General features: G+C 48.5%; 1 protein-coding gene across 19 annotated transcripts; it reads right to left on the minus strand.

The window, feature by feature from the left end:
* Positions 1-26,528: 26,528 nt before the first annotated feature.
* NF2 (NF2, moesin-ezrin-radixin like (MERLIN) tumor suppressor) lies at positions 26,529-118,279 on the minus strand. Of its 19 annotated transcripts, none has more exons than XR_002889541.3 (18): positions 117,658-118,234; positions 94,122-94,247; positions 92,732-92,854; positions 88,769-88,852; positions 84,101-84,169; positions 82,759-82,841; positions 78,103-78,178; positions 77,555-77,689; positions 69,795-69,869; positions 68,071-68,184; positions 64,620-64,742; positions 63,991-64,208; positions 61,435-61,540; positions 49,380-49,510; positions 47,005-47,164; positions 44,518-44,562; positions 33,982-34,192; positions 26,529-31,248 (listed from the first exon to the last, which is right to left on the minus strand). XR_002889541.3 is itself a non-coding variant. In XM_005278826.5 (17 exons), exons 1-16 carry the CDS (start codon positions 117,769-117,771, stop codon positions 44,527-44,529), a joined length of 1,773 nt encoding a protein of 590 aa, XP_005278883.1. In that variant the 5' UTR covers positions 117,772-118,234; the 3' UTR covers positions 26,529-31,248; positions 44,503-44,526. The 19 variants fall into 19 exon arrangements, 14 of the variants coding, with proteins under 14 accessions (XP_005278883.1, XP_005278882.1, XP_023965319.1 ...); XR_010592822.1 differs by having other exon boundaries at positions 44,503-44,562; XR_010592821.1 differs by lacking the exon at positions 26,529-31,248 and adding an exon at positions 31,508-33,065.
* Positions 118,280-144,179: the final 25,900 nt, after the last annotated feature.

Genomic DNA, 144,179 nt, shown 5'->3' on the forward strand with positions numbered 1-144,179 from the left:
AACAAGCCCTATCCCCTTACCAGGGTTTAGGCCACCTGCCGGTAGGAGAACACAGGCCTGCCCACTACTCAAGGTTCCAACCCAGAGACCCTACAAACAGCAGCCATGTGCTGCTTCCTGCTGCTATTCCCTGGGCCACTTCCCACGTAGCTCCTTCCTCTTCTTGGGTCTCTGTCTGTTCCCTGTTTGAGCAGGGTCTCTCCCAGGCCTCCTTGCCTGGAGAGCTTCTCAGGCTATTGCTACACTACAGAACTTACCCCAATGCTAGTGCAGCTGCTCAAAGCCAACGGGAGAGAGCTCTCCCATCAGCTTAATTACTCCAGGCTCTGCGAGCTGCGGCAGCTATGTCGTCGGAAAAAGCGCTCTCACTGACATAGTGCTGCCTACACCGGCACTTAGGTTGGTGCAATTTACATCACTCCGGGGGGTGACTTATTCACACCCCTGAGCAAAATAATTTATACCGACCTAAGCTGTGGTATAGCCGTAGCCTCAGTCTCTGTTCTGATCTCTCAGGCCTCTTTGCCTGGAGAGCTTGTCACTCCTGTCCCTGCTTGAGCACAATTTGCCCCAGTCTCTTTACCCACAGAGTTCACAGCAACTAGCACTTCTTCACTCTCCTGGTCCCAGCTTGCAACTGAGTAACTCAGGCCCTGCTGCTCCTTTTAACTGAACCTGCTGAGCTCTGATTGGCTGCTTCCCTGCAGCCTTTCTAGGGAGGCCTGGAGGACCCACATTTACTGCTCCTTTCCTGGGGTGGGTTGTAGTAGGACGGCAAGACCTCCAGCAGGGGGCCTCAAAGGACTCAGTACACTCTGAGCTATCCCTCCCCCTCCCCTATTATGAACTTGTGACCACAGAAAAAACTAATCACCTGCCAGAGCCCCCAGTGGAGTTGGAGGTGATCTCTAGTAAGCTTATGAGCATGAGAGTAAGTTCTTTTATCGTCTTTAACATGTTTACGCTGTAATGCTTTTACTCTACGAATAAATATGCTTGCCTAGAAAGTTCTGTGCTAGCTTAATTGTGGGCAATTATGCTCTTATTAATCTTTGAAGAGAAAGCAAGCAGGCCTGCTTAGACCGTCTGACTTTGCTGGTGAATTCACATCAATATCCAGGAGTTGTGCAGCCTGGAAATATACCGCTCGAAAGGGAGAGAGATGCTTGTCTCCACCCAAGAGAGGCAGTGACTGGGGTGTGCCCTTGATGGACCATGGAGGGGCAATACAGGTGCAGATGCCGTCAGCTGTGACAGTCACCACTGCCCTCTACTGAATAGAATCAGACCTGTTCACCTCTGTGATGGATGCCCATACTACTAACAGCCAATGAAGACGGTCCATTAGTTTAGGTGGCAGGAAGGTTTGAGTTCTATCCCCACTGAATCTGTATGCAGCTCAGAGACAGGAGTGAGTTCTCTAGGTGGCCCTAGATTTATATGTAGACACATACTTGCATGATGTCTGATCTCTGCTGTTACACTAAGCCCTAAATGAGAAGAGAGAGACCTCATGAATGGAGTAGCCAGGGAAGAGGAGATATTCCATCTCCCAGCAGCAGTGAAGATAAATGTCCTAACACAGATCTGACATCCTGCATTGTACCGATGCACACACTCTGTGTGTGTGTGTGTGTGTGTATATATATATATATATATATACACACACACACACACACACACACACACACACACACACACACACACACACACATCTTCTTGTTTTTTCTGGCCTGGAATTATAGCCAGTGGCAACTGGGGAGAATGAGAAATGCTGGGATGTGAGAGGAATACCTACAGGTAAACCGTGGCAATCCTATGAGCCACTTCGTGAAATATACCAGGAGGTGTGTGCTATGCTAGTGCATTCTGCACCTAGGCGTGTCTATACACTGTGAACATGGAAAGATGTAAATAAAACCACGGGGGGTGGGGGGGTAGGCAATCTAGCCTTACAAGTAACTTGATTAGAGTCTTCCATGTAACAGTTTAATATCCAAAAAAGGAATGATCGAAACATGCCAGCACAAAAGACATTGAGCTTTCAAGAACCTCTCTAAAGGACAGGGACTTCTCTTCATGCTGCCTTGTAATGCAAGAACAAGGGAACATTTGATCAAATGGAAAGGGACAAATTTGAAACTGATCAAAGGAAACATCATCAGCCTGTGAGACTCCTGGCCACATGATATAATTGAAGCCAAGAAGTTAGCAAGATTCAAACAGGGATTGGATGTGTATATGGATAATGAGATTATCCAGAGATATAATTGTTAATGCTAAAGTAACTTAGAATTCTGGAAGGAATCTTACACTTCCGGTTTCAGGGTTTAAGTTGATCACTAGCTAGCGAGGGTCAGAAGGAGACTTCCCTAGGGACAGATTATCCCAGAATGTCTATGGGGTTCTTACACCTTTGTTGGAAGCACCTGGTGCTGGCCAGTGTTTGGAGGCAGGATACTGGACTATATGGGCCTGGGGTCTGGCTGATCCAGTCTGGCAATTCTTATATTGCTGCGACATTGATTATTTCCAGCAGAACAAAATGTCTCTGTATGCTGTGTCTCCACAATGCTCTTTGTCCTATAATTCTTCGCTGTCACAGCTCCACCACTGGAAAACAGTGAGAGCCATGGCACAGCCCAGCCCATTTCCCATCCAGTGCACAGTTAGCTTGTGGAACTCATTGCCACAAGTTACTGCTGAGGCCCAGGACTTAGTAGGAATCAAAGAGAGGCCTGAGCATTTCTGTGGAGAACACAAATACCCAGAGTTACAATAGCAAAGGTTTCTTAAAAATTAAAAAGGTGGAAGGGATATAAATCCCCATGCTTCAGGGCATAATCTGAGCTCTAAATGATAGATGACAGAAAGAAACTTCCCATGGGAGCAGGTTATCCCTTCACTGCTTTGCACAGGGTTCTTTGCACTCTACTCAGAAGCAGCTGGTGCTGGCCCCATCAGAGACAGGATACTGGATTAGCTAGTCTAATCCTGTCTGGCAAGTCTTATGCTCCTACCTTTAACCCTTGGGCTGGCTGAGCCTGGTAAGACCAGGGCTAGATGAGGCAATGCTTAAAGCACCAGTAGTTCCCCGTGCCTTGTCTGTATTAGGGGGCACACTGTTCCAAGCAGCAATCTGGGGGAATGACAACTAGCACAGACAAGGCCTAAGAGAGATAAATTCATGGCGGGTCACAGGGACATTGGGGAGGGCAGTAAGTGGTGGGAAAACATAATGCTTTACAGACTCCCCAACAAAATCATAAACGACACTTGAACCGGTGAAGCACAACACATCCATTAGTCAGCACGTTAGAGCTGGAGATGGATTAGAGCCCAGGATGTATATTTCATAGTGCTTGAAATTAATGATAAGGGAGGAAGTATGGCAGGGTGCAGGTGGTTGGCAGAATGAGCCCTGGCTCTGTTAAGGCAGGAAAAATGGATTCGTGCCTCTTCTTTCTGATACAGAAAAGCCTGGAAGAGTTTTTATTTTAAATAAAATAAATAAAAGAATTTTCTGCTTGTGTTTTTAGGTTATTGGTTCAGGTCTCATCTCCCTCGTCCTTTCCTGGAAGGCTCTGTGGACAACTGCACACTTAGTAGGATGACGAACTCAGAGATGCTACAGAAGTGAACCCTCGTGAATTAAAGAAACAAAGTGATTTCTATTGAGAATGTTTAAAACTCGGGGCCAGAGTCTCTTCAGATGTAAATTGAATGTAGCGACACTGCTCCAATAGAGCAACGCTTGGACACTGCTCCAATGGAGCGACACTGGTTGGGGCAGGACCACTGGTTGGTGTCATTGGTGCCAGTGGAGCTGTACTGATTGACACCAGTGCAGGATTTGGCCCTCTTTGGTTCGTGTATGGGCTTGCAGTCAAGACACTGGAGTGAGACGCCAGCAGCCGGGTTCAATTCCTTGCTCTACTACAGAATTTGTGTGTGGCCTTGGGCCAGTCTCTTAGGGCCAGCTGAGGACACTCCCTAACTCACACTGAGCCGAATCTTACTGCACAAGAGGAATTCACTGATGCTGCTTCTAGCATAGCTACCACTCAGGGGGAGTAAAGGTAACTTAGTCCAGCCCATAACCCTCTCTCTGAAATGGGGGGGGTCTCCTTCCTTTGTCTCCCTGGCTAGGCAGGGCCCATCTCTCACTCTGCATGCGCAGCCCCCCACACATGGCCCTGATTTCCATTATGACCTCTAGCTGTGACCACAAAACAAATAACAATGATCCTTGTTGAGTTCTTTTCCCTCCATCTTCACACTCTTGGGGCCTCTCCAACAGAAGGGAGTGAATCCTAGGGCATGTCTACACTACAGCCTACGTCGAGCTATGTAAGGTTGACTTACAGCCACAGCAATAATTACTACCCTCCTTCTGTCGATGGCGGCATCCTCACCAGCAGCGCTTCCACCCACTGAAGAGGGGCAGTGTGGGGGGCTGAGAGCCAAGGCTCTCATAGAATCATAGAATATCAGGGTTGGAAGAGACCTCAGGAGGTCATCTAGTCCAACCCCCTGCTCAAAGCAGGACCAACCCCAACTAAATTATCCCAGCCAGGGCTTTGTCAAGCCTGACCTTAAAAACCTCTAAGGAAGGAGATTCCACCACCTCCCTAGGTAACCCATTCCAGTGCTTCACCACCCTCCTAGTGAAATAGTGTTTCCTAATATCTAACCTAGACCTCCCCCACTGCAACTTGAGACCATTGCTCCTTGTTCTGTCATCTGCCACCACTGAGAACAGCTGAGCTCCATCCTCTTTGGAACCCCGCTTCAGGTAGTTGAAAGCTGCTATCAAATCCCCCCTCACTCTTCTCTTCTACAAACTAAATAAGCTGCCCAGTTCCCTCAGCCTCTCCTCATAAGTCATGTGCCCCAGCCCCTAATCATTTTCGTTGCCCTCCGCTGGACTCTCCAATTTGTCCACATCCCTTCTGTAGTGGGGGGCCCAAAACTGGACTCAATACTCCAGATGTGGCCTCACCAGTGCCGAATAGAGGAGAATAATCACTTCCCTCAATCTGCTGGCAATACTCCTACTAATACAGCCCAATATGCCATTAGCCTTCTTGGCAACAAGGGCACACTGCTGACTCATATCCAGCTTCTTGTCCACTGTAATCCCTAGGTCCTTTTCTGCAGAACTGCTGCTTAGCCAGTTGGTCCCCAACCTGTAGCGGTGCATGGGATTCTTCCGTCCTACGTGCAGGACTCTGCACTTGTCCTTGTTGAACCTCATCAGATTTCTTTTGGCCCAATCCTCCAATTTGTCTAGGTCACTCAGGATCCTATCCCTACCCTCCAGCGTATTTACCTCTCCCCCAGCTTAGTGTCAGCCACGAACTTGCTGAGGGTGCAGTTCATCCCATCATCCAGATCATTAATGAAGATGTTGAACAAAACCAGCCCCAGGACCAACACCTGGGGCACTCCGCTTGATACCAGCTGCCAACAAGACATGAAGCTGTTGATCACTACCTGTTGAGCCCAACGATCTAACCAGCTTTCTATCCACCTTATAGTCCATTCACCCAATCCATACATTTTTAACTTGCTGGCAAGAATACTGTGGGAGACCGTATCAAAAGTTTTGCTAAAGTCAAGATTATCACACCCACCGCTTTCCCCATATCCACAGAGCCACTTATCTCATCAGAGAAGGCAATCAGGTTGGTCAGGCATTACTTACCCTTGGTGAATCCATGTTGACTGTTCCTGATCACCTTCCTCTCCTCCAAGTGCTTCAATATGGATTCCTTGAGGATCTGCTCCATGATTTTTCCAGGGACTGAGGTGAAGCTGACCCGTCTGTAGTTTCCCAGCTTCTCCTTCTTCCCTTTTTTAAAGATGAGCACCATATTTGCCTTTTTTCCAGTCGTCCGGGACCTCCCCCAATCGCCACGGGTTTTCAAAGATAATGGCCAATGGCTCTGCAATCACATCAGCCAATTCCCTCAGCACCCTCGGATGCAGTGCATCCGGCCCCATGGACTTGTGCACATCCAGCTTTTCTAAATAGTCCTTAACCTGTTCTTTCACCACTGAGGGCTGCTCTACTCCTCCCCATACTGTGCTGCCCAGTGCAGCAGTCTGTGAGCTTACCTTGTCTGTGAAGACTGAGGCAAAAAAAGCATTGAGTACTTCAGCTTTTTCCACGTCATCTGTCACTAGGTTGCCTCCCCCATTCAGTAAGGGTCCCACACTTTCCCTGACCACCTTCTTGTTGCTAACATACCTGTAGAAACCCTTCTTGTTACCCTTCATAGAATCTCAGAATATCAGGGTTGGAAGAGACCTCAGGTGGTCATCTAGTCCAAACCCCTGCTCAAAGCAGGACCAACCCCAACTAAATCATCCCAGCCAGGGCTTTGTCAAGCCGGGCCTTAAAAACCTCTAAGGATGGAGATTCCACCACCTCCCTAGATAACCCATTCCAGTGTTTCACCATCCTCCTAGTGAAATAGCATTTCCTAATATCCAAGTTAGACCTCCCACACTGCAACTTGAGACCATTGCTCCTTGTTCTGTCATCTGCCATCTTCACGTCCCTTGCTAGCTGCAATTCCAATTGTGCTTCCTGATTACACCCCTGCATGCCCCAGCAATATTTTTATACTCCTCCCTAGTCATCTGTCCAAATTTCCACTTCTTGTGAGCTTCCTTTTTGAGTTTAAGCTCACCGAAGATTTCATTGTTAAGCCAAGCTGGTCGCCTGCCATATTTGCTATTCTTTCTGCACTTTGGGATGGCTTGTTCCTGCATCCTCAGTCAGGCTTCTTTAAAATACAGCCAGCTCTCCTGGACTCCTTTCCCCTTCATATTAGCCTCCCAGGGGAGCCTGCCCATCAGTTCCCTGAGGGAATCAAAGTCTGCTTTTCTGAAGTCCAGGGTCCATATTCTGTTGCTCTCCTTTCCTCCTTGTGTCAGGATCCTGAACTCGACCATCTCATGGTCACTGCCTCCCAGGTTCCCATCTAGCTGCCCCACTCTCTGGTCAATTTCATGGCACCAGCATGGAGCCTGGAATTGACAAGAAGTTTAGCCAACGCTGGAGTAAGTAACAGTGTCTACACAGACACTGCATCACCCTAACTACACCAACATAGCCCTGCGCCTCTCATGGAGATGGAGTTATTATGTCAGTGCAGTAGGGCACTTACACCGGTGGGACAAGGCTGTAGTATGTACACGGACATCATTACGCATGACGTAAGCTGCCTTATGCGATCTAACTGTGTAGTGTAGACCGGGCCTTAGGCCCAGGAACTTCTGTCCAATGCCTTTCGGTTTAGTAGGAACTTCTCTTCTCCTTCCTAGTAAGTATTGTTTAATCTGATCCATGTGGCTTTAGCCTGGTGCTTGAGCACGTTACAAGACAGGTTCAACTCTCAGCCCCTACGAAGGGCTAGCAAAAGGTGGGTGTCTTAGCTAGGGAGGCTCCAGAGGTCCCATACCAGCAGATGTGTGGTTGCCAGGGATACGGTTGGCACAGAACTGTAGGGCTGGAAGGGCCCTTAAGAAGTCATCTAGTCCAGCCCCCTGCGCTGAGCCAGAATCAAGTAAACCTAGATCATCCCCAACTGGTGTTTGTCCAGTCTGTTCTTAAACTTCCAGTGTCGGGGCCTCCACAGTCTCCCTTGGAATCCTGTTCCAGTGTTTAACTGCCCTTAGAGTTAGAAAGTGTTTCCTAATATCTCACCTATCTCTTCCTCACTGCAGATCTAGCTCGTTTCATGCCCTCCTGCCCGTGGACATGTTACAAAACAGACTGTGCTGTGACACCAGTGCAGCGCCACTGATCAAGGGCCAACTGGCTAGGCAGGCACTGGCATAGCTGAGAGCAGAGGGGGACCTTGTTGGCTTGACCTATGCTAGGGACATCACCTGAAATTCCCTGCTATTGTTAATGCCAGACTCAGCCCCTTCAAGGTGAGTGGCGCTGGGAGCCCCCGTGCAGTCTGGATTGAAGAGGCTAGGCCTGTGTGTGTGGGTGGGTGTGCCCCTGCACGCTTTGCCTCCCCAGGCTCTTGCACTGTATCTTACCCGGTGCGGACTTGTTTGTGTCTAACCGAGAAGCTCTCTGGGGAAGAGATTCCACTTCAATTGCCATGTGCGAATTGCTGGTAAAACAGGGGTCAAGGAACCTGGAGTAGTAGGCAGGGGAGGGGAGCTGCAGGTCGGGTTGAGGTAGAGCTGTTGGGACCCGGGGCCCAGGGCTGGGATAGCTGGGGTGCACGTGGAGGGATTGAGGGGAAAGGGCACATCTGGGGTTACACCTGGTGCCCAGGGCTGGGATAGCCGGGGTGCGATGGGGTGTGTGTGGCGGGATGGAGGGACACCGCCCAGGGATGGACTAGCAGTGTGGGGAAGGCAGGGTACAGAGAGAAGGCTTCGGGTAAGGGTTTACATGGCTCAGTAGCATCCCCTACTGGCCAACCTAATGAGTGGTATTAACAGGCCCCAAAGGGGTACCCTGGCCAGGCCTGCTAGAGACAGCAGGAAGGTGCCAGGCCAGGGGTGGGCAAACATTTTGGCCTGAGGGCTGCATCAGGTTTCAGAAATTGTATGGAGAGCCGGTTAGGGGAGGCAGTGCCTTCCCAAACAGGCAGGCGTGGCTCGGCCCCTGCCCCCATCCGACCCCCCCTGCTTCTCGCCCCGATGGCCCCCCGGGACTCCTGCCCGATCCAGTCCCCCCGTTCCCTGATGGCCCCCCTGGACTCCTGCCCCATCCAACCACCCCTTCTCCCTGTCCCCTGACTGCCCCCGGAATTCCCACCCTGACTTCCCCCAGCTGCCCCATCCAATCTCTCCTCTCATTCCTGACTGCCCCCTGGGACCCCTGCCCCATCCAACCAACCACCCCTTCTCCTGACTGCCCCCAGAATCCCCACCCCTGACTGTCCTCAGCCGCCCCATCCAACCATCCCTTCTCCCTGACCATCCCCAGAACCCCTGCCCCCATTCAATCCCCCTGTTCCCCGCTGTCTGACCGCCCTGACCCCTATCCACACCCCCAGCCCCTGACCACCCCCCAACTCCCTTGCCCTCTATCCAACCCCCAACCCCTGCTCCCTGCTCCCTTGCCGCGCTGCCTGGAGCACCGGTGGCTAGTGGCGCTACAACCGCACCACCCAGAGCCCCAGGACAGGCAGCCACGCCGCCCGGCAGGAGCCAGCCACACCACGGCGCAGCACAGAGCATGGGCCAGGCCGCGGCTCTGCAGCTGTGCGAGCTTGCAGCCCCGTGGCCCAGAGCATTGCGCCCGCGGCGCAGTGAGCTGAGGCTGTGGGGGAGCGGGAACAGCAGGGGAGGAGCCGGGGGCGAGCCTCCCGGGCCAGGAGCTCAGGGGACAGGGAGAACGGTCCCGCGGGCCAGATGTGGCCCGCGGACCGTAGTTTGCCCATCTCTGTGCTAGGCGGTCAGCCATGCTGCATGCGGAGTGCTTTCTGCCACCTTCCCCTTTGAGCAAATAGGAAACCTCTCGCTCAGTCCCATGGTGCTGTAATGTCCGAGCCTGCCTGGAGGCCACGGCGTTTCCAGCAGGAGCTGGGTGTCTCTCGGGCACCAATCCACCAGCCTCAAGGCACCTGACTTTTTTACAATTATTCCAGACCCCAGCGGTATGCCTCAATCTGGACCTGCAGCTCCCCATTCAGCCTACCTGTCCTGGCCATCAGCAGGGGCATCCTCCACCAGCCCGGCACCCCTCTCAGCTGCAGTGTTTACATGTCTCTCCACCAGGTGCAGAGATGCCAGAAGCCTTAATGAGGTGACGCCCAGCAGGGGAAGGAGAACGAGATTCCAGACTGTTTAATTAGCCTGGGTGAAGTGGGTTTAATTGTTCCTTGCTGCTCCACAGCACTAGCCCTGTTAATGCCTTTGCAATGGGGACAACAAGGAGTCTGGTGGCACCTTAAAGACTAACAGATTTATTTGGGCATAAGCTTTCGTGGGTAAAAACCTCACTTCTTCGGATGCATAGAGTGAAAGTTCCAGATGCAGGCATTATATACTGACACATGGAGAGCAGGGAGTTACTTCACAAGTGGAGAACCAGTGTTGACAGGGCCAATTCAATCAGGGTGGATGTGGTCCTCTCCCAATAATAGATGAGGAGGTGTCAATTCCAGGAGAGGAAAAGCTGCTTCTGTAATGAGCCAGCCACTCCCAGTCCCTATTCAAGCCCAGATTAATGGTGTTAAATTTGCAAATGAATTTTAGTTCTGCTGTTTCTCTTTGAAGTCTGTTTCTGAAGTTTTTTTGTTCAATGATAGTGACTTTTAAATGTGATAGAATGACCAGGGAGATTGAAGTGTTCACTTACTGGCTTATGTATGTTACTGGTGAGTATTTGCTTCAGGTTGGGGGGTTGTCTGTAAGCGAGGACTGGCCTGGATTCAACTGAATTTGCTCCAACCCCTCAGACAGAGACGAACACCTACAAGATCTTTATCAAGCATTCGTAAAACTACAATACCCACCTGGGGAAGTGAGGAAACAGATTGACAGAGCAAGACGGGTACCTAGAAATCACCTACTACAGGACAGGCCCAACAAGGACAATAACAGAACACCACTGGCCATCACATACACCCCCCAGCTAAAACCTCTCCAGCGCATTATCCACGATCTACAACCTATCCTGGAAAATGATCCTTCACTCTCACAGAACTTGGAAGGCAGGCCAGTCCTCGCTTACAGACCTGTGACAACCATCCTTCAGCCCTCCCCCACTGAAATCTCCATCCCAGACTTCTCTGCCTCTCACCCTGATCCCTGCAGCTCTGCTGACTCCAGCCTGTGCCGGAGCAACTGCCACCTTCTCACACAGACCAGAAAGCCTGGCCAAGGACCCTCCCTGCTCTTTCTGGCTCTCACATCAGCACTAGTAACAAGGGGTCTGCAGGGGAGATTCTGCCCCCTCCCCCAGCACCTCTGCTAGGGTTGCCAACTTTTTAATAGCACAAAACTGAACACCCTTACCCCCACCCCCTGCCCCACCTCTTCCCCGAGGCCCAACTCACTCCAGCCCCCTCCCTCCATCGCTCAATTTCCCCCATCCTCACTCATTTTCACTGGGCTGGGGCAGGGCTTGGAGTGTGGGAGGGGATGAGAGCTCCAGGGTGGGGCCATAAATGAGGGGTTATGGGTGCAGGAGGGGGCTCTGGCCTGGGGCAGGGGGTTGGGGTGTGGGAGGGCGTGAGGGCTCTGGCTGGGGTTGCAGGCTCTGGAGTGGGGCTGGGGATGAGGGGTTTGGAATACAGGAGTGGGCTTAGGGCTGGGGCAGGGGGTTGGGGTGTGGGAGGGGGCTCAGGGCTGGGGAAGGGGTGCGGGAAGAGGTGTGGGGTGTGAGAGGTGGTTCCGACCTGGGGCAAGAGGCTGGGGTGCGGGTGGGGGCGCGGGGTCTGGGAGGAAGTTAAGGTGCAGCAGGGGGTTTCAACCCGAGGCGGGGGTTAGGGTGCAGGAGGCGGTTTGGGGTGTGGGCTCCAGCAGGGCGGAGCTTACCTCAGGCAGCTCCCAGTCAGTGGTGCAGTGGGGCTAAGGCAGGCTCCCTGCCTGCCCTGGCTCTGCGCTGCTCCCAGAAGCGTCCGGCATGTCCCTGCAGCCCCTAGGCAGAGGTGCAACCAGGCGGCTCTGCATGGTGCGCACTGCCCGGCCCACAGGCACCACCTCCACAGTTCCCACTGGCTGTGGTCCCCAGCCAATCGGAGCCAATGGGGACCGCGCTGGAGGTGGGGGCAGCGTCCCTGCGCCTAGGGGCCAGACATGCCGGCCGCTTCTCGGGAGTTTCGCAGAGCCAGGGCAGGCAGGGAGCCTGCCATAGCCCCACTGCGCCACTGACCGGACTTTTAACCGTCCCATCAGCGGTGCTGACCAGAGCTACCAGGGTCCCTTTTCGACTGGGTGTTCGGGTCGAAAACCAGACACCTGGCAACCCTACCCCCGCCCCTCCACTATCCTGAGTGCAGTCGCACCGGTCAGCTGAACTGAACCCTTCAGTTGGCACTGAATTAGCGTAGCTGTGCTGGCGATGCACACGTCAGAATGAAATTCACCCCCCTCCCCCGTCGCTGGGACGGCCCTGCAGGGCTAGTTGTTAACACGGAGTAAAACCTTCCTTTTGTCCCTCAAGTCCTGGCTGTGACCAATGCTCCCAGGCGCCAGGTCAGCAGAGGGAGACGGGGCTGTTTTCAGTCCCTTTAACGCTGACTGTCTCCTCCATCCTGTCCTACGAAGGAGTTTCCCCTGCCCCTTTCCCTAGCCCCAAAGGAACATGTGTTCCACACCTGGCGAGGCCTGTCTTCAAGCCCCTAACCCACTCAGGGCTGAGGGTCTCTGTCTCCCTGGCCCCCGGAGCCCCTTGCTCGCTGCATCATGGCGATCCTGTACTGACTAGGCGGCGCCCTGATGGCATTGCTACAACAGTTGTGCCACTGCTGTGCTGTGCCCTCTGCGGCCCCGTATTGTCTCATTGCTAAGTTCCCTCTAAGCTGCACGGCCACGCAGCAGCCTATTAGGCACCGTGCAGGCACTCAGGGCTGTGTTAGGGAAAGATTCCTCTCCCCCAACCCTGGACCCAACCCAGCCTGGCCACAGACCTGCCGCAGCCAGGGGAGACGCGCCTGTCCATGGCTCCAGCCCTGGAGCTGCCGTGGCGGGGGGAGGCACCCCTCCTCCCCAGCCCAAGTGCTGCTGCGGGGAGAGAGAGCTGGGGGGAGTACTCTCTCCCCACCATAGCCCCAGGGCAGCCTGCATCCCAAACCCCTCATCCCTGGCACCCCCCAGAGCCTGCACCCTCCACCGGAGCCCTCACCCCCCACACCCTGAATCCTCTGCCCAGCCCTGAGCCCCTTCCCATGCCCTGAAACCCTCATCCCCGGTCCCACCCCAGAGCCTGCACCCCCAGCTGGAGCCCTGATCCCCCCACACTCCAACCCTCTGCCCCAGCCCTGATCCCCCCACACACACTCCAAACCCCTCAGCCCCACTCCCACCACATGAATTTTGTTATGTGCACCAATATGGAGGTGCGGTATCACATCACTTCCATAATGGTGCACCTGTTATCTCATCTTAGCCCTGGCCTACACTACGAGTTTAGGTCGACTTTAGCAGGGTTAAATCGAATTAAGCCTGGACACGTCCACACGACGAAGCCCTTTCTTTCAACTTAAAGGGCCCTTTAAACTGGTTTCTTTACTCCACCTCCAACGAGAAGATTAGCGCTAAAATTGGCCTTTGTGGGTCAGATTTGGGGTAGTGTGGACGGAATTTGACATTATTGGCCTCCGGGAGCTATCCCACAGTGCTTCATTGTGACCGCTCTGGACAGCACTCTCAACTCAGATGCACTGACCAGGTAGACAGGAAAAGCCCCGCGAACTTTTGAATTTCATTTCCTGTTTGCCCAGCGTGGAGAGCACAGGTGACCATGCAGAGCTCATCAGCACAGGTAACCGTGATGGAGTCCCAGGATCGCAAAAGAGCTCCAGCATGGACCGAACGGGAGGTATGGGATCTGCTCGCCATATGGGGAGACGAATCAGTGCTAGCTGAACTCCGTTGCAGTAAACGAAATGGCAAAATATTAGAAAAGGTCTCAAAGACCATGAAGGACAGAGGCCATAACAGGGACGCACAGCAGTGCCGCGTGAAAATTAAGGAGCTAAGGCAAGCCTACCACAAAGCCAGAGAGGCAAACGGAAGGGCTGGGGCAGAGCCGCAAACATGCCGCTTCTACGCGGAGCTGCATGCCATGCTAGGGGGTGCAGCCACCACTACCCCAACCATGTGCTTTGACTCCGTCAATGGAGAAACACGCAACAGGGAAGCAGGTTCGGGGTACATGGAAGATGATGATGATGATGAAGACAATGAAGATAGCTCACAGCAAGGAAGGGGAGAAACCGGTTTCCCCAACAGCCAGGATATGTTTATCACCCTGGACCTGGAACCAGTAACCCCCGAACTCACCCAAGGCGTGCTCCCAGACCCTGAGGGCACACAAGGGACCTCTGGTGAGTGTACCTTTGTAAATATTACACATGGTTTAAAAGCAAGCATGTTTAATGATTAATGATTAATTTGCCCTGGCAATCGCGGCCAGTACAGCTACTGGAAAAGTCTGTTAACGTGTATGGGGATGGAGCGGAAATCCTCCAGGGATATCTCCAGAAAGCTCTCCTTCATGTACTCCCAAAGCCTTTGCAAAAGGTTTCTAGGGAGGGCTGCCTTATCCCGTCCGCCATGGTAGGATACTTTACCACGCCAGGCCAGTAGCACGTAGTCTGGAATCATTGCATAACAAAGCATGGCAGCGTATGGTCCCAGTGTTTGCTGGCATACAGACAACATCCATTCCTTATCTCTCTTTGTTATCCTCAGGAGAGTGATATAATTCACGGTCACCTGGTTGAAATGGGGTGATTTTATTAAGGGGGGCATTCAGAGGTGCCCGTTCCTGCTTGGCTGAACAGTAATGTTCCCCGCTGATAGCCACGAGGTGGGCGGGGGAGGGGTGAAGGGATCATCCCAGAGAATTGGAGAATTGGGTGTGTGTGTGTTGGGGGAGGGGGGCGTAGTTGGGTTTGTGCTGCATGTTAACCCGGAAACCCCAGCCCCTCCTTTTACATTGCAAACCCATTTTAAATGGCCAACCCAACGGGTTCTTGGTATGGGAAATGAGGGCGCTACTGTTTGAAACCATTCCCACATGTTATGAAGGTTAAAAAAGCCAAAAGACTGTGGCTTACCATGGCTGCCTGCAAGCCGAATTCTGTTGCCTGGCACCACGTGAGTGATCTCTCACACCAAACCGGCAGGCCCTCAATATAAGAGGAAAAATGCGACCTTGTAACGAAAGCACATGTGCTGTGTAATGTGAACAGCAAAATTTAACGTGAAAGAGTGTACCCATTGTTCTCTAAAATGTGTCTTTTTTAACCACCTCTCCCTTGTCCTCCACCAGCTGCAAATGTTTCTCCTTCGCAGAGGCTAGTGAAGATTAGAAGGAGAAAACGGCGGACTCGAGATGATATGTTCACGGAGCTCCAGATGTCCTCCCACACTGAAAGAGCACAGCAGAATGCGTGGAGGCAGTCAATGTCAGACTACAGAAAAGCACAGTATGAACGAGAGGGGAGGTGGCGGGCTGAATCACGGGATGAACAGAGCAAGTGGCGGGCTGAAGATGATAGGTGGCGTCAGCTTGCAGACAGAAGGCAAGAGTCGATGCTCCGGCTGCTGGAGCATCAAACTGATATGCTCCAGTGTATGGTTGAGCTGCAGGAAAGGCAGCAGGAGCAGAGACGGCCGCTACAGCCCCTGTGTAACCAACAGCCCTCCTCCCCAAGTCCCATTGCCTCCTCACCCAGACGCCCAAGAACACGGTGGGGGGGGCTCCGGCCACCCAGTCACTCCACCCTAGATGATTGCCTGAGCATCGGAAGGCTGGCCTTCAATAAGTGTTAAAGTTTTAAACTGCAGTGTGTCCTTTTCCTTCCCTCCTCCCCCACCCCTCTCGAGCTACCTTGGCAATTATCCCCCTAGTTGTGTGATGAATTAATAAAGAATGCATGAATGTGAAGTAACAATGTCTTTATTGCCTCTGCAAGCGGTGCTCGAAGGGGGGAGGGGAGAGTGGGTGATTGGTTTACAGGGAAGTAGAGTGAACCGGGTGGGGGGGGCGGAGGGTTCATCAAGGAGAAACAATCAGATGTTTCACACCGTAGCCTGGCCAGTCACAAAACTCGTTTTCAAAGCTTCTCTGATGCGCACCGCGCCCTGCTGTGCTCTTCTAACCGCCCTGGTGTCTGGCTGCGCGTAATCAGCGACCAGACGATTTGCCTCAACCTCCCACCCCGCCATAAATGTCTCCCCCTTACTCTCACAGATATTGTGGAGCGCACAGCAAGCAGCAATAACAATGGGGATATTCTTTTCACTGAGGTCTGAGCGAGTCAGTAAGCTGCGCCAGCGCGCTTTTAAACATCCAAATGCATATTCCACCACCATTCGGCACTTGCTCAGCCTGTAGTTGAACAGGTCCTGACTACTGTCCAGGCTGCCTGTGTACGGCTTCATGAGCCATGGCATTAAGGGGTAGGCTGGGTCCCCAAGGATCACGATAGGCATTTCAACATCCCCAACGGTTATTTTCTGGTCCGGGAAGAAAGTCCCTTCCTCCAGCTTTCGAAACAGACAAGAGTGCCTGAAGACGCGAGCATCATGTACCTTTCCTGGCCATCCCACATTGATGTTGGTGAAACGTCCCTTGTGATCCACCAGGGCTTGCAGCAGCATTGAAAAGTACCCCTTGCGGTTTATGTACTCGGTGGCTTGGTGCTCCGGTGACAAGATAGGGATATGGGTTCCGTCTATGGCCCCACCACAGTTTGGGAATCCCATTGTAGCAATGCCATCCACTATGGCCTGCACGTTTCCCAGAGTCACTACCCTTGATATCAGCAGGTCTTTGATTGCTTTGGCTACTTGGATCACAGCAGCCCCCACAGTAGATTTGCCCACTCCAAATTGATTCCCGACTGACCGGTAGCTGTCTGGCGTTGCAAGCTTCCACAGGGCTATCGCCACTCACTTCTCAACTGTGAGGGCTGCTCTCATCCTGGTATTCTGGTGCTTCAGGGCAGGGGAAAACAAGTCACAAAGTTCCATGAAAGTGCCCTTACACATGCGAAAGTTTCGCAGCCACTGGGAATCGTCCCACACCTGCAACACTATGCGGTCCCTCCAGTCTGTGCTTGTTTCCTGGGCCCAGAATCGGTGTTCCACGGCATGAACCTGCCCCAGTAACACCATGATTTGCACATTGCTGGGGCCCGTACCTTGTGTGAGGTCTATGTCCATGTCAATTTCCTCATCTCTCTTGTCGCCGCGCTGCAATCGCCTCATCGGCTGGTCCTGGTTTTGCTTTGGCATGTCCTGGCTCTGCATATACTCCAGGACAATGCGCGTGGTGTTCATAGTGCTCATAATTGCCACGGTAATCTGAGTGGGCTCCATGATCCCAGTGCTATGGTGTCTGGGCTGAAAAAAGGCGCGAAACTGACGGAGGGAGGGAGGGGCGACTGACAACATGGCGTACAGGTACAAGGAATTAAAATCAACAAAGGTGGCTGTGCATCAGGGAGAAACACAAACAACTGTCACACAGAATGGCCCCCCAAAGATTGAACTCAAAACCCTGGGTTTAGCAGGCCGTTGATTTCTCGGAGGGAGGGGGAAGCAAATGAATACAGAATAAATCTGGTCCATCTATTTTTTACATTTTAAGCTGGCAGCAGACAGTGCAGCATGACTGAGAGCCATCGGCATCTTCTGGGTGCTTGGCAGAAGATACTGTACTATGACTGCTAGCCATCATCGTCAAGATGGTTCAATCGGACTGCCGGCAGGACTGAGTCTCCAGGAGACAAAGCATATCTGTCCAGGTGCCTATGATTGAACTGGAGTACGACAACGACGGATACCAGCCGTAATACACCATCTACTGCCAAAAGGCAAGGGGCTGCTGCTGTGTAGCAATGCAGCCCCACGTCTGCTAGCACCAGATCGCCGATGAAGGCTACCAGTCATACTGCACTGTCTACTGCCAAAAGGCAATTAACTGCTGCTGTGTAGCAATGCAGTATCACGTCTGCCGGCACCCAGAGGACATATGGTGACGGTGACGCTGAGCTGAGCTGAGCGGGCTCCATGCTTGCTGTGATACGTCGTCTGCACAGGTAACCCAGGTAAAAAGGCGCGAATCGATTGTCTGCCGTTGCTCTGATGGAGGGGGAGGGGCCTGACGACATGTGCCCAACCCCCCTGCGACACTGTTTTTGCATCATCAGGCATTGGGATCTCAACCCAGAATTCCAATGGGCGGCGGAGACTGCGGGAATTGTGGGATAGCTACCTACAGTGCAACGCTCCGGAAGTCGACGCTAGCCTCGGTACTGTGGACGCGGTCCGCCGGCTTCATGCACTTAAAGCATTTTATGTGGGGACACACACAATCGACTGTATAAAACCGATATCTATAAAACCGGCTTCTATAAATTCGACCTAATATCGTAGTGTAGACACACCCTTAGATTACAAGATCTTTGTTTTGTGTCTGTCCAGCACCTAGCACACCATGACCCAGGCGCACAGCTGGGACAGCTCAGCTCTGCGGGAATACACCTCAATAACAGTAGCTTCTCTCTGTCCCTCATCAGGGCAGAGCTAAGGCCTGTGGAAGCCACGCTGTTTCTGAACGCTCCCAGCCCATGGGCACAGCCAGGCCTCCTGGGGGAGAGGCTGCGCTGAGAAGTTACATTAGACCTGCAGCAACTCGACCGTAGGTGGCCAGCTGGCAGGTGCTGGCCTTGGGACCACAGCCGGCTAGTCTCTCACTCCCTGGAGCCAAACTACTGTTAGCAGTGGGGGGCAGATTTCAGGGAGGAGGAGCTTAGTGTAGACAAGAGCACTGAGCTCTGGCTCTGGTCCTTCTGCATCGGGGAGGAATGAGCGCGCCCCCTGCCCTCCCAGCACTGGGGGTGTTTGGATATCACTGGAGAGGTAGCCATGGAAGGATGCGCAGCACTTATTAACATGTAAATGCAGCCTCCTGGAGAGCCCCTTGTAAGGAGCTGACTAGTGAGTGTATGAGCCTTGCTGCCCTCTATTGGCTGGAATCAGAACTGCTCAGCTGTGTGTCAGACTCCCTATACTGCTGGAAGCTAACAGAGATTTTCCTTTAACTCAAGGGGTAGAGGTCTGTGCTTCTGCAGCAGAAGTATTCCCCACCCCCCTCACAATCACTGTGAAGTCCTAGCTAACCACAGCTTTGTTAGTGAATGGCGCTGATCCCTGGATGGAGCATCTCAGGGTTGGAAAGACATGGGGTACGTGCAATGTAGGGGTGGGGAGTCAGGACTCCTGGTCTCTGCTCCCAGCTCTGCCGCAGACTCACTGTATGACCTTGGGCAAGTCACTTCACCTCACTTCACCACTGTGTGCCTCAGTTTCTTCATCTGTAAACTGGGGCTAATGATACATTCCTCCTGGGGGCAGCTGTGACATTGAATTCATTAACGCTGGGAAAGCGCGTTGTGATGGGACGCTAAATGTGTCTAGGTGCTTCCATGGCCCTCTTCCTCACTGCACCTGAGCACCTCCCAGCCAGTAAATGCACACAGCCTGGGCAGGAGGGGAGGAGCAGCCCCACAGTACAGATGGGAAAACTGGGGCACAGGGGGTAGATTAGGTGACTTGGACAAGGTCACACATGGATTCTGCGGCTGAGTCGGGAACTGAACACAGGTCTGTGGGATCCCAAGCCAATGCCTCACCCCCACGCTTGCCCTTCCACCCACATTCTGAGAAGGGGCATTGTCATGGCACCAGTACCCTGGCTTTCCATCCAAAAACGCTGGAAGCTGAGTATCTAAAGGGTTAAAACAATCCGGTTGCGGGGAGGATCACCTGCTGCAGAAAGCAGCTGCCTGTACTGAATTGCTGGGAAAGAAGGATCAGACACATCCAGTCTTGCTTTTAATGCGGCCATGGCTAAAAGGGGCAAATGTGCTGCTCTGAGCACCTCCCACTGTTCACTAAAGCTCCTGCCCGGGATACGAGCTGAGCACTAACTAGTGCTCGTGGGGTGAAACCTGCTTGAAAAGCTGGGTGGAATTGCTATTTGCTCGATGGTTAAAGTGGAAATCAATCCAGAAAGGCCAGAGGACGGGGGCAATGGGGAAGGGGGGAGGAAACAGTGTTTCACTCCCTCAGCCAGGGCCAGTACAACCCAGTAGGCGACCTAGGCGGTCACCTAAGGCGCTAGCATTTGGGGGGCGGCATTTTGGGTCCTTCAGTGGCGGCTGGATCTTCGGCCGCCCCGATCATCGTCATCATTTAGGCGAAGGGAGCTGGGTCAGGGGGGCGCGGGGAGGGCAGCCTGCAGCAAGTAAGGGGGGGGGACGGCACGCAGGGGAACCGCTCCCCACCCCAGCTCACCTCTGCTCCGCCTCCTCTCCTGAGCACGCCGCCCCGCTCTGCTTCTCTCCCTCCCAGGCTTGCGGCGCCAAACAGCTGATCGGCGCCGCAAGCTTGGGAGGTGGGAGAAGTGGAGCAGGACGGCTGCTCGGGGAGGAGGCGGAGCAGAGGTGAGCTGGGGTGGGGAGCTGCCACACGGCTCCCTGGGCCGGGGGGAGCTGCCACGGGGGGGCGCCTCAGGGCGGAGGGGGGGAGCTGCCGCAGGGGGTGTGTGTGTGCCTTAGGGCGGAGAGCTGCCGCAGGGCTCGGGGAGGAGGGGGACACAAGGTGGAAGTTTCACCTAGGGTGCGAAACATCCTTGCACTCTCCCTGTCCTCAGCCCTGCTGGAAATGCAGCTAACCCTAAAGAGAGGGATCGGAGAAGGAATTCCTCTGCCTTGGGGAGGGCCTGAAACAGCTGGCACAGAAATAGAGCTCCCCTTTCCCTCCCTGCTCCCACTTAATGCCCGCTGTGTGAACGTAAGGTGATGCCTGACCGAGCACAAAGCACCAGGCAAGAGAGCTGCGCTGCTAGGGGTCTTTGTCACCACAAATCACAACAAGGTGACAAAGCACAATAAGTAGCAAACCGGGCCTTCCCCAGGCTGAGAGTGTGCCGGCCCAGAGCCCCACCCTGCTGGGTGGTAGGCCCCCGGCATTGGGCTGTGTACCCCAGGTGCGTGCACTACCCGGTGCACACGAGCACACCCATGCTAGAGTACACCCCCCACCCACACGTGACATGCCCCTATGCAAGGGTAGGTGCATTCATGCACACCAGCCTTCACATCCACATGCCCAGACATGGCCACACCCTGAGCAGCCACATCCCCATGCACCGGCATCCATACCCATACCAGTGCAATTTGCCCCAGGCCCCAGGCCCCGCAGGGCGTCTTTGGGAAGGAATGGAGGATAGTTTAAAAGAGCAAATTCACTCCCAGCCTCTGAAAAGCCGACACAGCCCTTAGCTGGTAGGACAGAGCCCTGATAACAGCCCTGCAGCACAGCTGCAGTGGCCTTGGGCAGCCCCCTTTACGTTGCAGGGTAGCCCTTTGGGCTCAGAGACCCTCCCCCCAAGGCTCGCGGGGTCTTCAGCCTGAGCGTGAACATCTACACTGCAATTGAGAGCCCACAGCCCGAGCCCTGCAAGGCTGAGCCAGCTGGCCCAGGCCAGCCGTGAGTCTTGTTGCAATGTAGACGTGACCCCAGAGGCTCCAACCAAGCTTGGGGACCCGTCACACTAGGTGCTGTGCAGACACATGGCAAGAGAGAGTCACTCCCCTCAAAGCGTTTATAGCCTAAATGAACAAGACAAACAAGGTGGGAGAAAGGGAGTATTTTTACTCCTCTGTTATGGCGGGAACTGAGGCACAGAGCAATTAAGGGATGTGCCCAAGGTCATATAGGAATTATGTGGCACAGCCAAGGTTTGAATCCAGGGTCCTTCAATCCCAGGGTAGTGCTTTATCCAAGTGTCTGCTCCCTGTTCTTCTAATTCCATCACAAACCTGCCAACTCCACTACGCTTTTCTAGCTCTCTTTTCCATAGAGATCTTTCAATCCCATCCTCTCTCTGGAGCCTGCCTCTTTCTGCCTAGATCTTCCATTCACCCCACTTCCAGGCCTTCTCCCCTCACCTAGGGAGTCCTTCCATCTTAGGCATGTTTGTTAAGTGCTTTGAGGTCCTGATATGGAAAGCAGTAGGGAAGCACAAACCAGCTCAATCATCATTAGGGTTCAGAGTAAACACCCAACTAAGATGAATGGAGCAGTTCAAACCTTTCTCTAAGCTCCTGATCCATGACTGTCTTCAAGGGACGACAGCATGATATCACCTCACATCCTTAAAGTTTCTTTCATAACAAGAAAGGCAAGAATCTTTTTTTTAAAGCTTATATTCAGCAGAGAAGATCAAAAATACCAAAATCCTGTGGAGAGGCCCCAAACCTGGGCTGTAGCAAAGAATTTCAGCCACATGGGTTTCCAGGGCATGTATTAGTTATTCTCTCACACACACTTTACTTCATTCTAGTCACATTCCTCAGCAATTCCCCAGACCGTCAGCCTTCCCCAGCAACCAGCCAGATGTTAAAAGGAATAATAATAACTCTTCACTTCCCTGGTGCTGCTGAGCTGAGGATCTCAAAACTTGTTACGTCTATGAGTGAATTCAATCTGGCACCACCAGCAGAAGGGGTATCACAGCTGGGGAGAGGGAGGCACGGAGAGACTATAGCTGACCTGCAGTCGGGAGACGCAACTTGTTTCTACCCTTCCCCCCCGCAAGAGTGTATGCTGATTGCAGAACCAGTCAGCTCATGATGTCAGAGACACCAAGGAAGGGAAAAGTGGGCTATTGAGAGAGGATAGGGTTGTATTTCCACTCTCTGGTTTCATTGACACCTATTTAGCTCCAACACAATAAACCGCTGGAATAAAGATCTGTTGCTCGAAGATTCAACATCTACCCCCAGCCCTGTCAATTAAGGGCTTCTCTAACTTCATCAGTTTTAATGAGAGCTGGATTGAGCCCATAATGACAGAGAAAGCTCCCATTTCAGGTCTTTAGTCCATCGAAAACAGGTAACATTTTGCTGATGTTCCTAAAGGGCATAAAGCTGTTTTCCCCTCTTGCAGGTCACGGTAAAGTTCCTTGTCCAAGAACGTAAGAACGGCCATAGTGGGTCAGACCAATGGTCCATCCAGCCCAATGTCCTGTCTTCTGACAGTGACCAGTGCCAGAAGCTTCAGAGGGAATGAACAGAACAGGTCATCATTGACTGATCCATCCCCTGTCATCTAGTCCCAGATTTGGCAGTTGGAGGTTTAGGGACACCCAGAGCTTGGGGTTTCATTCCTGCCCATCCTGGCTAATAGCCACTGATGGACTTATCCTCCATGAACTTATAACATTCTTTTTTGAACTCTTTTATAGTTTTGGCCTTCACAACATCTCCTGGCAATGAGTGCCACAGGTTGACTGTGCATCACACAATGAGTCAGTGGTGGGGCTGGGAAGAGAACCCACATCTTACAGTGATAGACACGGGTGCAGTCTAGTTAGCATACCAAGGAGAAGACAAAGGGGTGACTTGATCCCGGTCTATAAGTACCTGCATGGGGAACAACTATTCAATACTTTGCTCTTCGACCTAGCAGACAAATGCATAACGAAATCCAATGGCTGGAAGTTGAAGCTAGACAAATTCAGACTGAAAATATGGTGTCAATTGTAACAGCGAGGGTAATTAACCACTGAAATAATTTACTGAGGGCCGTGGTGGATTCAGCACTGTACCACCAGCACACAGGCTTGGACTGGGCCCTGGGAACAGCAGGGGCTGGCTGAGCAGTCCTGGCCCAGGCTAATCTGTTTAGCATGCAGGTGCAGTCAGCAGTGAGGAACACGGGCCATCCTAATCATTAGTACTGCCATTAATCACTCTGCTGTTCCAAGAGAGGGGTGGGGCAAGGCTGGGGCTCGCTCAGAATATTTATTAGCCAAGGCAGAGCTTGTCTCTGGAAAATACAAGGCACCGTTTTACCTAGGTGCCAAACGGGAAACTCAGCTTGCTCCTGGGAAGATCAAGAACAGACTCAAATAGGGAGGGGGATGAGAAATGCCGGCTGCATTGGAATGACAAACCAAGCCATGTCTCTATCAGGTTTCCTACTGTGGCACGTTGATACAGGCCATGCCAGGGTCCTTTCCCTAGTCGCTGCATGTTCAGCTGGGGATTTGCTTTCCAGGACCTATGTCTCTGTTGCTGGGTACAGAATGGGGCTTCTGGCTGCAAGGTTAAGTGGGATATTGAGCTTGGAGCTTGACACCTCCACACAACTTCATCTTGCTGAAACTAGGGGAGACTTGGAGCCTCTGTCCTTTCTCCCCCACTGCTCTCCCCACACGCCCACCCAGCTGGTTTCTGAGGGAAATGAGGCCTCTAAAGACACCAAATGAGATCCCACACTGAAGAAAGGGAGGGACGGAGGAGGAATGGGGGAAAACTGATTTAAATAAAACAATGAGAAGCAGATGGAATGACCCCAGCTCTGCCAAGTAATGGAAAAGGAGTTGGGGGGGGGGGGGACGGTGAGGCAGGAATCCCAAGGCATTGATGCAAACATGTTGCAACGAAGGCTAAAGTGAGGGCTTCTTTCTGGTGGCTGTTAACAGCTGAGAATCCAAGAGAGATGCTGAAGTGATATACAAGCTGGGAAGGGAACACAGTGCAGGGATGGGATGTGGGTGATGGGAGGAGGACTGAAGGCTTTGAGACGGGAAACACCACATTGCAATACTTTTGCACAGCCAGAAATTCCTTCCTGACTCTTGTGATCATCTTGTGCCCTGAATCTTGAGTATTGACAGCTCCTTATAACATGAGACGAGGAAGGACTAAGAAGCCATGGTTGGATTCCACTCCTCTGCTCCGCTGCTCTCTGTGGTGCTGATGTTTCACAAATGATCAAGGTGGCTCTTGACTCAGGTGTGTGCTCACCCAGGTAACCACCACCTGTCATGTTGATCTTCTAGAGATGGATTGTTTTCCAATGTTTTAAAAATAACACTGTTTGCTCAGGAGCTGTCAGAACATTTTTCAGAGGCCTGAGATAGATCAATCCTTTCAGCATATTTTCTTTTGCATGTACTTTATTTTCCTTGGGCTGCTGGACATGCTTCATGTGTAGGAATGGCTGTTTTGATGGGATGCAAAACTTTATTGGGGTTCAATCAGGCTACTCCTGCAAGCCCATCTCCTCACCTCTACCCCACAGGAGGCCTTGGGGCAGCTGAGAAGAAACAAGCCTTGATGTCAGAGACAGGCTATTTCTACCTCCCCATCACTTTCAGGGCTGCCCTCCCCCATCTCTTTCCCCTTTAGTTTCATGTAGTTAATGCCTGCATCCATTACAGAATATGCCACTCATCAGCTGAAAATCCTAACCTGGGACTTGCAGGGAGCATTTATAAAAACCTTTTAGTCTGTGTACCAGCTAAATTCCTTGAGATATGAGGTTTTTGCCTGCCACACACATTCACTCCCATGCATGAGCTATATTATATATGTATATAAATATTCTGTGTTTGATACCAGTGAAATCAGGTCAGCGTCTCTTTATTTTCCCTTTGTTTTGCAGCCTGGGCCTTATGGAGCAGTGCAGGCAGACCCCACTTTTCCTTTCAGTATCTCTTAAAAAAATAAAGCCAACTCCTCTCCTAGGGGCAGGCCCAAAATTGACACAAACCAACGAAAGAAGAGTCACATCAGCCTACTCACTTCTGCTGAGTCAATTATTGACTGAAAAAGGTGTACATAAATGTGACAAACAGAACCATCATTCTAGGACAAGCCCTTGTCAAGAGCTAAATTTCATCTCCAGGGGTTTTGCTGCCGGGGCTGTGCAAACACAGAGCAGATAAACAACTCTGCTGCTGAATTCATTAAATGAGATATGCAAACACCCCGCTGCAAACCTGTCTGTGGCTCAGATGGCGGAGAAAGGGGACAGTCAGAGAGAGCAGCCTCCTTGCTTTTTGTGTGCATGTCCTCATGCCCTCTGTAAAGGCCTGAATGATGGATAATGAAAATTAAACATTTCGTGCTCCCAGCCCAACTCAGAGGCACCTGGGTCAAATATCTATTAACCCAGCTCTGCAGCAGCTCCCTGCACCCCAAACCCATGCGTTCAAGGAGAGCACAAGTGGCTAAGAAATGACAGCTGATTGAAAGGGCACATGACACAGAGCTGGTATTATTTATGTGCCACCAGTGTGCTTGGCGCTACTCAAAAACTCAGGGAGAGGCTGCCAGGCCAGTACGAACACAACTTCTGGGGACGTGTCAGGGAACAGGACAGCTGTGAGCAAAGCAGAGGAAGACTTGAGCTTTCCCAAGTCAAGTCAGATCAAGATCCACAGCTGCCAAGAACTTCCCTGACATTTAATGACCAGCGTCCGCCTCATCCAGCCACTGCATTCATGAGCCAGAACGAGCCAATTTATTAAGCAAGTAGCATGTCCACAGTCATGCCTCCTGTATGGGGCAAAGGGGATAGTGGCGCTGCAATGCTTCCTGCCCCTCCTGCACTGCAATTGCCCACTAGTAGAATGGCCCATGCAAGAGAGGCAGAGGCTGCCTTGTGGCCCCTTTACTCTATTGAGCAGACACGGTGGACCAGGGAGGATATGGCCCATAGTGTTTAGATAGTTGTGTCTCAGTGCTGGGGATTCCCGGGACCTGTGATCTAGCAGCGGGGCTGCAGGTATCTCAATGCTCAGGGTTCCTGTGTGCTGTGATCTAGCAGAGGGGAGGCAGCCGTGTCTCAGTTTTGGAAGTTCCTTTATGGTGCATTTAATATTCTGGAGATGATGCAATCATGTCTCTCGTTAAACCTGCTTTAGGAATCACTGTAATATTACAATAACAAAGTGCTCTTTATTCTTTTTAACCCACTCCCAAAAAAACCAACTGCACCTCCAACTGCTTTCAATTTTTATTAAAACAAATGAGAAAACGATGGTATCTTTAGAATATAACAATCCACGGGAATAGAAAAAAAAGGCCTTTCTGTCCCGGATCCCATCCCAAGGAAAAGACTGCTTCATCCATCTGAATTTCAGACACATACACTTCCAAATGGGAGGCAATTCAATGCATATCAGGGACCTTTTAAATAAAAGGGTTCAAGGGTGTGATCTGCTAAAAGCCACAATAGACTATGCTGAGCCATGGGCTGACTCTGGGCCAAATCCACCCTGTCCATAACTCAGCTGAAGTCACCACAGGACTAGATTCAGCCCTCTGTGATTAAACCAGGCTGCTGAAAAAAGTAAAATAAAGGCAAGTGAATTGGGTGGGTTAAAGACAGACCATTAGTGTTTGCTCAGAATTGCTAAGAGTGGGCAGCAAGGACGCGATTGCTAGTATTGTTTAAATATGAACGGCCATACTGGATCAGATCAATGGTCCATCTAGCCTAGCGTCCTGTCTCTGACAGTGACCTGTACCAGAGGCAATGAATGGTACAGGGCAGTTACTGCGTGATCCATCTCATTGGCCAGTCCCAGCATCTGGCAGTCAGAGGCTTACAGACACCGGCAGCATGGGGTTTAATCCCTAACCATCTTGACTAATGGCCATTGATGGACCAATCCTCCATGAATTTACCAAATTCTTTATTGAACCCAGGTCTAGTTTTGGCCATCACATTTTCTGATGAGTTCCATGGGCTGACTGTGCGCTATGTGAAGAAGTTCTTCCTTGGGTTTGTTTTAAACCTGCTGCCTGTTAATTTCAGTGGGAGACCCCTGGCTCTTGTGTTATGACAGTGCTGGATTAAGAAGGGGAGAGGAGTGGGGAAGTAACTCCTCTTTGGCCTTGGTTCCAGTCAGAATTTGCCCCAATTCCAGAAATTTATAACCCGCCAGCCATGTAGCTGCTCCATTGTAAACCTCAAGCATAGATAAGGTAAACTGCAATTTGGAGCCAGCTTAAAATCAGGCTTGATTTCACTGGAATTAGTCATGAGCTCAAAGTTGACCACATGTATATGTAGCTGCAGGATCATGGTCTAAGGCCCGGATCCTCAAAGGTATTTAGGCTCCTAACTTAGGAACTGAAATACCTTTGAAGATCTGGACCTAAGTGTATACATAAAATGCTGGCATGAAATGTGCATTTCTAACTAGCACCAATGAAATGGTTGCAAACTCTGGGTGCAATCCTGGCTCCCCTGAATTCCCATTGACTCACTGGGGCCAGGATTCACTATTTCAAGCTGAAATGGCTGTTGGTTCTGTGTAGCCCTTAGATCACCCCAAGGGCCCTAGCCCAACCTTTCCGAGGGGCAGTAAACATAACTAACACTGAGTCACTAGGGAGAGACAAGCAGGGAGAGAGGCTGATCGATGGAAAAACATCTTTTAATAAGAGATTTTGTTCCCCCGCTTCCCTTTTGTTCCTTTACTGTCTCGTCTCATCTCACAATGCCCCCTCTAGAGCGGAGAACCAGCTAGGGCTCCCTCAGAGCCAGGCAAGAGCTCTTCTTGAATTGGCCAGAGAGATGTGCTACAGCTCAATGCAATACATGCCTGCACTTCCTGCAAAGGCTGTATGGTGCCCCCACAGCCAAGCCTGGAAATCAACCCCTCACATCAGGTCACTTTTCTGCTCTTATAACTTGAAAATGGCTTAACAGTTTTTCCTTTTTAAATTTAGCATCTTTCTGCTCCTAAGCCAAGCCCGGATCTACTGAGGTTATAGCCCTGAAGGAGTGCTAAGAGCTGATCTATAAACCCCTAAAAAGCAGGATTTAGGATGGAGACTCTGAGCGGGACTTAATCCCAGTCACCTGAACTGAGCCAGCTCAAGAGAAAAGCTAATCCATAGCCCAATGTTATTGCAACTTTGCAGCCTGCTCCAATCTGTGGGATACCCCATTGCTACCTGCAAGGCTTCCTGCTGGGACCTTTGGGTGTTCTTTCTGCTCCCTAGGGTGGCAAAGAACATTGATACAAAAGATATACAAACATTTAGCATCGTGGCCTTAACCCTTTATGGTGGTATATGTGTGAGAAGCTCCCACTCTAGAGTTCAGGCTGTATGGTTAGGTGGGATTAAAGACCAGCCATTGGCATGACACTGAAGCGGTCGACGAGCATCGACGAGAGGACATGGGGAGTCAATGCTGTTTGCCCTGGGAGGAATCATGCTTCCCTACACCCCAAGTGGCCCCAAGTCACAGAAAAGATCCTGACACTGTGCATTCCAGGAGAGCACCTGGATTAACCCTTTAGAAGATGCACTGTTCAAACTGGCTGGCAGTCTGGGAAGCAGCAGCAGTGCTTAAGGGTTGAATAGTGTATTTCTGTATATGTAATGAATATAACCGCCAGGGCACGAAAGCTTTATGCTGGTGCAGAACAAAACATAGAACAGCAAAGGGGTGAGCTTATGCGATAATAGCTGCCTGTAAGTAGGTTGTGTGTGTGTGTAGGAGTAGACCAGAGGCCATTACACAAAGGCAGGGCCCAATAGTTCATAAGTGCATTAGGATCATAGAAGCTCAGGCTTGGAAGGGACCTCAGGAGGTCATCTAGTCCAACTCCCTGCTCAAAGCAGGACCAATCCCCAGCCAGATTTTTACCCCAGTTCCCTAAATGGCCCCCTCAAGGATTGAACTCACAACCCTGGGTTTAGCAGGCCAATGCTCAAACCACTGAGCTATCCATTCCTTCCTTCCTCCCTCCCTCCCATGAGGGGCTGCCAACAGTGGTGCTGGAACAATTTGTATGGTGGGGGGGTGCTGGGAGCCACTGAACCAAACTGTAAACCCTCGATATAGTGAAAACTACTTCAAGCCAGCGGGTGCGGCAGCCCCCCTCCTTCCAGCACCTGGGAGATAAATTGAAAGTGATTTCTAGCACCTCTCCCCACTCACCCCCCAAAACAGAGAATACAAAGCAGGGCGGGATGGGTGCTAGCACTGGCCAAGGAGACAGGATGATGACAAAGCATATGCCAGGAGTTACTCCTCTCCTCCCAAGGCAGCAGCCCTATGCCCTTTCAAGAGCTGAGGATGCCACTGACTTCTTCGACATAGCTGCCAAGAGTCCCTGGCTAGGAGAGAGCTACTTCATTTAGCAGCCAACCTCACCTTGATTGCTTAGAAACTCAACCCTGTTGCTTGGCTCTCTCACGGCAGGCACGGGTGCATGAGTGTTCACAACATGCTCCTTCAGGGACTGGAAACCAGAGGCTCTGCCACCACCAGAGCAAGGCTGCTCCTGCCACTCTCACTCAACAGGACTCAGCAGTAAAGAGACGCTGGGACTACTCTCAGTAGAGTCCCAGCTCGTGGGGAGCTGGTTACCACTCTACCAGGGGAGTTAAAATGGAGCAAGGGAGGTGATGTGCAGAGAGGCTGAGCACATGCAGCTCCCCTGAACAGGAACTGACAGAGTGGATCAGACCCATGGTCCTTCTAGCCCATCTCCACCAGTGGCCAGTGCCAGATGCTTCAGAGGAAAGTGAAAAGAAGGCTGCAATAGGTAGCTATGGGATGACCAGGGCACAGAGGAAATTCCCTCCTGATCTACAAGGTTCATATCTCTTCCAGAACCCCTTCACTTTGTAAATGTCCACTGCTAGATTTCTGGCTATTTTTGTATACAGACAAAGATCTAATCCTACAAAATTCTTGGTGTCAGTGGAATCTTGTAGCAAGGAGTTCCAGAGGCTCATTGCACACTGTGTGGGAAAGCATTTCCTTTGATCAGTGCTGGATATGCCACTTTTCCGTTTCCTTGACTATGCCCTTGCTCTTGCGTCATACCATTCATCAGTTTGCACACCTTTGTAGTGTCCCCGCTATGCGGCAGCTCTCTAAGGTAAACAGCTAGAGTCTTTTCAATCTCTCCTTATACAGAAGTCGTTCCAAACCTATTTCCACGGCTTATCTCTGAACCCCTTCTAGGTCTATTAGATTCTCTGACAGGCAGGAAGACCAGACCTAATCACGCCCTTGTAGGGGAGGTTGTAACACTGATTAAAGCATCCATTATATCACTGAGTGTGTCACCAATGGGGGCTACCAGTACTCAGCCCCTCCAAAAGTCAGGCAGAAGTACTGGGGGTATGGAGAGGGTAGCGCACATCTCGCCGCCTGGCTCCCGAACTGCTGAAGGCGCCATATCTCCACCTGCAGAAGTGCACATTATTTGTGGTATTCCCTAAAGCAGGGCCGGAAGGGAAAGGCGTCCCTTCCAAGGCACACGCGCCTGCTCACCCTCTCCCAAGAGGTCACATGATAGTCACGGCCAAATACAAATACTGCTTAAAAAGACTGCAAGGGATACACAGCTCTGCATTATAAAGGGCAGAAGAGGGTAGCTAGTTAAAAACCCACAAGGGGGATTAGGATACTCTAAACTAGAGATCATCACACTGAAATCCACGGACAGCTGACGGACCAAGTCCAGTGCACAGGAGCAGCATCATGTCCCAGAATGCACTCAGCCAGCATGTAGAGAGGCTGTGTTCCTGGCTCCCCAGCCAGTGGGATGTGCCTATATGGCCTTGCTGAAGGAGGTTCTGGCTGGCAAGTGGCTGGCTCGCTGGAAGCAGCAGTGCAGGATGGTTGGATCACCTCCTAGAGCTCCTCGAAGAAGGCCACACGGGACTTGGTGCTCTGCAAGGTGAGCTGCAAGAGAGTTGAGAGAGAGACTGAAGAAAGAGCTTGACCTGCTTTCCCATCAGCCCTGCACAATGCTATCCCAATACATTCTGGGGGACTGCAACATACCACATGAGTTTAGGTTCAGAGGCCTGATACACAGAAGTGCTCAGAAACCTGCATGTACCGGTGAGGTCCGTTGGTACTGCTGGTGTTCAGAAAGGCTGCCCCAGATTACAAACACTGATCAAACATTTACGGCCTTCCCCTTTTCCGCATCGGAGAACAGTCTTACAGCATGAGAGCACTGGCAGTCTGATCAAAGAAAACACACCTCAAGGGTCCTGAAACATTCTGGCCAGCTGTTGACACATGAGCATCTCCTAAAGAAGAGGCTTCTGAGTAACACACCTTCTAATGCACCTTTGTATGAGGCATATTCATTGAGATGGGGGGGATGTTTTCAGTCAGCACTGTAGTTCAGAATTACTTAGAGTAGCTGTTTATCAAGTCTGTTCCTCTAAGTCGGGTGATGGAAATGGATTCCCCTGGAAGCTGGTTGGTGAGACTTGGCCACTATCAGTTGTGGAACTACAATGAGACACCTGCTGTAGCAGCCAGGGGAAGGAGACGGGCAGGAATTCTCCATCACTCAGCCCAGAGAGTATCCTGGAGCCAAGATTCCATCTAGCCAAGATAGCAGGAGGGAGGAGGTACAGGAAGAGCATTTAAATGAAGTGCCATTGGAGGAACATCTCAGAAGATGAGTCCATCAATGAGACCTACTCTCTCCTACCTAGACAACTGATGAAATCTCCCGGCTTGGGCCTTCTTCACCTCACCAACTACAAGGGCCCAAGATCTCTCCAGGCCACCCCACTTTGTGAGTGGCAGAGAAAGAATCCCTCAGACCAAAGCTACCACGTTGAGACCATAAGTCTGCATAGCCCTTCCCTCTCCCACATCAGCACATGACTGCCCCACACACTGCTATGCAACCCCAGGCAGGGATCCCAGGCACTCTAGGATTCCCAAGCTAAGCTACTGGCTGTGGACTTTGGTATTTTAGCAAGTTCTTAAGTATTCAGCAGACTTCTCCACTGTGCTGGAACCACAGGAGTCCACCATGGTCTATGCCTTGCAGCACCTCTCTGGCTGGGGATATTAACTGCATGATCAGCCTCAGTTTCCACTGTGCTGTGCAGAAAGAGGAAAGATTTTTTTGTCCCCATTTCTTCGGCCACTGGCCTGCTGGCTGGGGAACTGCAGCCCACCCCAGCCATTGCTAGACATCCCTGCAAGAGGTGGGGGGGGGGGCGTGTCCCTGCACTGTTCCTGGGAGCCTGGCAGTGGAAATGGCTGGGGTTCAGGGGGAGGAGCTCTTTGGGGAGCCAGTAAAGATGCCTGCTCAGGTCTCGCAGTCACAGAGCAGGAGGAAACAGAGCTGGAGTCAGGTCAGGAGTGGCCAGCGTTGCTGGGAATGGGGCGGTGCCAAGCTGCTATTTACAAACAGCCTTTCAGAACAGCTGCATGGATTTTAGACCCGCTCCCTTGGCCTACCCTGCTTGATACTACTGAGGCCCCAGTTAGAGACACCCTCCCACTTTGGTGTAAAAGGGAAGCCAGCCTCAATGGCTCCTCTCTCCAATTCCTTAAGTGCCCATTGCCATCCCAGCCTGACTCAGCCCCCCTCCTTTCCCAAGGGGGGTCTCCCGCAGCGATACCTGGGCAGGGGATACAGGAGGGGAGCAGCAGGCTAAGACGTGCAGCAGGCTTTAGCAGACTTAGTAGATACCAATAGTTGCACTCTGTTTTTTGACAACTCGCATCTGAAGAGAAGGGTGCTGCATGGCAACAGAATAAATTTACGTAATTAATTCATGTAATTAACATTGCTGCAGCATCTAGGTTTGTTATATCGTGGAGAAAATGGGGCCCTGCGATGGGTCAGATCCTGCTTCTAATGAAGTCACTAGGAGTTTTGCATTGAGTGAACAGGAGCAGGACCGGCTCCCTGTATGCTCACTAGGCTGCAGATAGTTTACAAGCCTGGATCACCGAGTGCTGAAAGCCCTGTCCAAGGAGCTGCCTCGCTGCAAGCTATGGCACGTTAGGGTGGGGATGAACAATTAAAATTCACCACAGTTTGAACCATTTTCCTCCCCCTCCTGTTTACAGGGGAACTTGGAGGCTCTCTGCTGAAAGTCTGGTGGGAACACTCCACATTCACTAAAACATGAGAGGCAGGAACAGCAGGCAGTCAGCTGAATGCGTGACCGGTTGGAGGTCTACAGGGAGTTCAGAAGGCAGCAGGCCAGGCGAACTGACTCATGGGGCCAGTGTTTGATCCTGCTGCCACCCATACTGGGGTTCTTTGCGTTGTTTGGGGATAGTTTAGTGCATTCTCCTCTTGATAACGGTGCTCCCAAAGCCAAGGTCCAACTAGCTATGCTGAGAAGAGTCAAATACTATGTATTATTTGCTGATCCCAAGTAAGAAGTTTAGTGCAGTTCAGTCCTGCTACCCCAAAACTAGGGGAATGGGTGTTCAGGTGGAGACGGTCAAGTACTCCCTCTCCACCACCTCTGCAATGCACAGATCCACAGCCTCTTCTATCTCCTACTGAAGCTTCAGGTCTCAAGCCCCTCTGAAAGTCAGCCCACTTGTCACTGCTTACTACAGCTGCGAGCCACATCTGCCTCAGCTGGCAGGCCCCTTCTTCAAACCCATGCTCACCTTCCTCCTCAACAAATCCCTCACCTGAGAGCTGCCTGCTCTTATTTAGGGCCAGATCCTGCAAAGAGCTGAGCATCTTTGACTTGCACTGAAGGCAGGAGGAGCGGAGGACACGCAGCACCTCTGAGAGCACTTTCTCCATTGTAGGGCAGGGAATGCGTCTCATCTTTGCCTGGGAAGCAGAATCCAGTGCTCAATGGAGGTGGTTTAGACTCAGATGGATTTACTGATGTGCCTGTAGGTGAGGGATGGGCATTTTGCTGAGACAGGAATCTTAGGTCCAGATCACCATACAATACAGTTTAAACGCCACCCCCTTGTCCCTTACTCAATATTCCCGACGGCTCCAATTTCATTCAAAAAACCTGTATTGCAAGGAAAATGACTGCAGGGGCTTAACGTCCTCTACTGGAACGTTTCCAATCATACCCAGGGCCAGAGTGTACTCAAACAGCCAACTCCTCATCTTCCAAGCATCAGTCAATTCCTTGGTTAAGAATTGCCTCCTGCTTATCCCAGGGACCAGCTGGTCCCATCCACACACTAGGGAGAAGAAAGACTCATTTTACTGGCAAGCCACTTCCCTTGCAAAGCCCTGGCCCTCCTCAAGACACTTGCAGGATTAAATGTTGCAATTAATTTGCATGAGGCAGGAAGAGGAAAAGGCACGCAGCTCTACAGGAGAAACATTCTCACTGAGATCCAGCAAGAACTAAACCTGGGCTCTTGCGATCACGTAGTGCCATTAGCCAATCATTACAATAAAAGAGGGTTAAGGGTAATGCTGGGCACTGGGAGAAGCAGGAGGGCAGCAGAATACCTGCTCTAGGCCAATCTCAGTCCTGGACTTCCCATGAAGAAATGCTGTTTACAGCAGTGGACAACCTTCACAGATGTATGCTCATTTATGGCTAGACACTGCAATATGCCAACAAGTGGGATCAGCTTGCAAAAGCAAATATAATCCCCCTAATGCCAGTTTAGTTCACTGGGTTCTTCCTTCCCTTGGAGCAAAGCCTCTGCTGCCATAATACTCCCTCTGAATCATTCTAGTCCAAATTCTACTGGCAGTGAGCAGGGGTGAAGAAGAGAGGGGTCAGCTGAGCAGTAAGAAAAAGCAGGGAAATTATTTCAGGAAAACACTCTCCACTAGAGAGTTGCAGAAGGGTTAGTCAAAACTAGATGTCTTGTGCATCTGCAGAGTCCATCTGATGTATTTATTTTTGCAGAAGTAGCTCCCCGCTCCAAAGACAGGAGCCTCTCTCTCCTCCTACCATGCCCTGATCAGACAATCATTCACTAGGGTTTGCTGGTTTTTCCCCCTCAGCTGAGCATGAGCAAGAGAAGACACGCCACCGCCTCTGAGCATCTTGGTCTAGCAAAGGGTTAACTCAGCTTGAAACAATTCATCATCCCTTCCCATTAGGCTCATGGCTGGGAGAACAGGAATGGCCTGGGGGTAAAGGTTCCCATGAGCTTCCAATCCCACAGTCACATGCAAATCCTTTGGTTGGTGCTGCCATCAAGGTACTGCTCACTTAAAGAAGAAATATTGGAAGCCCTTAATTGGATCAAGACACACACAGAAACCCTGGCCTATAGGAAGATGACTGTGACTGAAAAGTGCTACTCAGAAAGACCACCACGAACTTAGTGCTCAGATACTTCAGTGAAAAGGGCCAGTTAAGAACATTGATTTAAGGTGAAGGGAAATATATAATGTTTCCCTCAGGTTTAAGAGGGAGATTCTGACCTATTCTGATTCAACTCTCCACTGTTGTTGATACCTTCTGATGTATGTGGGCTTTTCCATCAGTTCCCTTCCCACTCTGTGTTTCTAGTAACACCTTAAACTAACACAATCCCTCTTTTTTGCAGCAGCCTCAGAGCTGAAGGGAGCACAAGTCTGGGTAAATGCTGCTGCAAATCTGGACAGGGCATAGGAAAGCACAGCAATGAGCGGGTCCTACATAGATGCAAGGAGAAAAAAGAAATCTAGCTCTGTTCTATCCTTCTAGGCATTAACACCACTCAGTGCTTGATTAATGCTTTTGATCTGTAAATCTCACATCACTTTTCCTGAGCAGACCTACATTGCTCTCCCCATTTAATATATAAGGAAACTGAGGCACAGAGCAATGAGGTGACTTGCTCAAGGTCACAAAGTAAGCCAATGGGAGACCTGGAAACAGAATGCAGGTGTCCTGTAACCTCCTGGGCTGGGTCAGCTACTGCAGGTTCTAGCATAATGGACACAATGGCCAGGAGACACAGGCCATACATCAAAGTACAGCACTGAGCAATGAGGGCCAAGTTTTGCCCGGTTACATTCGATTTCTGTGGAACTTGCACCAGTAAAACAGAGTCGAATTTGGCCAGAGATCCCATATATACATTGAATTGGCTGTACTAGAACAGACCAACTGGGGCACTGTTTGGGTCAATGGTTAATGCTGGGTGTTCTGAGAAAGCCATAAACCTGCTCATAATTCCATGGAGAAAAATTCTTTCCTGACTTCATCTTATGCCCACATGCAGGAGTTGGGAAGCCTCACACTTATCCTCCTAGCTGGTGTAACCTAGAGGGCCCATACTAATGGTAGGTGGGTTATTCCAGGCAGTGAGCGTTCACCATCCTGTTAGCCTGCTGAAGGCCCCGGCTGCAATTCCACTCCAGGAATCCAGACAGCAGTGCGAGGTTGCTCCACCCCTATTACTCTAGGTGTGGGGACAACTCTTGACAGCCATCAGCAGGCTCTCACAAATTGGGAGTAGCTTCCACCAGACCCTGGGGCTAACCCATATCTCTCATCCAGCTGCCCTCTCACATCTGATTAAAATCTGTCCTGTGAATAACACAGAAGGAATTTAAGTTTGCTCTTGACTGAGCAGACTGTTACTTTCTGTCAGTGATGACATCCTGCTCCGGGACAGAAAACTTTTTAAAGAGCTTGTAAATATATTTGTTACTGTTCTCCCGCTGTGGAGAAATTCCAGAAGGGCTGCGTTTGGTTGGCTCCCCTCCCCCACCTCTGGCATCAATAAGAAATGCTCAGGTGAATAAGCTCAGGGAAGCTCTGATCCCAGGCAGTGTTTCGCCAATCAGCCTGCCTACTGCTTTTGACAGCCACCGTGCTGCACGCTGCCCAGAGAGCTGCACACTCACTCTGGAGTCGCACGTAGCAATTGCATCCAGACTGCAAGTGGCATGACAAAGCCTGACACATCCACTCAAGTAAAAAGAAGGTCAGAGCCAATGAAGGCTCTGTCCCCAGCTTCTGCAGAGAGGAAACAAGCCTGACTCATCATACTGAGCACAGCTGCGTGGCCATGTAAGTGGGAGGTGCAGTGGGATTCCTTGAACCAAGCTTGTTTTCATTTTATTTCTGCTGCAAAAGAGACAGGCACCAGGTATCTAGGAAATCCCACTCCCTATTCTGGGAACCACCAGTTTCACTCTTACCTGCCCTGCATCATGGTTATATAAAAGTAGGAGACTGCAGTACTCCATATGGCCAGTATTCCTACACTGCTGCCCATAGCCAGAGGCTGGGACAGGAACAGCTGAAAGCTGCCGCTGTTTTTACACCATTCCCTATAGCACCCCTAAGTCCAGCAACTAAAACGGAGAGGCGCCCCATCACTTCCCCCTATTGCCTCTTGTCTGGTACTAGTTTAGCTGTTAGCAACAACTCCAGCACTTCCTGTCTGGAAAGCCTGGCCCTGGATCAGCTGCAAGCTCTCTCTGCCGCCCTCCTAAAGCATTCCATACACCGATTCCATTTCCCCACGGTGATGCAAGAATAAATAAATATCTATGTGTAACATAAGATTGTGCAGCCAAAGCCGAGTGATTAAGAGCAAATTACATTTTCGTCAGTGCAGAGAGAAAATTGATTTACAAGGCAGTATTATGATAATCTCCTTCTTGCAGGAAGGGGAGGGGGGGGATGGACTCCACAACGTACTACTAGAGCCATCAAAGAAAATGTAGAGGGAGAGAGGAAGGGCAATTAGGCAGCTAGAGCTAAAATGCATCAAGAGAAGGAAAAGAGAACATGGACATTGATTCCCTGACTCTCTTTGCTGGGGCTTTGCAGAGCGTCTGCCTTTATCCAGGGGTTCCAGATTTTTTATTTGATTTTAAAGCAAACAATAAGTCCCCCACATCCAAACCCATTTTACAGCAGCTAACCCAATAACTCCATGTGCAGAACTTCTGCTGGCACAGCAAAATCATGTGGCACTGAAATGAGACCACCAAATCCATTTACACACCCTCCCCAATGTACTGGAGATTAAGGGTTGGAAGGAGAAGGGGAGGAGGTACTGGGAATAAAATGCTAATCTTTTAGGGCAGGAGCTTGAGCCTCCAGGCATGGAGTCTGTTTACAGCACAAGGATGCTGCAAACCCACCAAGAAGCTCAGGGGAAAAAATAAAAGCCTGGACACACGTGATAAACATACCCTTTTTGCTCAGGGGTACAAAAGAGGGGACAGAGGAGGCTTCTGCTTTATGGGATGCTCATATTAACAGCCCAGTTTTAAACAGCAATTTCCTTACCTGTGCTACAAGCACCACCTCAATGACTGCAACAGAGAATTCTCATTTCATGGTTTATGCTGCATCCCTGCCAGCCTCAAGTGGCGAGTGACCTATAACCCCCATCCGAAGAAGTGGGCTGTAGTCCACGAAAGTTTATGCTCTAATAAATGTGTTAGTTTCTAAGGTGCCACAAGTACTCCTGTTCTTTTTGCCTATACCCCCCAAGAGAGGCAGGTCTTACCCCCAGCACTCCATTCGAAGCGTGGCATGGCACATCTTCAGATTGTTGGTAGAGCTACATTCTCTATTAAATCATAAATTCAAAACACTGTACACAGCAAGCACTCTCTCTCTTCCCCTTGCTTCCCATTCCGTTCCCACATCTGCCCTCCTTACTCTCCACTTCTAGCTGGATGCTTTAACTTTCCCTCTCTATTTTAAAGACTCCCATCGTTTTTCCTCTCCCCCACCCCCATTTTCTACTCCCCTTGGTGATCTCTCTATTTCTATTGCTCCCACACCACCTTTACTCCTCTCAGGACGGGGGCCAGAGCACAGGTCTTCCATGTGCTCCCAACTCGGGTGAGGAATGTGTTGAATGGGAGCAGATGAATGTCAATTTCCAGGTGATGCCTTCCAAACACTGGCAAGATGACAGCCCTGATTTTACTTGTTACATTTCATTCAGTGTGAACAAGAAAAAAATGCTAGTCAGTTTCCTTTATGTTTTTAGTCCAGGGGCGGGCAAACTTTTTGGCTCAAGGGCCACATCGGGTTTCGGAAACTGTATGGAGGGCCGGTTAAGGGAGGGGGTCATGCCCCCCTCTCACCCCAGGACTCCTGCCCCATCTAACCCCCCGTTCCCTGACGCCCCCGAGACCGCTGGTTCCATCCATACCCCCCCACTCTCTGTCCCGACTGTCCCTGGATCCCTGACGCCCCATCCAACCCCATCTCTTTTTCCTGACGGCCCCCCCGGGACCTCTGCCCCATCCAACCACCCCTTATCCCTGTCACGACTGCCCCCGGAATCCCTGCCCCTGACTGCCCCCTGCCACCCCATCCAACCTCCCCTCCTTCCTGACTGCCCCCCAGGACCCGTGCCCCAACCCCTATCCACACCCCTGTCCCCTGACCACCACCCCGAACTCCCCTGTTCTCTATCCAACCCCCCCGCTCTATGCCTCTGTGCCCGCTGCCTGGAGCGCCAGTGGCTGGTGGCACTACAGCCGTGCTGACTGGCTGCAGCCGGGCCACACCGCCGCCACTACCAGCACGCAGCACAGAGCACCGGGTCAGTCCAGGCTCTGCAGCTGCGCTGCCCCAGGAGCTCACAGCCCTGCCGCCCAGAGCATTGCGCTGGCGGCGAAATGAGCGAGCTGAGACTGCAGGGGAGGAGGAACAGCAGGGAAGGGGCCGGGGGCGAGCTTCCCGGGCCAGGAGCTCAGGGACCGGGCAGGACGGTCCCGTGGGCCAGATGTGGCCCGCGGGCCGTAGTTTGCCCACCTCTGTTCTAGTCAGTTTCACTCTCTGGCTCAGAGGAGGTCTAGGGCACATGGCTGTTAATGCTGGTGCCTTGTCTACACAAATACTCACACCAATGAAGCTGCATAAGGTAGCCATGATGGGAAATAAAAGGTTAGTGCGGATATGGCTTTATGGGACCCCTAGATATGCTCCACAGGCCCGATTTTCAGCTGTACTCCTTTGACTTGCCCGGCTTGCACCTTACCTGCTGTTTTAGTCCTCAGGAAGATAGTAGTGTGAAGCAGGGATTGCTCTTACAGGGATGTTACCCTGCAGTCACACATTCCTCTTTTTGCTGCCAGAAGGTGTGTTTGCAGGTGCCATGGGGGAGGGATAGCTCAGTGGTTTGAGCATTGGCCTGCTAAACCCAGGGTTGAGAGTTCAATCCTTGAGGGGGCCATTTAGGGAACTGGGGTAAAAATCTGTCTGGGGATTGGTCCTGCTTTGAGCAGGGGGTTGGACTAGATGACCTCCTGAGGTCTCTTCCAACCCTGAGATTCTATGTTTCTATGACTGCATTGTTAACATGCACATTACCAGTGTCAACGTGAGGGCTCTGAAAGGGGAATGTCAAGAGGAATACACAAAAGTAAGTTCATCTATAAGTTTGACTCCTGACTCTGAACCCGACTTGCCCCTTCCATTCCTCGATATCCAGTCAGCTTCCAGATATCCAAACTAGCAGAACGTGTTATACTTGGAGCTATGCAGCAGGGCTACCATCCCCGACACAAAGTAACCAAGGCCAGTCTACTGATGGTAAATAATTGATGATTGAAGTAAGCTACCAAAACTCCAGTTGACAACACAGAGAGGGCTCTTCACAAATAGAAGACAAATTTTATGTATTTACTTCCACTTTCAGAGCTCTAGAAAGGAATGAATCAACTGTTGACTGGGCTGGTACAAAACAACCATTACACAGTCAGCAATAGCTTACACACAGCCATGGACATCAGGATCAGCTTTTACTGAGCAAAGGAATGTCAACCTGGCCGAAAGGAATTACATCACTTCCCCTCAGAGTGCCATGGGATCTCCAAGCTCCACCTGAGGATCCCATCGGAGAATGAAGCAAGGTGTAAGTCAAGGTGCAATCACTGAATTGGAAACCCTGGGCACTGGAAGACATGGCAGCTGCATGAAAAGAGATTCTGACACTAAGAGACTAATCCCATTTGCAGAACTACCAAATCACTGACTAAAAACAAGACTACTGCTCTAGGAACAGACAATGCCTAGCTCCCAGACTGGGTACTTCACAGGGGGTCATTGTGATAGGTGGAGAAATCCAGGCAAGAGAAAAGCAAGTGGGGGAAAAAACCAACACCTCAACAAATTCTGTTAAATCATGTTGACATTAAGCAGAGCTTTGTTACCTGTCCTGAGAGGGGCCCCTTAAGTCAAAGAGTGTGGAGAAGAGAAAATGCCTTGAGTTTTTTATTCCGCAGAAGTCTAAGAAGCAAACCCTCCTGAAGCTGAGCCAGCTGGAGTTAGTAGAGCCAATGGGCATCAGAGAGAACAAGCTACATGAGAAGGAAATCAGTTTCCAGATGAGGTGCCTGTGCTGTGCCCACAGAGCTCATAAAAAGGGATTAGCATGTTAACCACATAATTAAACATGAAAAATTTAGCCGGCATCTTCAAAGGCAGGCAACAAAACCCAGAGGTCACAAAAACAACATTTGCTGTGAATCAGGTTTAATTACAGGAGAGGCTCCTTCCAGACCCAGAATTTCTTACAGTTGATGGATTATTTCTTTCAAGAGCTATCAGTGCTTCATTTTATCCCAGTGTTGTGCCCACAACTGGATTAAAAGATGATACTAGGTTTCTTAAAAATAACTTAAATGTTCATCCAGCCCCACCTGAACACTTGACCCAAACCTTTCAGAGGGGTGACAAAAGCTGAATGAAGTCATTCAATGCCACTCTACACACTTTCATTTCATTTTTTTTGGCCTCTTTGGTCCTGAGGGCAGGAAATGCCAAAATACAATGACAATTGGCTTTTCTTGGAGCACCTGCAGTTCAGCCAGGAGCAGCAAGGAGCGGATTGCTTACACAAAAACTTGACTGAACGATTCACAGATGCAAGAGGTCTGGACAGCTCAAATAAGCATCCAGACCACTCCATTAACAATGCAGATCCAGGAGTGAACAGTCTATGGCTAACACTTTAACCTGTATCACGTCATCCCTATGGTGAGCTCTAACTGAAAAGAATGCTCTCCACACAGTTAGCCTATAGATGCCACTCACACACCTAAGACTGGAGTTGCAGATTATTTAATAAAAGAAGCACTAATATTTTTGTCTACACTGACTGCTGCTACTTTTCACACAGAGCAAACATCTTTGATTCAGAAATACATCCTGCAACAACACGGATCAATTTGAAAAATAAAATACGGCAAACTGAACATCCAGAAAGGTGAAATTCTGGGCATCTTTCTTTTCCCCCAGTTTTAGTAATAGTGTATCATTAAATAGGAAACGAACTAAAATACAATGATAAAATCAAATTCCAAATAATACTTAGCTCCTACACATCCATACAACTCTAAGCACTCTGAAAAGAACCATTATCCCCATTTTACAGATGGGGAAACTGAGGCACGGAGCAGTGGAGTCACTTGCCTAAGGTCAGCAGCAGAGCCAAAAAAAGCCAGGTCTCCTGATTCCAAGCCCAGTGCTCTATCCACAGGCAGCACTGCCTCCCAAGACTGAAGCTTCTCTTCCTGGTTTTGAATCAGGGGCCTTTCATGTGTTAGGCCAACCTGATCCCCTCTACACTACAGAACACTGCATTTCAAAAGGAGTTTGCCAAGAAGCTTTCTGCTTGCATTTGAGAGGGGCTGCTAGTGTGGAAGGCAGTCTCAGAGTTTCTTCTTTCAATGCTACGATCAGGGCCTACTGCAGCCCTCCGGTGTCTGAAGATCAGGACACATCTGCTTTCTCTTTGGCTACGGTAGAGAGATACCACCTTTGAAGCTGTTTGAGGTATTAAAAGGGTCTTCATAAAGGCACACAAGTCAGTAAACTGCACACATGCCGCCACAGACTGAGGCTTCTCCAAGAGGCTAAGTCTTTAGAGAAAAGCACATATTGTAGACAACAGACATGGTGTTAACTGAGCAGGAGGCATTAGTACACTCGGAGAGAGGGAGTAGGGCAAGAGCATTGCAGCAGAAGGATGAAAGATGAGAAAGACAAAATTGGAGAGATGGTAGCATTAGTTTATGCTGCAATGGTCACATTCTGCTCCCACTGACTTCAGTGGAGTTGTGCACCTGTTACAGAGCAGAATTTGGCCCCTAAAGATTAGGGCAATAAAGAAAGATTAATTGGTGCCCTGTCCAGAGTCCTAGTCTGGCCATGCTACCCCCCATGGTACTAACACTGTGAAACGTAGGCATCGCTATGAAAGAGATTGAGGCAGTATTGCTGCTCAGCTAACATTCCATCAATAAAACAGTTTCCCAGAGGAAGCGGTGGAAGCACCATTACCAGAGTCATTTAAAAATGGACTGGATAGTGCCCTGGAGAACGGATTATAGGGGACAACTGTGCTCCCAAGGGGCTGGGCAAGATAGGACTTAAAAGGTCTTTTCCATTTCCAGGATTCTACAGGACTGCAGACAAGGAGCGAGAACGCGGTCCTTAAAACTGAGAATACCAGTCTCTGCGTACCAATTGTGGCGAACAATTCTAACTGTGTTAGTCTCATAGGACTAGCTTTAGCTGCACGCCTGCCTGGTTGATGCTTCCAGATACTGGCTGGCTTCAGTTGTTTCCCTTGACATTTCCCTTGAATAAGCAGCTCTCAGCCGAGAGATGCTGACTCTACATTCACCGGCTGCTCTGCTCTGAGACAGCGCCATGGCTTCCGTAGGGCAGTTTTGAAGCACAAGTGGCAGCATCAAGAGTGAATTTAAGTTGAGGGTTTTTTTTTTTTGTTGTTTTTTTTAAACTCATGAATTTTCATCTGCAGCAAATGGAAGAGGAAGCATCTTCCACTTTACTTTGCAACACCCTGCAGAGTCTGCAAAGGACATCCATTTCTCTGGTAGATTTCCACCCACATGCAGTGAAGTGGGATCAGGCATGTGAGGCATTCCACATTTAGTCCACTCCCCACTTACTGTCCCAGTTCAGCTTTCATCAAGGAGGACACCACCGAGACAGAGGACTTTGGACAGAAGTGAATAGACAAAAGCTGTGACCCCACAGACAAGATGAGACAGAACAATCCTGCTGTCTATTACATGCTCTTCTGATCCATGTATGGGTGGGGTGGGACACGGCACCGGATCTCACACTTGCAAAGCACACTGCTGGGGTGGCTCAGGCTCATGGTGCACTTTGGGGGCTGCAGCACTGACAGTTGTCTATAGCAGCATATTTCACAGGCAAGCTCATGCACAGGTTAGTATTACAGACGGCGATCCCATCACCACACACAAAGTACCTTGGAATAACCTACTTTGAAGTCTCAAATGCAGATAGGTCTTCTGCCCTGGGCTTGAGGCTAAACCAGCAAAGTAAAATGAACAAAAACAAAAAACAAAACAAATTCCTCTGTGATTTGAGCAGCGCCAAGTCATTTGTGCAATCTGTACAGTTTGCCCGTCGGGCTAGAGTGTTTAGCAGTGTCCAGGAGAGGTGAGGGGGTTATTAGTTAAGTAGGGAAAAACTATTGATATAATTTTCTATTTCAGGTGTCTCAAATCTCCCCTTCCACCATAGTGGTAAAGATTAAAGCCCTCCTCATACCCGGATGGCACGAAACAAGTTGTCTGAGTTTTTACTTTAACTCCTCCTGCTAACAGACACAATTTTTAAAAATCTTTGCTCCACTGGCTGAGATAATAAATAACAATAATCCCTAGCTCTTAGATAGTGCTGTTCATTGGTAGATCTCAAAAGCTCTTTATAAAGCGGATCAGCAGCATTAGCTCCATTTTACAGATGGGGAAACTGAGCACAGGTGAAGTGACTTGTCCAAGAGCAACAGGCAGTGGCTGCCCTGGGAACAGAACCCGTTTTCTGAGGCCTAGTCCAGTGTGCTATCCACTAGGCAACATAGCCTAGTAGTGCCAGAGCTTCTCTGTTGCTGCCTCCTTAGAAAATACTTCAGAAGGTAAGTGGAGAGGACAAGCTTCAAGCTTCAGCTAGTGAACAGAGACTGAGTAGACAGTCCTGATTGCAATGACGATTCACCCACAATTCACGAATGCCTAGCCACCTTCCTGAATGAGACAAATGGGACTCTCTCTCCTCTCTGCCAACAGCTTTTGAGATTTGTGTAGAGGTCAAATGTAGCATTTTCAGCTTAAAAGGGGACTCTCCAGCATGTAAACTGAGAGCTTTATCAAAGCCTAATATGAACAAAGAGGCTTCCAGACTCTAAAAACACTTAAATGCTCACAGACCTTGTATCAGTATCTCTCTTGCTCTCTCAACTGGGAATCCAGGCAGCATAGGGCTAGAACAGGAGAACTAGGAAGTGAAACTGACTAGATTATTTTACTCTTTGTTCCAAGTTCAGTGGGGACAGTAAAATCAAACTCTCCATGGTGAAAGGCAGAGCAAATCAGAACTTTGAAATGCTTTGTTTTAACAGGTTTCAGAGTAGCAGCCGTGTTAGTCTGTATCCGCAAAAAGAACAGGAGTACTTGTGGTACCTTAGAGACTAACAAATTTGCATCCGAAGAAGTGGGCTGTAGCCCACGAAAGCTTATGCTCTAATAAATCTGTTAGTCTCTAAGGTGCCACAAGTACTCCTGTTCTTTTTGTTTTAACACTCTCAGATGGGATTAGTAACACAGGGAAGATCTAATTTTTAAAGTGTGACTTTTACCATTGGCATTGTCCCCTTTAAACTGTAGCCCCTGGCACATATCTTAGGAGTTCTAAACCTTTCAAAAGAAAGGAAACTGTAAGAAAGCCTGGCTGAAAGCCACTCCTTATGCTTGGATTTTCCATTATAATAATAAAAAGTCAGCCCCTTGTTAAAATTTCCCCGATTGAAACTGGATCAGTTTTTAAAAAAAGGAAAAGTTCTGTTGGGACCTTTTCATTTGCTTAGTGCTGATGCCAGTAAAAGGCACAGTCATTTTAAATCCTTTGGCCAAGTACAGGTAGCTCCCGGATCCAGACAGTGACTTGAAACAAGGGGTAATGAACAATTCCCTCATGCAATAGGTGCAATTCAAGAATCTTATTATCAGTATTTAAATCTTTACAAGATTTAGGACCAGTCAACCGGACGCACTCACCTGTCCCCTTTTCTCTTTCTATGGTAAATGAGATGGGAGGGGGTTGAGACTGCTGGCTGCCTAGATCCAGGCTAGAAGGGTCCTTCTCCACCTAGGACCCATAACTTAGGAATGTATAGTGCAATGTCTGTCACATCATGGAATAGACAGGAGTCGGCTGTGATGGACAAAGAGAGACCCTTATGGTTTTTCCTGACTCTCTAGTTCCCAAACTAAGGGCTGGTCTTCACTAAGGGAAGATCCACGCTGCTGCAATCAATACAGCAGGGATTGATTTAGCTGATCTAATGAAGACCTGCTAAATCGAAGGCAGAGCACTCTCCAGTTTACCCCGGTACTACTGCTCTCTGTGAAGAGTAAGGTAAGTTAACCGGAGAGCATCTCCCATCAATGCAGCGCAGTGAAGACATTGGGGTAAGTCGACCTAAGCTATGTCGACTCACTGGAGTAGCATAACTTAGGTTGATTGACCCCCATAGTGAAGACAAGCCCTAACTACACACACACACACACACACACACACACACACACACACACACACCTGAGCTACCTAGAGTTATTGCACAGAATCTCCGTAAATCTTGGTCTGGATTAAGCATTCATGGACAAGCACCTAAATCAAAATATTATGACTCCTTGAGCAGAGTCTAAGCCCTGTTTTTCCATCAGGAGCAAGGTAGGAACCTGGTTACCTTTTTAATGGTGTTGTGCTTGCTGTTGCCTCGGTCGGCATTCTCGTTGTGCAGTATATCCAGCGCTGTCTCCCTCTCCTTCAGTTTCAGCGCCTCAATCTCAGTCTTCAACTCATTCAGTTGCTCCTGCAGGTGCTTGCTCTTCTCCATGTACTCCACTCTGGCACACACAATACACAGCCTTGTGGTTACGCGGTTCCATGACAACTGATAGGGGCTTTTAATTTCATCATGCCCAGAGCATGAAATTGATTACACTAGTTTATGCTGTACAGTGAATTACACTGAGCAGTTTGTTCATTATTAAAAATAGATGATGCCAGATAGCCAATTCAAGAGCAAAACGATGTCATGTAGGTATGAAAAAATAGCCAGTCTAGCATGCCCAGATGATGTTTATACGCCTCCCTATCTCTGCTAGCAACTGCAGAATGATCATAGAATCATAGAATATCAGGGTTGGAAGGGACCTCAGGTCATCTAGTCCAACCCCCTGCTCAAAGCAGGACCAATTCCCAACTAAATCATCCCAGCCAGGGCTTTGTCAAGACTAACCTTAAAAACCTCTACGGAAGGAGATTCCACCACCTCCCTAGGTAACCCATTCCAGTGCTTCACCACCCTCCTAGTGAAAAAAGTTTTTCCTAATATCCAACCTAAACCTCCCCCACTGCAACTTGAGACCATTACTCCTTGTTCTGTCATCAGGTACCACTGAGAACAGTCTAGATCCATCCTCCTTGGAAAACCCTTTCAGATCGTTGAAAGCAGCTATCAAATCCCCCCTCATTCTTCTCTTCTGCAGACTAAACAATCCTAGTCCCCTCAGCCTCTCCTCATAAGTCATGTGCTTCAGCCCCCTAATCATTTTTGTTGCCCTCCACTGGACTCTTTCCAATTTTTCCACATCCTTCTTATAGTGTGGGGCCCAAAACTAGACACAGTACTCCAGATGAGGCCTCACCAATGTCGAATAGAGGGGAATGATCACGTCCCTCGATCTGCTGGCTGATTAGTTCTCTGCAATTCCAATGAGAGCTACTGGTTTTAACAATGTTGTTCTACTCCACAGTGTATTTATAAACCCAGTCTACCAAAATGCATGAAATTCTCAATTCATCTAGGCCAGATTTCCCAAGAGTGACTAGTGATTCTGGGTGCCTCAAGATGTCTTAAAGGGTCCTGATTTTTAGAGAGTGGGGGCTCAACACTGTCTCAAAAATAGGTCTCTTTAAGGTGTCAAGTACTGATGCACCTAAAATGGTTAGTCACTCTTGGCCTTAATTGTCTCCCATTATACATTGCCTAGCACACTATAGGCAGCCAAGACTGTGACTCAATACCGAGACCAAAGCAATAACACATGGCAAAGCATGCAGAGGTTGCAAAATATCAGCACATCCCAGGTTGCCTTGCTAAGTGTGAGGCCCTGTTACGAACTGCACTTGAAGAGTACAGACATTCCTGCAGTGGATCAACACAGATAGAATATTTTTGTTCTTATCATTTGAGCTGTGTGGTTAGAGAGGGATGATATGATCTAGTGATTTAAGCACTGGACTGGGAATTGGAAACTCCTGAGATCTTATCCCAGCTCTAATCCTCTTCTTTGTGGCCTTGGGCAAGTCATTTAACCTCTCTGCATCTCAGTTTCTCACATATGGTAAAAACATAGGAACTGCCATATTGTATCAGAGTGTGGTCCATTTAGTTGAATCTCTCACCCCAACAGTGGTCAACACCAGATGATTGAGAAGAAGGTGCAAAAAACCCCAGAATGGATAGTTACGGACTAACTGGACTATAGGGGAAGTTTCAGAGTAGCAGCCGTGTTAGTCTGTATCCGCAAAAAGAAGAACAGGAGTACTTGTGGCACCTTAGAGACTAACAAATTTATTAGAGCATAAGCTTTCGTGGACTACAGCCCACTTCTTCGGACGCATAGGGGAAGTTTAATTCAAATCCCAAAAAGTTAGTGGCTAGCTCATGTCCACAGCAGATGAGTGTATATCCCATCTGTTTTTTAACATGGTAACTAAACAGGTCTCATTGTTCAAACCTGTTTTGAATCCTGCTAAGCTCTTGGTCTCAATGAGATCAGGATTCCACCAGGGCAACAGAGAACCCATCCGGGGGGACAGAAGCCTAAGTTTCTTAACAACTACACCACACGCCTGGCAGGGACTCTGTTGGTCTGCTCCAGCAGATTGAAATGTAGAGGCCTTCCCATTTTGCCTCACACTGCCACCAATCTGAGATCTACCATTTCAGAACAACTGGCCAAATTCACCAGGAATAACTCCATTCATTGCAGTTGTGCTACACAAGGAACTAATCTGACTTGTGCACACAGACTTTGGAAGCAAGCTACATACTTCTCTTTCTCTATTTCCATGGAAAGTCTCTTCATGTCTGTATCCTTGAAGTCAAAGGAGAGGCTCTCACTGATGAGGTTGAAGCTTGGCAGGTCGGCAGGCAGCGCTGTCATACCTGAGTTCATGGGCTGCTAAAGAGAGAGCACAGATTAATCATCTTTGGACACACAGCCACTGCTATCTGTAAGCGTTCTGTAGCAGGAAGCTAAGGAGATACGGCAACGGCTGACCCCTGTAATGCAAGAAGCTACTTAGTGGTGCTTTAGTGAAGAGCTGGCTTGCTGACTGCATGGACAATGCGGGCTATGTGCTAATTCACTGCATCCCTTCTGAAGGATGTTTTGCTGCCTCCAATGACATTGATCAAGAAAGTATCTCATTTACTGTGTACAGGAGTCGGAGAGTATTGCTGGGACAATGTGACTCATACCTTCATATCAAAACCATCTGAAGAACCTAGCATATGCCACAGTGGAAATAAAAGATAACTACTTACATTAAACATAGTGCCTTTCATGCTGAAGGATTTCTAACACTTTAAGCACTTTAGGAGAGGCAGTATGGCCCAGTGCATAGAGAACTGAGCTGGGACTCAAAAAACCTGTGTTCTATTCCCAGCGCTGCCATTGGCCTGCTGAGTGACCCTGGGCAAGTCACTTTGCCTCTGTGCCTCAGTTTCTCCATCTGTAAAATGGGGATAATACGACTGTCCTTAGTGCTCTTCTTCAATAGATCTCAATTTAAAAGCTAGGTATTATTTTTATTTAATATATATACACAAGGATCACTAAAGACACTGCTGGAATGCAGCTGCCTCTGGGATGAAACTCTGCAGCTATTTAACAGTAAAACTGCATACCAGTTAAGGACAGGAAGTGAAGGGTGTTAGTACAAAACCCTCTATGATAGAAGAATCCTATATTCAATTGGAAGAGCAGAGAAAAGGGTGGCAGAATGGAATTACCCAAACTCAAACTGGTCAGGACCTCAGACTCTGACCAACACATCCTGACCCTTGCAAAGTTCCATGGTATATTCAATTGTCACGATTGGTCAGAACATCCATTTTAAGCTTCGTCTGAAAGATGGCACCTTATCTCACACAGTGCCCTCTAGTATTATGCTGAGGAACCGGCTCATTATTGACTCAAAGGAAAGAGCGCCATGTACTAAAATCACCAACACTAATTCCTGCACACACTATTCCTTTAAGGTGTTCTAGACAAAGGCTGACCTGCCCCAACTTTGTTTGGCTTGGGGGATCATAGCAAAAGGTGTTATAAAGGACTACAGGCTGGTGGGAGGTTTGACAATAACTGTCAAGAATAAGGCCATGCTTTGTGCGTATTGACTCTGGGACCGAGGGCAGGAACTATCTGCGGATTTCACCGACTAGAATGCTGTGCTTGGTCTCCCTCCCTTGCTCCCTAGATTAAGATAATCCAAGGACCGTTGTAGCTAGTCCAAGGTTGGCAGCAGTAGCTCTGATTGGGATAGCAATGGATTTACTCTGAACAATAAGCCTCCCTCTCTTGCCATAGGCATAAACTTCACAGGCAGTAGGGGCTTGTCCCTTGCTTGCAATGAACAAATCCTGCAGGACATCATTTCATTTGTCCTGCAGAACTGAAGCTAAAATGGGAACATTTTGAACAAGCAAAAGCAGTGAGAACAAGGCAGTTGAAGCTAGATGCTTGACCTGGTGCAAGGGTTACGTTAATTTACCCACTTTGTGCATATAACGTAAATACCATTTCCTACTCCTGTTTCTTTTCCAACACACAGCTTATCCTGCTGCTGTGTGTGTGCAATGCAGCCAAGTTAATATTGCTGTGAGACTCTTCAAAGGGATACCTGTGACTCTAAATTCCAGAATCTCAGAGAGAGGAAAACAGACAAAAGTGCCTAGGTGACTGAAGAGCCTAAGAGTATGTCTGCATTGCAATCAAAGGTGTGACTGCAGCATGCATAGACATACCCGAGCTAACTGAGATCTAGCTAGCTGAACAATAGCAGTGAAGCCATGGCAGCGTAGACTAGCTGCTCGGGTACATACCCAGTGTCCTGGGCAGCGTTGTTCAGCCCATGCTGCCGCAGCTTCAGTGCTATTGTTATTCCAGCTAACTAGATCAAAGCTAGCTTGGGTATGTCTACACTTGCTGCGGTCACACCTCCTGACTGCAGTGTAGACAGACCCTGAATCTCATGGACTTTCAGGGGGACTTTGGACAGCTTTACCTGTATGAAGTTTTCTGGCCTATGCAGGAAGTCAGACTAGATGATCATAATGGTTCCTTTTCTGCCCTTTAAATAATTTGTTAAAAAATTACTAGATTTCAAGTTTTACAGATTTTAACAGTAGTTTCAGATATTACATCTGCTGAGTTCCCATGCCAACTTTCTGTGGTTATACAACTACATTCCTCCCTCTCTTCACTGTTGCTGTATGGAAGAGCCACTTAAGCAGGTGAAGAACTGATCATATGCATCGGAGAGCGCAAAGAGAGCAAAGAACAGTGAAACCAATTATACACAAAGTGCTATCAGGTACATCAACTTCAAATCTGGGGGAAATATTTTCCCATCTCATTTCTCTCATTTTCAGTAATCCTAGGCTACACTTGTAACAAGAGAAGGTGAGAAATTCCCAGGGCAAATTGTGATTACTAAACTGAGGTGGCTTAAGAGAAGGTTACTCACCTTGTGTGGTAACTGAGGTTCTTCAAGATGTGTATCCCTGTGGGTGCTCCACTTCAGGTGTCGGTGCACCCCGGTGCTGTCAATCGGAGATTTTTGGTAGCAGTGTCCATCAGGGACACATGTGCACAGTAGTCATCTTGCAGCGCTGTTGGTGCCTTGACTAGTGCGCGTACAACCAGACCCCCTCAAGCCCTTCTCTACTGTAGAGTCCTTACTGTGAACTCCGAAGTAGAGGGGAGGAGGGTGGGTAGTGGAGTACCCACAGGGGGACACATCTTGAAGAACCTCAGTTACTCCACAAGGTGAGTAACCTTCTCTTCTTCTTCGAGTGCTGTCCGTGTGGGTGCTCCACTTCAGGTGATTGTAGAGCTATGACAGAGGGTGGAGGGGGGACTTTGGAGTTGTGTGCATAGTGGAGGAAAACACAGTTAGGCCTAGTATAGAGTCTGATCATGAGTATTGGGTAATTGCATAGGGGTTAATGAACATATGCTCAGAGGCCCAAGTAGCAGCTCTGTAGATGTCTGGGATTGGTACATTGTTCAGGAAAGCTACTGATACTGGGTAGAGTGAGATCTGAGCCCTCTTGGCAATTCTGTTTTATTCATTTGATAACAGAGTTGGATGCACCTGGAGATCCATTTAGAGTGACTCTGTGTAGATATAACGGAGTCCTTGGATCACTCCGTTGTGGAGATTTAAGCCTTAAGGATTTTCAGAAAGACTTTGTTCTGTCCAGGTAAAACCTATTATACGTCTAATGTCTAGAGAGTGCAAAATAGTCCCTTGTGTGCTCGCACGCAGTTTGGGATAAAATGTGGGAAGGTGAATAGGTTGGTTTAGATGGAAGGATGATATTTTAGGGGGAAATTTTGGATGAGGTCTCAATGTAACCTTGTCCTTAAAAAAAATACAGTGCATCAGGGATTGGCCATTAGTGCTCCTATCTCATTTACTCGTCTGGCGGAGCTGATTGCAACCAATAATGCCACCTTCATTGATAGATGGAGCAAGCAGCAAATAGCCAGAGGTTCGAATGGGGGTCTGGTGAGGCGTTTGAGAACCAGGTTTAGGTCCCATGCAGGTTGGCGCACTTCCAGATAGAGATTCTGTATGCCAGTGAGGAAATGTTTGGTGATTATGGGGGACAGATAGCTCAGTGGTTTGAGCATTGGCCTGCTAAACCCAGGGTTGTGAGTTGAATCCTTGAGGGGGCCACTTAGGGATCTGGGGCAAAATCAGTACTTGGTCCTGCTAGTGAAGGCAGGGGGCTGGACTCGATGACCTTTCAAGGTCCCTTCCAGTTCTAGGCGATGGGATATCTCCATTTATTTATTTATTTATTTATTAGGTGCACAAATATCGATATTCTGTTGATCTTATGATGGAAAACTGTAATCACCATGGGATGTACTTTAATGGAACTTATGGACAGGCCCAAATTCTTTAATTCTAGTAGGTAGTCAAACACTAGCAGAAGTGGTGTAGTGCTTGTAGTGAACGGTTTGTTCTGGCACCATATGGAGAATCTTTTCTGTTTTTTAAGGTAAGCATTACGTGTGGTTGATCTCCTGCTGTTCAATATCACGTGTTTAACCTGTTCCAAACAGACTAGTTTGTGGTGATGGAACCATGAAGGAGCCACGCTTTCAGGTGAAGTTTCTCCAGGTTCGGGTGGAGAACCTGACAGTTGTCCTGAGAAAGAAGGTTCATGCTTGACGGGAAAGTTCGTGGGATATATACTGCCATGTGCATCAGGTCAGGATACCAGGTCTGTCTAGGACAGATTGGGGCTATCAGCATGTCCTTGGCCTTGTTGGCACATATCTTGTGTATCACCCTCGAAAGCAGTGGAATCAGTGGAACTGCATATAGAAGTGATGCATCTCATGTGATGAGGAAGGCATCCCCTAATGACTAATGTCCCAATCCTGCTCTCAAGCAGAAGAGTGGACACTTGTGGTGTAGTGACGTTGCAAATAAATCGATGGGAGGGAAGGCTCATTGTTGCAATATGGATTATAGGACTGTGTGGTTCATTTCCCATTCGTGGTCCTGAGAGAACTGTCTGCGTAGAGTGTCCACTGTCATGTTCTGACATCCGGGGAGGTAGGAGGTCAAGATGTTTATGTGGCGGTGGATGCACTAGTTCCATAATTTCAAGGCCTTATTGCATAGTGAGTGGGAACTTGCCCCTCCTTGTCGATTGCTATAAAACATGCATGCAATGTTGTTGGTCATCACTGGTACTGTTCCGTTCTTTATGAGTGGTAGGCTGTAGAGACAGGCATTGTGTACTGCTTGCAGTTCCAGTAGGTTGATATGGAGTTGGGTCTCCACATGTGACCATCTGCCTTAAATTGTATGGTGGTACAGGATGGTGCTCAAGCCTAACAGATGAGGCATCTGTTGTGATTATTATCTATGGCAGATCCTGATGAAAGGGGATCCCTGTGCACACATTCTCTGGTCTTGTCCACCACTGTAGGGATTCCAGTATCTTTGGTGGTGGTGTTAGGTTTATGTTTAGGCTGTGTTTGTTGGGTGTGTACACCAAACTCAGCCACCCTTGAAGGCAGTGCATGTGTAGTCTTGTGTGGCTTACTATGAAGGTTGTAACTGCCAAATGACCTAACGATTGCAGGCAGGTTCCGTGCCATGATTTGTGGACTGGTGTTGACTACCAAGATGAGGTTGATCATTGTTATGGATCTGTTCATCGGTAGTGCCGCTCTGGTCTGTATGGAATCAAGGTGCACCCCGATGCTGCACGGACACAAGGGTTGACTTTTGTATGTTTATTTATAGTCTTAGGTTCTGGAAGAGTGTGAGGACTCTCTGGGTGATCTCTGTCACTACCATCTGAGTAGGGCCTTTCAGAAGGCAATTGTCTAGGTACAGGAAAATCATTGTTCCTTGTTTGTGAAGGTGTGCTGCGACTACCCTAAGAGTTTTGGAGAAGACTTTTGGTGCAGTGGACAGACCGAAGAGTAGAACACTGTATTGGTAGTAGTTGCTTTCTACTGTGAATTGCAGGAATCGTCTATGAGCTGGGTGTATGGTAATGTGGAAATATGCGTCTTGTAGGGTGAGGGCTGAAAACCAGTGCCCACATTCTAGCGCAGGTATTATCATAACCTAATGTGACCATCTTGAATGTCTGGGATTGGACGAACTTGTTGAGCTTCCTGAGATCTCTCCATCCCCAGTTTTAATTCTGGGTTAAGAAGTAGTGGGAGTAGAAACCTTTCCCCCTGTATTGCAGGGGTACTAGTTCCACAGCACCAAGTTGTAGAAGATGGTTTACTTCCTGTTACAGCAGGTGCTCGTGAGAAGGGTATCTGAAGAGGGATGGGGACGGGGGTAAGGTGGGTGGGCAAGAGATAAAGGGGATAGCATAGCCAATCTTATGACCTCTAAGACCCAACAGTCCGTGGTGATTGTTGCCCATGAATGGTCACAGTCGATGGCCAAATAAGCGAGATGTATTTGTCAGTGGTGCTGTCTGGTGGGGGAGGTCATTCAGACCCTGGACCAATCTTTCAAAACTGTTTGTTCGCCGTCTGCTGTGATGAGATGGTTGGTGTTGAGATGGTCTCCATCTTTGTCTTTGCGTCTCATAGGGTCTCTGGAACGATGTGTCTCTATGTCGTGGGTATGGTTGGTAGCGTTTCCGTTTGGTGAGAAGTGTATAAGTACCCAGTGTGCGGAGAGTCGCTAAAGACCTCATTGGTTTTGGTGGAAAACAGTTTTTCCCCTATCGAAAGGGAGTTCTTCAACTTTCACTTGCAACTCTTTCGGAATTCCTGAAGATTGTAGCCATGACACCCTACACATGACAATCACTGTAGCTGTCGCTTGTGCCACTGTGTCAGCGACGTCCAGGGATGCTTGCAAGACCGTTCTGGTTACCAGCTGTCCTTCCATCAATATGGCCCCACTTCTCTTCCAGCAGATTGTTGGTAAATTCATATAATTTGCTATAATTATTGTGGTTGTACTTTGTAGGAGAGCACTGTAATTGGCTACTCTGAACTGCAAAGTTGCTGAGGAATAGACTTTCCTCCTGAAGAGGTCAAGCCTAATGAGGTCCTTGTCCTGCGGAGTGGACCTGTAATGTGGATGCTTGCCACATTAGTTAGCTGTCTCAACTACTAGAGAGTTGGGTGGTGGGTGGGTGGGTGGAAGGAAAAGGAAATCCATTCCTTTGGTGGGCACATAATATTTCCTGTCTGCCCTCTTGCATGTTGGTGGGATGGTAGCTGGTGTTTGCCATACCTTCTCTGCTGGTTCCAGGCTGGCGTCATTTATGGCCAAGGCTATCTTAGAGGTGGACGAGGTTTGTAAAATCTGTAAAAGTTTGTATTGTGTGTCCTGGACCTCCTCCAGGGGGCTGTCCTGGCTCAACGCAATTCTTTTGAACAGTTCTTGAAACTGTTTGAAATCATATGCTATGGTAGTAGGTGGTGGCATAATGGCTTCCATCTGGTGATGAAGAGGAATTGTGAGCTGGTGATGTGGGCTCTTATTCAGTGTCCTCCTCCCCCCTCCTCTCCTGTATCCTCCTGGGCTACTGAGGTTTGTGGACTGGGGGATGGTGGAGGTGATCTGAGTTCGCCTCTAGGTGGAGATAAGGGTCTGATATAATGAGCCCCGTATGCCGCCTATGGGGCCCAGGGTGGCCACTGCATGGGGACTGGCATGGGGGACACATCCAGGGTTGTCCATACCATGGATGGACTGCCTGCCTACGCTGGGTTTTAGACTGTAAAGGGTCCCCCTGGTAGTCTGCATTCTGTAAGGGAGGAATGCTGCGATTAAAAGGCATCCTCCTCCTCTTCATCATTCTCTTCATCGCTAAGCATTGATGGTGCAATAAGGGATGTAGGCTGGTCTGTGTCAATGCATTCTGGAGAGCCATCAGTACCAAAGAGACTGAAATGTCTGTTTGAGAAATTGTTGTGGTGCCATTGCTTGCAGTACTGGTGGTACTGATGATGTAGTCTTAGATGGAGCCGTACAGTGAGCCAGTATCTTGCGGCTTGATTTAGCCGATGCGGACGGCAGCATCTTGACTCTGTCCATCAGTGCTGACAAAGTAGACGGTGCCAGTGGTGGCCGCATGACCGTCAGTGAGGGTCTCCGCGCAGTTTCTTGCACCATTGTGGTCGGTGCTGTGGAGGAGGCATGTCTATGTTTATGCCTTGATTCCGTGTCTCTCGCTTTAGGCTCAGCAGAGGTCTCGGTACAGACGGTGCTGGAGGTGCCCTGTGCCTCAAAGGTGCTCACCCGTGTGGTGGTCAGCACCAAGGACAGCGACCTGGCAGGAGACAGTCTCTCTTTTTGTGGTTCTCTCTGTGGAGAGGTCGATACTCTTCTTTGAAACTCTCGAGGATTGAGCCTTGTCTTTAGTCTATTCCAAAGAGGACGGGGAGGTCTGTTGTCCCAGTTCGGTTGGAGCGATTTCTCCTTAAGAAGCAGTTTGAGGTTGAAATCATGTTCACGCCTGGTTCTCGCTTTCAGACTACTACAGTGAGCGAACTTTTGAGGGCTGTGCCACTCACCGAGACATCGGAAACACAAGGAGTGTCCATTGGAGACCGGCATCGCTTTGCGGCAGGGGCCACATCATCTCTTAAAGCCTGAGGAACCAGGCATCGTTGAGGCAGTTGAGTGTTCCCAGGGGAACAACAATGAAGTAAGAAAAAAAAATTTTTTTTAAACTAACCAACCTCTTATGAAGTATTCAACTAAACTATTTCTTGTAGAAGATGACATTGGAGCACTTCCCCAGAGTTCTGTCTCAGGCTGAGAACGGTTAAGAAGGAACTGAGGGAGTCAGGTCGTACACTAGTCAAGGTGCCAACAGCACCACGAAATGACTACTACGCACGCATGGCCCTGAAAGACACTGCTGCCGAAAATCTCCGATTGACGGTGCTGGGCCTCACTGACACCTGAAGTGGAGCACCCATAGGGAAATCAAGGGAGGAAATGCAAATGTTCTTCGAGTGAAGTGATTTTAAACAGCACAACCTTAATGCTGCACTATCAGTCTCTTGCACTCAATAAATATAGGCTGAGGCTACATCTACACTACGGGGGGGGGGGGGGGGTCGATTTAAGATACGCAAATTCACGTAGCTGAATTTGACTTATCGCAGCCGACTTACCCCGCTGTAGGGACGGCGGCAAAATCGACCTCTGCGGCTTCCCGTCGACAGCGCTTACTCCCACCTCCGCTGGTGGAGTAAGAGCGTCGATTCGGGGATCGATTGTCGCGTCATAAATCGATCCCCGAGAGGTCGATTTCTACCTGCCGATTCAGGCGAGTAGTGTAGACCCAGCCTAACAGTCTGCTTGTAGCGGCCGTCACCAAGAGGTAAGGTTTAAGTGCCTGAAGGCATGGAAGACACTGATTGGCAGAAGGAATGAAAACAAAGCCATGTCATAGTCATGGCCTGTAAGTTGCCATCTTCTTTTGTCCTTGCCAGCTGGAAAATTTGGGACAAGCAGAGGAGAACTGGTTATGCTAAAAGGATCAAAGAAAGGCAGACAATATTTAGAACTGCCTGGAGTGTTCAGTATCTAAGCGCAGTGAAATAGGCTGAGGGCACACTGAAATAATGAGATACAAGAGGTACCATGAATGGAAAAAAACAAAGGGCTGGGATAGATCATTACGCAAGGAGAGGGAGTGGAGGTAGCTGCTGAGAGCCAAGATCAAGAGTCGCATCTGAAAAGTGTGATGTCATTGATTGTAAAGGCTCCATAATGCTCTTCTCAGAGCCTCAAGGGTGTTCCCCCCCCTCACCTACGTAAAGACCTTCTCTCCTTCCCACCGATGGGAACCTGATAACACTCCCTTTGGAGCCAATCAGCCCAAACTGAGTCACTGAAGAGTGGTGCAAAGATGCCTCCTACCCCTGCTGATCTGAGACTCAATTTCACACACTGGTCCTAAATAAGCCTAATTCTCCCTGCTTGGTAACATAAAAAACCCTCAAAGGCAGGCTGGCGATGGGCTTCAAGAGCTCTGAGAACAACTTAGCAACTTTTATAAAGCATATCTGCTACCAGTTTGTTTGGTGGAAGATTAAGTTACAAAAATAGTAAGTCTCCTCCTGTCCTTTCTGTAGCTTAGCCACCTCCTACTCTCATCCTCCTCTCCTTCCTTAGGCAGCACAGAGGGATCAGATCCTGCCGGCTCTGGAGTTGAAGGACTGTGTAACTGAAGTACAGGAATGAGACAAGAAAGAATACGTTCAGTGGGACAGACTGATTAACAGAGGGAGGAAGTCTGGGTACTGTACTATGTATTAGACAGCTGCCTTCACCTGAGGGACACGTCTCCTGCTCCCCCTTAAGCCACTATGTTCTTATTCTCTTTCTTTGATGGCTCTTGCCCAGCTGGGTCCCTCTGCGTGATAGCAGGGAAGGAGGACTTATCAGAAGCCAGCTCTTTGAAGCAATGTGCAAGAACAGGATTTCAGTACATTTCACTTGACTGCCCTGGAACACACATGCAGCAGAGCAGAGCAGCAAGAGAGAGAACGCATGGGAAAAGCGAAACAGACAGGCATGGCAATGGAAGGACAGGAGAGAACGCTTTAAAAATATGTACATAGCAAAGTATTACTGTACTTATGAAAGTACAATAGCCATACTCGCATACTGCTGACATTTGACACCCTGGAAAATAGCAACCTTTGAACTGGTGTGATGTCTTGGTACCTGCAGAGTTAACCCAAAGGGCAGAAGCAGGAGCACCAGCAAATCCACAGGGGATGAGAGAGAGGCATTCCATTTCTTTCTCCATACTGGGAGCTCTGGTGGGAGAAGGTCCCCTGCTTCTAAGGAAAGGGGATGTGGGAGGAAGGCAACATAATATACAGCAGGAAAAACAATTCTCTATTCTATGCCTCTAGAACAGATGCAGCTGGACGGGTGGAGTCAAGCTTGATTCTGTCCAACAATCTTCCCCTTAATTATACTTTCATTCCATAGGCGAAATAGATCTACACTGGCTGCTGATTAGCACAGAATGAGTCAGAGGGGTGTGTGCAGGAGAGGAGAGAACTCACTAGTCTCTGCTTTGTGGGTTTAACAAAGGACAGACCCACCAGCCTGAGGGAGCTTGGAGCTGCAAGCTCCTCACAGCTGTTGGTACTTGGCTGATATGATCATTCGGCTTCCAAACCACAATCCTCCACCATCTGGGTACGACAAAGTCATCATTAGAATTATTGGACCCCAGCAGCCTGTTGGTCCATAGGGTAGTAAAGCTAGGTGTGTTCAAAGAGTAGGTTTGTGAAGCACAGAAGCGGCTAGCACTCAGTGGAGGGGCCCGAAGTCTGGAAGTCTTGGATATTTAATCACTGCAATCTCTTAAAAGTTTCTGATCATTTGCAGATATCTTTGGAGAATGTGGACGAGAAGTCATTTACTTCTAACCACCTTCATGCGGCTTGTTTAAACACTTACTTGAGGTGATGGCATTTCAAAGAAAAATTGAAATGGCGAAAGATTTGGTAATTGCTCCAGATGGGATGTATCTGTGGAAATTATTCACACTCCTTCACGCCACAGTCTCCCACCTCTTGGGACTAACAAACAACAGGATGGATAGCAAGGCCAACAGGTGTATGCTGCAGGGTGGAGACCACTTGATGGCATTCACAGGTCCCAATAAAATTCACAGCAAAAGAAGCCAGGAGGAAAGGAATTGCCAGACTGGATCAGAACAACTGTCATTTAGCCCAGTATTTGGTTTTCAATGGCAACCAGTACCAGATCCGTCAAAGGAAGGTGTGCAATCCTCTTACTAGCAGTTACAGAGTAATCTCTCACGGGGGACGTTTCTTCCTGAACACAGGAAGGGAGGTTGGGTTAATGCGTTTATAGGTTCTGATCAATTTTTATCTGATCTAAGGAAACAGAGGATGCCCTTATTCACACAAGTGTTTAATCCTATTTTGAATGCTACTAAGCCCTTGGCCTCAATACTTTATATTTGTCTCCACAGGTTAACAAAACACAATTTTTATCCGGTTTAAATCTGTTGTCTTTTCAATTTCATTTGTACCTCATTGTTCTTGTATTAGGCAAAAGGATAGATGGGAGACAGAGTGAAGCAGTCTGTTCTCTGCTAAACTGCAGACCACCAGATCTGGACTTGGCTGAGGAGCACAGGAAATCGTTTGCAATTCCCCTGAGTTCCATAACAAAGTAGTTTCATAACCCCCCCGATTAGGAGGTGGCACTATGGAAAACAGCCCAACTTCTTTCAAAGCCCTCAAGTGGATGCTGCCCTCTTCCTGGGAAAAAATGGAGCTGTAATACAAAACACTCTTACCGTGTAGGACGACTTGCTGGTGATCTCCAAGAGCTTCTGCTTTGCTCTCCGCTCAGACTCTCGAGCCTCTTGAAGGTCCTGCTTTAGCTGATCAGCTTCCTTTGCCCTATGTACAGTAACAAACATTAGATCAGAGATGGACAGGGAAGGAATGGAGTGGGATGAAAGTCAGAGAAGGAGAAATGGAGCAGCACCAAAGTGTGGGTGTAGGGGGGTTGGGATTTATCAGGCAATGAGATCTATTAAGCTGCAGAATAATTTCCAAAAGGGAAATGATGGAAATCCAATCACTTGAGACCTTCCAACTAGACTAGACAAATACTGAAGAAAACAAACCTGCACTGACTGCCAAGGATGGAGAAGACCGGCTAGATCAGTGGTTCTCAAACTATGCCGCTTCTTTGTTTGGGTTCTCCACTGCCCCGCAGGCCTGAGACCTGATCAGCCCCTCTCCCATCCCATATTAAACCAGCCTTGGGTGAAACTCAATGTTCACCACTAAAATGGGGGGGGGGGAACCCCTTAAATTTAGAGTGCCCTAAATTGAGTGGGTAACAGCCCCACATGCAGTATCAGATCCTATCTAGAAGGAGACGACCTGGTAGGTCATCTAGCCCAGTGGTTCTCAAACTAGGGCCGCCGCTTGTTCAGGGAAAGCCCCTGGTGGGCCGGGCCACTTTGTTTACCTTCCGTGTCCGCAGGTTTGCCCGATCGCAGCTCCCACTGGCTGCAGTTCGCCGCTCCAAGCCAATGGGAGCTGCAGGAAGCGGCGCGGGCCAAGGGAAGTACTGGCCGCTGCTTCCCACTGCCCCCATTGGCCTGGAGTGGTGAACCGCTGCCACCGGGAGCAGCGATCGGCCAAACCTGCAGATGCGGCAGGTAAACAAACCAGCCCGGCCCGCCAGGGTGCTTACCCTGAACAAGCAATGGCCCTAGTTTGAGAACCACTGGGCTAGATGACCTACCAGGTCGTCTCCTTCTAGATAGGATCTGATACTGCACGTGGGGCTGTTACCCACTCAATTTAGGGCACTCTAAATTTAAGGGGTTCCCCCCCCCATTTTAGTGGTGAACATTGAGTTTCACCCAAGGCTGGTTTAATATGGGATGGGAGAGGGGCTGATCAGGTCTCAGGCCTGCGGGGCAGTGGAGAACCCAAACAAAGAAGCGGCAGGAAATCCAAGTCACAAAAGGGCGTGCTCTAAAATAAGGATGTTGTGTTAGCATTTGCAAAAAGACTGACACCTGGAGAATCAGGTCACGCTGCTAGAGTGAGGACGACAACTTGGGAACACATTGAGTGATCAAAATCAGAGCAGAGGTAGGAAACTTTGGCTTGGGGAGTAGAAGCTTTGGTCTTCTGAATATTAATCATCTACAGAGGGTTGTTTGTCTAAAAGGAACATAAGAAAATGCCCAACAAGTCCTATATGGACTTTAACATGCCAATCTCAGGGCCCAAGGGTTCTAATACACTTCTACCCCGATATAATGCGGTCCTCGGGAGCAAAAAATCCCTACCGCGTTATAGGTGAAACCTGTTACATCGGGGTAGTGACGGCAGGGCTCCAGCAGTGATTTATAGGGCCCAGAGCTCCCTGCAGCAGCCGGAGCCCTGGCCCTTTAAAGCACCACCCAAGCACTGCTGCCGGAGCCCCGGGGTTACCGCGCTATATGCGTATTATATCGGGTCGCGTTATATCGGGGTAGAGGTGTACTACCATTTATCCCTGATGTATGGCAGCTCCTGAGGACACACCCTGGGTAGAAAGCAAAAGGAGAGATGAGGAGAGAGAGAGAGAGAGAGAGAGAGAGAAGCCTTTTTTGCTGAATCAGAATTTACAGGAGCTCAAGATAGAGAAGGGATGACTGGGGATAAAGTTATTGAACAAGCGAGAGGGCTGAAGCCCAATGCACTCATAATTGATAACAGGGAGGAAGTTAGTGTTATTTTTAATTCACCAACTAATTAATGCAAGATGTGACAAGAGCCGGAGCAAGGGGGAGAATGATGAATTGAGTTTAATATCTAGAAGCAAAACTCAAGTGTTATTAATTAATGGAGCCAAATACTTTAGAGAATACGGCAGGTATTTCTGTGGCTGATCCTACAGCTCCTAGTTAGTGCTCCAAGATGAGCAAGGGAAGAAGAGTCCTATGGACAGTTTGAAAGGAAGAATATATTCCAGCCACCCACCAAAGCCAGTAGCTGAAATTCCCTCTCCTGGTCACTCTCTCCTCATTGTATCTCTCCTATAAGAATTCTTCAGCATCAGGCTTAAATACATGAAAATTAGGGAGGCCCGATATGTTTATTAGCATCAGTTTACCATTCAGCGGCAGCCTAATTCTGACAAACAGAGCTGCCTAAAGAAAGAAACCAGCTGGGTTTTGTGGCCAACTAGCCCTCACACGTGTCTGGAATACCAAGGGCTCACTGCACACAGTTTGGAAGCCCTGTATAAAGGTGTGACCCCAGGATACGGTCTCAGCTAAACTCAGTGGCAGATCTGGAAAGTAGAGCATGGAAGCAGGTGTAGGGTTCCTCCCTCTGACCTTCTCTCCGATTCTTCTGCCATCTTCAATGCCAACATCTCTGCCTCCAGGACCTTTTGTTCCATCAACCGTTTCTCCTCCTCTGTCCGGATTGCCGTGGCTTTGATCCGCTGCATCTCCTGCTCGGCCTCAGCTGCTTTCTGAGCCAGCAGCTTGGCTTCCTCTTCTGTGATCTGCGCTTTTTCAGCCAGCAAGTCTGCGGTCTCTTCAGATCTCATCTGGGAGCCAACACATACAGCAGTGTCAGCATGCACAAGGGCCCCACCCTGACATGTCCAAGATCCCTATGGTAGGGACCCTAAGTTCCCTGCCCCACCTTTATATTATGACCCACGTGCTCAAATTCCCCATTTCCACAATCCTTGCAGTGCCTTGGCCACTGCAATAAGCTCCCAACCAAGACTCAGATACTCTCAGGCTCTCTGCCTCCAGTTAATCATCCACTGAGACTGTGCCGTAGCAGGGCCCTTGCACCACACCATTCAACTGACCCATCTGTCTTTTTAATCAGTGTTCACAAACCGGGGCTTACGAACAGTCCCAGAATGCACATTGTATGTCTGCTGACTTCAGCAAAGGAAGTCACGAATGTCTGCAGTGACTGGAGAACAACCATCACAAAAACATACCAGAGCCTCATTGGCCATTGTCGCCTCCTCCTTTAACTGCAACAACCTCCTCTCCAACTCATCCCTTGTTCTCTCTGCCTCTTCCCTCATCTGCTTCTCTCGAGCCAGCCGCTGTCGTTCCATCTAGGGAGATGAGGGGAGAGAAAGGAAAGGAAATAACAAATATTAGAATAACCAACGTTCAGTGTATTCCTGCGACGGAGCACACTCGCCCCACACTGGACAGGGACGGGTTAACACACATTGTGTTAACCAAGCCCTCTCAACTCTACTGGGCATGCTCCAAATGCACTAGTATAAAAGGGAGAAGCTCGGGTCACTTGCTGCTGACCGCCAGGGAGGAAGGATGCCATCGGCTCCAGCCAAGGATCAGACGAAGCCTGAGGCCGTGGGAGCCGGAGATGCCAGAACCCAGGCAGACGCCAAGCTACCCACGGAGGCTCTGCAGAGTCTGGAGTCGCCGGGGACAGTGCAGACCAGGGAACCCGGAGACAGCTGAGATACCCAGATTGCAGCAGCGGGAACTATAGTAGGAAGCAGCCCAGGGCAACTAGATAGTGGCCCAGTTATTGAACCCGAATTTTGAGTCAGCGTGTTTCAGTCAGAACCGTCCCACTGACTCAGTGGCACACGTTCCGGGCACTCCCAGGACCCTGGACTGGGGTCCAGTGGAGAGGGAGGGCCCAGACCCCTTTTTGTGTGTGGCAGCCCCCTTCCTGACAGATCGCTGGGCCTCACTACCCTGCTACCAGGGATGAATTTACTGACTTTGGCCATTAGACCTTACTGCCCTGCTAAGAGGGGTGAACCTATGGACTTTAGCCACTAGGCCTTACTGCCCCTCTGACTGAGGCAAATTATTGACACTGGCCATTGGGCCGCACTGCCCAGCTATTAGAGGCAAGTACATTGACTTTTGCCTTTAGGCCTCATTGCCCTGCTAAGAAGGGCAAGTATATTGACTCAGGCTAAGGAGGCATAGACATAGGTTACGTACGTCCCACCCCTACACCCTAAGAGACACAGGACGCACTCGCCTCGCACTGGTTGGGGTCTCCCCCAACCCTGTTACAATTCCCTAGGTATGGTGCATTTCATGGACAGGATTGGAATGTTGTCTGGTGGTTGGAGAGCACTCAGATAAGTAAAATCTCCTCCTTCTGCTTCAATTTACCCATTTGTCAACTAGGGATATTTCACTATCAAAAGGGGACAGGCCTATTAATGTGTGTGAAGCACTTTGTGATCTCAGGATGACAAGTACTGTAAACCACAAGTTCAAACAACACGGACCTTTGTTATTTTCCATCAGATACAACAGCAAATTAAGCCTAATGCACTGGAAATTCTTCCCCATTCCATTCATTTAATGGATAGGCCAGAAAGCGTAAGATTACCAACAATAAGATTCCTATACAAGTCAAGCTGCCTCCTCTCACAGTGTGCAAGAAGGACTTCTCCATGTGAGAAACAGCCAGTCAGGCCCCCCCGATACAACCTAATCTAGCGGAATCCCTTCCACCAGCTCCCAGAGGAACGTGCAGCACATATACTGCCTCTGAAAGCACCCCACATTCAGTATTTTAGACAGCAGCTGCACACTGTACAACTTGTGACCTTTGCTAACCAAGCGATGGAAGGGAACTGCAAAACCAGTTAATTCACCACCTCTCAGCACCCAGATCTCACAGTGATGGGCCCATTATAATTACCAAGGCTACATGTATAGATCACTGCATTACTTAGGCCATGCTGAGTTTAATGAGCCGAACAAGGAGGCAAGCCATCCCCCTGTGATCCTCAGGCACTGGCTATGTTCTGAAAGCAGGACACCCATTGCTTTAACGATGGTGCTTCTCTCTACTAAAGGTACCCTTCATCAATCACCACTTGTTATCCCATTCAGGTCTCGTGATGTGAGAAGGCTGCTCAGAGCCAGTTCACACAGTAACCCTAGAGTGTAGGCAGCAAGATACAATAAGGGGGTTAATCCCACGGAGAGCGGCACAATCTCCACATTTCTTATACAGCCTAGTGGCAAGGGCACTGGACTGTGCCTGAGGTGACCTGGGTTTAAGTAACAGCTTTGCCACTGGCCTGCTCGGTGGCCTTGGGCAAGTCACTTTCCCTCTGTAAATCAAGATCATGAGCCTGACCTCCTCTGCAAAGCACTTTGAGATCTTGGGATTAAAAGCACTAGATATGAACCAGGTATTATTCCTCCTCCTCTGGGCCCACTTGCAAAAGCTCTAACCATTTCATCTCAAATTCAGTGATAAATGTGTACCCACCCCCCACCTCCAGAGCCAGGTGGTCACTTCCCTGGTAACTCTTCCCAAGCCCCTGGACTCCTACCAGGCAGTCACCCAGGCTTTTCAGTTCTTCCTGGCTTCATTCAGACAGGTCCTCCATATCCCTCAAAGAGCCCATCAAATTCCAAACACCGCCCTCTTCCCCGCTAACTCCTGAAGATTCCAGGTCACTCATCATCCTCAACCTCCAGGAGGATTGCCTGGGGCTCCTTTTAGTCTGCCAACACCATTCCTACACTGGCCAGAGGCACCGAGGTTAGATGCAAGCATTCTCTCCTCCCAACCAAAGACAAGGGTGCTGCCCTTGCCATGCTCTGAGCCTCTCTGAACATAGGAAGCTGAAGAAAGGAGAACTGGACACAGGTCTCCTGCATGGCACTCCAGAGCATAGCAGGAGGTTGGGCAAGGTACTCAGTTCTAACCCCCGAGCCTGGGCAATAAATCCCAGTAGACATGTCCAAATCCAAGAGCAGTACATCTGCATTTAAAGTCTCTTGGTACAGCTGGCTGATACTGCTGCTATCTAGTGGCTTATCCAGAAACGAACGTTTATATTCTAAGCAGCAGCGCTCAGATTAGCTGTGTGGGTTTCAGTGAGTAGAAAAGGTCCATGAACAGAAAACAATGATTCATACAATCCAATTTGCTGATATATGCTCATTGGCTACAAGCTGCTGCCTGTGATGTGTCTGTCGTTCCTGCCGCCTGACCTGTGGCGGATAGAGGCCAGGACCAAATCAGCATGCAGGCTGCATCACCATCTAATTAGGAAATGAGAGCACAGAGCAATGGCAAAGCACAACTCCTGCCTTAATTACAATCAACTTCCTCAAGACAGTACAACTTTCCTGCAACAGGACTAGGTAGGGATGGATGCAAACATATGTACCGTGCGCACAGGTTATCCTTTTCCCCACCCACTTATACCTCCGAGCCTGTAGTCAGCCATTCTGCCATCAGCCCACATACTGAAGCGTAAGAACTACAGGTAACAACAGGGCAGGCTACTAGAGGAACAGTTCAGCAGGTCCTGCCTTGCACACCTAGTGCTGGTGGTTTGTGCTATTCTGTTCCCTCCTGGTATATTTATATTTCTGATTTTGGCTCACAGCTGGGTTGTATTACAAGGGGTCTCTCACCTGCTTTCTGGCCTTCTCCTCCCTGGCCTGTGCTTTCATCTGCTGGACCTCCAAAGAGTCTGCCTTTCTCCTCCTCATGAATAGATCGTGGTTTCCAATACACAGCTGAAGAATCTGTCCCAACCAAAGATAAGGGGGAAGAAAGGAAAGAAATGAACACATACATACTTGGATGACATGATCTGTACTGCCACCACATAGACCAGAGTTATTAATACTTAGTGCTCATATAGCACCTTCATTCATAGATCTGAAAGCACTTTACAAAGTATCATTATCCCCATTTTACAGATGGGGAAACCAAGGCACAGAAAGGTGGAGTGAGTTACCCTCAGGTATGAAACCCGGGTCTTCTACATCCCAATGCATTTTCTTATGCGCTGGATCACAACGCCCCTCCAGGTTTCAAGGAGCACTATGGGATGAGGTTTACAGTGCCATAAGAAATGTATCTTCAGTCTCTGGAAGGAGCAGGGGGGAATGAAAAGAGAGAAAGGCTACCCGATGCACAGCATTCAACCCACTTACACCAACCAGCCTGGAGCAGGATCACAGCCTTGCTGGAGCCCTTCAGCCATGCCTGCTGCACAGCTTGTGGAGCAATGCAGTTGATTCTAGCCCTTAGGGGCAGAGGAGGAGGATGATCTGAAACTGACAGTGGTGGGAAGAATGGTGGGAAAAAGCTAAGGGATAGGTGAAAACTCTATAACCTCCCTCAGACGCATCTCTAAGGGCCTCAGTACAGTGAAGTCAATGGAGCTATACCACTGTGAGACTGAGGAGAGTACAATAAGTATAAGGCCCAAGGATTAGGCCCTGCCTTGGTAAGGTAACAGTACCTTTCCTGAGACTAGGTGAAGGGCAGACTATGTTGGCAGAGTCAGGACAGAAATCCCTCTGCCTACCCCCAAAAGAACCCAAAATAGACTCCTCTAGAGAGAGCAGCTGAGTAATGGGGATTACAGATTTTCAAGAGCCAGCAGCTCTTAGTGCTCTCTTGATCCCGCATGCTGTTGAAAGTCTGGTTACTAGTCTGGATGCCTCAACAAGCACTGTTGGCTACCGACCAATTTTGAGAATCTGGCTCTAGATTTATGATGTGATTTTCTGGCTGTAAACTTTAGAGTCAAATCAGACACGAATGTCTACAGTGAGTGACTTTTTTTTCCCACGTTGCATAAATGGCCATAAGTAACATGAATGCAATGGATCCGAGTTAGTCTCTCCTCTTCAGACAACCACTTGTCATGACTCAAGGGATGTGTCCCGATAGAGGCACAGTACTGAGTGAGCACAGACCAGTTAGTGTTTTCTATTAGACACTGTGATCATCCTGAAATACATCAGCAGAGCAGCAAGGGGAAGCCCAGGAGAAGCAAAAGGACATTCAGGGAATGAAGGAGATGAGAATAATGTTTTATTTACAGTGCAGGGCAGATGTAACCAAAAGGCTCAAAAAAAGGGGATCAATGGAAGAGATGGGGAGGAATTCCACGAAGGAGCTTGACTCTTCCCCCACCCTCTCTCAGAGGCTATAAATTCTTGATTGGATCCGAAACATTAGATCAGACCTGCAGTCCCTCAAGTCAAGTGTGTTACCTCTGACAGTAGCCAAGATGTGTAAATAAGGAAAACCCTGAAAGAACATTGCCTCACATTGCCTATAGAGACTTCCTCAAGAGCCACTGTTGCAGACAATAAAATCACTGTGCCTGTGAACTTACCAGCTTATTCACACGCAGCTTTGATGAATTGAATTTAAAGACATCGATCTTTTTGTCCAGTGGCTTAATTGTAAACTGAAAAGAGAGAAAAAGAAAAAAAAAGTTATCAAACTTAGAGCCTAGAACAAAACAGGGTAGCAGAAAGAATTTCACAGCATGCTGGCTAAGAGCAAGTCAATGGAGTGCTGGATAAACAAGCCTGAGAGCAGTCCTCATGGCTTCCTGCCAAGCAGGCTAGCTAGGATCAAAAGCAATCAAGAACTGCTGTTCCCCATCAGGAAAGCTCAAGTGCCTCCAGAAGCAATGTCCTTAAGCTGCAAGAGGAGAGAGTGATTCCTGTCTGCTCAGCAAGTGCTCTCTGACGATCAGCTCACAGGTCTTGGATGGGGTTGTTTACCCACCCTTCCAACCAAAGGCGAGGTGCTTCTGTCCAGCAGGATATGCGGAACTAGGAACAGGGAGGATTAAAAACAATTGTGGCCCATCAGAGTAGATTGGGGTGGGCAAACTACAACCCGTGGGCCGGATCTGGCCCCTCAGGGTTTTGGATCCGGCCTGCTGGATTGCCCCCTGTGGCCCCGTGGACCCCACACCGCTCTCAGAAACGGCTGGCACCACTTTCCTGCGGTCCCTGGGCAGGGGAGCAGAGGGCTCTGTGAGTTGCCCTTGCCTCCGGGCACCGCCCCCCACGGCTCCCATTGGCTGGGAACGGGGAACTGTAGCTAATGGGAGCTTCGGGGGAGGTACCTGGAGGGGCTGCAAGGGCACATGCGGAGCCCTCCGTCCCCTCCTCCCACAGGGGCCACAGCGCTTCCTGGAGCGTCACAGTATGGGGCCAGGGCAGGCATGCAGGGAGCCTGCCCTGGCCCCGGTGCGTGCCACTGCCACCCCGGAGCCACTTTAGGTAAACAGAGCCAGGCCGGAGCCCAAACCCCGCCTGCACCCCACCCCACCCCCCAACTCCCTGCCCTGAGCCCCCTTGTACGCCCCGCACCCCTCTTGCACCCCAACTCCCTGCCCTGAGCCCCCTGAACCCCTCCTGCACCCCAACCCCCTTCCCTGAGCCCCCTCATGCACCCCACACCGCTCCTCTGTCCCAATCTCTTACCCTGAGACCCTTCCTGCACACCGTACCCCCTCCCACACCCTGCACTCCCTCCTACACCCCAACCTCCAATTTCCCAACCCAGATGTGGCCCTTGGCCCAAAAAATTTGCCCACCACTGGAGTAGAGGAACTAGCTTGAACTGCCCAGTGGGTTGGTGCTTAATTAAAGAAAGCAGTTAATTAAACAAACAGTTCTATTTAGGCTTAGCAGAACTGGATTTTTATTTTTTTATCATTTTGATGGATAATATTGATGTTTATTTTTAAGCATTTTTCAACATTTATCAGTTTAAATTTTCACAGTTGCAGGAAACCGGGAGGTTCAGACAACAGGGGGGAGAAGGGGTGTCAGACAATAATTTAATCTCAGTAGATGTTGAGATTTATAAATCTTTAGCTTCTTGATCGTTAAAACACAAAGTGTCAACAGTACATGGCAAAATATACAAAACAAATATGCTTAAATCAAACTCTAAGAAGTTCTCAAGCAGCATTTTTCTTACTTTGCCTATCTGTAAATTTTGATCATCATCGACGGAAATAGTTTCTCGTTGGTTTGTGTGTATACTGTGAAACTGACATTTATCGATAAAAATCTAATCCTACCAAGCCCAGTTATATTCCACCCATGCTTCTAGTCTATCTCCCCCAACCCTGAGGGCCAGTATGTGATTGCTCCATACAGTCTATTCTCCAAGACTTTGGCCAACTTAACCTTATGTTACAGGCCTTATGGTCCCACTTCCCTGGAAAGACTATTCTGCGGTCTAAAATTTTATCCTGTTACTCCTAAGTGTATTTACACAATCTTGTGCCACCCTAAACAATTTCATCCCCTCCTTGGCGCTTACTGCATTCAAAGTACTTCCCAACTACAATCAGCTCTCTCCAGCCTCAGGTGATACAGTACTAGTTGTACTGCCAGGGATGGGGGTTCAAGCATCATGGTGCTGGGGGCCATATAATGAACTGAATGGATGGGGACTCTCAGTTAACAAAAGGATACTTCACAAGGTCACTGCAGTTTTAGAGGGCCTCCCCACCCCACCCCCCAAAAAAGCTGGCTGAACAGACAACCCTTCTGCATAAAGGCAGTACGATACATTGTACTGCCTGAGGAGTTCAGCACAACTGACCTCAGCAAACCGTGCCTGATCTTTAAGTCTTCCACATAGGCTGATGTGCATGAATTTCTTTGGATTTTAACTCCAACAGAGTCCATGTTTTTTTATTTATAGATATATTAATGATAAAGTTCCTCCTCTACCTTGGGGGGGTCCTGCGCTTATTGGTGGATTTTGCTTGCCTCAGAGATTCACAGTAGCCCTCAGTTTGGCCACTTTCATGGCTCAAATCTGCTGTTCACTCAGATAACCTCATCACTGGCCAGTATGGGGAAAAAAAACAGTAAGAACAATCCCCGCAGTTTCTGCTGATCCACCATGTGGGTCGGGGAACAGCCCAGAGAACTTCCCCTCTGGTGGAACCTCCTGTGTTGGATCAAGAGTTGGGAGGTTTGAGGGGAACCCGGGCTCGCCCTCTACCCCAGGTTCCAGAGTAATACCAGTGCCACATACACAGTTGATCATTGTTAAAATAGATTAAACACCTTCACTGTGTCAATATAGCTGTCATTCACTGCTATTAAGCCTGCTTACTATCATGTCAGGTCAATTTGTGGTCATTTTATTACAAGGATTATTGACATGATAGAAGATGACAGTGTCTTCCCCCAGGAGAAAGATCTATTACAGTCTATTATGTCAAGGCCTACTTGCAGCTGCTTCAGCCTCAGAGTCCTAGAGTAACGCATGATCAGGGAGCTTTCACTGCACTGACCTGGATATGGGCAGAAAAGAGTCTTAGGAGAAGAAAAACTGTTGTGCTTGGGCTGTTGCTCTACATTATGGAGAGCTTTAGTTTTAATTCTTAAAAAAAAAAAAAAAAGATTAAATTAGGCGCTTATCACTTAAGAAAAACATGAATGAACTCAACTGAAGTGAGAAATCTTTAGCTTTTTGCCCTCATCAAATATCTTTAAATTAAAAATAAAACAGAAATTAAACAGCTAATTTGTTTACTTGTCATGAAGGTAGCTAGTTTCCTTTGTGCAATTCCCTCAGACTGGGCAGGGAATTGGTCATTTTCACTGTCTATAGTCAATTTTACCTCCTTAGGGCATGGCTACACTTGCAGATGTAGAGTGCTGTGAGTTAAACCCACCTTCGGAGAGCGCAGTAGGGAAAGCGCTGCAATGTGACCACATTTGCGGCACTTGCAGCAGTATTGGGAGCGGTGCATTATGGGCAGCTATCCCACAGAGCACCTATTCCCATTCTGGCGCTTTGGCTTGTGGGAAGGGGGTGGGGCATTCTGGGTCCTGTCCCAACGCCCCATGATGCATCGGTTCGCATCCCAGCATTCCCTGTGCTTCCGTCCACATTTGGCGCCATCTTTCAACGTTTTTTTGTACTGCGCACTCCATCTTCCCTTTCGGTCTGCGGGAATGCAGCCTAAACTGCTGAGAAGTATGCTGTCGAGTCTCGCCAGCACGTCACATTTGGCAGTCGAGTTATTCCTTAGAATCCAAAGGGACAGTGAGGGCTCAGACGACGATTGCGACTCGAGTAACGCATACGACACGAGTTTGCTTGTGGCATTCACGGACATGCTCAGCACCGTGCAACGCCGCTTTTGGGCCTGGGAAACAAGCACTGAGTGGTGGGATCACATTGTCATGCAAGTCTGGGATGACGAGCAGTGGCTGCAGAACTTTTGATGAGAAAAGCCACTTTCATGGGACAATGTGAGGAATTCGCCCCCACCCTGTGGCGCAAGGACATGAGATTGAGAGCTGCCCTGATGGTGGAGAAGCGGGTAGCTATTGCAATCTGGAAGCTGGCAACTCCAGACAGCTACCGATCAGTCGCTAACCAGTTTGGAGTGGGAAAGTCAACGGTTGGAATCATGTTGATGCAAGTTTGCAGGGCCATTAATCGTATCCTGCTCAGAAGAACTGTGACTCTGGGTAACGTGCAGGACATTGTGGATGGCTTTGCACAAATGGTTTTCCCTAACTGCGGAGAGGCGATAGATGGCACGGATATTCCAATTCTGGCACCAGCCCACCTAGCCTCCGAGTACGTTAATCGGAAGGGGTATTTCTCGATGGTTCTCCAAGCGCTTGTGGATCACCGCAGGCATTTCATTAACATTAACGCAAGCTGCCCTGGAACGGTGCATGACGCACACATCTTTTGGAACACAGGCCTGTTCAGGAAGCTGCAAGCTGGGACTTTTTCCCCCAGACCAGAAGATCACCGTAGGGGAAGTCGAAATGCCCATTGTGATCCTTGGAGACCTGCCTACCCCTTAATGCCGTGGCTCATGAAACCCCACACAGGGAGCCTTGACAGCAGCAAGGAGCAGTTCAACAACAGGCTGAGCCGGTGCAGAATGACTTTGGAGTGTGCTTCTATCCATTTAAAGGGTCACTGGTGCTCTCTGTATGGGAAGCTGGACCTGGCCGATGACAGCATCCCCACGGTTATATCCACGTGCTGTACCCTCCATAACATTTGTGAAGGGAAGGGTGAATGATTCACTCAGGCATGGAACTCGGAGGTTGAACACCTGGAGGCTGAATCTGAACAGCCAGAGAGCAGGGCTATTAGAGGGGCCCAGCTCTGCAAGGCTGCAAGGATTAGAGATGCCTTGAGGGAGCAATTTGAGGCTGAAAGCCACCAGTAATGTCTGGTGCCCTTCACGGGAGTGAAGTGCAGTGGTTCCAATGTTAGTAGAATCTGTGTTTGCTATACTGACTTGCAGTGCCTGTTTCCTTCCTGGGCTAAAGTATCTTTTACTTTATGCAATAATGGATTTTTTGGCTTTGAAAACATTTATTGAAAAGAAACACAACTGCTTGGGAAACAGAAAGGGCAAGGGGGTGGGGTGGGGAATGGTACGATCACAGATTTGTGTATGTCCTGTCTGGAGTGCTGTGCAATCAGTGCTGCACTTCAGGATGGCTATACTGCATGGTGATGGGGGTTGAGTGCAGTGGGTAAGGGTCGTGGTTTTCAGGGCTGGGTGGTGAAGCTACAGGTGTTGGAGGCAGCTGGTAGCGGTAAGAACCCGGATGTTGGGGAAAGTGGGTTGGAGGCGAAATGGGGGCACAAGGGAAAGTTTTGGGACAAGGGCTGCAGGGGGGCGTGGGCGCGGTAATGCTCCTCCTGCATGGCTACGAGCGCCTGGATAGAGTCTGCTTGGTGCTCCATTATGCTTATCAGCCGATCCATGCTTTGCTGCCGGAGCACCACGCTTTTATGCCAGCACTCCTCGTTCTGCTGGCGGAGCCTCCTTTTACTCTCCTGCCACTCCTGCACTTTTTGATTTTCATTACTTGAATGCTGCATTATTTCATGCAACATGTCTTCCTTGCTTCTACGTGGCCTCTTTCTGATTCTTTGGAGTCTTTCAGCCGGTGATAACATGGACGGCTGAGATCTCAAGGTTGCATCTGTAAAGGCAAAATGCAACACTTAACAGAGGCAGCCCTGTTCACACCAGACAAAGCAATGATTCCTCTGTACTTAAAGGCAAGCACAGTCTATACAACAGCATAATTTGCCTGTCCCAAAGCAAGTGCACATAAACCCGTGGGAGCCCCAAAATGGTGAGAAAGCACAGGGTCAAGCGTGACTGATTGTTTCACGGCTGTACTGTCCTCTGGGTTTCTGTGCCATGGGGAGAGCCAACAGCGGCAGGGAGCCCCTATACTGAACATTGTCCTCACATTTTCCACAGGAGTTCGTCCTGGAAGATATCTCGCTGCTGAGGGTGGCCTGGGAAGCAAGGGAGGGTCTTCTACTGCAATGCGGCTTCTGCCCTGGCCCATATGCAGCTTGCCTGTGTGCAGCAATGGTCTCCCCGCCCCTCGCGGCACAGTGGCACGGACAAGTTAGCCTTACTGGGACAAGGACCACAGTGGCTCTCCCGAGAAACCTGTGCAACCACATTGCCCAAGTTCTGGATGAGACCTTTGAAGAGATCACTGAGGCCGATTACCACAATGTGAGAGCACATCAACGCCCTATCTAGGCATGCATGCAGCCGTAATCCTCCTTGCCCCGAGAGCCCCCACCGAATAACTTCCTTCCCAAAATAAAAGCCGCTTACCGGGAACCTCCTCTGGTGTTTGTCCTTCCCCAAGCACTGGCTGCCGTGACTGGCTACCTTCCTCCTGGCTTGAGAACAGCTCCTGGCTGCATGCATCTAGGGGTTCTGGGGTGCCTTCCTCCGCCTCAGCACACTCGCTCCCGCTTTGCTCCTCCTCCTGCCTTGTTGAACTGGGCTCTGAAGTGTCCACGGTGGTCCTCGGAGTGGAGGTGGGGTCACCCCCAAGTATCACATCCAGCTCTTTGTAGAAATGGCAGGTTGTGGGGGCAGCACTGGAGCAGTTATTTGCCTCACGGGCTTTGCGGTAGGCATTCCGCAATTCCTTTACTTTAACCCTGCACTGCAGAGCGTCCTGGTCATGGCCCCTTTCCATCATGTCCCTTGATATCTGCCCAAAGGTATCGTAATTCCTACGGCTGTATCGCAGCTGGGACTGGACAGCTTCCTCCCCCCAAACACTGATGAGGTCCAGCACCTCGCCATTGCTCCATACTGGGGATCGCCTGGTGCGTGGAGGCGTGGTCACCTGGAAAGATTCGCTGAGGACACTCCACGCCTAGCTGAGCAAACAGGAAGGGGATTTTCAAAATTCCCAGAGAATTTAAAGGGCGGGTCTGATGGTTGATCACCTGAGGGCAGGGCAGTAGAGTTCAAAGTGATGACCAGAGTGGCTAGAACAGGCATTGTGGGACACTTCTGGAGGCCGATCAGAGCGCATTAACAGGACAGGTCGTCCACACTGGCGCCACGGTGCTCCAGGGAGGACGCAGCAAACGTTATTCCATTCGCCAAGGTGAAGAACCAGCAGCGCTGTAGCCACATTCCCCAGTGTGAACGGGGAATGAGCTAGGGAGCCCGTGGCTCCTTTATTGCGCTGTAACTTGCAAGTGTAGCCAAGCCCTTATTCTAGTCTTAGTGGTGTTGGTGTTTGGATTACAACTATTCAGGAAGCCATTCCTATTCACATCAACAGTTTAATCAAAATCGACCATAGGTGTTGGGCCTACACTACTTGACACCTAAGAAAAGATTCAATCTGTTGCATTGAGCCTGGCAGTCTGAAAGTTTGGAAGCTCAGAGTACTATAATGAAGCAGTGAGCCAAAAGCTCTTCTTACCAGGAACGCATTTAATTATACTTCACGATGCCAGGGCATATTCATAGTAAGACAAGATTCTCATCTTCTGAACTTTCAGCTGGCTGGGCTGTGCATACTAGGGATAATTTTCTTTTTAAAATGGTTAAACAGAGGGCTCTAAAAATAATAAATAAATAAAAATAGCTCCTGGGCTGAGCTCTTGAACACCTGCTTTCAAAAAAACATACAAAAGCCTGGGAATTAAGGGTTCTACTGGAAAGACTGAGACAGCTTTGGCTGTGACTGAGAGAGCAAGTGAAACAGGAGATAAGAGAAGTCCCTCTGATTTGTTATTGCATTCCTATTGGTATTTGTACATAGGCTAAAGATGCCCTACCTCCTTATCACTGTAAGAGATATTCCGGATCTCATTCCATGGAAAAGAGATTTTGGGGGTCAGCCTGTTTTCTGGGTCGTAGATGTGAAGCCCCAGTGCATCAACCCCAAGCAACAGCTCGGTGCCCTTCTTATTCTACAGGAGGGAAGAACAGAGCAGAACACATCATTTCCATTTGAAGCAGGAAGATTTAAGGAGGATCTGACACAAACAGTTACATCCAACTAGTTTCATCCAGCCCTGACCAGGGATGCAGCACCAACTATCCCAGAGGGGATCCTGCTTCCCAGGCATAGTGCACTGCAGTAGTGACTCATTCACTCATCCTCTTGGGAGGCTTCTGGCAGCAGCTTATCCACTGCCTCCCCCTCCCCCCGCCCACAGATAAAATACTGCGGGTGTGCAGCCAGCATTGAGTTCCACACAGTAGTCTCAAGACAAGGGGACCTTTAACACTAGGACTATCCCTCTCAAATGCCTCTTCCCCTGCCCCAGACACACAATGGACTCAAGATGCCTTGAAAACATGACCCAAACTCTGAACTCACCCTAATTGCAAAGTAGTTTACTCCATACATCTCCAAGTCCTGAGCGATCTTCAAATATTCCATTTCAGCTTCATCTCTGTCAGGTAAATACAGGCCAAAGTTACAGACAGGAAGAGAGAGGGGGAAAACAGGCGCCTTTTAAGCCTTGCAGGCATGTAACGCACTGGAGCCAGGACTGTCTCTATTGCAAGGGTCAAGTCTCTGTTTACCAGCAGGATCGATAAAGATCCCCAGCAAATCCCAGTTTGCAGCTTACCTGCATCCTAATGTCTATTAATGACAGCACAGAGGATGCAATGTTTCAGGCCTTGTCTACCCCAATCCCTTGAACAGACTCAGTTTGTGTGTTTGACATCTCTTGCTTTTTGCTCATCCTGAAGGAGGAGTGTATTGTCCAGTAAGGGTATAACTACCCATACTAGCTTGTGGTACAAGGAATCATTAAGTGAGTGAAATCTCACGAATCCAGACTCCTATTTCTCTCTCCTGCCCACTGAGCATCACTCCCATCTCAACAGTCATTTCAGTGACTCAGCAGGAGTGCTGCCACGCCCTACCTACCACACACATGGCCTTCCTGCAGTGGCATTCCAAAGCCTCCCACTGGAATCCCATCAACATACTATTATGACTGGCCAGCAGGGGGCACTAGGAGTGGTAAAAGTTCTCTCCAACTGCTCCTTTAGGACTTGTCTACATACAAAATTGTACCACACCAGCCATACTCATAACTACAATGGTACAAACACTCTCACGTTGCTGCAGTTCTATTGATATAATGGTGCGTATGCTGGTATAGCTTATTCCGGTAGGCACCTGCTATGTAGGTGCCTTATACAGATCTAACTGCATCCACACTAAGGGTACGTCCAGACTACCCGCCGAATCGGTGGGTAGTAATCGATCTATCGGGGATCGATACATCGTGTCTTGTCTAGACACAACATAGCGATCCCCGAACGCGCTCCTGTCGATTCCGGAACTCCACCAGGGCGAGCGGTGGTAGCGGAGTCGATGGGGGAGCCGCAGCCGTCGATCCCGCACTGTGAGGACCCGAGGTAAGTCGAAATAAGATACGTCAACTTCAGATAGGGTATTCCTGTAGCTGAAACTGCGTATCTTACATTGACCCCCCCTCCCAATGTAGACCAGCCCTAAGGGTGTACTGATGTAACGATTTTGGTAGAAAAAAAAATCTCCTAGCTGAGATAGCTCTATTGCACAAAAAACTGTGTCGACACGTTCTTTGTTGTAAGCATTATCTCCACTGTGCTGGCAGCCTAGAAAGAGGGAGGTTGCCTTGCTAAATTGACTTCTAGTCCAAAGAGCTGATCCAGAACACCACTGTTCATATGTTTTCCCCCTCCCCACAATACAGTATTTGTAACTCAGGTCACTCTTCTATAGTCTCTTCCTTTTCAGTATCCAGCATGAATAGGGCCCTACCAAATTCAAGGTCCATTTTGGTCAAATTCACAATCATAGGATTTAAAAAATAATAAATTTCATGTTTTCAGCTATTTAAATCTGAAATTTCATGGTGTTGGAATTGTAGGGGTCCTGACGCAAAAAGGAGTTGTGGGGGTGCCTCAAAATTATTGTAGTGGGGGTTGCGGTACTTCTACCCTTACTTCTGCCTGCAGTGGTGCTGCCTTCAGAGCTGGGCAGCTGGAGAGCGGCGGCTGCTGACCGGGAGCCCAGCTCTGAAAGCAGCGCCCTGCCAGCAGCAGCATAGAAGTCAGGATGGTATGGTATGCTATTGCCACCCTGACTTCTGTGCTGCTGCCTGCAGAGCTGAGCCCTCAGTCAGCAGCCACCACTCTCTAGCCGCCCAGCTCAGAAGGAAGGGTGGCAATACCATACCATGCCAACCTTCCTTCTGTGCTGCGGCTGGCAAGGCGTTGCTTTCAGAGCTGGGCGCCCAGCCAACAGCCACCACTTTCTGGCCACCCAGCTCTGAAGGCAACACAGAAATCAGGGTGGCAATACTGTGACCCCTGCCTAAAATAACCTTGTGACCTCCCTGCAACTCCCTTTTGGGTAAGGACGCCCAATTTGAGAAATGCTGGTCTCCCCCATAAAATCACAGAATATTAGGGTTGGAAGGGACCTCAGGAGGTCATCTAGTCCAACCCCCTGCTCAAAGCAGGACCAACACCAACTAAATCATCCCAGCCAGGGATTTGTCAAGCTGGGCCTTAAAAACCTCTAAGGATGGAGATTCCACCACCTCCCTAGGTAACCCATTCCAGTGCTTCACCACCCTCCTAGTGAAATAGTGTTTCCTAATATCCAACCTAGACCTCTCCCACTGCAACTTGAGACCATTACTCCCTTGTTCTGTCATCTGCCACCACTGAGAACAGCCTAGCTCCATCCTCTTTGGAACCCCGCTTCAGGTAGTTGAAGGCTGCTATCAAATCCCTCCTCACTCTTTTCTTCTGCAGACTAAATAACTCCAGTTCCCTCAGCCTCTCCTCATAAATCATGTGCCCCAGCCCCCTAATCATTTCCGTTGCCCTCCGCTGGACTCACATCCCTTCTGTAGTGGGAGGACCAAAGCTGGACGCAGTACTCCAGGTGTGGCCTCACCAGTGCCGAATAGAGGGGAATAATCACTTCCCTCGATCTGCTGGCAATGCTCCTACTAATACAGCCCAATATGCCGTTGGCCTTCTTGGCAACAAGGGCACACTGTTGACTCATATCCAGCTTCTTGTCCACTGTAATCCCCAGGTCCTTTTCTGCAGAACTGCTGCTTAGCCAGTCAGTCCCCAGCCTGTAGCGGTGCATGGGATTCTTCCTTCCTAAGTGTAGGACTCTGCACTTGCCCTTGTTGAACCTCATTAGATTTCTTTTGGCCCAATCCTCCAATTTGTCTAGGTCACTCTGGACCCTATCCCTACCCTCCAGCGTATCTACCTCTCCCATCTTAGTGTCATCTGCAAACTTGCTAAGGGTGCAATTCATCCCATCATCCAGATCATTAATAAAGATGTTGAACAAAACCAGCCTCAGGATCAACCCCTGGGGCACTCCTCTTGATACCAGCTGCCCACTAGGCGTCAAGCTGTTGATCACTACTCGTTGAGCCCGACAATCTAGCCAGCTTTCTAACCACCTTATAGTCCATTAATCTAATCCATACTACTTTAACTTGCTGGCAAGAATACTGTGGGAGACCGTATCAAAAACTTTGCTAAAGTTAAGATATATCATGTCCACTGCTTTCCCCATATCAACAGAGCCAGTTATCTCATCATAGAAGGCAATCAGGTTCGTCAGGCATGACTTGCCCTTGGTGAATCCATGTTGACTGTTCCTGATCACCTTCCTCTCATCCAAGTGCTTCAAAACAGATTCCTTGAGGACCTGCTCCATGATTTTTCCAGGGACTGAAGTGAGGCTGACAGGTCTGTAGTTCCCCAGGTTCTCTTTCTTCCCTTTTTTAAATATGGGCACTATATTTTCCTTTTTCCAATCGTCCAGGACCTCTCCCAATCGCCATTAATTTTCAAAGATAATGGCCACTGGCTCTGCAATCACATCAGCCAACTCCCTCAGCACCCTCAGATGCATTAGATCTGGACCCATGGACTTGTGCATGCCCAGCTTTTCTAAATAGTCCTTAACCTGTTCTTTCACCACTGAGGGCTGCTCACCTCCGCCCCATGCTGTGCTGCCCAGTGCAGCAGTCTGGGAACTGACCTTGTCTGTGAAGACCAAGGCAAAAAAAAGCACTGAGTACTTCAGCTTTTTCCACATCCTCTGTCACTATGTTGCCTCCCTCATTCAGTAAGGGTTCCACATTTTCCCTGACCACCTTCTTGTTGCTAACATACATGTAGAAACCCTTCTTGTTACCCTTCACATCCCTTGCTAGCTGCAACTCCAATTGTGCCTCAGCCTTCCTGATTACACCCCTGCATGCTCTAGCAATATTTTTATACTCCTCCCTAGTCATCTGTCCAAATTTCTACTTCTTGTAAGCTTCCTTTTTGAGTTTAAGCTCACCGAAGATTTCGCTCTTAAGCCAAGCTGGTCGCTTGCCATATTTGCTATTCTTTCTGCACATCGGGATGGTTTGTTCCTGCGCCCTCAATAAGGCTTCTTTAAAATACAACCAGCTCTCCTGTACTCCTTGCCCCCTCATATTAGGTTCCCAGGGAATCCTGCCCATCAGTTCCCTAAGGGAGTCTAAGTCTGCTTTTCTGAAGTCCAGGGTCTCTCCTTTCTTCCTTTTGTTTGGATCCTGAACTCAACCATCTCATGATCACTGCTGCCTAGGTTGCCACCCACTTCTACTTCCTCTACCAATTCTTTCCTGTTTGTAAGCAGCAGGCCAAGAGGAGCACGGCCCCTAGTCGGTTCCTCCAGCACTTGTACAGTGAATAGTATAGTATAGGGTAAAAGCACACAAAAGACGAGATTTCATGGGGGTGAGGAGGGGAGAGATCAGATTTCACGGTTCGTGATGCGTTTCTCATGGCTGTGAATTTGGCAGAGCCCTGAGCTTGACCTACCAGAGGCGCTCTTTTAGCGGAACTCCTCCATAGCCTGCTAGGGATCTTGGAGACTTTATTCACTCTCTGACTGCTCACAGAGAGAGGCTAGAGAATTTACACCAGTCAATAGCCCAACTTAACAGACACTCACCTTGCCCTGCCTCGATGTTCTGCATACCAGGCTGTTATTCTTTCCTCCCACATTTCTGGAGTCATCTGGTACAGGTTAATTACCTGAGAGAGACAGGCAGAGAAATCCTCAGCACACATTGTCCTACCTGTGGCTTTGACTCGTCACCTGATGAATGAGCCAGAAACAGGGAGCCTCAAGCTCAAAATGCCCTTTTTGTCCCCTCACATACACCATCCCAACCCTAACGTCTAATCTCCAGTTCATACGCCTTTCCAACTCCCTCGTGACTAGCCAAGATCAACCCTATGCTCTCATTAATCAGCTCTCAGTTAGCTTTCCTGAGCACACCACACTCCAACCACCCCGAAGCCAACACCTGGACACTTGCGGAATGCAGCTGCTATTCTGGCAAAAGACAGTGGGCAGAAAACATTCACTTCCATATTTATTAAAATATTCTAGATACAGATTAAGATGTCCTCATTCAGTATGGCCAGGTTTACACTACAAAGTTCTGTGGGTATAGCTATGTCCCTCTGCCAGCCACAGAGAGTACATCTCCACTGCAGCTGGGAGGGAGCCTCCCTGTCTGGGGAAGATAGACTTGTGCTAGCGGGGCTCACACTAGCCTGCTAAAAACAGCAGCATGGATGCTGTGGCTTGGGCTGGAGCTCAGGCTCTCAAGCCTCGACGGTCATGTGGGCTTGAGAGCCCGAGCCACAATCTCCACACTGCTCCTTTTAGTGCTCCAACTCAAGCCCCGCTAGCAAGAGTCTGGCCACACAGGCTGGGAGGCTCGCTCCCCGCTGCAACGTAGGCATACCAAGAGCTATACCAGCAAATCTCCCAGTGTAGATGCAGGGGAAGGGATAGCTCAGTGGTTTGAGCATTGGCCTGCTAAACCCAGGGTTGAGTGTTCAATCCTTGAGGGGGCCATTTAGGAATCTGGGGCAAAAATCTGTCTGGGGATTGGTCCTGCTTTGAGCAGGGTCTTGGACTAGATGACCTCCTGAGGTTCCTTCCAACCCTGGTATTCTATGATTCTATGCTGACAGAAGAGTGCTTCTGCTGGCATAGCTAATGTCATTTGGTGAGGGGGTGGTGTTTCTATACCTTCTGCCGGTATAAGTTGTGTCTACACTAGGCTGCTGTGCCGGTACAGCTTTACCAGGTGACCATTTGTGGCCAAGGGGCATGGCACATTGTATCACTTGCCTCAATAAGGGAACTTTGGTCAAGAGAAAATAATTTACTGTTGTGGCTTTTGTAGGTAATCCTACAGGGCTATTCTACAGAAGATGCCAGTAAGTCCTAGAGACTCAGCCATGAATTTAGGATTCTGCCTGGTTGAACTCCTTACCCGTTTTGGAAGCAATTCCTCTTGTGCTAAGAAGCCACGCTGATGAACAGTGGGATCGTAATCACCATACTGAAAAGAAACGCAAACACTGCATGTTTAAGATGGCGACAACGCACAGAGACTATGTCTGAAGATAAGATAGAAATCATCTACATTCTTGAACTTTAACTCAATATCACACACCCTTAAAATAACCACTGAGTGAGAGTAGAGTACACAGTACACGTTGGCCAGTGTGTCAGCCCCATATGTTTCCTTTGTGATGTTAGAGCTGCTGTATGGTGCAGACCTGGAGACCAATTACCTTCTTTTATCTCCAGAGCAGCTGGACAGTAGTACAGCAAACATGCCTCAACAACTCCCACCAATGGGCCTCAGCCCTGTCCTCCAAGAGGGGAGTTTGCTCTTCTTAGCTATTCAGATCTTGACCTCTCAGCTGAGGCTGTCCACAAGGAGTCCAGTTGCATCATTGGTTTTTGTGGCATGGACCAAGACCAGCAAATCATTTGATGCAGCTGGCACCCCCTTTCAGTCACCTCTCAGTGTCCTATTTAATCAATTTAACATTAGGAACATTTTTTAAAGAGAGATTTCAATGGACAGTTGGGGACACTGCTCAGACAGGAGTTTGTCCCACTGCCAGAAGTTCTCTTACTCAAATTAGGTCAGAAAATACTATTCTTATTTGAAAAGTGTGCCCAATAATTATTCACACCAGTTTAGATTATAAATTATTTCAAGCTTCATATAAAATGAAATTGGCAAAACCACCACTTCAGATATAAAGTGCATCGGTAAAAGATTCAAACGCTGAATATCTCTGCAGTGTGTGAGAAACTCAAAGTTCCTCCTGCACAGTACGCAGGGCACGTAATGGCCAAGTCACAGTGCCTGAAATGAGTCAGTTGACTGAAAGGAGATGATTTACAAGTGATATGTACAGGAAATACTTCGATTTTAATTCATCTCTCAATGCAAGAGTCACACTACGGCATCATCCAATAAAAGACAGGACACCATTTCCCTAAGTCAGCCATTTCATAGTGAAAATGCCCTTCATCTCTCTTTCTTGCTTGGAAAGAACAAACAGTAGCAAACAGTAACAACAGTTACAAGACAGACAAATAATAAAACACTGCAACAATAGGAAGTCAAGAGACATTCCAAATCAGCCTCCATTTAATGCCTGAGCTGCGACGACACACACTAACAAACACCAGAGCTCAGAATCAACAATCTGTACACATAACCCCTAGCAGCAAAACGGTCAACATCTCATACAACTGGAGATTAAAGATGGACTTACTGATTTAGAGCCAACACAGACATAATTAATACAACAGAGATACCATTGGCCTGATCCTGAGAGGTGCTGAGCACCTGGCAACTCCCCACTGGCTTCGATCGTAGCTGCAGGTGCTCAGTGCATCTCAAAAACAGGCTGCATATATGGATCTACTGAACACATGTCAAACTGGGAAATAATAATAAAAATGCAGGAGTTGGGACGGAAAACTCCTTCTATAAACTTGGACAGGCAGAAAATAAATTATTTCTGGTTGGAAAAAAATGATAAATAGTATTGATATGATTATTTTAGGTTGTGATCTATCATGGGAACCCAAGACTGTGTGTGGATTATGTGATTTTAGTATGGTCAAGGATGTCACCACAGGAAGCAACTCTGGATGAGAACATTAATTATTCAAAAATTAAAATCAACAAATGGCCGAAATATTGCAGGATATATTGGTTCAAGTGATTTGGCAAACATATTAAAAAAAAACTTTCAATTCAATTATAACTCAAAAACTGTCATGGCAATTTAGTTCTTGTTAATTGAACTAGGAGATTAATATTTGTGTTTACACTCTGAGATTGTCTTTATATCACTCAGACCTCTGGTTTATATTGTACTGTATCAATCTGCGTACATTAATATATTGAATATAAATGCAATGCATTATTTATTTAGGAAAAAAATAAAAAAAATAAGAAAAAAATAACTCTTGTAGGAATCCTACAACATCAGAGAAGCTGAACAGGCTTAGAGTCAGAATGACTCACATTGGAAAAAAATAGGAAAAATCTCTCTGGTGTGATTTTATTGTTTTCAGCAGGAATGTATTTTTCAATAGATTCTGTCCTAACACTTGCTATTTAAAACTGAAGACTATACCAACATCTGAAAACGGTGGAGGTGATTTGAAAGCAACACTGGAGGGAAAAATTCACAGTAATTCCCAGAATGAACAGAGTAGTATTACAAATAAAGACATATATTTTATGTCCCTGATGGCTACATTGTTATTATAGATAAAGGTAAAACAGCAACACAAACATGCACCTGTCAATCAGCGAAATCAAATGTAAACGCATCAGTTTGCATTGCTGTTAAGCACCTGCTTACAACAAACAGCTGATCATTAGGGAAATGCCTCTTTTAGTGGCTTCATCCCTACCTCTAGAGGCCACTGTCCCACAGTTTATCAGGTGAGAGACCAGCAGTTAAAATTTTCTCTCTTCCTCGCTCTGACCAGCACCAGCCCAACTGAAGGAAGCCAGCCAGGAGTCCCAGCTTCTGCTCAGCAAGTAGAGGACAGTGGTGAGGTCACTAAAGGAAGCAGTCATGGAAGCACTGGGATTAAGAGGCTGAAAATCAAGGGGGATTTTTTGCTGCCCTCTTGTGATTCCATAGAATATCACAACTCAGAAGTAGGAAACCCTGCTTAAAGCCATGCTGCACCTTACAAACAACTAAACATCAAGCACAATTCAATAGTGTGTTAATAAGCATGTGGCCAATAGAGGAACTGCAGAAGTGGCTGGGGAAGGAGAGAGGGTACAGTGAAAAGACCACATATGTCTTACCTAACTTCAGCCTGGCATTGAGCATGTGAACTGGAGCTGCAGTGGCTGGGAAACTAACAGCACAGAGTTTACTCAACAGTTCTACTATTTTTGTGATTGAAAGAGTCACTGTGGGCTTGTCTACACATACATACATACTGCACTGCTGTAGTGCATCTGGTGAAAAACACTCTATTCGAACGGGAGAGAGCTCTCCTGTCGGCATAATAAAACCATCTCTGCAAGAGGCGGTAGCTATGTCGGTGGGAGAAGCTCTCCTGCCAACACAGCACTGTCCACACGAGCGCTTATGTCCGTGTAACTTATGTCACTCAGGGGGGCAGTTTATTCATCCCCCTGAAGTACATAAATTATGTCATCATAAGCTGTAGTATAGAGACAGCCCGTATGTATATTCTGTATGAAACAGGAAATGAGAGAAATCAAAACAAATGTTCATTCATGCTCTTGAATACAAGGGTGCTAAATGAATATTCAGTACAATGCTTCTTAGCAAATAAATATTTTAAAAGATCCATTTCCCTGGCTGATAACTGCTCTAAATAAAATTATAACACTTTGTTTAAAACAAAGACAAGATGTTTTAGTTATAAAACAAATAAAACCCAAAAGCCCTACACTTTTTTTTTTTTTTTAAATAAGTCCAAACTTTTATCAATATATACTTATGTCAAATGCCACCCAACTATGCAGAGGTAACAACACTAATGAGGTACGTAGTTTGAATAAAGGGATAGGATGACAAGACGGGCAAAGTGCCAGGCAGGTAGTGAAAGACAAGGGGGTAAGTGTTGGCTCTACAAGGACAGTGAGACAAATTCCCCTTTCTGCAACTGCAGATCATAAAGAAGAGGAACATCATGGATGGCTCGAGAGAAGCAGGATGTCTCTATGCCCAGTGTATCACTAAGCACTGCTCCACAGCCACTCTCTCATACATGGGTGGAGGGGGCAGGCCAGTGGTGTAGCCAGTGGATCCATGAAGTACACCACTCCTTTGGCCAAAAGCTCTGATTAGTAGGCATGTAGAAAGCTGTAACTATGACTACAGCCTGCAGGTTTCAATAATGACTTGGTGGCTGCTCTGAGTTCCGACTCTGTGATCCCTTCTCCTCCCGGCTAGTCATTTTCATATGGGTCCCCAGCACAATTCAGGTTTATTATGCAAGACAAGAATTTGGCTCAAAGGGAAGAAACCCAATGACTGCTGAACCTGTGATCTGGCTAGGCCAGCTGTAACAAGAGAACCCATGATCTGATGCCTAAGAGAAAGGAAGAGGGGAAAGAAAAACACCTCACTATATTTCCCTCACCCCAACAAATTTGCACTACTAACAACATAAGATGGACTGGAGCAAGGCTTGGTGCCAGCAATGGAGGGTTTATTTAATGCCATGGTGGCAGTCCAGCTGGAGGGTCTTTGGCAGAAAGAAGAGTTGAAAGGTGCAAGAACAGGGGGTAGAATGGCTTCTGCAGAGAGCAGGGTGGGGTATGATGACTTATCAGCTCCTGTAGCAACACCAGCTGGTGTGGATACTGCAGTTTATAAGCTCTGCCCTCGCTGCAAAGTCCTAATAGGGGATGCAGGCTCTATCCTAAGGACCAAAGGGTCACTAGCACAGAGCAGGCAACGAAGCTGGCATTCCTGCCATTCATTCAAGTCTGCACAAATCTAGCACCGCCCCAGTTCCTCAGCAGATGAAGGTCTATCACCTCAAAAGGCATGAGGAAATAAAACGAAATCACTCGGACATCACTGGGCTCATGGGAGATTTCCCATCATTCCTCTGTGCCTACCTTGGCTTGGACGGCATAGGAGGCCAGCAGCACAGATGCCTCAGGAGGACAGTAGATCTTCTCATCTAAAATCTGTTTCTTTACCTGAGCAAAGCAGCAAAGGAGATAGAACATTGCTTTAGTGGAGCTATGCAAGGCGCAACCATCACAGCGGATGGCTGCAGTTTGTTTTAACTAGGGCCAACCAGCCAGTTAAAGATTTTCCTCATACAGGGCACAATTCTGGCTGATGCAAACTCTGGCACTCTTCTGGGAACGGGCTCAGGTTTCCACAAGCCACTGTTTTCAGATGGATTCATGCAGGTGGCCGATTAGCCACTGGACCCACAGGCCCGGGGACCCCGGCTTCTGCCACCCGGCAGATGAAGCCCCTTTGACCCCCGACCAGGTCCCCAGCACAAGCCGCGGGATGGGGGAAGCCCCCCTAGAACACACCCCTACCCCGTCCCCGGCAGAAGCCATGGGATGGGGGAAGCCCCCCCAGCAGCCCCTGTCCCCAGCAGAAGCCATGGGATTGGGACCTCCCGACCCAGTCCCCAGCGACCCCCCGACCTCATCCCCTGCAGAAGCCCCTGGGAGGGGGAAGCCCCCCCAGCAACACCTGACCCTGTCCCTGGCAGAGGAAGCCCCCAGTGCCCCAACCCTGTCCCGGCAGAAGCTGCAGGCACCAGGGGAAGCCCCCCAATCTCGCTCTCCAGCAGAGGCACCGGGCGGGCAGGGCAGGAGAAACTCCAGCACCCCAACCCTGGTCCCCTGAAGAACCGCAGGGGTGGTGGGGGAAGCGGTGGTGTGGGGACCGAGCTTCTTCCGTCTTGGGGTCACCAGGGGATGGGGGTGACCAGAAAGGAGCAAATGGGCTGTGAGACTGGCGGGGGACCCCTGGATGGAAAAGGGGGGGGTCCCAGGGAAGGGGCAGAAAGGGGTGGGGCTGTGGGCGGGGCCGCAAATGGAAGGGGTGGGGAGAGGCCCCCCACTTGCTGTGGCCCAGGGAAACCTTAATCCACCTCTGGATTCATGAGAAGAACTTTAGTTCCACATGCAAAACTACTGAACAAAAAAGAAACCCATCCCTTTGCTAAAGATAAAATTTTATGTCTAATAAACACACACACAATTCAAAACGATGACTTGTACAGCATCTGCAGCTCCTTCCCTTTGAGCACATGAAGGATTTTTTATTACTATATACGGGACTAATTGTGATTGCTTTAGTGCTCAGTCAGTGCTGACCTACGAACCAGACTTTCACAAGGCCTATAGCTTGCTCATGTACTAGACTCCTATGATCCTCTATGGTCATGCTAAGAAGGGAAAATACAAGCTTGCTAAACTTAAGATATAGTGACCTTTTAACACAGTACTTGCTCGTTCACAAAAGCAGGACAATGTCTTAAAACACAACAGACAGGAATAAATAAAATATCAAAGTAATGAGTAGCCAAACAGTTGTCTGAGCGTGTGCTTGAAAATGTATGAAATGTACCAGACAAATATGTATTTTCATCCTTGATATGGAAAGAGGAACTAATGGGATTGTAACCAACCTTACTATAAATATTGGCAAGGGATAAGCAATTATCAGGACCAAGACAAGACTGCGATTAGTTTGTCATCGCTGTAGTGTTGCTTCTGCGGATTCTGGTAACCATGACTAATACCTATTTCCATCATGCACTGTTTTAATGTCTCATCTTTTAATTCATTAAATCACTGACTTATCCACATTTTTTTAAAATTCCTTCATACATTCAATCTGTATTAACGATTGGCTATTGATTAATAAATGGCTACTGGATACTGATTAATTATTGATAACTGGATTATTGGAAACTCTGATCTTCATCCAGGAGATGCCAACCACCCTCAAATTCCACTGACCATTATCAGAGTTGCGGGTCGCCTTGTGATAGTAATTTTAGTGGCACGCACAGTACTGCTCACACTCCCATGAGGGCCAAATTACAGCTACTGAGGACCACTACTTTGCATTTCCTGACTTTCATGTATGTTTGATTATTTTTATATTAAACACTAATTTTCCAAAGGAAAAAAGTTCATTTTATTTCAATGTGAGCTTTAAATGGATTGTCACACTGACACACAATCAGCTACAGTAACATTACTTTGCACTTATAGTGTGATTTGCATCTAAGTCCTTTCCTTACCAATCACAAAGGCTATATTTCTGCATTAACATAATCAGGCGAGTCTGCAGACTTATACATGTTCCTATGTCACAGATAGTGTTGGAGCACCACCACCCAACTATGTTTTTAAAAACCACCAGTAAAAAGTCACATGCTGCACTTGTGAGATGCAGTTTTCAACTGCTTTAACTCTTAAATTACATCAAAGGCACTTTTCCTCATCCAGGATTAAATCCGTGGCAAGTTTGCCATTTTAAAATACCTATGTGAGGTATCTGAGCAACAAAAAGGGCCTGAAAATTAACAGTAATACTTTGCTCCCTAGAGTAGAGGTACTCTGTAAGGGCACAGAGTACTTCATGAACATTAAGCCTCACAACAACCTATTGAGGTAGCTTTTATATCCATTTTACAGAGGGACAGAAACAGCACAGTGAGGTTTGAATCCTACATTTGCAAGTGTCCACTGATCTGGATGGCTTCAGTTTTCGGGCTAAATAGCCAAGCATCTACTAATTTTGGGTGCTTTAACTTGGGACACTGGAAAATCCAACCTCCTTCTTCAACCTGAGGCACCCAAAAAAGAAAAATCGGCAGACACTTGAAAGTTTAAGCCTAAATGACTTGTCCAAGGACAAACAGCTGGGAATAGAACCCAGGAATCCTACTGTAACCACTAGACATCATTGTAATTTTCCCAGTCCAATAAGTCTCTCACACATACACACAGGTCACCTTATGGGTGAGAATAAACCTGGAATGTTGCAGCCCAAAAGGTAGTTATTTCAGAAATCGTCCTTGCCTGAAAAATGGAAGTTCTGATGAAAGTGCCTCATTAACCTGAAGTAGAGAGCTGCCACTGCAACAGCATCAGCGCAGATTTCCCCAAAACAAAGTTGCATGGCATTTCCCTTCTCTCTAGAAATCTTTAAAGCTAAAGAGCCTGTTACTATAAATGTAGCCTAGTGGACAGCACAGTGGAGTGGCTCTCAAGAAATCTGGGTTCTATTCCCAGCTCTGGCCTGCTGAGTGGCCTTGGGCAACCCACTTCGGCTCTCTGTGCCTCAGTTTCCCTATCTGTAAAAAGACAGTGATAGTGACTCTGACATCCTTTGTCAAGCACTTTGAGATCTACTGATGAAAAGTGCTGCATAAGAGCTAGGTGTGGTTATCACAGTTTGCAAACTACAGCGTGTCAGTTTGAACATTTAGTTCTCCATCCCACTCCATCTTAGCCATCAGCTTCTGACTCCATTGGGCTTCTGGGATTTTCTTCTGCTCCAATTATTTGCGGCCTACTTTGGTGAAGAGGAGAGTTTTACAGTGTACCCTGAATATGGCAAGGGCTGGACTTGTCCTGCTCTCCTTCAGGAGGATGTACCTGTGTTTTATACTATAAAAATGCTAGCCATGCATTATAGACAGCTAGCATATCTTGATACAAGACATTTGCACTGGCTGCAAGGGTGTGACGCCTCCTGCACTTTGCTTAGCTCCTGAAACTGCCCCTCTCTCACACAGATACCCCCCTAGCAGGAGAGTATAACCTATTAATATGGCTAGTCACCTCATTGCTCCCAGATTTACAGACTGAGTATGTCGAATGCTGCTAGGTTTACACAAACCATCTTTTCTCTATTTTTACAACACCGTGTGCTTGTTGAAATGGCTCATTTCAGAGTGGGTTTGAACTTAAAGAAGAGAAGCCATGCTGGGATGGCCAGAGACAGTCAACATTAAGAAACACATCTACAGCCCTATCACCCACCACATTCCCCAGCCCTTGGGAAGGACAACCAATTGCTGAAGTGCATACCTGCAGAAAGAACAAGTGCTGTGTGATCTCCTGAACCAGCTCCTCCTCCGCATTCTCAGGGTAAAATTTAGCAAGGAAGTGAAAAGTGACCGGCTCCTCTGTTGGAACGTCATGATCCAGAACCTGCAGGATTTGACAATCAATCAGTGACTCCAACCTCCCCAACACCATTGTCTCTTACAACCTAGACACAGGTGCCAAACTTCTACTTCCCCTCAAACTGCAGTACCCCCTCTCCAGGTTTTCCAGTCACCTGGTCAACATGATGAAATCTGGGAAGTTCAGGAACCATTGCCCCACAGGCTTGTAAGAAGTTTGCAATTTCTACATATTTATAAAACAAACTCAAAGCAGAAACAAATCATCCTGCATGCCATGGGGTGCAATTTTTCATCAGGCAGAGGATTCATTTTTCTTCTTCCCTGCTGAGCACATACAGGGTTCTACCAACAAACAAATCTTTCTTCAAAAAATGCAGTTTCCTGCTACAAAGACAACTGGTGAACCCAGAATTTGCTTTCATATTTTTTCTTAGGCAGAGAGATACAATCCTAACTTCTGTTCACTGAACTAAATATCTTGTGTTTTGAAACACAGGCTCAACTGGACCCTTGTTTCAATACTGCTCAAGAAAGGTTCCTCTCAGACACCAGAACGAAGAATACCTGGGGGGTGGGAGGAGACGGCATACAGGATTATTCCCTATTGTACATTTCCTAGTGGTTTGCCCAGTTTAGTTTTAAATCATACAAGCAAAGGAAATGATGGTTCCATTAGAAGACTATTCAACAGCCGAGAGGATCACACTGTTGGGAAGTATTCCTTTCCTTAACTTCATCTCCCATATACGTTCACTATTGTCTCTCCTTCCTAGGCACTTCCATACCTCAAACACTGGCAGACTGTTAGTAAAGAAATGTCATACTTCAGCCTCACTTTTCCACTATTTGCATGGTATATTTTGGAAAGCTACCGTCTCTAAAGGGTCTGCCCTTCATGTACACACGGGGACTGTCCAAATAGGATATTAGATCCTATTTACATTACAATCATCTTAGGGGTATGGTTATAACATGGCTGTCCCTTGAAATAGCTAACACACCAGTTTTATAGCGTAGAAGGGACCTTGTATGTATAGTCTAAGGCTTTGTGATGGTTCAGGGATAGACTAAAGGTCCGACCTAACACTAACTGTGCTGGAGGACAATCATACTGTATTTGGATCTCCTGACTAATGTATCTATAGATCAGCCAAAGCCTAGTTCCGCTCCTGGTGCGCCCCCAGAATTCCCACTGATGCATCTCCAAGTTTCATGCATGGACAGCCAGGGAAAGATCTACCCTCCAACCCCACCACACACATCCCCTAAAAGGAAGGTCCTATTCCAACCTTCTTGTCCATTTTGAGCCAGGCCACGGTATCCTTGATCGTGTACTGAAGTCCAAAGAACCAGGTTTCTCGGAGTCCTAGTGTCCTGCACACCAAGTCAAACAAATCTTTCCCTTTCCACTTCACCTGCAGCAAGAGAGCAAACAGCAAATGGCATTTTAAAAATTGAATTATAGCCCCACCCCACACTTTTCCATTCAGCCACATCAAATTCACTTTCTCCTGCATGTGTGCTTGCCCTCCCCCACTAATCCCACTGTCATGCCTGGTAATGCAGATACAGCACTAGGAATGCCAATGTTATTCTATTGCAATCACATTGTACATTAAATCCCCCATAGAATGCAGACAGCAGATCGGCAATTTTACCCTGCACTGCATGGAAGGGTGGTTTTACTCTGGAAATAGACCACAAACATGACTTTATGGCAGTCCCATATTGAGCATGTCTCGGTGAAACCATATCAAATTGGTTCAGTTTAGAAGAAAGAAGTCAATTTCTCTTACTGCCAATGCACCAATCTCACCTGGGATCTGAAAAATCTGAGTTCTTTTTGATGCCGGCATCACCATCAGCAGTCAATATTCAGCATGCAAAATTCTGCCCTTAATTGCACATGTGCAACCTCAATGTCTTCAAATCCTGTTCCCAGCTATCCCTAGACTCACTTCAATATCTTCTATCGGGTTTCACAGATGAGACAGAGCAGATTCTGGCCCTGCAACTGGAACTTAAACAATTTCTAATGATGATGCACAAACAAGAGTAGACCATCTTATTCTCCCAGAGCCATTAGTTCTGCAGGACTGACAGGAATAAAAAGTAACAAAAGCATCATTTTTATCACTGAAGTCTGCAGCTCTGTTCTAGACACACAAGGAGCAGCTATGGTGTAACAAAGGGCTATTTTTACACAGAGTACAACCACACTTTACATTGGAGACATTTGGTAATAAAAAGTAACTGCTGGAGCTGAGAAAACTGGTCCAGACCACAAGCCATGACCTTCCAACAGTTCCACAGTTGCCTCGGCCTTGTTAAAGTTTGATTTAAAAAAATGAAAAAGTGTGTGTGGGGGGGGCGGGGGGGAAGGAAGGAAGATGAAGAGGGATATAAAACAGGAGATCCTATATTCCAAAGCCACTTTGCTTTTCCACTTGCATGGATGGAAACACTGCTGGACAGGGACATATGGCCATTTTTCCAAAGCTCTAGGGCAGAAGAATCTCAGCACACTTCCCTGTCACTTCTGCTCAATCTCAGTACCACCTGGACAGCTTCAATATTAATACTAAAGAACAGCAGAGACTGTGCTTCACCGTACCAGCTGCTGTCACACATTGCCACCTTGTGGGTAATGCAGTCAAGGAATATGTAGTCCCTTTCATTACTCCACAGCCGTTTTGAGTCAAAAGGAACAGATCAGAACTCCTTCCTCCACCCAACACATGCACAAATGTTACCAGAAAATTCTGAAGAACAGAAGAATGTAAATGCTCAAATAAAAACAAATCAAATGTCAGACAGCATCTCTGTGATTCACATAAGACACAATCTAAACAGTGAGGATGAAAGCACCCAGGGTTGATTTTCCAGTGTTGCCATTAGAATGTCCTAATTCCAGGGGTTCAAACGCACCCCCTGCAATGGGATACAACTGGGAGGGAGTTTTTTCTGGCCAGTTTTTTTCAAGGGGAGTTTAATCTGGGGTTTTAAGCAAAATACAGAGAGAGAAAAAAAGATCTAAGATGCTATTTTGCGCTTCTAAAATTCAGAACACAGATTTGGGTTGCCAACATTTTTAGCAAGAGGTTATTTCCTAACTAGGACTAAATTGCTTTGCGTAAAACAGTATAAGCAATTTTTTTTAAAAGGCCATCTTTATGGCTATTGTTTTAAAGGACCAATTAATGTTTACGTGCAGACATTTATTCACCATAGATGGAAAAGAAAGCGTTCTCAAATTCAGGTTACTGCGCATTGCCATTGGGAGGCTTTCAACCACAGATGCAATTTATACTCTATGGAATCAATGTTTTGAAACTCCAGCTGTGCTTTAGACTGCAATCTACACTGAGGCATCCCAGCTGGAGTTTAAACCAGCCTGCAGACTACAAATGATCTGCAGTTACATAACTTTATGCAAAAACCTATGTTAAAATTCTCAACTACAAACACTGAGTTAATTTAACACAAGTAACGAAATTCAAAGATTCTCTCCTCTCCAGAAAGAGGTCTATGGTTAGTTTAAAATATCAGCGATCAGCATTTAACTGAGATCTGTGTTTTCTCTCCACAAATGTAATTTCGCCCTTTGTGTATAAAGTGTTTTGAATGACTGTTTATGCTATTAAGTTTTAGGCCTTAACGCACACATGTAATGGCAGAGTTATGGTTGTTGTGGGAACCATACATTTTACTGTAGAGTTAAAATTCCAACCACATCATATTAGCATACTCCCCCACACACACACTTTAATTGAAAATAAAAGTTGAATAGGAATCCAGTTTATTTCAACATACATGACTGAATTCCTCACCTTTGTATTTATAATTAAGGCTACAATTTAATCATGGGTATTTTTACTAAAAAGTCATGGACAGGTCACAGGCAAGAAACAAAAAAATCACAGCCCGCGACCTGACCATAAATATCCCTGACTGAATCTTAGGGGCGGGGGCACCAACAGCCCTGGGGGGTGGTCCCAGGGACCAACTGTCCAGGACCGCCAGAGCAGCAACCAGTGCAGCTGGCCTGGGGCCACTCCAGCAGCAGCTGGTGTGGCTGGCTGCGGGGCCCCCGGAGAGGCTGACTGCAGAGCCGCTTCAGCAGGAGCCCGTGTGGCTGTTCCCAGGACCACCCAAGCAGCTGGCCGTGGGGTCAGCCACACTGGCCGCTGCAGAAGTCACTGAGGTTGCAGGAAGTCATGGAATCTGTGACTTCCTGCAACCTCCATGACAAACACTGTGCCCTACTTATAACACTTTGCATTTAGACAGCATAAACTCCAAGTGTTTTACAGACATTCCTAATCTAAACACCCAGCACCCTATTAGATAGGCAAGTATCAGTAACCCCCATTTTACAAGCAAAGAACATAAAAAGACACAGAGAGGCGAAATGACTTGTCCTGGTTACACAGAGAGCCTGTGACACAGTCAGGAATAAAACTCAAGACTTCTTGACTCTCTGACCTGTGCTTTACAACACCATCCCCCCCACTTATATTAATCATGGGACATTTTAGCATAAAGGATCATCTTTTAGAAAGTTCTGAGTGCCTGCAAGCAAGGTTTATAATGAACATTCTCCACCTCAGCCATGAACTAGAATGGTTGCTGTAATAAAAGCTAAATCCCCAAATGAAAACTACGTTAGATGAGTGACCTTAAACTAACAGCAATGGCTCTGCTCCTGTCCAGGCACAACAGGGTTTGGGGCCACCATGCTCCTTCAATGTCACTGTTGAGCCAGAGCCTTCAAAAAGAACGAACGATCTTGCATTTGTGGTCTCATATTATCCCATTGACTTTATCTTCACATGATTTGTTAGCTATATTTGCGAGTCTTGGGGGAAATGTGGATGAACTACTCTATAAACAGGGCTAAGTGCTGCAAAGCTATTATTTTGTGGGGCTGGAATTTATTTTCTTTACTAAGTGCAGAGTGCTTGTAATTTATCAGCACAGACTGTGTTAAGTAAACAGCACTAAGCACTTAAAAACTCAGCAGTTGGTTGCTAGAATACGGCACTTCCAGCATGCCACTTCCAGCATCGGTTATTCACATGATCAGATTTGGGATCTATTAATGGGGGTACGTTACCTATTAACCTGCACCAGGAGTCATATGCAATTGGCAGGCAGCCAAAGCATCACTCTGATAATACCAACATAAATTGTATTGCATCCTTACTATAAGTGTCACAACTGCTTCTTAGGTAATTACAGCCTACATAGCAGCTGCAAATGTGAGCAGAGAGGGTGGTTGAGCTTCCATAAATACTGCAGGGTAAATGGTAGGGAGGCCACATTTTAGTGAAAACACACACAAGGAGAGGAACCAGTTGCTGTGAGAGAAAGTTCATGTATGGATCTACTCTGCAAAATGATAATAAGGCAGGCACTGTGCTGTTCCATGTTTTTTGTTTCAATGACTCCAGATCAAATTCACTCAATTCACAAAGAAAAATGGGTTTTCTAACTACTAGCCCTGCAAACTCTGCCATCCGAGAGTCAAGCTGAGTTCTTACCTTCTGGAGCTTCATTAGGAAAACAGTTCTGCAGGCCAAATTCGGCTCTCAGTCACACTTGTGCAACACCACTGTCACCACTGGGATTGCACAGGTTTAACCAAGAGCACAACTGGAATATAACTGATGATACATGAGCCACAACAGAATCCAGCTTGCTCTCTTGTAGCTGTGTTGGCTCAGTAGAGTGAACAGGAGTCAAATATTACTTTTGTGACTAAAGTAAGCAGGTATGGCCCCAAATATGAAACAGGGATAAGACCTGTTATATAAGAAGGAACTATTTATTCAGTCACTTGTGAGAATCAAATTCTAGGGGTCAAACAGTCAGTTGAAAGTGTGACTTTGAAGAGATTATTCGAGTCTGTAGAACAAACATTTGTTTGTACTACTTTACTTAGTGACTAATGCAGAAAATGGATCCTCAGTCAAGCAGGTCACTTTATTATTTATTTACGCACCGAGATTCTACTGAGCCCCGTACCTTTCCTAAAGGACACAGTCCTGGCCCGGTGCGCGTACAATCTAAAAAGACAAAGATCAGACACAGAGGAGTGAAACAGAGTCCGAGAGAATAGCACTAACTCTTAACATGACACACTTGTGTTTATTGGTCTCGCGGATCAAATGAGCTTTGAGGACGGATTTGAATGAAAAAAAGATGGGCACCTATCATGCTGGAATAAGGAGGATGATCCAGGTGTAGGGAGCCGAATAAAATAGAAGTGACAAGGGGAGGGGAGAGTAAGCAGGTTTCACTAGCAAAACTGAAAGTAATGGGAATGGGTGGAGTAAGTAGGTTGAAGTGGAGAAAAATTAGACTGGCTGAATATTGCTAGTTGTGCTTTTTAAAACAGCAAGGTGCATCAAATAATAGGTAGTAAAATGGAGGGTGCATCAAACAACAGGTTGTAATAAGAGAGACAGATACATCTACCCGCTGGCCCATAGGGAGATGTCCAAATGACTCCCAAGGCATCTTATAAATCCAAATGAGGCATACCCAAGGCAGCTTGCTATGGGGTGTACTCCCCTCTCATTGGGAATTTTAAACTATAGCAGCAGTAGGAAAAAAAGACCACAATATAGTTGGATTTAAAATCTTCTGAGAGCAGACGGAATAAAAATATTCAATATTTTTCAAATTCTTTTTTAATGAACAGATGTCAAATCCTTGAAACTGCCACTTACTAAGTCACAAGAGGCAGCTGTTAAAGTTATTTTTATTTACTAATGTTGTAGGACAACTTGATAATGAGATTTTAATTAAACTCTATTTCAGTTAACCACCAAGGAGGTTGAAAATGCACTAAGGCACATCAACCCAGATGGTGCAGTTTAGCATATCTCTCAGCATCTGCCTGGGATCTAGAGAGGAGGGGGTGATGGTGGAAGCTCTATCCAGGTAATAGTGGGTACCTTAGGGGAAAGGAGCCAGAAGAGATGTTGAAAATTATAACAGACCTCCTAGCCTGAAGGTGTTTACCACCATTTAACACTTGAGTTTGTAATTTGGGAGTGAGATAATCAGATAGCAACAGTAACTGGGATGGCTCTCTCCCACCCTGGATGTGTCCAGGAGTTATGCACCTGTCAGATCCACATCTCAGTTCTGCAATCTGTGCCTTTGTCGCCTTGAGATTAGAGAACAATAATGTGCTCTACAAGGAGAGACACCTGAAATCCATTTGGAGACAGAAACAGGTGTAGAATGCAACTACCTGAACATTATACCGGTACTCTGTGATCTGCATTGGCTGCCAACTGGTTTCTGGGTGGAGTTTAAGGAGAAAGCACCCAATCCCTCACTAACACTGATATACTATTGCCATGTTTCATAATCAATGGGTCACAATCCCTGGGGGTAGGTCGCAAAAGGCAATCAAGGGGGGGTTGCAAGGCACTGAAGATGTTATTACAGTTCTAAAGCAAAGAAAATAAAATTTCTGGAATAACTTCACGAGGGCCAAAACCTTCAAAGTTGGTGAGGTCAAATGTAGTTATAGTTGATTTCCAGGTCAAGTATTCTCTGGCATTTGCTACATACACACATTATATAAGCTTACCAAGGATAACATGGTTACAATTTTATTCTCACATTTGTAGCAATTGTAAGGGTATCATGAAAATTTCTGAGTTTGAATAAGGGATCGCCAACCTGAAATGGTCAAGAAACCCTCTACTACTGTATTGAGTTCAGGAGTTACTCCTGACTGACAAACATGTATGACAGAAGAACTGGTATCACAATTTTTGCCTACAAAGGCCATAACAGATTGGTGCCTGCCTTTCCAAGAAATCTCCATGCACTATACTGCCATGGTTGAGACCGGCAGAGACACTCAAGCTGAAGGCGCCTCACCAAATAACTAAGAAGGGGGCTGCCGGCAGGTCTTTCCTCCTGAAGGCAATGTCAATTGAGCAAATTTGGGCAGGGAATTAGACACCTGATAGGCACTCTGCAAAACCGATCAATGTTCTTGGGCTTTAGGAGAGGGCGGAAATGTTTGGAAGGAACGTAGCTTTTGGGGAGGTGGGGCTCTTCTGTTACCAACTGTATTTGTGGGGGAGGTATCAGTTGTTGATTTTTGGGGGCAGAATGATTGCGTTTTCAGCGAAAGCCCAGAATATTTTGATTTATGTAAAGCACCTAAGAATGGAACGCTCTTAACTTCATAGGATCTCTGCAGTCCATTCCCCAGTATTTGTGATACTACGCAGTAAAGGCACTATTGCAGATTTATGTTTTTGCTCCTCTATATTATTCATATCGAGCATAAAAGCGTACTGGGCATTTACACATATTGTAATATTAATACAGATACAGACAGACAGACTGGAGAGCACAAAGAAACAATGAGACATTGTCATACACTGTGAAACAGAACTTAGATTACTAAAACATCTCATATGTCTTGTCTTATACTTTGATTGTAAGCTCTTTGGGGCAGGGACAGTCTTTTTGTTCAGTGTCTGTACAGCGCCTAGCACAATGGGGGCCTGGCCCAGGCCTGGAACTTCTAGCCACTACAATAATAAAAATAATAAAATAATAATAGGATAAACAGCTTTTGGATAAATGCTGTTTGTTAGTTCTGATGCAGTGTTTTCTGGAAGCGAGATAAGCCATCGGTAAAGTTAGTTCCTTATCCAAATTGCTCAGACTGAGGCTACTTGTACGCTACCGCGGTAAGTCAACCTACGCTACCCAACTCCAGCTACATGAATAACGTAGCTGGAGTCAACGTACCTTAGATAGAGTACCGCGGGGGTCTACAGGAGAAACTCTCCCGTCGACTTACCTTACTCTTCTCGTAGGGGGCAGAGTACAGGGGTTGACTGGAGAGCGATCTGCTGTCGATTTGGCGGGTCTTCACTAGACCCGCTAAATCGACTGCTGGTGGATCGATCTCAGACCATCGATCCCAGCTATAGTGTAGACCTCCCCTGAATCTCCTAGGCTGCTGCCTGTAGGATGCCACTGCAAGCAAAACAAGAGCATTATATAGTATTAAAAATACACACACAACCAGATAGACATTCTTTTTTGAGGTTGAAATTCATCTATCTTAAAAATAAAGACAGTCTGTCAGATCCACAGAAACTGTCATGGTTTATAGGGAATTAGAGGACTGTAGGAGAAAAGGTAAGATTTGAAAAAAAAAAATTGGGAGAAGAAGATGGTTATGGGGCATACAGGATCAGAGAGGGCTGTCCGTTCATAGGGGACAGTATAAAGGAAAGTACATAGACCACAGAATACGTCTCATGTGAATGACTTAAGTATTATAAGAAGGGGGAAACAAAGCTGAATTATACCACAGGCAAGGCAGATGTCTCTGATAAACTAATTCCCAAATCACACAACCTGTTAGAATTCAATTGGCATTGTGTTCTTTTTTTGGTGTGCACACCTCCTCATTGCATCACCAGAAAGTTCAAATTCAAATAGAAGCCTCCACCCTGCATTTCCTGTATATATACATAGAAAAAAAAAATCAGCAGCTTCCAATTGGCACCCACCTCCCAAAACATTCTCAGAGCATCATAAGAGCACTGGGCAATCACACATTGATTTGGCAGCTGGCATTTCAGTTACTTCCCTGACTGCAAAGTGAATTTCAGTGAAGGGTTTGGGTTTTCCCCTCTCCTGCCTTTTAAAGAGAACATTTACTGCTGCTGACAAACATATGTTTCCCCAGAGCTGTTAACTTGCCAGCTATTTGTTGAAGCTCAGCTGCATTAAGAGAGCTCACTGTTACTATCGGCGTTGTTACACCACTGTCAAATTGCCGTCATTTATCTACAGGTGGGGAGGGATGTACACAACTTTGAGTATTGTGCATTTACTCATCTGCATCACTTTTTAGCACTAAGAATCAAATTCTGCCCTGATTTACACCCTCATCCCTTCCTGTGCAACTCCCATGAAATCAATTTGGCCCCACAAATTGCCAGAAAGAGAACCCTGGTTTACTACTGGGTTGAAACATAGGTGTCATGGCTCAGCTAAGTAGAGCTCAACATCCTACTAAGGAATCTTACTACAAATACCACACCATACAGTGCCAGCGTTGGGCCCTGTCTACTGAAAAGTCAACTGAACAGCTTTCCAACCAATAAAGAATTAGTTTAAGCCCCAGATCAGGATGCAAGTTTAGAGACTGACAAATACATTTAGTCTAAACTTGCATCTTGTTGGTTTGGGAGCTTAAATTATTTCTCTATATTGGTTGCAAACCTTTTCAGTTCACTTTTAATATAAGACCCACAAAGCTCCTGCTGTCAAAGTATTAAGGTCAGGGAACCAGCTGGGGCAGCAGCTAAATCTCCGCAGAGTAAGAATTCGAAGAGGAGTTTTGGGTCTAAGATCCCAGGCCTTACAGAAGGGGTTGAATGGAGAACCCACCCTACTGGATGGACAGTCACCCTACCAGATGTGGAAGTAGTGACACAAATAGCAGACAACTCTGCAGAGAAAAGGAGAAAGTGGAGTAGGGAAGGAGACACACAAGTGAAGAGCAAAAAAAAAAAAAAAATGGGGTCCCTAGCCAGCCACAAAATCAGAGGGGGTCTCTCCCTTAATTCATGGGGAGAAAGAACACCCCAAAAAAGCATGGAAAGATGCAATTTCCTTCCTAAATGAATTTGATCATCTCACAATGGCACGCAAGGACAGGAGTTCAGATACAGCAGCAGAAATCAGTACCTCATCCGGGAGTTTCACCTACTGACAGAACTGCATTACTATTGCTAGATTACTTTAACAGCTTACACCATGACTAAGGATAAGATTATGTCACGGATGTGACGGATTCTGTGAGTTCCAGAGACCTCTGTGACATTTTCCACTTCAGCCCCAGGGGCAGTGGGGCTGGAGGTATCAGCCAGTGGGGACCCTGGAGCTCTGAGCCACCACAGGCGGTGCGGGGAGCTGGAGCCCACAGCTGCTATGAGCAGCAGGGGGATCCCAGAGCTCTGAGCCACTGGGGTTGCAGCACAGGCACCGGCGCGGTCAGCTACTGCAGTGCAGGTGCTGGACTCCCTTCTCCCACAGCAGAGCTTGAACTCTTTCCCGGCCTCCGTGGGGCTCAGACTTCAGCCCTCTCCCCATCAGCCCCTCCCCCATTATTTTTAATAAAAGTCACAGACAGATCACAGTTGCCCGCAACCTGTCCATAACTTTTACTAAAAATAACTGTGATAAAATCTTAACCTTAATCATGACACAGTGCTAACTGTACTGGAACATTTAAATAAGACAATCTTGCTGAAAGAAGGTCTATGTTGATCCCCAAGCAGGTTACCTGTACAAAGCCATCTGGCAGCATTATAAAACATCTGTGGTCTAGTTCTTAGGGAGGTGGGGCAAACCCAGCTTTTCCATAATGCAGTGATATTAAGAGCTACGCAAGTAGGGTATGTTCACTTAAACCACTGCAGCTGCACTGCAGTAGCGCTTCAGTGTAGATACTACAGCAACAGGAGGGGTTCTCCCATCACTGTAGTAAATCCACCTCCCCGAGAGGCAATAGCTAGGTCAGGAATCTGCAACCTTTGGCACGCACCCCATCAGGGAAAGCCGCTGGCGGGCCAGGATAGTTTGTTTACTAGCAGCGTCTGCAGGTTCAGCCGATCGCAGCTCCCACTGGCCGCGGTTCGCCGTTCCAGGCCAATGGGGGCTGCAGGAAGAGGTGGCCCGGCCCGCACCGCTTCCCGCAGCCCCCGTTGGCCTGGAACGGCGAACCGCAGCCAATGGGAGCTGCGATTGGCCAAACCTGCAGACGCTACAGGTAAACAAACCGCCCCTGGCCACCAGCGGCTTTCCCTGATGGGCTGAGTGCCAAAGGTTGCCGATCCCTGAGGTAAGTCAACAGAAGAAGGCTTCCATCAATCTATTCCTGTCTACAGGGGGGCTTAGGCTGGCTTAACTACAATGCTCAGGGTGCAGATTTTTCACACCCCGAGCGACATAGCTGGGTTGATCTGATTTTCTAGTGTAAACCAGCCCTAGGTCTCCATCCTTAATATGCTGCTGATTAATTAAACTTCACACTTCAATGGCCATAATGAAAGCAGAAAACAGGGAGAGAGGGTGGGTTTGTACCTTTAATATTTCCCTAAATAAATTAAAAGCTTTAAAATAAAATCCTCACTGTGTTTATGAAGTTGTATAGTGTAAAAGACATTAAGCTTCCATTTCCAGGAATTATTATAGATTTGGGTTTAATTTAGAGATGTTAGCTGCACTGTAGACAGATGCAAAGGAGGTTTAATCTCCCAAAATATACATCTGGGAATTGCTGAGGGGCAGATTTAAAACAGAATATATTTAAACAAACCAAAACTAGTGCTCTATAAGATTTAGTACAAAATAAGAGGAGGAGCCTGTGAGAGAGCCTTGTAAAAAAAATTATAAAAAGTATGCCCTGTGAGGTATCATTTGAAAACTCCATCTGCTGAACGTTATTGCCCTGGTAAAATACATGCATCAACATTAACAACAAGGAGTCCTTGTGGCACCTTACAGACTAAAATTTATTCAGATGAAGTGGGTTTTAGCCCACGAAAGCTTATGCCCAAATAAATGTCTTACTCTCTAAGGTGCCACAAGGACTCCTCATTGTTTTTGCTGATACAGACTAACACAGCTACCACTCTGAAACATGTAGAATCTTATAACCCACATACAATGTTGATACTACATATCATTGCTGTAACATGCTCCAAGTTTAAGAAAAGCAGGCTCAAACAAGTGTTCAGAAACAAAGACACTAGCACTCCAGCCAGATGTTAAAGAGCTATCACGGCTTAGCAGCCATTCTTCAGCAACAGGAAGGTATAAACAAGAAATTTCCACTTCGGGGACCATTCAAACCTCATGTCCTGCTTGACCTGCATGTCACCGTGACTGAACAAGGATGTTTCTAGCACAAGAAATTAAGTTATAAAGGGAGAGGAAAACACTTGACTTCACCTCTCCTCCTCCCATCTCTCTGCTCATGATATTAACCACTCTCAAAGACCTGAAATAAGGGGGAGTGGTCCTAGGCTGGAAGGAGACCCAGCCTATGAAATTTACTACAGTGTATGGTGAGACAAAACTTTTGCTGTTAAGTTCATTTAGCTTGTTAAATATTAGCTTGCGCATTGCTCTTGTTTCTTTTGTAACCAATCCTGACTTTTATGCATCATCACTTGTAATCTCTTAAAATCTCAGAGGGGTAGCAGTGTTAGTCTGGATCTGTAAAAAGCAACAGAGAGTGTCCTGTGGTACCTTTAAGACTAACATGTATTGGAGCATAAGCTTTTGTGGGTGAATACCCACTTATGCTCCAATACATCTGTTAGTCTTAAAGGTGCCACAGGACTCTCTGTTGCTCTTAAAATCTGTCTTTCTTAATAAATTTATCATATTGTTTTATTTTATCCAATATATTTGGATTAGAGTATGTAGGAAACTCCATTTGCATATATAATTTTCCTTTGCTGAAGTGATGGACTTTCTATGAGCGTATACTGTTCAGAAAAGGTACCGAGCAGCACAAGACATACATTTCTGGGGGACAAGGCTGGGAGTAAGAAATTGCAGGTGTCATCCTCATGAGTGACTCCTCAGCATGCTCATGTATTTCGCTGGGAGTGAATTCGTGTGCTGAAGGCTGCACAAGCAAGTCAGGAGTGGCTGTTCTGACAACAAAGCAGTGTAAAAGGCAGCCCAGGCTAGAGATTTAAAGGGACACTAATGGTCAACAGTCCAGATTGTACCTTGGGGAATGTCACACCTACAGGGGTCGGAAGCACTTAATTCATTTACATTCGTTAAAGGCTTTGAGATTTTTGGATTAAAGGCACTAGAGAAGTGCAAATAATTATATTATTCCCACAAAAAAGACCTTTAAAAATAAGAGTTAAGTTTGCTGAAGTTCATTTCCCAGCAACAATACAAAGCACGTAAGCCACCAATTAGAGCTACATAACATACAGCACAACTTCAAACACATGCTCTACCAGCCAGCATCATAACTACCAGATCCCCTCAAACTCTTCACCTCCACATCACCATACAGCTGCCAACACACACAGCCAATTCACTTACACACGTGGTGGAGGCAGGGGCAGCAGAACGATGGATGAGGATGGAGAGAGAGAGAAGCAGCATGCAGTGAAGGGTGGACAGGGAGGGAGGCAGGGGAGCAGATGGTGGCGGGCAGGTGGATATCAGGAGACGGGTGGGAGGTTGTGGGGATACCAAGGGGTTTGAAGTGGGGAGAAAGTAAAAACAGAACGAAAATGCATTCCCTGCTCAAGAGAGATCACAATATAGGCAATTACTAACGAACTAATCCTTTTCAATATTTCACAGCCTCAATAGCAACACGGTCCCAATGGTTGGCCAGAAGCCTTGATAGTGAACAGCAGTGTCAGAAAGACATGGGGAGGGGCAAGCAAATGCAGGAGGGGCAGAAGGCCGGGAGGTAGTAATTCCCTGCCTTCTCCACCCAATAGACCTGCCATGACTCATCAGGAAGAAAAGTCCCTGTACTGCCAGCCATAGCAGGAATACTGTAGCAGCTCTCCCCCTGCATGGGACTAACTGTCCATTAGCTCCTCCCACACCAACCAGTACAAAGGAAAAGTTGCTTTGTGCACAGATGACAAGTGAATGGAAAGAGCAAGAATAAATCTGCACCCTACATTTCTCCCACGAGAACAAATCTCTAGGAAGCCACTGCACTGGCAGCTTCATCCCCTCACTACAAAGTCTCGCCCCTTTGGGGTATGACCATCCTTCCAACCTGAAGACAGACTCTTCATTACAGTTCTGCCTGTGGCGGGGGGAGGGGGAGAGGAGAAAGAGTGTTCTAGGACAAACACATGGCAGTTAGTAGCTGCATATCATTCTTTCACCCCATGTCCCAACGCTCTTTTCAGGGTTCATTCCAGGATCCACATCATCAAAGGCTCAAATTGCAGCAGACTGCCTTTTGGCTGGTGGTTGGTTAATAAATCCCCTGCAACTAAATATAATCCCTCCAACATTGCTTCTAACCTGGAGGGCAAAGGATGATGGTGGAACGCAAGCTCCGATGTGCTGTCACCAGGCCACAAGTCACCTCCCTTCACTTCTTCCTTCCCAACAAAGATAGGGCTCCCAACAACAGCAACAAAGGATTGCAGCTGAGTTCCCACAAGTCCTGCTTTTATAACAGCACTGACAGAGAATACTCTGACAATTCTTGTCAGTTTCTCTGTGTGCTTCCAGGAGAGGCAGTGGAAGTTCATCTACAATGATAAAAATAGGGCTTCTTTAGCAGAAGCGTCCCTAAGGAGTCATTTGAAGATGTAAGACTTGCCAGTTCAGATCCAACCCACACTGTTATCATCTGACAAATACTCTACAGCCTATAGGAAGTGACAAATTTTCACACCATAGAAAGCCACTACATCTGTTATTAACTGACATTCTTACAGGGAGAGAACAATTGTCTGGTACAAGAAGACAACTTCCCCTCTGTCCCTGGAGAGGAAAGAGGTGTCCTCCTGAGCAATTTTGAGGCCTGGTCTACACTTCGAGGTTAGGTCAAATTTAGCCATGTTAGGTCAATTTTATAATGAATGCGTCTACACAACCAACCCCGTTCCACTGACCTAAAGGGCCCTTAAAATCGACCTCTATATTCCTCCCCGACGAGGGGAGTAGTGCTAAAATTGACCTTCCTGGGTCTAATTTGGGGTAGTGTAGACACAGCACAGTGCAATTCAATTGTATTGGCCTCTGGGAGCTATCCCAGAGTGCTCCAACGTGACCGCTCTGGACAGCACTTTCAACTCCGATGCACTTGCCAGGTACACAGGAAAAGCACTGGGAACTTCTGAATTTCATTTCCGTTTGGTCAGCGTGGCGAGCTCAGCAGCACAGGTGACCATGCAGTCCCAGAATCGCAAACGAGCTCCAGCATAGAGCAAACGGGAGACACTGGATCTAATTGCAGTATGGGGAGAAGAATCTGTGCAGGCAGAACTCTAATCCAGCAGAAGAAGTGCTGATATATATATATATGCCAAAATTGCACAGAGCATGGTGGACAGAGGCTACACCAGGGATGTACAGCACTGCCACGTGAAAATTAAGGAGCTCAGGCAAGCCTACCAAAAGACAAAGAAGGTAAACAGTTGCTCCGGGTCAGAGCCCCAAACATGTTGCTTCTATGATCAGCTGCATGCCATTCTAGGGGGAGACCCTACCAGTACCCCAACACTCTCCGTGGACACCTGCAAGATGGCAGCCTCAAGCAACACGGATGAGGATTTTGTGGATGAGGAAAAGGAGGAGGAGAATGCACAGCAGACAAGTGGAGAATCCGTTCTGCCTAGCAGCCAGGACCTTTTCCTCACCCTGGAGCCAATATTGCTCCCGGACCCTGAAAGCAGAGAAGGCACCTCTGGTGAGTGCACATATGTAACAACACTACAGAGATTAAAAGCAATTGTGTTTAATGTTTGATTTGCCCTGAGCAATTGAGATGCATTCGCGGCCAGTACAGCTACTGGAAAAATCTGTTAACGTGTCTGGGGATGGAGCGGGAATCCTCCAGGGACATCTCCATGAAGCTCTCCTGGAGGTACTCTGAAAGCCTTTGCAGAAGGTTTCTGGGGAGGGCTGCCTTATTTCATCCTCCAAGGTAGGACACTTTACCACGCCAAGCCAGTAGCAAGTGGTCTGAAATCACTGCAGCACAAAACATGGCAGCGAATGGTCCTGGGTTTTGGTCGCATTCATGAAACATTCAGTCTTTATCTTTCTGTGTCAGTCTCAGGAGAGTGATATTATTAATGGTCACCTGGTTGAAATAGGGGAAGTTTTGTAAGGGAACAGTATTCCCCTCTAAAAAAAGAAGAACAGGAGTACTTGTGGCACCTTAGAGACTAACAAATTTATTAGAGCATAAGCTTTCGTGGACTACAGCCCACTTCTTCGGATGCATATAGAATGGAACATATATGGAGGAGATATATATACACACATACAGAGAGCATAAACAGGTGGGAGTTGTCTTACCAACTCTGAGAGGCCAATTAATTAAGAGAAAAAAAACTTTTGAAGTGATAATCTAGCTAGCCCAGTACAGACAGTTTGATAATAAGTGTGAGAATACTTACAAGGGGAGATAGAGTCAATGTTTGTAATGGCTCAGCCATTGCCAGTCCTTATTCAAACCGGAGTTGATTGTGTCTAGTTTGCATATCAATTCTAGCTCAGCAGTCTCTCTTTGGAGTCTGTTTTTGAAGTTTTTCTGTTGTAATATAGCCACCCGCAGGTCTGTCACTGAATGACCAGACAGGTTAAAGTGTTCTCCCACTGGTTTTTGAGTATTTTGATTCCTGATGTCAGATTTGTGTCCATTAATTCTTTTGCATAGAGACTGTCCGGTTTGGCCAATGTACATGGCAGAGGGGCATTGCTGGCACATGATGGCATATATCACATTGGTAGATGTGCAGGTGAACGAGCCCCTGATGGTATGGCTGATGTGATTAGGTCCTATGATGATGTCACTTGAATAGATATGTGGACAGAGTTGGCATCGGGGTTTGTTACAAGGATAGGTTCCTGGGTTAGTGGTTTTGTTCAGTGATGTGTGATTGCTGGTGAGTATTTGCTTTAGGTTGGGGGGTTGTCTGTAAGCGAGGACAGGTCTGTCTCCCAAGATCTGTGAGAGTAAAGGATCATCTTTCAGGATAGGTTGTAGATCTCTGATGATGCGCTGGAGAGGTTTTAGTTGGGGGCTGAAGGTGACAGCTAGTGGTGTTCTGTTATTTTCTTTGTTGGGCCTGTCTTGTAGGAGGTGACTTCTGGGTATTCGTCTGGCTCTGTCAATCTGTTTTTTCACTTCAGCAGGTGGGTATTGTAGTTTTAAGAATGCTTGATAGAGATCTTGTAGGTGCTTGTCTCTATCCGAGGGATTGGAGCAAATGCGGTTATATCTTAGAGCTTGGCTGTAGAAAATGGATCGTGTGGTGTGTCCTGGATGGAAGCTGGAGGCATGTAGGTAAGTGTAGCGGTCAGTAGGTTTCCGGTATAGGGTGGTATTGATGTGACCATCGCTTATTAGCACAGTAGTGTCCAGGAAATGGACCGCATGTGTGGATTGATCCAGGCTGAGGTTGATGGTGGGATGGAAATTATTGAAATCATGGTGAAATTCCTCAAGGGCTTCTTTTCCATGGGTCCAGATGATGAAGATGTCATCAATGTAGCGCAAGTAGAGTAATCCCCTCTGTTTGCTGATCCCTGACACATTAGACACTGGGCATGCTAGGCTGTTTGCGCTTGGCTAAAAAGGATCATCCCGGAGAACAGTCACGCGGAGGGAAGGGGGAGGGGTGTGCTGCACATCCACCCCAAAACCGCTGCCACTCCTTTTAAAGGGCAACCGCAGCCCCTCCTTTTAAACGGCAAACACAACTGCCATTGGTTGCTATGGGAAAGGAGGGTGCTGCAGTTTGAAACCATTCTCACATGTAATGAACACGGAAGAAGCCAACCCCACGTACCTGCTGGCTTACCATGGCTGCCTGCAAACCGAATTCTGTCGACTAGCCGTGTCTGATGTGTCACCATACCTGCAGGCACTCAATATAAAAGACAAAAACACATGTGCCGTCTGCTGTGAATTGCTTGATTCACTGTGAAAGAGTCTCCCTTTTGTTCTCGGAAATGTATCTTCTGTAAAGTCTACTCTCCCTTTTTTCCTCCCCTGCAGCTGCAAATGCTTCTATGCTCCCCGCATCAACTCCGTCCCTGAGGTTATCGCAGATTAGAAGGCGGAAAAAACCACACGTGCAATGACATGTTTTCAGAGCTCATGCAATCCTCCCGCACTGATGGGGCACAGCTGAATGCATGGAGGCATTTGGTGGCAGAGGCCAGCAAAGCATACAGTGAGCGTGATCGGAACACGCAGGAGGAGATGCTGAGGGTAATGGGAGAGCAAACGGACATGATGAGGCGTCTGGTGGAGCTGCAAGAAAGGCAACTAGAGTACAGACCGCCGCTGCATCCATTGTATAACCACCTACCCTCCTTGCCAAGTTCTATATCCTCCTCACCCAGATGCCAAATAACGCGGGGGAGGGGTGGGGGGGGAGCTCCGGGCACCCTACCACTCAACTCCAGGGGATGGCTCAAGCAACAGAAGGCTGTCATTCAAAACCCTAACGCTAATCCTAACCCTTCCCTCCTCCCCCACCCCATCCATTATCAAACCCTTTGTACACTCGGGCTTCCTTTTACTAATCAGCGTTGTCAGTGATCTCAAGTATTTTTTAATAAATAAAAAATGAATGGATTCAGAACAATAGGGACTTTATTTTCTGTGCCAGCTGTGGTCAAAGGGGGGAGCGGGACTGGCTTACAGGGAAGTACATTCACCAAACGGTGCGGCTTTGCATCAAGGACAAATGCACACAACTGTCACACCGTAGTTGGTCAGTCATTAAACTGTTTTTCAAAGCCTCTCTGATGTGCAGCGTGCCTCAGTGTGCTCTTCTAATTGCCCTGGTGTCTGGCTGTTCAAAATTGACCACCAGGTGATCTGCCGCAACCTTCCATCCTGCCATAAACGTCTCCCCCTTACTCTCACAGATATTATGGCGCACAAAGGAAGCAGCAATAACAATGGGAATATTGCTTTCGCGGAGGTCTGACCTACTCAGCAAGCTGCGTCAGTGCCCCTTTAAACATCCAAAGGCACATTCTACCACCATTCTGCACTTTCTCAGCCTACAGTTGAACTGCTCCTTACTGCTGTCCAGGCTGCCTGTGTATGGCTTCATAAGCCATGGGAGGATAACTATTGGCATTTCAACATCCCCAACGGTAATTTTCTGGTCTGGGAAGAAAGTTCCTTCTTGCAGCTTTCCTTAGCAAAAGGGTACTGATTGCCCTGGCTACTTGGATCACAGCAGCCCCCAACGCAGACTTGCCCACTCCGAATTGATTACCAACTGATTGGTAGCAGTCAGGCATTGCAAGCTTCCACAAGGCTATCGCCACTTGCTTCTCAACTGTCAGGGCAGATCTCATCTTGGTATTCTGGTGCTTCAGAGCGGGGGAAAGAAACTCACAAAGTTCCATGAAAGTGGCCTTACGCATGTGAAAGTTTCGCAGCCACTGGGAATCATCCCATACCTGGCAACACTATGCGGTCCCACCAGTTTGTGCTTGTTTGCCAGGCCCGGAATCGGCGTTCCACTGTATCAACATGCCCCAATGTCGCCATGATATCCCAATTGCCACATTCCGTGCTTTCAGGAACGTCTGTGTCCATGTCCTACTCACAATCTTCCTTGCGCTGGCAGCTCCTAGCTAGGCTCTGCACATACTGCAGGATAATGCGCGAGGTATTTACAATGCTCACAAAAGCAGTGTGCAGCTGAGCGGGCTCCATGGTTGCCGTGCTATGGCATCTGCACAGGTAACCCAGGAAAAAAGGCACTAAATGATTATTTGCCATTGCATTCAAGGAGGGAGGAAGGAAGGAAGGAGACTGTACCCAAAATCACCCGTGACAATGTTTTTGCCCCATCAGGCATTGGGAGCTTAACCCAGAATTCCAATGGGCAGCAAGGACTGTGGGATAGCTACCCACAGTTCACCACTCCATGAGTCGATGCTAGCCACAGTATTGAGAACGCACTCCGCCAACCTAATGCGCTTAGTGGGGACATGCACGATCAACTGTAAATCGGTTACTAAAGATCGACGTCTATAAAATCAACCTAATATCGTAGTGTAGACATGTCCTGAGATACACAGTTGAGGGAAGTTTGCATTGCTATGGTCTATTACAGGGGTAGGCAACCTATGGCACATATGCCAAAGGCGGCATGTGAGCTGATTTTCAGTGGCACTCACACTGCCCGGGTCCTGGCCACCGGTCTGGGGGGCTCTACATTTTAATTTAATTTTAAATGAAGCTTCTTAAACATTTTAAAAACCTTATTTACTTTACATACAACAATAGTTTAGTTATATATTATAGACTTATAGAAAGAGACCTTATAAAAAGCTTAAAATGTATTACTGGCACGCGAAACCTTAAATTAGAGTGAATAAATGAAGACTCGGCACACCACTTCTGAAAGGTTGCCGACCCCTGGTCTATTATCGCTACCTCTTCTGGGGATTGAGGATTTCATTATCCAGGGCCATTAATGACATTTTACAAATGATAAAAACACACAAGGCCAAACTCACCCCAGCATAATTGCATTGGAGTCAATGGAGTTACAGCAGACCCATGACGCTTTTTAAAATATGTGTAAAAAGGTTGTGATTTTTTAAATGGAGGGTAACATCAGCTTCCTATTATCCATTGCCCAATTTATAAGTCCACTGGATCATTAGAAAACACAGCAATATAATGAGTTAGGCTCATGAGGGTTAAATATCAACCACAAAGAAAAAACAGTGTTTATAAACCATTATGAGCTAGAAAATTGAAATATTGAAAAAACAGATGGAAAAGAAAGAGAAAGCCACAATAAAATCCCTTTAGCCTACACATCTTCTTGAACAATTTTCAACTACTAGAGAGGCCCAATAAACCATATAAGATTTGAAGGCTTTGTTTATCATTGTCACAGACAGCATTTGGTCAGTCATTCTCGGAGCTGGATTTGTTAGATTTAAACGACACCAGCCAGTATAACTCAAGCTCTGCAAAAGCCAATTCACTGGTTGCTCAGTAGCAAGTGCAAAATAAATGAGTTACAAACAACTCTTTTTGCCCCCACTTACTGAAAAACTATCGTTTTGGGCTCAAGTTTTCCATGCTTGATCTTAGCTGAAACATGATGTATTTAAGAACATATGGAGAGAATCGATTTAATTGTTTTTTAGTTAAATTAGGCCAGGGTGTGGGTATTGAATATTAACGTTCCATATTCTTAAAGGTGACTCACAAACAGGGGGAAAAAAATGGGTTTATGCCCTCTCTGTTCAGGGTGGGCATAAAGGCCTGAAAAGTGGCCTTTTTTAACTGGGGGAGTTACTATTCCTTAGAAATCAGTAATATCAAGTCTTCTCTTCCCTTTTCTGAAGGTCTTCTTGGAGGACCAGAGAACACAAAGCTTTCTCAGACCTTAACTGAAGGGGCAGAAGAGTTGAATTTTTAACAGAGATTTTTTTCTTTCTAACTATTTGTCATGTATTTGAGTGAAACAGAAGAGGGCATTAAAAAAAAAAAAAAAAAAGCCAAGAGTTTTAAGTAGCGTCTTTCCTCCCTCAATCGCTCAGACTGAGGAGGGCCGCTGAAAGCCTTAATTATAATATACCACCTTGGGGGAAGCTAAGATTTTGCCACCAATATTTTTCGTAAAAGTCACGGACAGGTCACGGGCAAAAAAGAAAAATTCACAGAAGCCATGACCTGTCTGTGACTTTTATGAAAAATATCTGTGACAAAATGGGGGTCTGTGGGTCCCCACACCACCTGAAGCCAGCAGTGACCAGGAGCTCAGGGGTACCCTGTGGCAGCCGGGAGTTGCGGGGTACCCTGCTGCCTGCCCCGCTGCCTGCAGCAGCTTGGAGCTCTGGGGGCCACCAGAGGCAGTGGGGGTACCCCGCCGCTCCCTGCCCCTGTGGCAGCGGGGAACCCTGCAGCTCCTGACCACCGCAGGCTGAAGTCATAGAGGTCACTGGAAGTCATGGATTCCGTGACTAAATCATAGCCTTAATTATAATTGCCTCTGAGAATAAGAAAAGCACTCAAACTAGAGAGACAGTGTGCTAGGAGTACCTAGAAAGAGCAAGCAGCAGAGTGGCCATCACATCAGCAACCTGACGTGAGTATTGGGAGGAAGCTTCAAGTGTAATTAGACACCTTCTAGCTGTGGACTAATTGGAGGCCCAAATCAAGTCTGGAGACAACAACCTGACAGGATTCTCAGCACTCACCCCTTCCAGTAGTTGAGGGGTGGAGACTTCTCAACAGAGCAATGCCTCTGGATTTATTTGATGGACCCCTTCAAATCCTCCCTCGTGTACTTTGCATCATTCTCCAGATAGCAAGTGCCTGGATACTGTACATTCTTAGGACTCCAGTTTAGTGACATATTTTGCCTAGGAACAAGTTATTTATACTACATTAGTGCCCACAGGCCCAACTCAGGATCAGGGCCCCATCATGTTGTGAAGAGACTCAAGACATCTCACAGCCTATGGTTGGTCTCTATTACTGCCCTCCCCCTACCCCCTTGGTACTTCATCCTGCTTCTATTTTGAACTGTATTATGCAGACTGCTAGCACCACATAGCTATAATGCCAACTTTCAATGGCAAATCACTAGGTCTGCTATGCTCTTTGCAAAATTTGATCTCTGGAATTTGCTATCTGCCAGTTAGTAAGATCAAAGCAGATAGTCATTTGCATTTTCATATCAAAGACAGCACTCCTTGAGCAGGCTAAAGTAGTGATGTTGCTGGGGGTGATAAAGGGGATGAAAGGCCAAATGCATTCAAAGTTTACCCTTTAGTGTCCCCAAAAGATTTCAAGTCATCCAAAAACCTCACTGTAACTTAAGAGTTATTTGTTCACAGCTTTCTGCTTACCTATTGTACACAGAGTACCCGCAAGCCGTTCTTTTTTAGGGGCTAAAAGGGAGTGGGAAGTACCTAATTTACCAACATAATAGGGGGTGACCCAGAGCCACTTTTGTTCTTTTGTAATAGAATCAGAGCAATTATTTTTGACCCCACCCCCAATTCCTTTGCTCAAGGATGTGTTGTACCATATTCCGGTAGAGGTTGGGAGTCACAAGAGAATTGCATTGAGGAACCTTCTGTGCGAAGACATGATTTCCCCTCTTCTATATTATAGCGCAGCACCCTGGAACCTCCCACAACAAGACACGACTGCATCCCCTCTGCTGTATCACAGCACAGCACCAAGGAACCTCCTGCACTGACACATAAGTTCTTTATATTCATACAGTTTCTCTCCCAACACATCTTTCGGGAAAGACATTACACTTTGATGCTAGATTAACAATGGATTCCTAGAGGGCCTCCCTGTAGTCTTCCAGTGCCTGCTCAATGCAGGCATATGAAAAACAGCACCATTTACGAATAGGGCTTCCTAACCAAAACAGATGCAGGTGGCCGTGAGTAGATCCAAGGACATTCAAACTGAAACCCCACATGTTCCATCTTTGGCTATAAACACATTCATCTCGCAAAAGAAACTCTGGAGGATCTGTACAATATTTAGCTAGTACGTGCCCACCACTGGTAGACAGGAAAATGGGGCGGGGGGAAGGGGGGCACCAGAAAGTGGATTCAGTGTGAAGCACTTTTTTTCTCTGATTTACCAATAAGCCAGAGCCCTCAACAGGATGCAATGGGCCATTTGTGGTGCCGGAAGTACTATGTTTTAGAGGATATCAAGCCCATTTTTGTTCATTAAAGTTCACATAAAGCTTTTCCCAAGGGTGTGCTAGCCCTGGCATCCCGATCACACTCCACCTTGGGTAGCTACATTTTGCCTCCCTCAATTCCCCCTGCAGTCATATTGTCCCGGTATTCATCTGCCAGGCCTGTCCCAGAGCGCTGCAGGCTTGGTGAGCTGCGCACTGCCCCCAGAGCGGGGGTTTCTGGGCCAGCCACGGGCTCGCTCTGGCGCTAGCGGGTGCGTTGGGAAGGCGCGGGGCACTGCCTGTCACCGGGAGGGTTGGGAGCCCCAGGCCAGCAGGCGCAGGACGCCCCGTTTCCGGTTACCTCACAGTTGAACTCCATCTCGGCGTCCATGGTAATAATCCGCACCGTGAAGGTTTTCGGCTGTTTTCGCTTCAGGGAGCTGAAGCTCATCCGAGACGCGATGGCACCGGCCATGGTGAGGCGCTGGGGGAAGGGCTGAGAAGGCCCAAAGCCCGGAGGGGAGCCGGGGCCGGGGGCAGCACAAGGCCCTAGCAGGTCAGCCAACCCCCCCGGCTCGCAGCGGGGGGCAGCGCAAGGCAAGCGGGGGGCAGGGACGTTGCATCAGCCTGACTCCGGGCCCACAGCTCACCCCAGCACTCCTGCCTTGAGAGCTGGGCGGCGGGCGGCGGGCTCGGGAGCCTGGCGAGACCTGGGTCGGGCCCTGGCCCGCAGCGCGGGACGACCTCCACAGCTCCGGGGGCCGCTCGAGGATCGGGCCCTACCGGGGGGCGGGGCTGCTCTCAGGGGCGGGGGTCCACAAGAAGCAGAGCCGGGCAGGAACCAGCGCTACCTGCCTCACAAAGCTCCGCTCGCCTCAGCCAGCGCAGCCTAACCGCACCGCACCGCTCTCCGCCATTGGCCCAGTAGCCCGCCAGGGGCGGGACACCGCCCTTCCTCCCGCCTCCTGGAGGGGCATCTCAGCCAATAGGACGTTCCTCCCGCCTAGACTTCGGAGTTATCTACATTTGACTGGCTATTGGCGCTGCCATTCGGTAGCCTTTTGTTCCCATACGGTCCCGCCTTCCCAGCAGGGTTGGTTGAGAGACTGCTGAGCAAGGCAGGCCCCTGGCGGGAAGGCGAAGCACGGGCTCTGGCTCCCCCTAGCGGTAGCCCTAACCCTGCTCAGCCTCACGCCCGGGGGTCCCCTCTAAGACCGCGAACCGGGAGGAAACTTCACAGCAGCACACATGGGCAGGGCAGGAGTGCTGAAACAATTCTTATAGTGGGGGGTGTTGATCATGGAAACCACGTATTTGGTGTTTGTTATTACTACTTCAAGTGAGGGGGGCAACAGCATCCCTAGTTCCAGCACCACTGTACATGGGATGTGGGGGGGCTCACAAATCTGTGCGTGCTCATGTTTGCCCCCGCCACAGCAGACTGATAGGATAGCACTATGTGTCATCGTCACGTCAGCATCACACCAGGACGACAGCCGTGCAAGACACTATGATGTTGCACGGCACAGTAAAAACATTGTTTACACATACCCTTGGAAGGATTCGATTTTTATTGGTAAACATCAATTTCACCATGTACACACACAGACCCATGCAAAAACATCCCCATCAGTAATAATCAAAACTGGCAGATAGGTAAAAGAAGAAAAATGCTGCCTCAGAACTTATCAGAGCTTGAGTTAAAGATACTTTGTCTATTTTGACATGTGATGTTGACAATTGGTGCTTTAACAGTCATAGAGCTTTAACGTTCTGAATTTCATCGTCTCTTGCCATTAAATAATTATTGTCTCAGCTGCCCTGCCCAGAATTTCCTGCAACTGTAAACATTTTGATGGATCAAAAATTGAAAAATATGTTTAAAATCCATAATTGTAAATGTAAATAGACAAAAAATTAAAAATAAATGCTTATAAATAAACATTGATATTATCCATCAAAATGTTTACACTTGATTTTAGCCAAAAGGCTGAGAAGTGATATCAGTTGAAATTATTGAAAAAAAGAAATTGAAATTGAATTTTGCCAAGCCTACTCACAGGCTAGCACTAGTAGAGCAAACTCCAGAAGGTGGCTGGCAAACCTGAGCTAGAAATTTTACATGTAGCAAGAGTAGTGTCTACAGACTCATGGATTCTATTCCAACTTCTGCCACGCTCACCGTGAGATCTTAGGCCTGGTCTACACTATGACTTTAGGTCAAATTTAGCAGCGTTAAATCGAATTAACCCTGCATCCATCCACACAACGAAACCATTTACTTCGACATAAAGGGCTCTTAAAATCGATTTCTGTACTCCTCTCTGACGAGGGGAGTAGGGCTGAAATCAACATTGCCGGTTTTAATTAGGGTTAATGTGGACGAAATTAGACAGTATTGGCCTCTGGGAGCTATCCCACAGTGCACCACTGTGACCGCTCTGGACAGCAATCTGAACTCGGATGCACTGGCCAGGTAGACAGGAAAAGCCTCGCGAACTTTTGAATTTCATTTCCTGTTTGTCCAGCGTGGAGAGCACAGGTGACCACGCAGAGCTCATCAGCACAGGTAACCATGCAGTCCGAGAATCGAAAAAGAACACCAGCATGGACCGTATGGGAGGTACTGGATCTGATCGCTATACGGGGAGAGGATTCCGTGCTAGGAGAACTAAGTTCCAAAAGACTAAATGCCAAAACATTTGAAAAAATCTCCAAGGGCATGATGGAGAGAGGCCACAATAGGGACTCATATCAGTGCCACGTGAAAGTTAAGGAGCTCAGAGAAGTGTACCAAAAAACCAAAGAAGCAAACGGAAGGTCCGGGGGAGAGCCACAGACATGTCGCTTCTATGCTGAGCTGCATGCAATTCTAGGGGAGGGCCACCCCTACTACCCCACCCCTGACCGTGGATTCCAAAGAGGGGGTACTCTCAGCCATGCCTGAGGATTCTGCGGATGGGGAAGATGAGGAGGAGGACAAGCTTGCGGAGAGCACACAGCACTCCGTTCTCCCCAACAGCCAGGATCTTTTTCTCAGCCTGACTGAAGTACCCTCCCAACCCTCCATCCCAGACCATGAACCCATGGAAGGGACCTCAGATGAGTGTACCTTTGTAGATATAAAACATGGTTTAAAAGCAAGCGTTTTTAAATGATTAATTTGCCCTGAGGACTTGGGATGCATTCACAGCCAGTACAGCTACTAGAAAAGTCTGTTAACGTGTCTGGGGGTGGAGCGGAAATCCTCCAGGGACATCTCTATGAACCTCTCCTGAAGGTACTCCAAAAGCCTTTGCAGAAGGTTTCTGGGCAGTGCAGCCTTATTCCGTCCTCAATGGTAGGACACTTGACCACGCCATGCTAGTAGCAAGTAATCTGGTATCATTGCATGACAAAGCCTGGCAGTCTGTGGTCCCGGTATTTGCTGGCATTCAAGCAACATCCGTTCTTTATCTCGCTGTGTTATCCTCAAGAGAGTGATATTGTTCATGGTAACCTGGTTGAAATACGGGAATTTAATTAAGGGGACAGAGATGGCCATTTGGTTTCTGCAGGGATCTTCCCTGATACCAGCCACGCGGTGGGAAGGAGGGGTAAAGCGATCATCCCAGATAATTGGATGGGTGGTGGGGGGGTTTAGTTTGGTTTCTGCTGCTGCACATTAACAGGAAAACCACAGCACTCGACGGGCTTTGCTTGGTATGGGAAAGGAGGGCGCTGCTTTAATGAAGGTTGCAGAAGCCGAAAGACAATGGCTTACCATGGCTGCATGCAAGCCGAATTCTGTTGCCCAGCCCTGCGTCTGTGATCTCTAACACCAAAGCCGCAGGCACTCAATATAAGATGCAAAATGCGACCTTGTACCGAAATCACATTTGCTATGTAATGTGAATAGTGTTGTTCACTGTGAAAGAGTATAAGCATTGTTCTGTAAAATGTATCTTTTTAAATACTTCTCTCCCTTTTTTCCCTCCCTCCCTCCCTCCCTCCCACAGCTTCAAATTTTTCAAGCCTCCCTCCTCCATTCCAAAGGCTATCTCAGATAAGGCGGCGAAAAAAATGCTCGCGAGACTAAATGTTCTCGGAAATCATGCAATCGACCTGCGATGAAAGAGCTCATCTGAATGAGTGGAAGGACATGGTATCAAAGTACAGGAAAGATGCCAGTGAATATGAGGACAGGAGGGACGCTCGAGATGAGAGGTGGAGGCAGAAAAACCAGAGGAGGCAGGAAGACCAGAGGAGGCAGGATGCTACTGCGGGATCAAACGGACATGCTCCGGCGTCTGGTGGAGCTTCAGGAACGGCAACAGGATCACAGAGTGCCGCTGCAGCCCCTGTATAACCGCCCTCCCCAAGTTCCATAGCCTCCTCACCCAGACGTATAAGAACATGGGGGGGGGAGGCTCCGTGCACCCTGCCACTCCACCCCAGTGGACAGCCCAAGCAAAAGGCTGTCATTATTTTGAACTTTTGAAGTGGCCTTTTCCTTCCCTCCTCCCCTCCTCCTACACCCCATCTGGGCTACCTTGTCAGTTCTCTCCCTCTTTTTATAATCAATTAATAAAGAATACATGATTTTTAAATGATAGTGACTTTATTTCCTTTGAAAGCAAGCTGTGATCGAAAGGGGAGGGTGGGTTGCTTACAGGGAATGAGTCAATCAAGGGGGCGGGTTTTCATCAAGGAGAAACAAACAGAATTTTCACACCATAGCCTGGCCAGTCATGAAACTGGTTTTCAAAGCTTCTCTGATGCGCAGCGCTTCCTGGTGTGCTCTTCTAATTGCCCTGGTGTCTGGCTGCACGTAATCAGCAGCCAGGCAATTTGCCTCAGCCTCCCACCCTGCCATAAAGGTCTCCCCCTTACTCTCACAGAGATTGTGGAGCACACAGCAAGCAGCAATAACAATGGGAATAGTGGTTTGGCTGAGGTTTAAACGAGTCAGTAAAGTGCGCCAGCGACCCTTTAAACGTCCAAAAGCACATTCTACCACCATTCTGCACTTGCTCAGCCTGTAGTTGAACAGCTCCTGACTACTGTCCAGGCTGCCTGTGTATGGCTTCATGAGCCATGGCATTAAGGGGTAGGCTGGGTCCCCAAGGATAACTATAGACATTTCAACATCCCCAATAGTTATTTTCTGGTCTGTGAAGTAAATCCCTTGCTGCCGCCGTTTAAACAGATTAGTGTTCCTGAAGATGCGAGTGTCATGAACCCTTCCCGGCCATCCCGTGTTGATGTTGGTGAAACGTCCCTTGTGATCCACCAGTGCTTGCAGCACCATTGAAAAGTACCCCTTGTGGTCTATGTACTGGCTCCCCTGGTGCTCCGGTGCCAAGATAGGGATATGAGTTTCAACTATCGCCCCACCACAGTTAGGGAATCCCATTGCAGCAAAGCCATCTACTATGACCTGCACATTTCCCAGAGTCACTATCTTTGGTAGCAGCAGCTCAGTGATTGCTTTGGCTACTTGGATCACAGCAGCCCCCACAGTAGATTTGCCCACTCTAAATTGTTTCCCGACTGACCGGTAGCTGTCTGGCGTTGCAAGCTTCCACTGGGCTATCGCCACTTGCTTCTCAACTGTGAGGGCTGCTCTCATCTTGGTATTCTGGTGCTTCAGGGCAGGGGAAAGCAAGTCACAAAGTTCCATGAAAGTGCCCTTACGCATGCAAAAGTTTCGCAGCCACTGGGAATCGTCCCAGACCTGCAACACTATGCGATCCCACCAGTCTGTGCTTGTTTCCCGGGCCCAGAATCGGCATTCCACGGCTATAACTTGCCCCATTAACAGCATGATCTCCAAAGCGCCGGGGCCCGCGGTTTGAGAGAATTCTGTGTCCATGTCCTCATCACTCTCGTTGCCGCGCTGCTGTAGCCGCCTCTTCCTCGCCTGTTTTTTCAGGTCCCAGTTCAGCATAAACTGCACGATAATGCGCAAGGTGTTTACAATGTTCATAACTGCTGTCTTGAGCTGAGCGGTCTCCATGCTTGCTGTGATATGGCGTCTGCAAAGTTCACCCAGGAAAAATGGCATGAAACGATTGTCTGCCGTTGCTTTCATGGAGGGAGGGGTGAGGCTGTACCCAGAACCACCAGCGACAATGTTTTTTGCCCCATCAGGCATTGGGATCTCAACCCAGAATTCCAATAGGCGGAGGAGACTGTGGGAACTATCGGATAGCTATGGGATAGCTACCCACAGTGCAACGCTCCAGAAGTCGACGCTAGCCTCAGTACATGGACGCACACCGCCAAATTAATGTGCTTAGTGTGGCCATATGCACTCGACTTTATACAATCGGTTGCCAAAAATCAAATTCTGTAAATTGAAAGTAATCCCGTAGTGTGGACATACCCTTATACAGGGTATTTCATTTCAGTGGGTCTCTCTAGTTCACCCCGTACTGTGGGTTTGCTAGCATAAGGGGTCACTAAGCTGATGGATCTGGGCCCTAGGGAATTTCCCCTATGTAAGGAGCTTTCCCTGATGGCATAGAGGAGACATGGGGGTGAGGCTAGAGTGCAACTGCACTCTAGTTATTCCAAGCTGTTGGAACAGTCATATGGACCCTAGGCAGCCAGGAGGCAAGTTGGGCTGCTCTGATCAGCTCTGGGGGATAAAGAAGCCCACAGCTGGCTCAGGACAGGCAAGGCACAAAGGAGACCCGGCCTTCTTGGGCCCTGTGCTGAGCTCAGCTCTGGCGCTGGAATGCAATGAGCTATATGTGTCAGCTTCCTTATCTGTAAAATAGGGATCCTGATCCTTCCCAGGAGAGAGTTAAAAACTGTGTTACCCACTCTTCCACAGTGGATCTGCCTCCCTGTAGTGGCTAGCCCCAGGCATAGGGGCTGGAACTAGGAGTGCTGGGGGTGCTGCAGCCCCCCCTGGCATGAAGTGGTTTCCATCATATCCAGGGTTTACAGTTTGTTTCAATGGCTCTCAGCACCCCCACTATACAAACTGTTCCAGCACCCCTGGTCACAGGGGCAGGTCAGGGAGCCAGGGTCCCATCACTTTTAAAAGCTCAGAGTACATGGCAGGAGGGGGATAAAAACCCTAAGCCAAAGGACCTAGCACCTCTATGCTGCTTGGAGGGCAAAGTGTTTCTAGGCATAAGCAAGAGCTCCCCAGCAACTTAGCCTGGGTTAGCCCTAAAGGACAATTACAGCTTGCTGATGATAGAACCCTATATTACCTTTTGAAACTTGATCTTGTAACCCATTTGTGTGTCTATGTTCACTTGCTTTAGCCTTGTAAATAACTCTCCAATGTCCTTTTCCTGCTTGATAAATCTTCATGTAGTTTATTATAGGGTCGGCTACAAGCATTGTCTTTGGATGAAACCTAAAGAGTAATTGGCCTGAGGTAAGTGATTGGTCCTTTGGGATTAGGAGTAACTCTGTGATTCTTGGTGTAAGGGGCCATCTATCACAGAACTACACTCACCTGGGTGGCAAGACAGACCAGAGCACCCATAGGGACTGTCTGTGACTCCGTGTTCAGGCTATGAAGGTGCCTGAGGAGTTTGCACTTGGTGCAATCGAAGTTTAGAACTCACAACCAATTTGGGGATGGTGCCCTGGTTTCTAACAGCCTGCTGTGAGGTTGGTACTCACGCTCTTGGGAGTGTCACACCACATATAGGGGTTCATGAGTCCACTTCAGCCTTGGCACTTGGAGCGTTGCTGCGACTCACCGGCTCGGCACCTCCCACTGGACATCCAGGGAATTAGCTCACCAGCTTCCAGAGCGCTCTCTGTCAGCCGGTGTCTCACCTGTCGCTGGCCCCTGTGTCCCTCCTGGACCCCAGTGCCCCTTTCCCCAGTATCCCCACAGTCTCTGGGTCTCCCCTCCCAGGGGAACCCTCTATCCCCACCTCACCTCAGTATATGGCTACTGCCAGTCACCATCTAGCCCCCGCTCACTGGGACGGATTGCAGTGTACACGCCATTCATCACTGGCAAAGGGGAGTTTGGACCTGCTGCCTTTGCCTACCCCAGGCTACCCCTCTGAAGCTCCAGTACCTGTTCTGGCCTTTATCAAGGCCTGCAGCCTGGGGGGTTCTCCAAGCTGGAGCTCCCCAGCTCCTCTAGCCCTTCCCCAGCCCTGCTCCACTCTAGGTACCCTGCTCAGCAACCAGGTCCTTCTCTCTCTATGACCAGAGAGAGACTCTGCCAGCTCCTGGCTCACTGGCCTTTTATAGGGCCAGCTGTGGCCCGGCCGGATCGTGGCCCAGCTGCGGCTGCTTCCCCAATCAGCCCAGCCTTTAGCTCACAGCCCAGGCTTACTGGTTCCCCACCACAGCCCTCTCACAGGGCTGTTTTAAGCCCTTCAGGGCAGGAGTGGGGTTACTGCCCCGCTACAGAGCTAGTCCGTGTTCTTTACCCAGGCAATAGAGCTTCACGCACTGAAGTTCCAGGCCCAATCACTGCACCTGAGGCCCCATCCAGGGGAACACGTCACATAAAGCAGGAAGGAAGAGAGGGGCAAAGCACCGTTTCTGTGATTCCATTTTTCAGGGGTGGCCAGACACGCAGCCTACAGTGTTCTCCAGTGAAGCTTGTGGGCGTGGATGCCTCCATCTTGTTTATTGAAGCATGGCCTGTGCTGCAGCACCTACAGCTCCAGCTGAGCATTGTCATGGTCCACACTGCATTTGATGAGGATGAACACCCTCATTGCTTCAGATGCGTGTGTGCAGGGGGGTCCTTCTGCCAGGTCTGGAGAACTCAGCAGAGGGATGGGAGACAGCAGATGTTGAGTTCTAATCCTGACCCTACCACTGCCATGCACTGTGGTGGTGGGTAAGTCACTGCTATGAACTAGAGGGTCACACACTGTGTTGCTCCTGTAGGTCGAGCTCTGCGTGTTATCCAGTATTTTAAGGGCAAGCGGAGGTGAGGGGCTGGGGCTGGTTGTAGGGTTGCCAGGCATCTGGTTTTCAACCACAATGCCCAGTTGAAAAAGGACCAGTTTAAAAGAGAACTAGGTAAATTCATGGAGGTTAAGTCCATTAATGGCTATTAGCCAGGATGGGTAAGGAATGGTGTCCCTAGCCTCTGTTTGCCAGAGGATGGTGATGGATGGCAGAAGAGAGATCACTTGATCATTACCTGTTAGGTTCACTCCCTCTGGGGCACCTGGCATTGGCCACTGTCAGCAGACAGGATACTGGGCTGGATGGACCTTTGGTCTGACCCAGTATGGCCGTTCTTATGACCCTGCTGACCAGGCCATTAAAATTCCAGCTGGCTGTCCCCAGCGGGGCTAATGTAGGCTCCCTGCCTGCCCTGGCTCCGCGTGCCTTCCAGAAGCAGCTGGCATGTCCCTCTGGCTCTTAGGCACAGGCATGGCCAAGGGGGCTCCGTGCGCTGCCCCCACCCCGAGCACTGGCTCCACACCTCCCATTGGCCAGGAACCATGGCTAATGGGAGCTGCAGAGGCAGTGCCTGCAGATAAAGGCAGCACGCGGAGCCACCTGGCCACCCCTTGGCCTAGGAGCCGGCGGGACGTGCCAGCCTCTTCTGGGAGCCACCTGAGATAAGCAGCAGGGAGGGGGGAGGAGCGGGAACGTGGCACACTCAGGGGAGGAGGCGGAGCCGGGGTGGGGATTTGGGGAAGGGGTTGGAATAGGGGCAGGGATGGGGAGGAGTTGGGGCGGGGACTTTGGGGAAGGGGTTAGAATGGGGGATAGGCAGAGGCAGGAAGGGGCAGGGCAGCGGTGGAGTCAGGGTGGGGCCGGAGGCAGAGGGGGGGTTGGCACAGCAGAAGTCGGCGCCTATGCCCCTTCCCACACTCTGAACCCCTCAGGCCTAGCCCAGAGCCGCCACCTGCACCCCAAACCCTTAATCCCTGGCCCCACCCCAGAGCCCGCACCCCCAGCAAGAGCCCTCACCCACTCCTGCACCCCCTACCCTAGGCAGGAGCCCCCTCCTGCACCCTGAGCCCCTCATTTCTGGCCCCATTCCAGAGCCCACATCCCCAGCCCAGAGTCCGTACCCCCTCCCACACTCCAAACCCCTTGATCCCCCCACCCCCCAGCCTCCTGCAGGCCAAACCCCTCATTCCCGGCCCCATCCCAGAGCCCACCCCCCAGGTGGAGCCTTCATTCCCTACCTCACTCCAACCCCCTGCCCCAGCCTGTTGAAAATGAGCAAGTGAGCAAGGGTGGGGGAGAGCAGGCGAGGGATGGAGGGGCAAATGGAGTGGGTGGGGGTGGGGCCTCGGGGAAGGGGTGGGGCAAGGGTGTTCGGTTTTCTGCAAATAGAAAGTTGGTAACCCTAGCTGGCTGGTGTGGGGGCCAGGCACCAGTGGAGGGTGGTCTGGTGGTGCTGGGGTTGGGGGCCTGGCTGGGGCCTGGCCAGAGTGGAGGCAAGTATCCTGAGTGAGAGGGAGGGCAGCTGGCTGGAGAGGGACATGGGCCCCAGTGGGGGGCAGGAATCTGGCTGGGGGAGCTAGCTGGAGTGGGGGAAGGGACCTTGCTGGGTGTACTGCTCTGTTTTCATATGCATGGCAGCATGTAGCCCCCAAGTAACAGATGCCCCATGTTCCCATTATGGACCCCGAGGGAAGTGCCCGTTAACTGAATGTGGGGCTTCACTTGGCCAGTTAGAGCAGCACTTCAGCAACACCCTCTTCTGGAGCCCCAGCATTTCTGCTCAGTCACCCCTGCCTAGCTCCTGCTGCCCTCTCCCGCTGCAAAGATCAATCCCCAGTCCTACTTGTCCTCCCCACATCAGGGATTTTACTCAATCCCCTCACCCCTGCCAGAGTCAGCCCTATACAGCCCATTCTCATCCCTCAGTTTCCCCAGCTGAGGATGATAGTTCTCCCCAGGCCACTAGATTGTGTTGCCTCCACTGTGAAAAATACACTGACAGTACCGACCCCTACCCAGCACAGCCTGACAATTCATCGTAAGTTGATGCTCTGAACCACTGTCCTGGCCACTTAAAGTTGTAACTTGTTTGTATTGCAGTAGCACCTGGCAACCCTAGTCACGGCCCAGGCCCTCATGGTGCTAGGCTCTGTACAAATGCAGGATAAAGAGATGGTCCCTGCCCCAGAGGGCTTATACACTGCAATCTCTCCTCTACACAGGCTGGCTGACCTATCCCAGTGCCTGGGGGAAGAGTGGGACATGAAGCAAAGAGCACTCGGTCAAGACTGGCACGTGCTCCTGCATGCAAGGAAATTCAATCCCAGCCGTGGCTTGCCTAAGGCTACTGAATCTATTAGCTGTAGTGGAAGCTTTATTAAAACCCAGCAAGCGTGGTACCGCTCCACATGCATGGGCTCTTTCACACCTCCAGCTTGCTGTGTGGCCTCTGAATTGTCACCCTGAATTGTTTAGAAACCTGAGGAATGTCAAAGCTATTAAATGCTTTCATAACTCACCTCCCCCTGCTCAACCTCGGTGTGCAAGGTCTGAGGGATGACGCTGGATCTTCCATTTGTAACATTGAAATCAGCCCGATGGTAACAGATTGAGCTGTTCCTGTGGCACAGAATGGGAGCCCTGGCTACAGGTGACTTGTGGGCTTAGAAGAGCATTTAAAAAAAATGAAGAATGCAGGAAACAATGCCTCATCCTGGCTGTCTGCCAAACACTTTTGCTTTATCCTATGTAGAAGGGAGCCACACCAAATATATATTAAGCATTATTGTAAATCATGCCTCCTCCAGGCCAAACAGGATTAGCGTAGAGGTGACCTGCAAGGAGAAAAAAATTGCCTTGCTGTGCTTGCTCCTTTTTGATGGATAGAAGTTTTGATGGATAGAAGTCCCCCCCCCGCCTCATTTTTATACCTTAGAAATAGCAGGAATATCAAGTCAGGTGTCTCCTAATTTAGCTAGAAGACATTTGTTTGAAAAGGGGGGAGGGTCATTGTTGAATCTTTAACAAAGAGAGCTTTTCTCCCAACTGCTACTGAGCATTTGAGTGAATATATGTTAAACAGTTTTCAACAGTATGAATTATAATCACTTTCTGTCTCAGCTACTCAGGTTTCACTGCCCATGTAGTTGTGATGTCATAGTCCTAAGACATCTATAGAGTCTTCCAGGAAAAAAAGACTAGAAAATACATTAATTTATACAGTAAACAATAGAAATTCCTTTTCAGGCTCTCTTTATACATCAAAAGGATGAATAACAAAGAGAAACCAACTCATTGTAGATAATTGATTTATTGGTCTTGGTCTTGTTTTATTTATTCTGTTTATGTTGTGATGGCATCTAAAGGGCTCAAGCAAGTCTGGACCCCATGCATGCTAGGCACTGTACAAAGACCTAGTAAATGACAGTGTGTGCCCCAGAGAGGTTACAGTCTAAGGCCCTGATGCTGCCAAGAGGACTGCATGAACAAACCTCTGCACCAGAGAAGTCAATGAGACTCCATGCAGGGATGAGGGCTCACAGATGTGGTTCTCTTTGTAGGATGGGGATCGAAGAGACAAGACAGTAGGAGACTAAAAAACAAATAGGCTGCAGGGAGAAGGGGCAAGGAGGATGGGGCAGACAGGAGGCGGGTTTAGCACACATTGTGGGTGCAGCTTGTAGCCAATCAGTAGCAGCAGCAGTCACAGCAATCTTCTTTCCGTTTCCAAAGGGCTTTGCAAGGAGCGTTTGAAGATCTCCAGTGAGCCATCTTAGAAAAGAAATAAGGGAAAGATTGGATTTTGATTTAAAGGGATATTGATATTAAACTCACTCTTTTGCCCCCAAATGACCTTGCCTTTTACTAAGCAACCCCTTTGACTAGTCCAGCTGAAAGCACGTGTCACAGCGCTTTTCCTTTTCCCCATTTGGGCTGTCAGTTTGTTGATGTTTCATTCAATCTGGGCAGTGAACTCAACTGGTCAATTTAGCTTTCTGGCCATTATTCTTTTTAAGCACTGATCCTACACTCAGCACAGCACCATACACAGAAGATGACTTGGGGGAAATCCTGGCCCCAGTGAAATCAATGGGACTTTTGCCTTTGTGTTCAGCGGCACCAGGATTTCACCCGCAGAGCCTACCCCCAAGGAGCTTTCAGTCCAAGACTCCACTGCAAACACACAAGCACATGCTTAACCTTACACACACAGATAGTCCTCTTGACTTCAGTGAATTTAAGGGCCTGATTCTGCTAACACCTTAAGCTGTTGTGTAATTTTACCCCTGTGAGTGGTCTATTATAGGTACATATGTGTTCCCATTCCTGTAGCCTGCAAGCTCTTCCAACTCTAGTGTATCCTCAGGACATCCCGGTGAAGCGGGGCAGTGCTGTTATCCCCATTGTACAGAGCGGAAACTGAGGCACAGAAAGACTAAGGTCATCTAGGAAGTCCATGGCAGAGCAATGACTTGAACTCATGTCTCAGTGGTAGGTCAGGGCTCTAACCATCAGACCAGCCTTCCTCTCAAGTCCCATTGACCTCACCTCTGTATCATGCTTCTCCTTTATATGAGCCCAGGGACCCCCTTGCTCCTTTTCCCATCTTTCTTTTCTTTTTCTACTGCCAGATGCTTTCTCTCTCTAGTGTGACAGGATCAGGCCAGATGGCTACAGAAGAGTGATCCTGTTGGTATCCAGGAAGTGGGCGGGCAAAGCCCACCCACTGAGAAAGGACCTCCCCCCAGCCTAAGGGAAGTATCCACAGGTCTGTGATACCAAATAAATACAGGGAACAAATAATGAAAAAAAACAGGAACGGGAGTGAGGTCATAGGGCTAAACGAAGGGAACCTGATGGGGACACTGAGCAGAGAACCACAGACAGTGCCCACTGCTCCTCGAAGGCGTCAAGGGAGGCAGCGGACACCACCCAGAGGAACTCTGCCCGGATGCGTGAACGTACGGAGGAGCAGAAATAGGCCCCACAGTCGCAGGAAATCCCATCGGCCAACCTCCTCTCCCTGGTTTTGTAGCTGGCTAGTTGGGCCAGGGCTAAGAGGAGGTTGATAAGGAGATCCTGCGACTTTGTGGGGCCATGGATGGGGAGTGCATAGATGAACAGGTGAGGGGAAAAGTGCAACCAAAACCGTAATAATATAACTAAGAGGTGCCGGAATAGGGGCTGCAACCTGGTGCACTCTAGATAAATGTGCGCCAGGTTTTCCTTCATGCCGCAAAAGGGGCAGGTGTTTGGGATAGGGGTAAACCGCGCCAAGTACACGCCCGTGCTCACGGCCCCATGAAGGAGCCACCAACTGATATCCCCGGCGGGCCTTGGAACCAGGTTGGAGTATAGGCTGGCCCTCGAGTGGTGGCAGGAGGTCCTGCCATTTTGTGTCGGGGTGGGACGCGAGGGTGAGGAAGTGAAGAGTGTGGAGCATGAGCGTGCACAAATGTTTCTTTGGTGCAGTCTGGAACAGAACCGGCTGCAGATCGTGCAGTCAGCTCACAGTGAAAGGGCGGGGGGGGGTGGGGCCGGTTGGGTCCACGGGGCAGGGGCACGAAGAAAACGTCTACAGGGTCTGGGGTGGAGGGTGGGCAGGGCGTGCCCTCTCACAGGACCCAGTTGAGGTAGGCCTGAGCAGCGGGCGGTAAAGCGGCCTTCACCTTTTGAAGTATGCACTGGGGAGTGCGAGGTCTGGAGAGCCCCATGCACTGAGCGAGCGTCAGGGAATCCAGCCAGTCTCCCCGGTCGTAGTCCAGGAGGTCTCCGACCCTGGTGACTTCTGCCAAGACCAGCCTCTGGCGCACTGCGGGGGACTCCGCCACCTGCACACGAAGCTGGGGGTTGTGTAGCAGGCGCTCCGTGAGATCAGCCCCCACGATGGCCACCCACGGACCTGGTCATTGAAAACAGCTTCCAGGTCCGGAGGAGGTCTTGGTAGAAGACCGGTAGCCCGGAGAGGTCTCGCGGGAAGGCCTCTCGGATGAAGATAAAGGAGATGCCGGTCATATCGGAGCCCTTGGAAGCGGCGCAGGAAGGCGTGCGCCAGTACTCTCCACACCGGACTACCTGCACAATACAGGAGCCTCTGCAGGGCCTGGAGGCGGAAGACATGGACCTGAGTGTGTAGGCACTTCAGGCCCTGCCCCTCCCCTCCTCCAGGGGCAGGTGGAGGACCCCTGCAGAGACTCAGTGCATTCTTGGCCAAAAGAACTCCAGAATCGCCGTCTGGAGGTTGGCCAGGAAGCCCGGGGCCGGGACCAGGGTGTTGAGACAGTACCAGAGCATGGACAGGACTAGTTGATTGAGCACCAGTGCCCTCCCTCGGAGGGAGAGGCACCGGAGTAATCCTGTCCATTTCCGGAGCCGCTCCAACATCCTGCCCTCTAAACTTTGCCAGTTCTCCGGCAGAGACGGATGAGTGGCAGAAAGGTAAACACTGAGATAGAGCAGTGGACCTGGGCTCCACTGGATGGCCTGAAGCACGGGTGGGAGGGAGCTCGCCTGCCACCCATCCCTGACCACCAGGCCAGAGCTCTTGACCCAGTTGACCCGGGCGGAGGAGGCTGCCGAGTAGATGGCCTGGCAAGCCTCCACCCGCGCCAAGTCGCCCAGGTCCTGGACCACGAGGAACACATCGTCAGCATATGCCGACAGGACCAGCCGCAGCTCCGGGCTCTTAACGCACCAACCCGTCAGCCTCCGACGGAGGAGACAGAGAAAGGGCTCGATCGCCAGAGTGGGTGGAAGCCGGGTAGCGGGGCTGCAGCAGTGGGGGTAGCTCCTGCCATGGGGGGCCCGGTTTTTTTTAGTGGGGCCCTTACCCTTCTTTCTTCCCTGACCTTTCCCACCGGCTGGGAATCGGAAGGGGCGAGGGATGTGGCAGCAGCGGAGGTTTTCCCGGTACTCACCGCTGCCGGTGTCCCAGCGGGGGGGTGGGGGGGGGCGGTAGCAGGTGGGTCAGCAGCGGCAGTTGAGGTAGAGGCTTGGGGAATGGACGCAGGGGCAGGTGGAGGAGGGGTGGAGGGATCATCGTGAGGGGTCTCTCCCGCCGTGTCCCCCACCATAATGAGTGCAGAGAGGGGGACAAACAGCAAGGGGAGGGGGGGGCAGAGGAGGCAACCACTCCTCCTGCTAGGCTGCAGGCAGGGGAGGAGGGCGCCAGAAGGGGAGGGCTAAATGGGCGTGGGGAGCTATCAAGGACTTAGGGAGGGGAGGGTGTCAGTCACCGACTCAGAGTGGAATTCTGGCTCCTCTAGCTGCACTAGAGGATTGGGGGTGATAACAGCATAAGGGAGTGCAGTGAACAAGGGTAAACTCAAACGGGGAGGGGCACAAGCGCATGGGAGGGGGCATGGGCGCACGAGGGGAGGGGCTAATCAGGGTTGGGGGGACCACGGGGTAGGGGGGAAAAGAATCGAGCTGGGAATGGGGCAGAGGGACCAAGGGGCTAGCTTCAGGGCTAGGGCAGGACAATCAGGGCTGCAGAGGGAAACGGGCGGGGCAGACAAACGTTGCAAAGGAGACGGGGTCAGTCCAAGGGTGGGGGATGTGCGCCCACGAGCACTTGTACGGAAAGTCAATGTTTGGCTGGCTACTGCTACAGGCCCAAACAATGGAAGTGGCGTGGCAAGCCAGGTGAGTAGCTCAGTCCCAGAGGCAGGAGGTCGAGACAGATGGAAAACAGCCAGTGGGGGTGGTGGAGGGGGCAACAATGATGGTGGGGGCGAAGAGGGACAAGGATAGACCGGGGGCAGGCTCCACACCACACCCCCAGGGTCCCCACAAACACAGTCCAGACCCCCACCACAAGAGCACAGTTCAAAAAATACTCAGTCCACAAATGCCCCCTCCACAGTGGTTTTCAAAGCCTTCATGCATTCCCCCAGCAGCAGGTGGTCCTCATCTATTCCTCCTCCTCCTTGGGGGGTCCAACAGCTTCCTAGCAGCAACCTCAGCAGCTCCAGGTGGTGGTGGTCTGGTGTCCAGGCAGGAGGGACCTCGCTCAGATGGTGATTGTGGTGGTGTCCTCAGCAACAAGGGCCGGAGCTGGGGTCCTTCACTCCCCTCTGCCTCTGGGGAGCAGGCCAGCAGCCCCCCCCGGGCTATAGCTGGAGCAACAGCAGCAGCAACTGAGTGGGGGGGGGGGGGGGTTCAGCAGCCAGCCAGCAACTGGGTAGCAGAGAAGGGGGCAGGGGGTTGGAGTGTCTGTCCCAGCCAAGGGAGCAGCTGGAGCAGCAATACCAGCAGCAGTGAAGGCCAGTGCTCAGCAGCAGGAACAGCGGCAGCCCCCTGCCTTCCTTCCCCCTCCAGGCCAGAGGGCAGCAGGAGAAGGGAGAGATCTATTAGCCCTGGTCTACACGACAGGTTTAGGTCGAATTTAGCAGCGTTAAATTGAATTAAGCCTGGACACGTCCACACGACGAAGCCCTTTTTTTCGACTTAAAGGGCCCTTTAAACCGGTTTCTTTACTCTACCTCCGACGAGGGGATTAGCGCTGAAATCGGCCTTTGCGGGTCGCATTTGGGGTAGTGTGGACGGAATTCGACGTTATTGGCCTCCGGGAGCTATCCCACAGTGCTTCATTGTGACCGCTCTGGACAGCGCTCTCAACTCAGATGCACTGACCAGGTAGACTGGAAAAGCCCCGCGAACGTTTGAATTTCATTTCCTGTTTGCCCAGCGTGGAGAGCACAGGTGACCACGCAGAGCTCATCAGCACAGGTAACCGTGATGGAGTCCCAGGATCGCAAAAGAGCTCCAGCATGGACCGAACGGGAGGTACGGGATCTGCTCGCCATATGGGGAGACGAATCAGTGCTAGCTGAACTCCGTTGCAGTAAACAAAATGGCAAAATATTACAAAAAGTCTCAAAGGCCATGAAGGACAGAGGCCATAACAAGGACGCACAGCGGTGCCGCATGAAAATTAAGGAGCTAAGGCAAGCCTACCACAAAGCCAGAGAGGCAAACGGAAGGTCTGGGGCAGAGCCGCAGACATGCCGCTTCTACGCGGAGCTGCATGTCATGCTAGGGGGTGCAGCCACCACTACCCCAAGCCTGTGCTTTGACTCAATCAATGGAGAATCACACAACAGGGAAGCGGGTTCGGGGTACGAGGAAGATGATGATGAAGATAGCTCACAGCAAGGAAGTGGAGAAACCGGTTTCCCCAACAGCCAGGATATGTTTATCACCCTGGACCTGGAACCAGTAACCCCCGAACTCACCCAAGGCATGCTCCCAGACCCTGAGGACGCACAAGGGACCTCTGGTGAGTGTACCTTTGTAAATATTAAATAATAATATTTAAAAGCAAGCATGTTTAATAATTAATGATTAATTTGCCCTGGCAATCGCGGCCAGTACAGCTACTGGAAAAGTCTGTTAACGTGTATGGGGATGGAGCGGAAATCCTCCAGGGACATCTCCAGAAAGCTCTCCTTCATGTACTCCCAAAGCCTTTGCAAAAGGTTTCTGGGGAGGGCTGCCTTATCCCGTCCGCCATGGTAGGACACTTTACCACACCAGGCCAGTAGCAAGTGGTCTGAAATCACTGCAGCAAAAAACATGGCAGCGTATGGTCCCGGTGTTTGCTGGCATGCAGACAACATCCATTCCTTATCTCTCTTTGTTATCCTCAGGAGAGTGATATCATTCACAGTCACCTGGTTGAAATGGGATGATTTTATTAAGGGGACATTCAGAGGTGCCCATTCCTGCTCGGCTGAACAGCAATGTTCCCTGCTGTTAGCCACATGGTGCAGGGGAGGGGTGAAGTGATCATCCCAGAGAATTGGGTGTGTGTGTGGGGCGGGTAGTTGGGTTTGTGCTGCATGTTAACCCGGAAACCCCAGCCCCTCCTTTTACATTGCAAACCCATTTTAAATGGCCAACCCAACAGGTGCTTGGTATGGGAAATGAGGGCGCTGCTGTTTGAAACTATTCCCACATGTTATGAAGGTTAAAAAAGCCAAAAGACTGTGGCTTACCATGGCTGCCTGCAAGCCGAATTCCGTTGCCTGGCACTGCGTGAGTGATCTCTCACACCAAACCGGCAGGCCCTCAATATAAGAGGAAAAATGCGACCTTGTAACAAAAGCACATGTGCTGTGTAATGTGAACAGCAAAATTTAACGTGAAAGAATGTACCCATTGTTCTCTAAAATGTGTCTTTTTTAACCACCTCTCCCTTCTCCTCCACCAGCTGCAAATGTTTCTCCTTCGCAGAGGCTAGTGAAGATTGGAGAAAACGGCGGACTTGGGATGATATGTTCTCGGAGCTTCAGATGTCCTCCCACGCTGACAGAGCACAGCAGAGTGCGTGGAGGCAGTCAATGTCAGAGTGCAGAAAAGCACAAAATGAATGAGAGGAGAGGTGGTGGGCAGAATCGCAGGATGAACAGAGCAAGTGGCGGGCTGAAGATGATAGGTGGCATCAGCTTGCAGACAGAAGGCAAGAGTCAATGCTCCGGCTGCTGGAGCATCAAACTGATATGCTCCAGCTTATGGTTGAGCTGCAGGAAAGGCAGCAGGAGCAGAGACTGCCGCTACAGCCCCTGTGTAACCAACAGCCCTCCTCCCCAAGTTCCATAACCTCCTCACCCAGACACCCAAGAACACGGTGGGGGGGCCTCCGGCCACCCAGCCACTCCACCTCAGACCAGCCCACGCATCAGAAGGCTGGCCTTCAATAAGAGTTAAAGTTTTAAAGTTTTAAACTGCAGTGTGTCCTTGTCCTTCCCTCCTCCCCCACCCCTCCCGGGCTACCTTGGCAGTTATCCCCCTAGTTGTGTGATGAATTAATAAAGAATGCATGAATGTGAAGTAACAATGACTTTATTGCCTCTGCAAGCAGTGCTCGAAGGGGGGAGGGGAGGGTGGTTAGCTTACAGGGAAGTAGAGTGAACCGGTGGGGGGGGGGGGGGTTTCATCAAGGAGAAACAAACAGAAGTTTCACACCGTAGCCTGGCCAGTCACAAAACTCGTTTTCAAAGCTTCTCTGATGCGCACTGCACCCTGCTGTACTCTTCTAACTGCCCTGGTGTCTGGCTGCGTGTAATCAGCGGCCAGGCGATTTGCCTCAACCTCCCACTCTGCCATAAATGTCTCCCCCTTACTCTCACAGATATTGTGGAGAGCTCAGCAAGCAGCAATAACAATTGGAATATCGGTTTCGCTGAGGTCTATCCGAGTCAGTAAACTGCACCAGCGCGCTTTTAAACATCCAAATGCACATTCTACCACCATTCTACACTTGCTCAGCCTATAGTTGAACAGGTCCTGGCTGCCTGTGTACGGCTTCATGAGCCATGGCATTAAGGGGTAGGCTGGGTCCCCAAGAATAACTATAGGCATTTCAACATTCCCAACGGTTATTTTCTGGTCCGGGAAGAAAGTCCCTTCCTCCAGCTTTTGAAACAGACCAGAGTTCCTGAAGACGCGAGCATCATGTACCTTTCCTGGCCATCCCACGTTGATGTTAGTGAAACGTCCCTTGTGATCCACCAGGGCTTGCAGCAGCATTGAAAAGTACCCCTTGCGGTTTATGTATTCGGTGGCTTGGTGCTCCGGTGCCAAGATAGGGATATGGGTTTTGTCTATCGCCCCACAGTTTGGGAATCCCATTGCAGCAAAGCCATCCACTATGACCTGCACGTTTCCCAGAGTCACTACCCTTGATATCAGCAGGTCTTTGATTGCGTTGGCTACTTGGATCACAGCAGCCCCCACAGTAGATTTGCCCACTCCAAATTGATTCCCGACTGACCGATAGCTGTCTGGCGTTGCAAGCTTCCACAGTGCTATCGCCACTCGCTTCTCAACTGTGAAGGCTGCTCTCATCCTGGTATTCTGGCGCTTCAGGGCAGGGGAAAGCAAGTCACAAAGTTCCATGAAAGTGCCCTTACACATGCGAAAGTTTCGCAGCCACTGGGAATCGTCCCACACCTGCAACACGATGTGATCCCACCAGTCTGTGCTTGTTTCTCAGGCCCAGAATCGACGTTCCACGGCATAAACCTGCCCCAGTAACACCATGTTTTGCACATTGCTGGGGCCCGTACATAGTGAGAGGTCTATGTCCATGTCAATTTCTTCATCACTCTCGTCGCTGCGCTGCAATCGCCTCCTCACCTGTGTTAGATGGAATATACTGTTTCACTTAGCTATCAATAAGATGTTTTTTTTTTAAATACTGAAGTGAATCACTGACTTTAAAACTGAAATTCAAAATGGAGTACATGAACTCTAACTTTGAACTCCATCTTTGAGAGGGGACTTATTTTGCTACACAGACTCTAGCTTAAACCAGTCAGAACCGGTTTTTCCCGCCAAATCCAACCCTCAGCATTCCATCACCTCAGAAGCATTCCATCACCTCAAAACTCTTCCCGCCAAAAAGGCTTTATAAGGTCTTGTTCAGCGCCTGCGCGGGGCTGTCCATTCCAGCGACAGTTCGTACACGGTCGGGTCTTCGCAGAGCTCCAGAGCTGAAATCGAAGAACAACATCTATCCCGTAGTGTGTTTGAGGAAGAGGAGTCCTGTCATCGTCATTCCTATATCCTGCATCTCCTGGTGTCCATCATCCCAGAGGGTCTCCTCGCCAGCGACGAGAACCATCAGTCGTCTGGACTCCCCAGTGTTCCTCCTCAAGGACTCTAAATCAGTCCAAGAGTTGTAGGTCCTGGGCATCACGCCTGTACATGACATCTGCTGCATCAAAGCAATAGGAGAAAGGTTTCCGTGTTGGGGTATTGTTTATTGTTTTTGTAAAATCCCACGGGAGGGTTTATGGGCCTGAGCTCCAAGCTCTCAGAGTCAGTCACTGATCCACTATTTTACTGATTTATGGTTTTGCTGTTTCACTGTGTTATTCTTGTATTTCTCCCCCCATTTTCCCTAGTTTTTCTGTACCTTTTATCCCTAATACACTTACCTTTATTTGCACCATATTATCTTGTCTTTTCTTTATTTTATTATATTTTATGGGTAGCTAAGACCACCGGTGACAGACACGGAAGGGAGCCGAGTCTGCAGCTTCTGAGAAAAGGGGCTTTCCCTGTTATATCTTCCCTCTACCATCTCTCTAGTATTTCCTTTGAAGCGTTACCTTCTTCCCCTTGAGGTAACATTTCTGGCGACCGCGGCAGGACTCTCTTGGGGATTAGTTACCTCATTAGAGTCTTGTTATGCTTTAGCTTGTTTATTTGTGACAGTGACTGTGACGGTCCAATTGACTCGGGGAGGGAATTCGTGTGGAATTGGAACTGTGCCTATTTCCCCCCCCTACGGAAGCATGATCCGAGGGAAGGTGTAGTGTCCGGGTGAGAGCCCCCCTTCCATTACTCCCTGGGTGAGGGACGGAATTTATTCCGCCCTGGGAAATCCTGTTATTGGCAATAAGGGTTGCAGGGACGCCTGGACCCCTTGCCCAGAAGCAGGTAGCGTTGGCTAGTAGGCCCCATACTAGCACCGCTAGTGTCCGGTTGCTAATAACCGAACACGGAGTGGTACCGGGCCCCAAAAGGGTTGCCACTCTTTCTTTTGGCAAGGCAACAGTTAGTAGGGGAGCGGCTGTGGCCTTCTCCCGAAAATTTAGGTTGCCTTTGCCTAGGCCTTAGAGCCGCAGCTGGAAGCGGTCTCTTTTCTAAGGTCTCTCTATTTTCAAACGGTGTAATCTTTTTCCTTGGATTGGGTAAGCAATCTATAACCCAGCAGCAGAAGATGGATCAAGTTTTCAGCCTCCAAGGATGGACGTCCCAGACAAATAAAAACTCAGTGGACTTTAGTGTGGATTTATTTGGAAAGGGCAAAAATCCTTGGAAGAAGGAGTCATTGGCAGGGGTTGATTCCTTGGACAAGTTTTCCACCTTATGGGCTCGGTATTCCACCTGTAAACCTACCCCTAACAAGAAAGCACGTAAATGTGCTCTCATATACGGCTTGGCTATGGTCAGCCGAGAACTGAATTCACAAGTGTCACTGCTTAAACAACAGACAGAGCAAGCACTTGTTGAGAAGCAGCAGCTAAAACAACAAGGTGAAAGGCAGGCTGCCGAAGAGCAACTGGCAACTGCCAAAATAAATAGCCTGACCTTACAGGTTTCCCAGCTCGAACAACAGCTGAGGAATCTTAATACGAGGGTTACAGATGCAGAAACTGCTGCTGAAATAAAAGGCAGAGAACTTCAGGAATCGCAGGCAGTAGTGCGCCAGCTCCTGAAGGAAGCCCATAATGTTAATTTAGGGTCTGTCAATCATGTGGCTTGCAATCGCCGCATTGACAAGCTGCAGAAGCAGCTACAATTGGCCAAGGGTGTTATGAGTGCCATCGAAATGAATCCTTTGGCAGCTTTTAAGTCCGAATTTCAAGAGTCAAGTTCCGACTCGGAAACTGAGGACTCACCACCAGGTCCCTCAGTGGGTAAAAGATTGGAACCCTCAGCACCTCACAGTAGTGAGGAGGCCATGTTGGTAGACAGGGGATGCCCGTTGGCCCCTATTGTAACCACTGTAACCCAATATGATAACAACAGACCCCCAACTGTGAAACATGAAACTAGGGCTTTGACCCCGGAACAAACTAGAGCTTTGGGAAAGCAAATGGGAATTTGTAATAAGGAAACGGTATTGAACTGGCTGGCAAAATTATCAGCAACACCTAATGTCAGCCAGGAGGATATGGTAGCACTCTTAAGGGAATGCATGTCAGCTGAGGATTTTGCAGTATTACCATATGGCATCATGGTGGATACCAATACTGAACAACATACCATATATAAGTGTGTTTTTAAATTGTATTTTCCTTATGACAACCTACTGGGTAAAGCATATGCTGAAAAGCAAATGCCAGAGGAACGACCAGAAAGGTATATGATGCGAAAAAAATTGTTGTTCTGGTTAGCTGGTTTGGGAGTCAACCGTGGAGGGGTTATTGATTATGACGTACCTGAATTAAGAGAATTATATGTACAAGGTTTAACACCTAATATCCGGTTGGGAATGGGTCCTGTGGTTGCTCGTGTTACACCTATGGCTGAATTAGAAGGCAGGGCTAGAGAGGTTTACGAGTTACAACAGCTAGCCTACCCTGGTGGAGGAGCTAAGAGAAGGGTGGCAGCTTTCAATAACAAAACCTCTACCGATAAAAGCCAAGGCAAAACTCCAATGCAGCAACAATATAAACCCCCAGAATTTACTAACAAAATGTTCAGTGGCTCTGCTGAGGAAATGAAAATCATGAAAAAGGTGCTATTAAAAAGACTCAGCAAATATGAATCATGGGACAGTCTAGTGAAGCAGAGGTTATCAGCAGAAGACATGTTCCTGAAATTAGCACAATATGAAACATCACAAGGATCAGCAAGTAAGAACTCTAATGCTCCTATAGCATCCACCTCACTCCAACCTAATTGAGGTGGCCGGGCTTCCCAAGCCCCTGGGTTTGTGGCCCCCCTAGTTAACGACTACTGGGGTAGACCCACTGTAGAAATTCAATTAAAGGGAAGTTTCGGTAGCATTAAACAAAAGGCATTGGTAGACACCGGGGCATCTACCAGCCTACTTTGCACAAGAGCAAATTCAATCATCAGGAATATTCCAGTTAAGGATATTAAATCTCTTCAGTCATACAATGGAAAGGAAAGTACTATACCTTTCACTGATTTTATTACTTGTTCTGTAGGACATCTGTCAACCCAAGCTTCCTTTGGTTTACAACAATTAGACGGAAGTGGCATCTTGGGAATAGATCTATTAAGGAAATTACAGATAGTGGTGGACTTACCAAATAACATATTGTGTCAAGTGAAAGATGAAGAGGCGGGTCTTATAATTCCAGCAGCCCATAGGATATATGCGTTTAAGATGCCAGATAAACTGATTCTTCCTGAATGGGAAGAGGACATCAAACTGATTACCCAAAAACATCTCATGGTTTTCGCTCCAACTAAACTCAGTTGTGGAAAAGTAGAGGCTTCTGTGAAGGTAGAAGGACCAGACCCCAAACCACTAAGACAGTATAAGTATTCCATCGAGGCAAAGGAGGGAATTAAACCAACCATCGATGCACTTTTAGAGCAAGGAGTGCTAATCCAATGCCAAAGCATATGCAATTCGCCTATTTGGCCTGTTAGGAAGGCAGATAATAAATCATGGAGACTTACTGTTGATTATAGAGGGTTAAATCATGTTACCCCAAGACTAGCTCCTGTAGTGGCAAAATTCCCTGAGGTGATGGCTTTAATCACAGAAGGTGCCTGTTGGTTTTCTGTATTGGACATTTCAAATGCATTCTTTTCAATACCTCTCCACCCTTCTTCGTTTTACAAGTTTGCTTTTACTTTTGATGACCGACAGCTAACCTTCACCAGGGTCCCACAAGGCTATCATAACGCCCCAAGTCTGTGCCATCGGTTGGTGGCCGCCCTGTGGAAGAATCTGACTTATTCCAGCAACATCATAAGTTACGTAGATGACATCCTAATTGCCACACAGACCAGAGAAGATAATTGTGCTGCTTTAGATGAGGTTCTGGAAGCATTGAAAAAAGCTGGATTCTTAATCAATCCTAGCAAGGCTCAGTTGGTCCAAAGGCAAGTGACTTACTTGGGAGTTCAGCTTGGACCCACAGGCAGAAAACCGGATATTTCGAGAATAGAACTCATATCTAAGCTGCCTGCCCCGACAGATGTAAGCACTTTACGATCATTCCTTGGATTGGTTGGATTTTCAAGGGATTTTATCGAAAACTATAGCGAAAAGGCCAGACCTCTCTATAAACTTTTAAGGAAAAATCAAAAATGGACTTGGGGAACTGAAGAGCAGCAAGCAGTGATAGACCTGAAACAAGCCTTGATGACTGCACCGGCACTTGCATACCCTCAAATCAACCAGCCCTTCCATCTACAACTGGCAACAACCAAGACGGCGATTAGTGCAATATTATTACAACAGAGTGGATCCTCCTTAAAACCAGTGGCATATGGATCTAAGGTCCTTTCAGAAGTAGAAAAACAGTATACAACGTGCGAAAAGGAAGTACTTGCATTAGTTTGGGCCATCTCCCATTGGGAGTATTTAATAGGAATGGCCCCTATTGTACTAAAAACCACCCATACACCAGTGCAATATGTCATATCAGGTAAAGCTAATGCAGGGCGAGTCAGCCACCCTAGACTTGCCAATTGGACACTTGCCCTCCTGAATAAAGAGGTACAAGTAGAGAAAATCGACACACCTATTTCTGCACCTTTCGCACTTTGCCCGCCAATAACTGAGGAAATATATATAAATAATCATGATTGTCCTCTACCTAACATCAAAATTCCAGAAATTGTATCCCCCTTTAAACTTGAATCATGCTATGAAAATGCAAAAGCCAGTAACAGAGAATTATGGGTAGTCGATGGCAGTAGCCTTTTTAAAGATGGGAAGGCTGCTACCGGATATGCAGCTCTTCATGTCGCTTCGGACAAGATCTATCAAGGAACCGTGTCATACCATTCTGCACAAGCGGCTGAAGTTGTGGCAATTATAGTGGCTTTAGAAAATGCTGAATCGACTGCCAATATCACTATCTGTACAGACTCTGATTGGGCTATGAGAGCCTTGTTAGACTGGATGATAGTATGGAAACAGCGGGATATGAAATCCGCAGATAATCATCCAGTGGCATATGCTGGCTATCTCATGCATGCATGAAACTTAGCAGAAGCTAGGAGGGGAGATACTTATCTATTCAAAGTAAGAGCACACAGAAGGAATCAGGCAGAGATATCCATATTAAACAGCAAAGTGGATAAGTTAGCAAAGCAAGCAGCGGTAATGGGACCTGAAACAAGATGGGACAAGGTAGAAGCTAATATAAGTGCAAATAAACCTGTGGACCATACAGATCATCAAAATATAGTACAATTGCAAGAACAAGATCCTGAAATTAAGAAGCTGCTAAAAGATGGAAAACACAAAACATACCTCATCAC

This window comes from Chrysemys picta, chromosome 15 (genome assembly GCF_011386835.1).
Source record: "Chrysemys picta bellii isolate R12L10 chromosome 15, ASM1138683v2, whole genome shotgun sequence".
Lineage (NCBI taxonomy): Eukaryota > Metazoa > Chordata > Testudines > Emydidae > Chrysemys > Chrysemys picta.

What these genes read in the sequence shown, in the direction of transcription:
- NF2 (XM_005278823.5), bottom strand. Translation starts at nt 117,771, where the DNA reads ATGGCCGGTGCCATCGCGTCTCGGATGAGCTTCAGCTCCCTGAAGCGA. An exon ending in AGGAATTGCTTCCAAAACGG is followed by an intron (nt 82,842 to 84,100) that starts GTAAGGAGTTCA and finishes TGTCTCTCTCAG; the next exon opens with GTAATTAACCTGTACCAGAT. An exon ending in ATGGAAATAGAGAAAGAGAA is followed by an intron (nt 47,165 to 49,379) that starts GTATGTAGCTTG and finishes TGTGTGTGCCAG; the next exon opens with AGTGGAGTACATGGAGAAGA.